At 29.4% G+C, this 125,261-nt stretch overlaps 2 protein-coding genes and 1 pseudogene across 7 annotated transcripts; 2 read left to right on the top strand and 1 right to left on the bottom strand.

Moving 5' to 3' along the window:
* The first annotated feature begins 11,569 nt into the window (after positions 1-11,569).
* Positions 11,570-24,322, top strand: LOC136969889 (thimet oligopeptidase-like; annotated as a pseudogene).
* Positions 24,323-34,786: 10,464 nt separating this feature from the next.
* Positions 34,787-111,079, top strand: LOC136969865 (phospholipid-transporting ATPase ABCA1-like). 4 transcript variants are annotated; one of them, XM_067264159.1, is made up of 48 exons: positions 34,787-35,127; positions 65,868-65,936; positions 66,021-66,114; positions 67,977-68,118; positions 68,336-68,481; positions 69,891-70,027; positions 70,337-70,531; positions 70,654-70,746; positions 70,861-71,131; positions 83,267-83,406; positions 83,478-83,600; positions 83,686-83,880; positions 83,949-84,157; positions 84,224-84,400; positions 84,480-84,702; positions 86,511-86,732; positions 86,810-87,014; positions 87,086-87,199; positions 87,349-87,523; positions 87,605-87,736; positions 87,822-87,961; positions 88,681-88,818; positions 88,901-89,136; positions 89,213-89,321; positions 89,411-89,625; positions 89,701-89,782; positions 90,376-90,519; positions 90,948-90,977; positions 93,106-93,260; positions 93,338-93,465; positions 94,457-94,555; positions 94,635-94,874; positions 99,316-99,499; positions 99,585-99,754; positions 99,827-100,004; positions 100,652-100,767; positions 100,852-100,996; positions 101,079-101,202; positions 102,898-103,027; positions 103,309-103,426; positions 103,496-103,665; positions 103,743-103,884; positions 103,956-104,090; positions 104,158-104,261; positions 104,333-104,425; positions 109,019-109,262; positions 109,337-109,445; positions 109,519-111,079. In XM_067264159.1, the coding sequence occupies exons 1-48, from the start codon at positions 35,095-35,097 to the stop codon at positions 109,611-109,613; spliced, it is 7,068 nt and encodes a 2,355-aa protein (XP_067120260.1). In that variant the 5' UTR covers positions 34,787-35,094; the 3' UTR covers positions 109,614-111,079. The 4 variants fall into 4 exon arrangements, with proteins under 4 accessions (XP_067120260.1, XP_067120261.1, XP_067120258.1 ...); XM_067264160.1 differs by lacking the exon at positions 34,787-35,127 and adding an exon at positions 42,562-42,721 and having other exon boundaries at positions 109,519-111,078; XM_067264157.1 differs by lacking the exon at positions 34,787-35,127 and adding an exon at positions 42,788-43,086.
* A 163-nt stretch (positions 111,080-111,242) lies between these two features.
* Positions 111,243-114,404, bottom strand: LOC136969875 (tropomyosin-like). 3 transcript variants are annotated; one of them, XM_067264181.1, is made up of 7 exons: positions 114,151-114,404; positions 113,954-114,084; positions 113,786-113,868; positions 113,416-113,670; positions 111,614-111,916; positions 111,400-111,546; positions 111,243-111,335 (listed from the first exon to the last, which is right to left on the bottom strand). In XM_067264181.1, exons 2-7 carry the CDS (start codon positions 114,063-114,065, stop codon positions 111,249-111,251), a joined length of 987 nt encoding a protein of 328 aa, XP_067120282.1. In that variant the 5' UTR covers positions 114,066-114,084; positions 114,151-114,404; the 3' UTR covers positions 111,243-111,248. The 3 variants fall into 3 exon arrangements, with proteins under 3 accessions (XP_067120282.1, XP_067120283.1, XP_067120284.1); XM_067264182.1 differs by having other exon boundaries at positions 114,169-114,404; XM_067264183.1 differs by lacking the exons at positions 113,954-114,084; positions 114,151-114,404 and having other exon boundaries at positions 113,776-113,821.
* Between the last annotated feature and the right edge of the window lie 10,857 nt (positions 114,405-125,261).

Genomic DNA, 125,261 nt, shown 5'->3' with positions numbered 1-125,261 from the left:
GCCAAAAAATGGCCTCAAAAATAGCGGCATACATTCATACACAAGCAACGCACTCGGCCATTCTAGCTGTCAAGATGGCGACGTGGTAACGCTCGTGATTAATTTTTTATCTGTTTAGTATCCGTTCAGAATAGTTTAAAAGAAATTAAATGTTTCTAATATTTTTTTTAAATTTTCGTTGTATTTAGGATTTTTCCGATATCGAATATTTTGTTGCAGATGTCGTAGTGGAAACATTTTCTTCGCAAAAGATATGTAATTATTCATAAAGGTTTTATTTAATTTAATAGTCATTAAATTATATACATTTTAATTTTCCACAGTATTATATGTTCATGTCAAGGGCCAATCCGCATAGTCCTAATTTTTAAGTATTTATTACAGATTTCAACTGATATTAACAACAAATTAACCGAAGTTAAGACAATGACGAAAATATACACATTTTAAAGTCTATGTTTAATCCATTTTCACCAACCACAGAAGTAACAGCTAAAAACACATGAAGAAAAACTTCACGAAAAGACAAACAGCAAGTAGAAAATTCACATGGTTAAAACGATATCAACGTCAGCCTTTCTATGGAGGATCTGACGTTTTTACATTAAAAACGGAAGTATAATCTTCTTACCATACCATCAAGTCCTTAACATATTTATAACTGGTCTGGCCCTCTAGTGGTGGTTCCGAGTATTCCAATTTCATTTACATATTGTTACATAACTCTGGAACAACAAATTAACCGTCATTTTTAATGCATTTCCGGAATTCAAATTACAAAATTACTTTGAGCCTTAAACTGAAGAAAGACGTTGTTTGATGAAAGAGTTTAATTAATTTGTGTTATAAATCACATGTTATGTAATTTGTATAAACGAATAAAATTCACTTTAGTGTATATTAGTATGAAGTCAAGGTTTCGATGCAACAACTATCAATACGTAAAATTGAACACCATAATTTTGGTGACTAACATCTCTGTTGCAAAACTTCTACCAAAAATTACGATAGTTGTTTATAAACATAACCAATAGACGTGGGGGAAACAAGTCAACGAATATAAAACAAAATACAGGTTTATCACTAAAACAGATTTTAACCACAATTACCAGAAAGGTAGAAAAACACTTCGCCAAAGGGAAAGCTTGTTAACCTAGGTGAGATAATCGTAAATTTGTCACTAACTTTGAATCTGATACTACCAAATGATTCTTTGGAATGTTCTTAATGAAATAATGTATGATAAAGCCAGAAATAAATGCCTTGAAAACACTGGGAAATAATAAGAAAAACTTTTGTAAAGTGGGTACTTTTAGAAGTTGGGTAGATAAGAATATCCAGTAAAGAATCTAAGAGTGCATAAGATCATTCTTTATGAATGGCTTGTAACTGTACTTCTTTATTGGACTGCAATTTTCACTGTCCTATAAATTCTCATTGTCTTTCCTTAATCTCGAGAACGGAGTTAGATAGATGAAAGATGAGACCAGAATCGCGTTTCAGATATGAAAACCTTAGTGGCATGAGGACCCGATTAACTTTATGCGAACATCCCATGCAAACCGAAAATCACGTCATTTCAATTCAAAAATTTCCCCCTGAAAAAAGTTAGACGACAAGCATGACTCTATTGCTGACAGGAAAACTATGATGTACTGGGGCAAGCCACTACTAATTTGAGGTGGAAAGCATATATTTTATGAGTTCTGTAATACGCTTCTTGTCTAGCCTTTGTTCAATTTTACGAGCTTTATGACTGCTTTTTTTCCGCTAGACTTATTACAACATCAATTAGAAACAGGACGAACTTTAGAAAATCGCATTTTTATTTCCTAGAGTGTGCATTTCGGACTTCGAGTCCCTTTTCAACTCTTTGTGATGTAAATGGTTATGAGAAGCACAGAAATTGCGAAGATTGATAAAATATGGATGATAATTATTGATTTACAGGAAATTGAGTAGTTATGATAATTTCTGTGCTTCTCATAACCATTTACATCACAAAGAGTTGAAAAGGGACTCGAAGTCCGAAATGCACACTCTAGGAAATAAAAATGCGATTTTCTAAAGTTTGTCCTGTTTCTAATTGATGGTGTAATAAGTCTAGCGGAAAAGAAAATCCGTCATAGAGCTCGTAAAATTGAGCATATATTTTAAGTTAAATAAATTAAAAACATGATTAAAAATTGCCAGCAGCCCGGCATTGTGACCATGTCACAATAAATAATTGCTGGTTGGTTTTTAAGTTGAGTTGCTGTTTTATGATAGTAAGGAAAATAATTTTTAGATTAGCCTAATTATTTTTTACTTCATTTACATTTAAAAAGCCACTTGTTTTGCAGCAATCTAATTTTCCATAATTTTCCAATTACTAAATCAGAAAATTTAGAAGAGTCAGGTAACAGGTCATCATTATCTTGGTAAAATAATTTGATTGTTTTATGAAACACGATTTTCTAGTTTAGATGCGAATTAAATTATAAGTATAAACAATTATTGAAATTACTGGTTTTATTGATTTCAATTAAGGAAATATTTTAGATCAAAGAAAATTCTTGAGATAAACTGGTATGGAAACAAATTGTAATCAAATAGCTTGAAATTCTAATTTGTAGAATTGTCTGATACAGTATTCTTTTTTGAGCTTTTTTGAAACTTTCTTTTTCTCCTAATACTCTTACTTTTATAGATGAAGTAGTAAAACAAACGTAGACTTAAAATTTTTTTGAATGTCTAAGAGTATGTATCATCAGGGCCTCTAAGAGTATGTATATATTTTTGAAAACCCAATTCGCGCGTACTCTTGAATGCATCTGTCTTAATTCAGAAAAAATATATATATATAATTGGTAGCACAATCCACGCAGGCTCCAGCAAAACCTAACTAACAAATTAACTTTCTACCGACAAATATCATCACTTCCACTTCAAAGATTAGAGAATTCATTATTTCAAAGTGTGAAATATTTTAGAAGGTTTGAAGATTTCACATAGCTATTAAAATCGCAGGGTTCAGTTTAAAGATTCACAATTTTCGAAAACTCAAACTTCCTCCACAAACTTCGTTATTGCATTATTGGTTTATGAAAAATCTACGTTAATTCGAAGCAGATTTAGGATCCTTTAAACCAGGATAGACAATCGCAATTATATATCGCAATGTCTATCCTGGTTTTACAGGATAGACATTGCGATATATAAACGATATATAAAAATTTCTAAATTGAAATTTTTAGAAATTTTTATCTTCCAGACAAAAGTTTTATTGTGTATTGCTTGTATGAAGGAATTTAGTTTATGTTCTTGAATATTTAATATGAGTTTTTACAAGTTTCGATTTGCTTCAATGATTTATAAACAATAGAAACTAAAACTAGAAATACGACTGCAAAAATGCAATATATAGTAAGAAATTACTTCTAATATATCAGAATATAAATCATTTATGTTCTAAGAAGTAATAAAAAGAGAATTTTATAGATTCCGTGGAAAGCTTAAATAGCGGTTTTCTTAGGAATTTACAAAAAAAAAAAAAATTTCCTACTTTTAAATATGGATTAAACCAGAGAGAGTCGGCTGAAAAAAACATCACTGCTGAGTGGGAATTTTTTAAAAGTCGACTCCTATTCCTGACTCCTGTAAAAAGATTCGATTCTTCGATTCCAGACTCCGATTCTCCATCTATGGATAAATACACCTTATACACCTGTACCCAGTGGTGATATTCAGCGGGTTTGCACAGGTTCGCCCGAACCCGTTGTTAAAATTTTCAGTTTTCCGAACCTTGTTAAACACACGGAACATTTCTCAGTGGTTTTGTTTTTTTTTTTTTTTTTTTTAATATATTAAAATATACGTATTATACTCTGTAATACTACTAAACTAGAGCCTTATACCCCGTTCGCACGGAGCATTTCAATCTAGATTGTAAGCAAGGTCGGGGACTATGTCTTGGTGCAATCTCTCTCGACCGTTTCAATCTCGACCGAAACGAGGTTTAATCGCGATCGATTCAAGAGATTTTTCTGGAAACTAGATCCAGTCATAAGAGAAATCCCACAATCCCACGCGCGCGAGATAATACAAGATGGCTGTGGAAGACGTGTCGGGCTATGGACAGCAAAATAAAAAGGATATTGTATTTCGAGAAATGATGACATCTGTCTATTATCAGCAGTGCCATTCGGGGTGAAAAATTTCACTACCTAAAAAAAAAAAATAAATAAATAAAAAGGTCGACAGCACTAATATACTATTGTTACCTGGTCTTTGTCCAGGGCTCGTTACGTTCCAAATACGCCACTGATTATTAGATATATCGCAAGAAAAGGTATTGTATTTATTTCTAGCCAAAACTTCCATTTCGTTTGTCGGTGATTGTCAGGGAAAAATTTTCTGCTAGCGAACCCTTTCTTAACTATTTCGAATATCACCAGTGCCTGTAGCTATATCTATAGCTGTACCGATACACCTCGTTTCCTCTCCGATATTGGTACACCCGCTTTTCATAACCTTAGAGATATTGAGGATCGAGAATTTGATTATCTCTTGTGTAAAATAGAAAACGAAATTGGCATTGGATGTTTCGTAAATAGTGCGCATTGTCCTTAAAAGCGAAAAAATTAAATAATTATTTCTAGGACGCCAATGGTCTTTTCAACCCACGTGATTTCAACTCCACGCGCATTGATATCTATATAAACTGTGTATAAAGGAATAATGATCGAAAAATGTCACACATAACCAATCAGAATCAGAGTTTCATCTACGACACGTGATCTATACTCCGCCAATCATACAGGTCTAACATCACTTTCTAGTACATTGTACTGTAAACCGAAAGCGCCAGAGATTTAAAGTACTTAAAGTACATTTTGAGTTAAAAGTTCGCTATAATTTCCACATATTTTGAGAGTGGTTGTATATTTATTAAATATTTTCCTAATTATTTTCGTGTTTATAGTTGTTTGAGATGAAAATGATTTTTTTTCGGGCGATAAAAATGGCGGCATATTTGTTCGAAGTAATTTTTTAGTTAAGGCGCCAAGATGTATCCTGAGGGAAGTTACAACCAGAGTGGTTCCCCGTCGCCTTCTCTGGTGTGCAATGTTACGCTAGGGGAAATGCCTTCCGAGAGGTCTTGAAATACAGATTATTATAAAGGTGATAGGAGGCATTACTCATAGGTATATCCTCTAAGGGGATGAAAAAAAATGAGAAGGAGTTAGTTTAAGAGAAAGTTGCTTTGGCAGAGGCCGAAAGGGGGTGAAGAGTTTGAAAAGAAGTGATAAGAGGAAGGGAAGGTCATGAGCCGCACCGAGTGTTTATTTAAAAAGCAATTATATACATATTTACAAAACATGGACATTTTCCATGTGTACAGAAACTGCGGCTAACATTTTCCGAGTTGAGAAAATTATGACAATATTAATGAATAATATAATAAAAAAGTATACTTAAAGACGCAGAATGTAAGTCTGCGAAAAAATTAAGTCGCGGGTCGAATAATACAAAAAAAAACAAAACAAATAAGATTAATACCAGTAACATAAAATAAAATACATGCAAAATTTACAGTAAATATAAGGACACGTGACATTAGAGAACTCGTAACAGTAGATGAGTACTAACAGAAATAAAGTGTAAACAGTAATAAACGCGAGAAGTGCTAGGAGTTTAAACGTAAGTCCAGAGCTTTTGTGGCTTCGATAAAAGCCATGAGTTCCTTATAAGTGTTCTTATTGTGCACTAGTTCACTGAGTTCACATGGCCAGTTATGGCCTTCCTGTATGACCGTCCTGAATAGGTTATACCTCAGATGGTCGAAGGTCTTGAAATACAGACTAAGTTATATCATTTACAGTACTGTATATATTAGCAGTGTGTTTGCGCCACACCTCTTCTAGTTACTTTTTTTTAACTCCTTCCCCAGCACTAAAGACTTTTTTAGCAAACCCATTATGTGCTCGGCCAGGCCCACAATGGAGGGCCGGCGATGACTGACCAGGCCCGACATATTCAAACCAACCACCTCTCGAGAAATTTCTGGGCTTTTTCTACCCATCCGGATTCGATTCCGGGTCGCCCAGAGCCTTAGCTGCCACCTTAACGTTCAACTATTTGTGAGAATTCGGACCCACCGGAATTTAGCCGGTAATGATACATCCCTTTCCGCGCGAGTAGAAGGAAAAGGGATATGAGTCAAAAGAAAGAAAAAATGAATCAGGAGGAACCAGAGTCGAAAAACGCGGGTTGGCGAATCTGGAACTCGTGACCGAGAGAATAAAAGGGCGACGACGGAGAAAAGGGGGGTCGGTTACGTTTGTCGTTTGGCCTGTGCGCGTGCGGACGAAATCGAGGGGACCCGCCGATAGCCAACGAAATATTGGCGACTACGAAGACCGACCCGGATCACGAGGTATGACCCGAATTTATGTAAACTCTCCCTCCGCGAATCCGAACTCCGGCGACTGACGCTCGCCGCATTTGTAATTGTCATGTTAGCTTTAATAAATCATTGTTATTGTTTTATCCGTTGTAATGTCCTTTATTCGAATGTCATCATCCGCCGCTCTACCGTCGAACCCATTCACTTCCTCCACTCGCATCCACTCGCGTAACGCGTAACTCCTCCGAACCGCCATCTTGACGTGGGCAGGTCTCACGGACCTGTTAGCCGACAAAAAGGAGGAACGAGAAATCGGCCGCCTCCCGGCACCCACATATTCGACCGCTTCTATAATCTATATTCATTTTTAATTTTATAAATTACATTTTATTTTAAACGTAATATCAAAACTTTTAATATTTGACTTTGTGAATTTAACAATATATAAATATAAATAGATTTTAACTTACATTTTTTTTTTGTTTTCTTTTTTTTTTTGATACGTCACTAATATTTTTTCGTACGAGTCGCTGCGATCGCACCGGTCAATGTGGTTATCAACCAACGTTTCGTGGCTACGTGAGTCGTGTGAATTATTAAACAAGGTTTTATCTAAATGATAACAGTTTTTCGTCGGTGCAAAAATAATTTTAATTTCTTCTCGAATATTTGCAAGAAATCCAAGATTTACATCTGTTAATAGTCATTCTAGAATAGAAAATGCGAGGGTACCGCGAGGGGTACTTTTATCAAAATGCAGAAATTTTTCGGTTAATGTTACCTATGGTTCCAAGATGGCGGTTCGTCTCTGATTCCAGCAAATAGAAGGGAGACAGTGGGGACGCACGTTCTAACCTAACCTAACCTAACCTAACCTATTCTAATAAATTACCATAATTATTACCAACAAAATTATTAGAATAGGTTAGGTTAGAACGTTTCCTTGCTGGAATCAAACGAGCCGCCATCTTGGAACCATAGGTAACATTACATTAACCAGCCTGGAAAGATAGAATAACAAATGAAGTTTTGAAAAGAATGGGAAAAGAAAAAGACGTTTTAAATACAGTTAAAAGAAGAAAGACAGGTTATTTTGGCCACATCATCCGAGGAAGTAAATATGAAATTTTGAGAAATATTTTAGAGGGAAAAATCTGTGGAAAGAAAAGCCCAGGAAGGAGAAGGAAAAGTTTGTTAGGTAATATATGTGAATGGAAAAATAAGAAAGCAGAAGAACTCGCACATGAAGCGCAATTGAGATTGTTATAATAATATTAATCCCACATTCAGAAATGAATATGGAACCAGAAGAAGAATAATAGTCATTGAGGTTAAATTCTGTTTATGTAGTCCCAATGGCGGCGCTTCAGTTAGATTAACTATATTTTTAGTAGACGTTTTCTTTTTTTTCTTTTCAAGAACTACCATGAATTAATAATAGTGGTGTTAAATATTCAGCAGCCTGCCGGCGGCTCCCCTCTGGGAGGAGTCCGTCAAGAGCACAAATAGTCGGAAGTGCAGCCATTGGGACTACCTAGGTAGACTTTAACCGTCATTGGAAATTTAATCCTGAATCGTCAGTTTATTTATTTTCATTTTGTTTTTGTCATTTAAGCAGGATTAATATGATGCCACAGGGAATTAAATTTTGTTTCAATTTAAGGGTGTACTATAGATTACCACCTATGGAATTTCAGGACTTTGATTATATGTTTGAACTCAGGGGACTGAGACGAGTTCAACGGTACCCTATTTTTGGACCGGAGACGAAAAATAAAAAAGTTATCATACTTTTTTAATGCTCTCACGAAGACGGCATTCATAGTTGCTAGTACTGCTATCTTGCGGTAAAGTCTGCAAACCATGACATCGGACTACAGTCATCTCCAGTAGGGCTAACACGCAATACGAGAGCGGAGAGAGCAGTGCGACTTCCAATCATCGCGTGATTGCCATTTCGGTTAATGTTACTTATGGCAGCGAACATGGCGGCCGTTCCGACTGTTCGTGCTCTTGACTGACCTCTCGGAGGGGAGCCGCCGGCAGGCCGCCATGTGCTAAACGTCACTAGTTATTGATTCACAATAGTTCTTGAACAAAGTAAAAAAAGGGGGGAAACGTCTACTAAAGGCAATTTTAACGGCAAGTGACGCGACTCTCGATTGTGATAGCGAGGTCAACTTAGCGGAGAGAGCGACGTGACTCCCTATCATCGCGCGATCACTGGAAAAAAGTATAACAACTTTATTATTTTTCGTCTCCGGTCTAAAAGTAGGGTATCGTTGAACTCGTCTCGGTCTCCTAAGTTCAGATATATACCCAAAGACCCGAAATTCCATAGGTGGTAATCTATAGTATACCTCCAATTTAAAATTAAGTGCTGAAGAACTCCTGAAGAGAACAGATGATTTAATCGACAGAGTACATAAAACATATGATAAAGTCAGTGCTTTAAGTAATGATCAAGTTTCTTGTGAAGTTGTTCTCAAGGTAAAGTACATACCAAATGAAATTCATAATTTAATCTTAATATATTGAAAAATATGGTAAAATTGCAGCTCTGAAAAGGGATGGGACTTTATCAAAGATGTAGACTGTACCAAAGGAATAAAAAAAGTCAAAAGGAAACTATTGTCTATGCGTGATTCTTTGCAAGACATATCCCACCCGAAATAAGCTTATTTGGAGTTTTGAAGACGCTCAGAAATGAGGTGAAGTGTAAAAGTGAAAAAAACTCAGAACTATTTCTGAAAATAATGCTAAGAATTAACTGTTTCCCACTTTACTAGAGAAGGTTGAAACTTGTAAAATATGAGAAAACTGTTGCACTAATACTAGGTTGCAACCAGAGTCATGCATGCCATCACACTGCTAAACATGTTACGTGTCTAGCAAGTAGCCGAGATTCATTGCTATACCTTGTGAAGCGTGTAGACTATCGGTTCCTTTTGACATTTTTTTATTCTTATGGGCATGGATCTACAGCTCTGATAATGTCCCAACAGTCTCATTCAGAGCTGCAATTTTACTGAAAAAATACAGTTTTAGTATGCAATTTTAAGCAAGATTCTGTACCTTCCTCTCTCTAGAGAGATCTGCATCATCCTATTTTTATTTAAAAAACATGGTTAATGTTACCTATGGTAGCAAACATGGCGGCTCGTCTCTGAAAGAGTGGGGACGCATGTTCTAACCTAACCTAACCTATTCTAATAAATTACCCCTATTGTAATAATTTGGTTGGCAATAATTATGGTAATTTGTTAGAATAGGTTAGGTTAGGTGCATCCCCACTGTTTCAGAGACGAGCCGCCATGTTTGCTACCATAGTTAACATTAACAAAAAACACTGAATGACTCAAGGATTTGAAACAGTTTTTCATAAGATAGGATTCCTGGATATCATTTCTTATGCTGCTGAATGATTTTTGAAGTTTAACAAAAATTTTAAACCAAAATGTTTTGGAATTTTATTAATATTATAATTTTTTTCTCTTTTTCAGGAAGAACTAAAAACTGTGTCACATAATCTTTTATGTCTTTTCTAATTATTCAAAAATAATTACAGCAAGTCCGCATATAATTTTCCATCAGATGTGGCCCTCTAAAACTTGCTTTCCAAAATGTTTAATGATTTGCAAAAGTTGACAATTTAAAATTAAAAAACTTGGAACCATATCCTAAAACAGTATTTATTAGTGTTTTCATCTTTACAAAGAGGAACTAAATATATTTATGATGGGAATTGTATCATCTATATGATTTTATTTATTGAAAGGCATTTATTGCACAGGATTGTCAATACACTATAAAACTTCTGTAAATTTGCATATACAGGGTGGGCCAGTGAAAACGAAACGGCAGAGTGTTCGTGTTCGTCCAAGCAAAGCACTCGGACAGGTCGATTTTACTCTCGAGGGGACATCTTTTGCAATAAAGTTTTTGCGGTTCTGAATATTAACTAAACAAACATTTTTTTCGAAATAAATATTTGTTTAGTTAATACAAAATAAATGAGTTTTTAAAATTTTTTGTTGTCTGTTGTATTCAGAATCGCAAAAACTTTATTGCAAAAGATGTCCCCTCGAGAGTAAAATCGACCTGTCCGAGCGCTTTGCTTGGACGAACACGAACACTCTGCCGTTTCGTTTTCGCTGGCCCACCCTGTATATTAAAAGCAAAATGTTCCATTCCCTCCAGAACTGAAACCAACACTTTACAAAGTAACAGCTTGTAAGTGGTCACACTAGGTCACCTGTGGAGTCTACAATTTGTCCCACGAAAGGACTACCCATTAACTTCCTCTGTAGACTCTGCATGAATTCGTGGAAATGGTTAACAAGGTGGAAGAAAGGTTTTTGCATGGGGATAGGGAGACAAGACTTCACTTTTGACTCAGACTTGGAGTTGAAGAGACTGCTATTTTTTTGCTCCCATAGCAACTATTCTTTGACTTTGATTGAATAATAACCTTTGGTTAAATACAAACATAGATTTTGGTTTTAGTTCATATATATATATTAAAAGCAAAATGTTCCATCACTGCTGCACACAAATAACATAAATTTAAAAATCAATTTGATTTACAATTTGAAAATTTTAAAACAACTTTTATACAGTTTTTTAAAACATTTTAATTTTCAATTCATTTGATTTTAATTAGTTTGATTTTATTATTAATTTTGGTTTCAGTGTAAATACCATTTTTAAATTTAATTATTATTTTAGTTTTAATTTATTTAGTATTAATTTAGTTGTAGTTTTTGTAATTATTTTTAATGATTTATTTTGCTGCATTTTTTTGAACCCTTACTACAATTTTTTGAATTAATTGCAACTCTTTTTTTCTTTTGCGACATAACTATAAAAACTGTTCTAGTGTTATTTCACACAAAAGATAATCAAATTTAAATTCATTGGATATTGTATAGATTACTCCCAGTGGAATTTCAGGACTGAGTATATATCTGAACTGAGGGGTCCAAGACGAGTTCAACGGTACTGTACTTTTGGACCAGAGACGAAAAATAACAAAGTTATTATATTTACGATTTCTTGCCTTTCACAATGCATTCTACACCATCCTCTTTTATTTCCAGAAATTTACACATTTCAAAAAATAATGCTAGTCAAATATTTTATTCTAGAAACAAAGAAAAGCACATAAAATAAAGTAAATAAATGAATTTTGTAAAATTAAGTAAGCCACATTTTTCTGTTTTTATAATATAATTCGTTGTTTTGTTAGGATTACATTTGTCTCCAATTGTTCGAGCAAAAATAAAATCATTAAAAACTGAAATAAGCAATTGTGTTGAATTTATCAAAAATCTGAATGAAGAGAATACTATTTTGGAAATTCCAGAGAAAGAGTTAGATGGACTACCTGCAGATTTTATTGAAAACGTAATGAAGGTATGAAAATTGAAAATTATATTAAATTTAGAAGAAGAAATTTTTGACAGTATCTTCATTTACTTAATTAATAAAACAATCTCTGCACAAGAACAGGACAGTCTAATTTGAATCTAAAAACTAAATTTCATTACATTATGTTCTTTTATAAATTGAATAATTTAGAGTCCACATATAAAAGTATTGTATATAACTACATAATTTTTATTCTAGAGTGAAACAGGTAAATGAAAAGTTATATTGAAGTATCCTCATTACTTTTTAATCATGCAGAAAGCAAAAAATCCTGAAACAAGAAAAAAATTGGAATATGCATTCAATTCAAGGTAAATATTACTTTTATCAATATGTTTTATAATAAAATTACCAGTTTAATTACTGTGTATAGGTTTATAATTAGCAATATTTAAAAATTGTTTAGGTGTATTGATGAAAATATTATCATTTTAGAAAAACTGGCCGAATTATGACATGAGGTGGTAATAATTTTATATCTCATTTTAATCATTTATTACTTGAATTTAATGAAGTTTACTTTTAGACAGCATTAATACTTGGATTTCCTAATCATGTAGCTTCTGTTATAAAAGCTGCATGATTAGGAAATCCAAGTATGGCTAAAACTGCAAAAACTGTTTATAATTTTCTAACTACTTTAGCATCAAAATTAGAACCTCTCTGGAAAGAAGAAAGAAAGTTTATAATGTAACTTAAAAAGAAAGAGATATGATTTTATTGGATGATATATTATTGTTGTATAATAAAATATAAAGTCATTGCTCTAAATATAATTTGAATGTATAAAATGATTTATGTATGTTTTTTTGTAATTTATATTTGTAGTGTGATAAACTAAGCATTCCTTTCGAAGATAAGCTACATCCTTCAGAACTTTGTTATTATAATAATTTGGTGGAAGAAATCAAATACTCTGTTGATCAGAATAAATTATGTGAATATTTTCCATTGCCTACTGTAACTAAAGGATTATTGAATATTTATCAAGTAAGAAATGTTTTTACAAATAAACATGTAAACTATAATATTTTCATTTAAATCAAACAAACAACAAACATACGAACAAACAGCACCTCACTGAGTTGTTGTTGTTGTTCTTATGTGGTTTTCTAAGATAGCCAAAGCAGATTACTAAAAACTAAGATTAATTTTAATTATATATAGTTGTAAAAATTTCTATTTTTGTTTTTCTCCATATGAAATGGAAAAATTATAGTCTTTCATCATGAATAAATATGATATTTTTTAAAACTTTCCACCTGGGCACTAAGAGGGCCTTTTATATAACAATACCACCATATCTAGAAATATAAAGATATAAAAATTTTATTTAAGACCATAAAAGAGTTAAATCTAGACACACTTCTGTAAGGTAGCCGACTTCCAGGGGAAAACAGTTACTCACACATCGGAAAAACCTAGGGTCGAAATCGTATGTGGGTGGTGGCGGTAGGAGACAAAGATTACAAGTGTCTTCCACATAACCGTTTAGTCTAACAACTAAGTTAACTTACATAATCTCGTACAACAAAGATCGTCGGCTGACAGCAAGACGTGAGACTTGCGGCGGCTCCGAAGCTTCCTGGGAGTGGATGTCCGAGGGATTTAAGTGGAACTCTGTAACTCGGGCGTAGGATCATCGTCCTAGCTCACTTTCTTTGGCTGTTAGAGGACCCGTTGTCTTCAGTTAAGGCTTGAACGAAGGTAAAGAGGTCTGTCCTGCACTATGGGTCGAGAAGAGAACTGCCGCACCTTTCCTAAGTAGGACCGGAGGAGGAGAGAACCCCTTAACCTTGCAACTCGGGAGTCTTATACGATTTTTTCAGAATCTCACCCTTTTGATTGGTCCTAATTTCCCTCTCCCTCCTCCCGATCGGTCATTCCCTTGTTTCCATACGAAAACTGAGACCGATCTGTTTCGGGAGAGGTCTGAGAGGTGTTGACAGAGCCTTTGAAGTTTGTGCTCGTATTTTCCGCTGTTATAGCCTTCTCTCTGACGTTTTGTCCCCAAGCAATCTGTCAGATGTCTCTGCAGCCATTTACTCCCCTTTGTTTCCCAATTCCGACACTTGTATGCAAGCACCTGGACAAAGCTCCATCTCTTTCGGTTGACATCCCCTCTGTTATTTATTATCGTGTCGCGTTTGTTTTGAACTAAGTAGAAAGTTTCCTTCACATCTGGTCTACATTACCAACACATGTTCTGGACCCAAGTTGACCTTCGAAATTTTCTGACTTGAGAACTTGATAATTATTCACAATTTCTATGCGTTTTTGTGACCCTTACACTTCTTTTCTGCTAAACAGGAAATGCCATCACAATTTTTTAATCTTTTGTTTTATAAGTTTTAAATGTGAGAAATAATAATACTAATGATATGGTAAAATAATATAATCTTGTTACACATTTAAAAAATAATAATAAAATTGCAAAAGTTTAAACCTGTATCATGTAGCTCCAATTCCTACTGTCATATCCACTCAGCTATTGTTTTTATTATTATAAATCAACTTCCAAAGACATAATTGAATGTAAATTGTGTGTTTAGCTTTATAAAGACTTATAAAGCTAAACACACAATTTTCAGAGGCCTGTTTTTTGGAAATTCTTGAGAAGTGAGTTTTATTATTTGGACAAGGAGTTGTTTGTGTTTAGGGCTACAAGTTTGTTTGAATTAGAGACCAAAAATGTCTGATTCTCACCTTGTTAGAATAAGCCCTATGGAATGTGCACATAAGTCTGTATAAACCAATTATATTAAATAATTGGGATATAACTCTGCTAATTAAATGATTAATACCAAGTAATTTTCTACTAGAGGTAGACATTAGGTACCATATCAACTAAATTAATCATTTGTTTATTATAGGTTGTAATGTGTTTCTAGGGTTTCTCAAATGGGATCCCAGTTGTTTTTTTAACCTGGGAAATTCTTTTCATCCCGGGAAATTGCAAATTTCTTAAAGGTTCACTTTTTTCTTATTTTGTGTTAAGGTTGTGGAAATTTTGCAAATAGAAAGTATAATTAACTCATAAACTGTCAGAATACATTTGTATTTATTAATTTTAAACCTACTTATTAGTTTTTTTTAATTTTTCTTCATTATGGCATGTCACAAATGGTCAATAATCAATATGTAGCTTATTTGTGGCAGGACTCCAAAAATTCTTTACTTGTCAGAACCTGTAATATCTGGAATAATTGTACAATTTTTAATCATGCCTAGTAGCTTCAATAACTGCATAATGCCAGGTTGGGCAAATTGGGCAAGGATACAAATGAGTATGAAGTTTTTCTTCATAAACCTGATTATTAAAGACAAATGACCTGCCAAATTATTGGGCTGTAAGCTTGATGTTTCTATTAAAGCAGCCAAAGTTGACAAATCAAGAATACCAGAGAGCAAAAGAAGTACTACAATCTCGAAAATGAACTAGAAACCTTCCAGGCTAAGGTGAAAAAACACATCATCTATCTTCTCTTAAAGGCATTAAACCCGATTCCACTCACATCAATTGAATCAGAAAGGGCAGTCTCGGTAGCAGGACTTTCCATTACTAAAATAAGAATCAGATTGAATGATTGGAGTATTTGACCATCTTTGCTTTTTAAAATCTTATTTATAAAAATTTACAATAATATTTTGTATTATATTTTATTTAAAAAACGAAAATTAGAAGCTTAATTTAATTAAGAATTTAAGTTAGAAGCTTGATCTAAGTTCATTTTTTTTCTTTAAATTTTCAACTCAATTCTATTTTTGACTAAATTAGAAATATAAATTATATTCTTTGATATAAGAAATTGTTTTTCAATATTCTGACAGATAGGTTTAACTTTTTTATATGAAATTATTTTTAAACAAGACATATATCTAGCTCTATACATTTACATACATACAAATTATATTGTTTCATTTCCTCACTGTTTTATTTATTATAATAATAATGATAATTTTTTATCAGAACTGGTGATGTTGAAAGCTTATTTATTTTCTAGATATTACATTTACTTTCTTCATAATGAATAACTTTTTGTGTATAAATAGTAATTTATCATGTTCACTTAACATTTATAGATTTATCTTCTGAAATTGAATTTTTTAAAAAAGTAGCATTTTTCAAAACAATTCTGCAAGTCTACAGTGTAGATTTGATACATGATTATACTTGAAACCTGTTTACAGTAAAATCTACAACAATATTAACATATAGAATGAATGACAAAAGCTAAAATTTTTATTATTGTTGGGTTTAATTAAAAATTAAAACTATAAAGTATCAGTTTTATTAAGTAGTCATTACATAAATTTATTCTGAATTGTGAATTAATCTGATACTGTTTTATGAAAATTAATATACATTAATGGATTAACAGTGTAAATTATATATAAAACTGAATTTAATCTAAGTTAATAATTCTTTTTTGATTTTAGTTCAGTGTGATTGATGCAGAAAGTAAAAAATTGTTAGGTTACTTTTTCTTAGATTTATTTCCAAGAGAAGGAAAAACTCCTCATGCATGTCAATACTCATTGCAGGTAATATTTATAACTTTAAATAAATTTTAATATTAAGATAATCTTAATAAATTAATTTAATTGTTTATTTTTATTAGCATGGATGTTTGCTGCCTGATGGAAACAGACAAGTTCCCATAACAGTAATTATTGCTAATCTTATCAAATCAACAGATGAGAAATCATCTTTATTAGATCATAATGAAGTGTGTATCATCTTCAACAGTAGAAAATAATGACTATTTTTGAGACATCATCCCACCATTAGCAATTTAAGCTTGCATTTTGTTCCATATTTTTAAGAAAAATATTAACCTTTGGAATATAAAGCAAATAAATGTTTAAATCATTGATGAGATGACACTTTCCAAATATGTTTCAGAAAATAAGATATATTGTGGTTTTCAAAACTTAATTACTAATCTTTCTCAATTTGCAATGATTTTTACATAATAATAATTTTTTTATTATATTCTTTCTTAATGTAAAAGTTTAAATTTTAAAAGTTACTCATTTAATTTTCAGGTCAAAATATTTTTTCATGAATTTGGTCATGTAATGCATGATATTTGTACAGCTGTAAATTTAGCATTCTTTAGGTAATTGTTTAATATTATATAATATGAGAGTCAGTCAAATATAAACCAAACTTTTTGTCTTCTTCTATTACATGATTATTTTTAAAATTACATGCAAGTCATTTTTTACACCTCTAACATTTGATATTTTTTCTACCTGATTGAGTTTTTTTATTCTTCCATTGTAGAAACTAGTGGGCTGCTGCCCAAAGACAGTTGCACACAAAGATTCCATCTGTTCATCATTTTTGAATCATTGTCATCTAATGACTCCTTGAGTGGTCAAACAAGTGGTAATCAGATGGAAATACATTTGGGCTGAATGGGGGATGTTTGACAGTAGTCCAGTGCATTTGCATTAATTTCTCTTGGTGTAGGATGGCAGTGTGATGTTTCACATTGCCATTCAGGAACAGATGAGATTGCCCAATTGGATTGCCATCAGATTGGAACAACATGCCTTTTGGACCAATATTCTGCCTTAGAATCCATCCAATAAACAAAGCATTGATAAATATATCACACCAACCTTATAATGCTTTGCAGTTATTTTGTAATGTATCACAAACATTTTTGGTCCACCAATTTAAAAAGGAAATTTGAAAGAAAATAGAATAAATAGAACATATCAGAAACTGAATAGAACGGGAATCGCACCTGAAAATGCTGCCTTGATCCTGTCTAAAGGAGATGTACACGCTTGGCCGCAAAAAGCAGCAAAATGATGTCACTTTTTTCACCGTATAAGTCAATTTTGTGCTGCTTTTCTCATGCCGCAAAATTTGGTTAATTTTATCTTTTGTGGCAGTTGCTGCCAAGACATGTTTCTATCAGTCAGTAACAGTTTATCTGGTAGTCACATGAGAAAATAGAATCATGTGGTGTTTTAATGGCAGAAAGTTTGAGTGGTCAACTGAGATAAGTGACTTTTGAATAAAGAGGAAAGGATAATAATTTTAACACAAATTCTACACAAATAATCATACATAATTTAATTCAAAAGAAATAAACAAATCTTACTCAAAATAGTATTCTTTATTGAGAGATCTTAATCAAGTAATAAGCATATTTTGTACACCAGTTCTTTCTTGATCCAAGAAAATATCTCTAATCCAAAATCTTCATTTGAATCTTTGACAAAATCTTGTTAAATGAAGCAAGCTGTATAAAACAAAAGTTGTAAACACATGGATAGCAATGTCGGTATCGTTTGCCATCTTGAATACTGCACGCAAGTGCCGAAATCTAAGCAGGTTGCCGCTTGTGTGGTTGTGGTGCCGCACCACAAAGATGCATTTGCAACACTGCTTTTTATTGCCACACCACATGTATGCATCCACCTTAACAGTTTTCAGTTGTAGGCAGCATTAACTATCTTTTGTTTGTGGAGGAAATCAACATATACAATGTCTCTATAATCTCAAAACAGTGATAAGAATCTTACTCAGACAACTGTTTTTCCCTTCATAAGACCTACTTCATTCTTTCTCCACCATTCCATACTGGCTTGTTTTATCTCTGTGGTATAATGATGCATTTATGTCTCATCATAATGACAATAAAATTCAAAAATGCATCCCATCTTGTACAAATTTAGCAGTCTCTGAGAAACTTTAACTTCAACAGCTTTCTGATCTGATTCAACAGGTATGGAACCCATCAAGTTTAAATTTTTTTGACTTTAACACATTCCAAATGATGGACTATATGCTGCTATGGCTTATCTTAATTCCCATATAAATTTCATCCACTATTAACATCTAGATACCTTCAATAAGGCTTCAAACTACATGAATGTTATCTGACATTATGCTTATCTTGGAGCAACGTGGATGCATGATGTTTTGCATGTTGTTATGTCCACTAGCAAATGCCATATGCCATGTAAATATTTACATCTTTGATGCAAATATTTCATTCCCAAACTGTACATTTATACTTAACAAAATCTTTGTTAGGTTCACATTTTCATATGTTAAAAACTTGATTATAATACATTGTGCAATGGCAGTAGGTACCACTTAGCACTTGTCGTGTTAACTGCTGTAGAAACAACTGTAAGCTAATGTGCATGGCAGGAAACCAGTCTACACATGACAACTGATATTTATACATTTGCCCCTTCTACTGTTGGGAAAAAGTTTGGTTTATATATTTGGTTGACCCACATATTAATTTACTTTTATTTATATTTAATTAATTATAATATTAATTTCTGAATACTTTAAAATGAAATATTAAACTTGTATTATTTTATTAGTAGAACAAATGTTGAATGGAATTTTGTAGAAGCACCATCTCAAATGCTTGAAAATTGATGTTGGGAACCAGAAACCCTAAGAAGAATGTATGGATATTACAAAGATGGAAGTCCTCTACCAGATAATATTCTACAATCTCTTGTACATTCTCGTTTAGCTAATGTTGGTTATTTTAATTTGTGTCAAATAGCCCTAAGCATGCTTGATTATTACATTCACACCAATTCAAAAGTAAGGAAAGAAGATTTATTAATAATTACTCAAATTTTTCATTTGAGATTAAAATATTTATTATTATTAGGCTGATACAAGACAAATTTATCATGATTTAAGTTGCTCACTTCTTGGTATTCCTCCAAAAGAAGATACTAATATTGCTGCTAATTTTCAGCATCTAGTTGATGGGTATGATGCAGGATATTATAACTATTTGGTAAGTTGTATTTGATTCTGTATACTGAATTGTTAATTTCAATATCATTTGAACATGGAATAAATGATTACATTATAAGATTTGTGCTTTTTGTTTTCAATAGTTTTTGTCTGTTATAAAGTTTAAGGTAAATTGAACTAAGAATAATTAACATTCTTTTGTCAAAAACAATTCTATGAATAACAGTAAACAAGTATTGATTCAGCCTTCTTTAGTAGCCTGCCTTACATTATTGAACAAAAAAGTGAAAAAACTAGAAGATAAAAAACTGAGCATTCCAAATTATAACATTCTATAGCCATGAATATTTTCTTAAACTTTATTTGAAACTATAGATCAAACAGTTTAATGAAAATACAGTGGAACCTCACTTAATGAGCATAATTTCTTCCAGAATCTTACTCGTAATGTGAAACACTCGTTAAGCAAAACAATTTTTCCATATAAATGAATGTAAAATACAATAATGTGTTTCACGCCAAAAAATTACTCAAATACAGTCAAACCTGTTTTTATGCAGTGGATAGGACCGCATAAAAAAAAACGCATTAAAAAAAATTGCACAAAACTTCACGAGTGGCTATAAAAAATAGTTTTCGTAACATAATTAAAAATATATTTTTTTATGCGGTCAATAGGGACCGCATAAAAAAAGCCTCACAGAAAATAACTCAAAACCGTACGAAATAGAATTTATTGACAACAGATGTCAGCACTTGACTGCATTGTCTCGTCTATCGTCTGTTTTACATATTTTTGTCCAGGTGGTGTTTTGTTGACTTAAAACATAAATTATTTCATTTTTCCATATTCATGCAATAATATTACTATAATAAGTTCATTTATGCTATAATAAGTTTATTTAGCTATAATAAGTCAACGTGAGACATGATAAATCGCACGAGACTAGTCACCAGCTATACCGCACAAAAAAAAATCGCACAAAAAAAAACCTGCATAAAAACAGGTTTGACTGTATTTTATGTATAACGTGTATTCATAGAACTATTTAATTATAGCCTTTATGTAGCCCAAGAATTTGGCATATTGTTTGGTGTGTGTAAAGGTCCGCTTTTAACGTAGCGGGTCGAAAAGCCACGCGACCGAGATAATTGGTTTCACCTGGCATTGGGGCTATAAACGGCCAGGAAGAACAAAGGAGTAGCGTCTCCGTTTAGGGGTCAATGTGTTTGCCACGTGTCATTCGGCTTGGAAAAAAATGTAAACAAGGGATGGACGTGACTGTAAGCTACGTCGTCGGGAGTAGGGCGGACGTCTTTGGAAGCTCCCAGGGGAAAGGAAGGACCCGATTGGTCGCAAGTTGTTGCCGTGGAACTCCTTAAATTGTAAGGGTGGCGAGAAGAACGGGGAGAAGGGCGAGAGACCGGATACGTGGTAGTCTCTGACACCTAGGAAGCCCGTGAGGTGTAGAGAGAGTGTTCTCCTCTTAGGAATTCCTCTGAGAAGGGTTAGGGTAGAGACCGGACGGCCACACGGTTGAGCCAACTCCGAAAACCGACCGGAGTTTCCCCAGGGTCTAATAGTCCCCAACAGACAAGCTGTACGTGAGATACCACACCTTTGTTGCATCGTGTGTGTAATGTTGTCAAACTTGTACATCCTGTAAATATTCACTGGACTAAGTGTGGAGGTGTACTTTTCTACGAACCAACGTAAGAGCATTCTCGGGTCGTAAGAACTAACCCGAGAAGGATCAGCGTAAAGATCATAGCGGATTACGTAAGGATCTTCACTGTGTGTTTATTATATAACGGGCTATGGTTGTTGATGTTTATATGTAATATGTCTGAACACAAGTTTGGAAAAATGTGTGATCACAAGTGACACTAAGAATTGAGTTATAAACTTTGTAACATAACCATATGGTCGTATCATATTCAGTTTAGATTGACCAAACTTACAGTAAGGATATGGCGAATTGACAAACTGTGCGTGTGCTAAGTCAGTTGCTATACAATTGGAAGTTGTGCCGGAAGCAACAAATTGGTTGAAATGTATCTTTTGACTGACAACGCTACTTCTGAACAATATAAAATTTTATGATTAGAATTACTTTTGTCGTAAAAAAAATAGAAAAATGATAAAATGTATAAATAATTATAGTGTTAGATCCGACAACATCAGCCCATGATTTTGCGCATTCTCACAATGGACTGCTTTGTAAGCCATAAAAAAAGTTTGTTCCTTAAAGGATAAGGAAACGGCCTTACAGTATTTTATAAGTATTGCTATAGATATCCAGTGTAGCAAACATTTACAGATACGGTTACCTTATGGAGTTTATAACTTGACCCTAAGATGCTAGCGGAAGGAGTGCTAGACACAGACTGATGGAGCATGAGCACAATGTGGGACTTCTCTCTCCTCGTCACTTGTTATGCAAAATACTTGTTATGTGAGGTTCCACTGTATTAATATTACATCATCTTTGACATACAAGGGTCATGACATAAATATTCATTACTAATGAATAAAAAATATGAAGTGGGTTGTACTTAACCAAAGTTCTCATTGGCCTTTCATGTGGTCTCTGGCCATGTGTAACACCTGATAGCAAATGTCCAGCAGATGCCATATTTTGTGGCAAAATTGTTTTAACAGTAGAGCACATGGACCATTCTAATGCAGCTAGAATGGCATCTGTTGGTGGAAATTAACCTTGAACAAGAAATTCCTTATTAGGTTGTTTGGAAAGTAATTTCATTTTTTTTTTCATGGGGAAAAAAAATAATTTTTTTATAATATATAAATATTTTATTGAATTATATATTGACCATTTTGGTCAAATATCTGTTGCCATCTTTCTGGTAGTAGCATGATTCCACAATCATAAAAGTTTTGATCTTTGCTTACAAAAAACTGATCCAAGTGATTTTTGACATCCTCATTCGAAGTAAATGCTTTACTGTTTAAAAAATTTTGTAAAGACCGGAACAGGTAATAATCCGAGGGTTCCGGATCTGGTGTATATGGTGGGTGTGGTAGTACTTCCCATCCAAACTGTAACAGCTGATTGTAGAGACAGAGTTTACATTAAACGACATTTAACAACAGAACAGCCTATAGACGTTGGTTGGCTGAACTGCGGTTTAAAATGCGTTGCAAAGACAGCAAACGTCTATCTCTGAATGCCCTCTACACGATCTTCAGCAAAACATTGGCTCTTACTTTCTTGGCCATTTTACTCCCCTGTTTTAGGAGTCATTCGGCCAATTGGGTTATTCGTTTGTGACGTCAGAAAAGGTCGCCAGCTACATTCCGAATGCTTCCGGAAATAAAATCTTAAGGCCATCAACAACCATTGTTCAGCAGTTAATGACGACCCTTTTCCATTTCGATATTTAATTTCGTCGCCAATATGGTTTAAAATACGAACAAATCCATATTTAGGAAATTTATATCGAATTCGAAATTCATCTTCCGAATAGATTTTTAAGGAATTATTTTGACATCATATTACTGTCTCCCTTCGTAACTTTCGAAATGAATTATTTTAAATATTTTATTATTACTATTACATTTTTAAAATTATTTCTATAAAAGTATTTCGGTAATTATCAAAATTGTCTCATTTGTTTAACAGAACGTTCTGACTAGGTGACTAACTACAATGACCCCGAGATGTATTAACGTTTTATAACCAACACGATACTCAAATTGTAAATAAATACGTCTAATTTAAATTAATTGTAATTTTAAGTCTTCACCCATTTGAATATCGAAATTGGAACGTTTAAAATAAATTTAAAGTAATTAATTTTGTTATTTTGCTCCAAGCAATTAATTAATTAATTTTGTCGATTCGTACCGCTTACAACATTTATTGAAGGAACAATATCCATTTTTATCTACTTTTCCACCAACAAAACTACCACTCGAATTATTTAATTCGAGTTGTAGCCCTCTAAACCTGCTGTGGAGTGAGTCTAGAAAGTAGGTCAAATAACTTGTTTCTAATCGCTGTCTACATTGTGGCAAGCGAGAAACGCCGTCTCTGCAATGACATTTTTCTGAACTGCAATCTACCCAAACTGTGAACCTTCGTCCCCCTCTAAACGTTGTCTCTGCAATTGGCCTTAACAGTTTCTGACGAGTTACCAAACTTGTGTGAAATTTGGTATTATCGTGGTAAAACACTACACCTTTTTTGTTGATCAATTTTGGCCTTTTCTGTTTGATGATATTACTCAATTTGTTTACTTGATGGCAGTACACTTTTGAATCAATTGTTAAATTGTCTGGTGAAAGCTCAAAAAACAAATTTCCTTAAAATCCCACCAAACAGAGCATCTCTCTTTAAGAACATGTGGAACCCATATATCAAGCTTTGAAACGAACCAATTCGTTTCAAGTAATCATAAATGGTTCAATTCAACAAATTTAATATCTTAGTGATTTCACGTGTTGTTATTCAGCAGTTTGCTTCAATCAGTACTTTTATTTTGTTTTCATTGTCTTCAACTGGCCATCCAGAACATTGTGCATCTTCAATATTGAAATTGCCAGAACGAAATTTTGTGAACCAGTTTTGGCAATGTCTTTCTCTCGACACATCATCTCCATACACGGCACATGGCATTTGACGTTGACCATAATCGTCTCTGATTTCATCATTAGCCACTCATAGAGAGCTATTTGACTAAGTGGATTGTTTAAAAATTTAAAAAGTAAAGACGATTTTATGTTATTTTTATGTGCGTTTCTTTACAAAGCTATATTTAATTATAATTTTCTTTAAAAGTATATTCATACAATTGAAGAATATTTTGTGCCAGGTATGTATATCCACCACATTTATTTCACCAAGTAAGTTTTTATAATTTTATTTTTAATTTTAGCCCCTTATATCATGGCTAGCGATTCAGAATGTACTTGTGATATTGAAAATTTATTTTAAAATAGTTTTGGCTCAAGATCGTATAATGAAAAAGAAAACATTATTAAAAGAGAAAAACCAATGCCTAAATTAAATATAAATACTTCAACAAAAAAATTTGTTCGACATTTTCATGATAAAATTTATGAAGACATAAAACGGCTTTGTGGATACATAAAAATGCAAAAATTTTGGCTTTGCCTGCTATTTTCAAATGAAATTAGTGTGTGGAATAAGAATGGCGTTGACGATTTAAATAACTTGGGTAAAGCTGGCAAAAGACATGAAAATTGTAAATGTCGCATCGATTCTTTCGTAAAATTGAAGCAATTTGGAAATCAGAATAGAATTTAACATTAATAAATAATATAAAATAAATATTGAAAATTATAACAAGATAGTTATGGCTAATAGATATATCTGAATACGGGTATACCTCGAGTTACATCGTTCCCGATTATACGCCGTTTGTCAAAAAAGTATACGGAAAAATAAAAATCAAGTTTAAGTCATTTTATTCAACTTTACATCCGTCCACCACAAATATTGAAGTCGTAATATGACTAGAAAAGCGTTAAAAGTACATAAAATCATTAAAATATGTATATTTACAGTAGATGTTAATATAATCATCATAAATCCTAGAGAACGAAACACGAAAACATTGCGTTTCTGTGTTGTCTTATTTAGCGGTCTTTAAGTGTTCATTATTGGCGTTTAGTTACGACGTAAGTCGTAGTTTCGACTTACGTCGTAACTACACACACAAATTCGACTTACGTCGCCTCTCCTGGAACCAATTACCGACGTAACACGAGGTATACCTGTAGATGTTATATGTTTTTTATCAAAGTAAGAATTGGCTTTTAGAGGGCGTAGGGAATCTATTGAATCTAATAACAGAGGTAATTATATTGAACTTTTTATTAAGTACGTCAGATAATCTATTAAAATTAATTTAGAAAAGTCTACGATTTTTACTGGCTTATAAAACAAACGAATACGAATGGACCCTAGACCGTCACTGAAGCGCAATTAACTGGTTGCCCCTGGAAGTCGGCTTCTTGCAGAAACAGCTTCCCTATCATCAAATGTCACGGCACGCTACGCCACCGATTTCTATAATATAAATAATTGCACATATTTGTATACAAAAGTTTGTTGAAATAATAAAATTTTACAAAAATGAAATTAGGAAAGAAATAAAGATTTTTAATATAAGTTTTTAAAATTTTGGATAGATACTTAAATTACTTATCATCTGAAGAATAGAAAATGCAGGCAACCCCTGACTTACCAATGTAAATACGATCCTAAAATTGTGTGTGAAAGAAAATGAGCATGTTATTGTTTCCAACCTGTTGCGAAAATCCCCTAAACAGATATACTTTTAAAACTAAGAGTTTCCCCTGAAATCTGAAACAAATTCTGCCAAAATAGTATTATTCCAGATGTAATGCATGTCAGAAAAAAAAATGTCTTGACAATCCACGGAAATAAATTTAGGGTGCGTGCGGCGTGGGCACGGTCAAGCAAAAGCATGTTGACGAAGTGCTCTGGATATTGCCGCGAGATTCTCACGAGAGACAGTTACCAGTGTGTAATTTTTGGAAGCTTCTAATTGTCACTACCACTCTAACCAACATGGGCAGACTAATGGTTCCATAAATTAGCATTACTGGTGTGTTGCCTGGTAAGGTGCCTTCAAACAGCTTTTTAATAAAATCTCGTACTAGATGGCGCTACGGACAATTTTGCGCTAAGAGTCGAGTTATAAACTCCGTAACCGTATCCGTATAGCGAGGGTATAAACTCCGTATCATATCCGTATGGCCGTACTGAATTCCGTAAGAACAGTGGATGGATCAAACTTTTACTGTAGGGATACTGAAAATTGACCAACTGCGCATGCGCTGGGTCGCCGTCAGTCGATATACAATCGGAAGTTGTGCTGGAAGCAACCGACGAAACTTTGACAAATTGGCTAAAACTTTTGCCCGAAAATGCCGCTTCTGAATAATATAAAATTTTAAGATAAGAATTACTTTGGTCATAAAAGAATAGAAAAATAATTATAGTGTTAGATCTGGCAATAACTACCGATGATTTTGCGCATGCTCACGATAGACTGCTTTGTAAACCGTAAAAAAGTTTGTTCCTTTACGGTAGTTTATAACTATTGCTATAGATATCCAGTGTAGCAAACATTTACGAATACGGACATGGTTACGTTACGGAGTTTATAACTCGACCCTAATATGTGTTTTTACCAGGAAAGTTACGCAACTCGTAGCTGTATGTTTTTTAATAACGCTCATTAGAAAATTAATCCACAATTGTCAAAAAAATAACGATTAAATTTTATTTTTAAATATTGAAAAGCGTGAATAATTTTGTTTCAATAATCTAAAGCTGAAAAAATGAGCATTTTCTTTGTTACGGTATGCCAAAAACGGCCACTAGGGCCGACCTAGCCATTATTTAAATTAACAATATAAATTAGTTTATATTTTTACAGTATAATACTCTGTATTATTATTTTTATTTGTAATTTAGTATGCCCCGATGCCTGCATCGGGCCTTTCGACTTGTATAAAAGTAAAATGTTTATATCCACACTAGCTGTGCCCGCGGTTTCGCCCGCGTGGAATTCAGTTTGTGACTATAACAGTATCAGTAAAAAATCAATATACAAATTTTTATCACTCCTAAAGTAAGTATTTCTATTCGTTGTCAACGATAACACAATTTCGGACACATGCGCTGCATATCTCGCCGACCACGCGACTATCTCGTATATGCATGCGTCTTTTCTCTCGCCACCCGCTGACACCAAAATTATAACGCTTACCTAGATGATATCTTTTAATTTATATGAATGTTTAACGGAATAATATACAGCCTATGTCCACCCTGAAGGTCCATTCTAAATATTGGTGAAGGAATTTTTTGAAATTGAATAGTAGTTTCGGAGATTACCTGCTACGTCCAAACTTACAAATTTTACCTTTACCTCTTTATAATAATAGCATAGATTTTCAATTTTACCTTCGGCAGTAGATACTCGTTAGTTCGAAACTGAAGGATGGACTAAACAGTTCGAATTAAAGGATTCCATTTCTAAATGCTACAGAACAAACCAAAAAAATTAAGAACATATTAATATCACGTAGTAAATAGAATAGTGAAACACAATGAGAAATACAAAACAAAGGTACAAGTACAGTAGTGCTTTCAATGGGATAAAGAAAATAATCATTCAAAATCCAAGAGAAAATTCGCATTATCCGAGTTCGAATTAATGAGAGTCTATTGTATTTTAAAATCACTAAAAAGATGTTCTTAGAAACCATTTGTATTCGGCAATATTGATCTTCCCAGAGACGATTTATATGAAAATTTTGTTTTTAACTCTGCCCTGTGGGCATTAAGAGGGCCTCTTACCAATCCCGTTATGGGTTCGTCCAGGCCCACAATAGGGCGGCAGGGTGGTGAGAGGCGGGGCTGACGTATTCGAACGGATCACTCCCGAAAATTTCTGGGGATTTTTCGATCCTGTCGTCCCCAGAGCGGTACGCTGCCACTTCGACCGCTCGGCCATCTGGCCTTATAAATAATTATCGAATTATTTGCTTTCGTTTTGCACTTTTCGAGCAGGTCAGACCAAGGCCATGCACGTAGACTTTTTTTTTAAATTTAATTTTTTTAGCTCTTCCAGTCATATGGGCGCTAACAGGACCTTTCTAGCAAGCCAATTATGGATTTAGCCAAGCTAACAATGGAATGATGAGGGATGAGCACGATAGACGTAAACTGATCACCTTCCGACATTTCTGGATTCGATGCTGGTCCTCCAGAGCAACAGACTGTCACCTTAATTGCTCGGGCATCTGGCCTAAACGGAGGGTTTAAGAGATTAAACCCTCCGTTTGGGAAAAACAACATACAGTGGTACCTCGTATAACGGACGCTGCGAACAACGGACTTTCCGGCATAATTGGTGACTGCTCCATGGGTGCGTTCTTTAATAGCGGTCGCTCTGCGTCTCCGCTACTACGGGAGTGAGCTGCTGTTTGTAGGCATTTAGGAACGACGGTGAAAGAAAGAAAGATGGCGGCGTCCGCACTATCGATAGTATCGTGATGGAGGAATCTATAATTCTAAACTATGGGCTTTAAAAGGCAAAAGAAGGGTCCCAATTTAACTATAAAATGGATTATTTGTTGAAAGAGCATTCAAAATAGTTTCGAAAAAAAATTCGTAAAAACACTTACATCACCACGTGCGCTAACTCGCGCTTTCACAATTTCTAAATTCTCATTCATAAAACCACATAATGGACCCGGAAACGAAACTATCTCAGCCATGGAGGACGCCATGTTGCTTTTCACCGTAAACTACTGCTACAAGCGGCCGTTTTTGCCGTTCGACGGCGTGCACTCCCACCGGAATTTAGGAACGCGTTCCGCAGGAATTTTTTAACGGGTGTCGCTCGCGCAGAGTTACGCGGAGGAATAAAAGAACGCACCCCATGTTCATTTTTTTATGATACAGTACGGTTATTTTATGCTGCGGAACGAATTAGATGTTTTAACATGTATTTCTATGGGAAAATGCGTTTCGTATAACGGACGTTTCACTTAACGGTCTTGCACCTGAAACGAGTTAAGTACGTTATACGAGGTACCACTGTATTTATTTTGTGCCCGTTCAGTTCCTGTTTAGTGTACTGTATTTTGTTACTCTATATATCTAACATGTAAAAAGTAAAGTACATTATGAAGAATGTGTTTATTTTAAGTCGCATAGACATGTGATTTGTAATGCGGTCATTCCGATTTCATATATCCATAGTTCCACTGGACCATGGATATATGAAATCGGAAAATTTTCTGAAATTTCAGTCCAAGTGTGAAATCGATTTTCTCAAAGAACAACCACCTTCCGAAATATTTTCGTTGGAAATTCTAGCGAGGTAAACAATAAACTAAAATCATTAGAAGACCACTTTCAAAGACTTTTAATTATTTAATTAAAAAAAATGTTCAAAATTTGTAAAATTTTAAAAATGTATATGATACGTAACAGGCTTTTAATTATAATGAGTATGATAAAAGAACCAGTTAATGTTCTCGAGTAACGAGCTAGAATTTACTAAATAGAGTGGCTGAAACGAAGCCATGTTTAAGGAAAATTGAATACACGTCCGCCATTTTCCTTTTAGTCAAGAGGGAATTTGTATTGTGTAAAGACAACCGTCTAGAACAGGGCTTCTTAAACTTTTTTTATTCACGACCTCATTTATGATTGTGATTTTTTTCGCGGACCCTCCCCCCCCCAAAAAAAATATATATATATATACAATAAAGATATATAAATATTTTGTGATGATTTATTGATAAGGTAACAATATATATACATATGAAAAAATATAGTTTTAGAATTTGTTTAAAAACATACAAAAATATAAAATTAAAAAATTGCACAAAAAGTTGTAAAATTGTATTTATTATAGTTACAAAAATTATATACCCTATTTTTCATCGAAACTGCATTTTTTGCAATAACATAAATAAAAGAGAATATTGGGCAAAATATATCGTCATTGGTATATATTCAAGCCCGGGCATTTTGGCCGTCTTAGTTTGTTTTAATATATTTGAGTGCAGCCACTAAATGGTTAAGTATACAAAAATTAAAGGAAAATTGTTTTTTAATTAATGAGATGAATGTGCTTGCTTTTTACTGCATAACAAACTAAATCTTGGTGCAATGTTTGACACAAAGTGCACCGTTTTCAAACTCTCACAAATTATTTTTAATATTTTGCATTAAAATTTCGCGACCCCAAGATTTTGCTAAGCGACCCCAAATGGGGTCCCGACCCATAGTTTAAGAAGCCCCGGTCTAGAATATTCTAACTCGTGCAAGAATGATAGTACTGTCGTTGCCACCAAGAGCACAGCTATTCTATTTAGTATATTCTATTAAATTATTTATAGTACGAAATTTTTATGTTGTTGTACGTCATTATTAATACAGTATCAGAATATTTAGTTATCAATCTGAAGCCATTATATTATTTAAATACAAATTAACTTTTTAAACTGAAGAGGGCGCTACATTTCAACTACATTCATTGACGAAAATTAAGGAATTTTTATTATTTTTATGAACTTATTTATCTCAGATTGCTGTAATATAATAACAAATAATAATAATAATAAAAAGATCATAAAACATTACGAAGGAGGTTGAAAAATTATTTTAAAAATGTCTTCTAGTGACTATTAGAAGCCTACTGATCAAATTAGGAACCTACGTGATTAGTTTTTGAAGCGTAATAAAATTTACAAAATCTGTCATGCAGTTCAATACTACAGTATTAAGCAGCGTGGTGGAATTGGTGAAGATATTGTCCAACTCCGATCTTTCTCTTTTACTTTCCCGGCTGTGATAACACGGAAAGTATTGTAATCGTCTCAAATTGTTACTTTCTCGTTACTTTCCTGGTTGTTTTAACGTAACATAGGTTACATTACCGGCAGTTATAATGTAATATTGTAATCGTGTCACAGTTTCTCTTCCGGGTATTTTCAATCGTCATGTTCTGACACCTCTGAACCAAAAAATTCAAAAAATTAATACCTGAAGTGTGTATATTTCGTTTAGTACTTCGGAACGGGATGAAAATTAAGAGACGAAATTTGGCACGACAAGTTGTATATAAGGGGCATTAATGCTATTAAATTAGCGGCAGGACGGCCAAGCGGTCAAGGTTAGCAACCTACCACCGTGGGGGATCCGGGATCGGATCCGGACGGGTCGAAAAATCCCCAGGAATTTTTTGAGGAGTGGTCTGTCCGGATATGTCGGTTCCCGTCCCTCGCCACCCGGCCGCTCCATTGTGGGCCTGGCTGAACCCATAATGGGCTTGTTATAAGAGGCCCTCTTAGTGTCCACAGGGCGGAAAGAGCTACCAAAAAAACAAAAATGCTATTAAATTTTGATGGTTAAACATAGAGGGGGCGAGGAGATAGAGATGGGCCATGAACCGATACGTCTGTACAATTGCACTCCAAGAACCAATGAATAATAATCTGGAACAATCTTATTAATTGCATTTTGCACTTTTCTTTTCCTCTTTTAATTTGTTGCAGTTAGATTCTGATCTTTGTTTTATTTATTTTTTCTTTGTTTTCCATTGACTGTTTTAAGATGAAATTACGTTACAGAAACAATAATAAACAATCACAAATAATTCACACTAATAGAAAGGTAGTGAAATTAGTAAAATAATTTCAAAACAAAAAAACACAATTGATATCCAAAAAAAAACATCCGAGATGTAAAAACTTGATGCGCCAAGTAAAAGTAGACCAGCGACTAGTTGCTCAACTTTCCCGGCAAAAATTTAAAATTTTCGTGGGGTCACCTGTTGTTATATTTTATTTGAAAAACTTGTTACATTTTTAACTACTATATAATGACAAAATGCTTAATTTTCAGGGTAGGGATGAGTTTTATTTAAAAAAAAAAAAAATTGTAAATTCTAATAATAAGTAAAATCGTTATTAAGTCCGACCCTACTGGAGATACACACGACCCCATTATTTCTCCACTCCTTTTAACCACCAAAATTTCAATCCCCCTAATAAGCAAACCTTCCTACAAAATTTCAGAAATTTTTCGATAAAAAGCACGGGAGTTATTAAGCTTGAAACAGGGTGAACAAATTTGTGTTTCCTCACACACACTAACATCCATAAATCCCGAATTTTTTGCATCTTTCGACGTTTCAACGTGTCCTAAGTCCAAAAATGTAAAAATCTGGGAGGAGTAATTTTTTGCCGGATCGCCATACTTTCACTCTGTATAACAGCCGAGAAAGAAATTATGGCACCCAAAATGAAAGTGAAATTTTTTCTTGTGAGTTTCTGTTTGGTAAAGGTAAGTTCGACGCTTCGAAGCGATACCATAAGCTTTTTAATATCGTCCCTACCATTCACGTCCTTGCTTTAGTAACATGGTGAAGCCTTCGAGAACCAATTTCAAAGGCATCCTTTGTTGTTCTCACATATTGACGGCTTAGCGGTAGCGTTCTAGACAACATCGGGATCGAATCCCGATCGAAATTCCAGCAAAAGTTTTCCACCTAGAATCCACCGATGTGTCATGTCCGTCAGTGGTGGAGTGGATATAACAACTATACGCTGGTAATTGGTCTTGGTCTCTTAATCTAACTCCGTTCTCGAGATTAAGGAACGACAGAATTTGAAAATATTTTAGACATAAATTTCCGCTGTCGTCGTCCGTCTTTCCTTAATATCAAGAACGGGGTTAGATAGACGAAATCCGAAACCAGATATGGAAACCTTAGGGACATGAATCCCCGTTAAACAATATGCAAACCGGAAGTCACGTTATTTCAATTTAAAACTCTCCTCAAAAGGTGTTAGATACCGGCACGACTCTGTTGTTAAAGGAAAAGTACGATGTACAGGGGCAAGCCACTACTGATTTGAAGTGGCGAGCTAAATTAAAAATACGATTAAAAATTGCAGTCCGGTATTGTGACAGTGTCACAATAAATAATTGCTCGTCACTACCTGAAATACCGGCTTTATTCGAAAAAGTACCCCAGAAGGGGAATGCAACTGCACACTGAGTACCCCCCTAAAAACGTCCCGGTAAAAAAAAAAAAAAAAACAAAAAGAAAAAAAAAGATCTTTTTTCTCAGTTTCTACTTCTCTTATGGATACACATGTGGTATGAGAATGTCAAAGGCTTAGTGACGCCATATTCGAAATATGTCCTTTTGTTTTTAGCGCTTTTACATTATAACTGTATAAAATGCCACATTTAAAAGTCACAATTTTATTATTTGTTGGTATTTTATAATTCAAAAAATTAGTTTTCAGGCATATAATTTCAACATATGACACTGAATCTACGGAATATAAGACCTCGATTTACGACGGTTTACAAGGATAAATTAGGCTGTGAGAGCGAAATCTATTGAATATTAATAAACGTAAATGATAAAAAAAAAAAATGTTATTTAAGATTATAATTAAAATATATTCCGTAAAATTTTATTTTAAATTTTAAGGAAAATTATAAGAATTTTTCAAGAGGAAAACTTTTAATAATTTATGGGATTATTTGACGAATTGATTAAATATTTATTACATTCTACATCATATTTTATAATTAAATTATTTTAACATTAAAATGGAAAAAAAGCGAAGAAATAATTTATTTTATTTTATTTTTTATACAAATTATATTCAATAAAATCTTTATTAAATGTTATTTAATTGAAGATATGCTTTCTAGTGTATATAAATGATAGAATTAAAGCTTAAATTCCGGCTTAAATTCTTATAAAAATTAAAATAATTCGAGGGAAAAATGTAGAAAATAAAATTTAAAATAAATTTCGGATGACCTAAATAATATTTAAACAAAGAAAACTGGTTTAATATATAAACCAGTCCAAGTTTAAAAGCAAAGGTTATTATTGAAACGATTAAATTGCCAGAGTTTAAATTTAGCATTAGTTCTTAATAAGAAAATTACTTTTTATGTAATAAATTTTTAAAAAAATACTTTATAAAATAATTCTTAAGGTCCTTATATTGGCACTGAAGTACATAAATCACGCATTAAAAAAGAAAAAAATGTGGAATTTTGGCTGAGGAAAACAGGTTGAAGGATAGATGAGTCGTTGATATATTTATAGTTTTCTTTTTTCAAAAAATTATAGTAAGATAAATAAATTATAAAAAAATCATTAAGTGTTTAATCTGTATGGAAACGGTTCGTAGGATTAAGGAAAAGTAAAGTATTTAGTGAAAGGAGTGTGAAAGTTGCTTAGACGAACGACACAAAGAGAGGTAAGCTCACTGACCTCATTCAATGCGGCTCGTTTCGTCTCATTGCATTCAACATATAACTTTGTCTAAAGTTTGACGGATGTTTTCTATTTAATTTAAGTGTCAGCAATACAAATCTAACCGCCAGAAGGGTGGTAACAATACAGTAAATACAGGTAATATCTTATATTCTTTTACGTCATAACTGTAAATATTTTAATTTTAATTTCGTAGATAACCACATGAATCTCAAATAAATTAAGTTGACGAGTGAATAAACAAAGGAATTGAACAATACGGTACGCTTGTACTTGGATGATCATGTGATCCGGTACAGTAGCACTTGGTCATGTGATCGAGTACACGTGTACCGAAAGGTAACTGTCGCTATGCCTGGAAACGTTTAAATCGGTTTTCGCATAATTGATATTTAAGAGGCATTAAGTTGATGAAGTGCAGCTTATCAAAGTCACTTTTTTATTATTTATTTCGGTCGCTTTTAAGGGCAATTCAACTTGAAACGTAACGCTAATTTTAGAAAGTACTTTATAAGGAAAATGTTTATTTTTATTTTTAATAGTTTAAAGTATTATTTTAATTGTAATTCACCTATTTTAGTTACATAAGTGAGAAGTGATTCATAAGTTACAGTTGATCAGAACAGAAAGAAAAATCGAAATAGATAATTTAATAAAGGATAAATTTATGGATTTGTATACAAATTTTACGGCTAAAAAAGTAACGTATACGCTTAATTACGTATTAATTATATTCTTAATTAGTTTAATTCACTTTAAACTTAAATCTTTCAGGCACAATTTAGATATTCTATCCTAAATAGGCCCTAAAGACATATTCAGAGCCTTGTAAAATATTCATTAAAGACCTATTGTTTAATAATTATGTTTTACGTAACGTTAATTTAAACAAACACTTAACCTTATTTTTTACATTATAGTGCATAACAGTTTATCGTAGATTACGTTATATTTTGAAGTAAATTTTCCTGTAAAATACGATAAAATGATACGAGTGTAGTCAGGAGAGAATTATAAGAGAGTAGCTTTAAGGCCTTAGAAGGACTCTATTCGAAGGACTTATTGTACCTTTACCGCCACAATAAGTCAAAATCCGACTTTAGTATAACTCCTAATTTTTGTTTATTTTTAAGGCATTTAATTAAATATGCTCAGTTGTTTATATAACTAAGCGCACTTAAACTAAAGCAGTTTGCATATTGTTTACTCGTTAAGTTTATATTAATTAATACATTTTTCTACATATAAAAATACTATTAAATAATTTAAAATATTTATGTAGGAAAAAATTCTTAAAATTAAACGATTTTACAATAAATAAAATAAAATAAATTTAGAATTTAATACATTAATTATATCTAATAATTTTTCTATTGATAATTTTATAAAGCTTTACAAAAAATGACGGTAATGTTTATGGAACTCGGCACAGATTCATCGATATCTGGCAAGAATCCATCTTTATAAATTGCATTTTGAAAGAATGTTTTATATTATTGATGTTATTACACCATAATTTTTCGAATTTACGGTCTTGTCTTTATGTATTTTTTGAACTTCAAATTGAAATATTTCATAAATTCGAAGTATTGTTTATCTCCTAAAGCCTGCACGCAATGAAAATTTTATACTTTCTTTTTTATTTTAAATAAATTATTAACGTTTCTCCTCTTTAATAAATTATTTACTGTTAATTACTATCTAATTTTTCCTTCCTTATTAAGAGGATGCGCATTATATTCGAATGCTTCTTAGATTAGGGATTTTCTTTATCACTCTTCAAAGGTTTGTTTGTAATAAAACTTTTATATTATTTTCTCTTAATTATGCTTTATTTAAATAAATAACTCTTTAAAGTTTATTTTTATCTTTTAATTTTTTTACTTGAAAAATCCATTTATGAAAGGGGGTGAGTGTTATACACGGGTTACTCAAAAAACCTTGTTTGCATTGAAAATTTTATATTTATATCAATTTTAAATATATTATTAAACGTATTTACTCTTTAATAAGTTATTTTACATTGTTTTTAATTCGAATCATCATAAAATTCTCCTCAAGAAAGCCCCTTCCTAAAAGAGGGTGCTCCATAAATTCGATGTAATACTTTACTTAATTCGTAGTATATACGGTATTAATAATATATTTATACAAAATAATTTTTCTTATATATTCTAGATATTCTAAAACTTCTTACGTCACGTTTATGACATAAAAAATCTTACAACATTGTAAATTACAGAAAAAAACCGTATAATTAATTTAAATATATTCTTTATTATGCTGTAGACGTTATGTAAAATATTTAGGACATATTTTTTAAATCTCTTTTTTTTTATTACTAAATATATATTTATTCTTTTTTAAAATTTTAGTTATGCAATTGAAATCTAAACATTGCTTTATGGCAAAAGAGCATTTTGTTTTGTAATCTCTTATGGCCGTAAACAAAGAATTATCATTTAACTGTTTAGAGAAGAGAGTTAAAGTATTAATGACCTTTTTTTTAGTATATTAAATTGTTTTCTAGTTATTTAGAAAAGTAATTTAACCAATGGCTCTACAGCTCTTACGTAAAGTATTAAACAAATGCTATAAGATCGATAGAGTCACGTCGCTGTAATCTGTAGTAAACTTGTAGTAAAATCGTTAAATTTTTAAATTTTACTTCAATAAAATTTAAGAATTTAATACTTTTTTTAAAAAGAAAGATTAAAATGTTCAATAGGTTCTACTTACGTTTAATTTCATTCAAGTTTATGAACATTCCTTACTTCAATAATGGTTTATGTATTATATAATGTAATTCTATTCAAATGTACGGAAAAATATTCAATTCAAACGAGTTAAACCTCCTAACAACAACCACCTCTAAATAGCGGTCACTTTTTCGGGAACTTTTAGTTTATTCAAATAAAGCAGCGGTTCCCAACCAGTGGTCCGCGGACCATCAGTGGTTCGCAAGAGCTAAAATATGGTCCGCGAAAGATTTAAAACTTTTATTCATTTTAAATTATTATTCCCACATTGATACAAACTGAATTTAATTTTTACTAAAAATGTTATGTTTTCTATTATAATAGTACTATTAAAGCATGTTACTCTTAAGTTTAACGATTACTTATGCTAAAAGTTTTGATTAAAGTTAATTTTTAGATTGACACAGTTTATTTTTCTTAAACCTTGTGGTCCCTGCTAACAACAATGAATTCAAAGCGGTCCTTGGTCGTTTTTCAAAGGTTTGACTGTATAAATACACAAATTTCATGTATTTTGAAGAATGCCTTTTTATGTATTTTAAAAGATTCTTTTTATTGTTTTTAGAATATATAAAAGCGTAGAATTGTGTATAAAACATAAAAAATATTTATTTTTATCTCTTGAATTTATTTTTTTATTAATTCTGTAAGAGAAAAGTATACGTTTTAAACTGAATAAGCCAAAAATAAATGACTTTTTAATATGTTAAATATCATTATTTAAAGGAAAAATCATGCCCTATATTTTATGATTTATAGATATATACAAAAATAGCATAAAATAAAGTTATAGTTTAAAAAATTGAGTATTATTCTCAACAAATTCCTGTTGAATATATACAACTTAACATAGAATAATACTTAAATGATTAATGACATTTTAAAGTAAAAATAACGTTATAACCGATGTATTTGATAGTAAATAATTCATTAATGTTATAATAATTTATTATAGTTATATATAACAAGATCTAGAACTTATTTAAAATGGATAAAAGTCTAAACGAGGAGCCTTGACATGAAAATTTATTGATTTATAAAGGTTAAGAATGAAATTTTAAAGTAAGAATACAACTTAAATTCCATATAAAAAAAATATTATTCATACTTAAAACAATTTCCTGTTTAATAATTTATTTAATTTAATTGAAGAAAAAATTTAGGTAAAGAACTTTTTCTTTTAAATAGCAATATTACAAAATGAGGTTGAATTATTCCCTTCAATTAGATATGCCAATATTTATAGAACAAGGTAATTTAAATTATTTTATTTTCAATTATATGATAATTAAAAGTCTTGTTTCGTGATGTGAAGGCTTCTTTGACATGTCGGCAGCAAATTTACCTAAATTAGAACCTCTCAGAGCCGAGTGAGGCATAATTTGAGGCCCTCTTTACGGTAGGGTTTACATATAAGCTAAGCAACCTATAGCTTAGGGCCTCTTACTATGAGGTATAACAGAGTCTCATGCTTTTAAACTAATAATTATTTCGGTGGGCTTCTGATATATCGTAACTTAGGGCCCCAACCAGTTTAAATCTAGCGGTGGCCCCATTATATGGAAAAAAAAGTTAAAAATTGTATTAAATTAATAAAATTTGATAGAAAGTAAAGACTTCTTAATACAGGCCTTAAAAGTATTTTTAGTAACTGCTTTTGAGGTCAGTAAAAGTGAAGACCGCACCTTAAACTCGAAGGCCTTACTGGCTTTCCTGTAATAAAATCTGATCGTTATTATTGCTTTTTTTCGGGAGTGAACAAAGTGCTGTTTTGTATAACAGGATATGAGTAGCTATCATGTGAAAATGAGTAAGTACAACAATGTATGACTCATGTCATAGTATAATGAATTTTTTTATAATTTCTAAAGGCATTGATTTTATTTTTGTGCCCTTCTTATTTTCAAAGTTCATTATTTAGGTGGCCGAAGAGATTAAGGCTTTAGACTACCGCTCCGAGGCACACGAGATCGAATTCAAACAGTGGAAACACCTCTGAAATTTTTCGGAGTTTTCCCGAAAAACCCCCCGAAAAATTCCGGATGTGTCGGGCCTCCTCCCTCATTAATTGGTCGCCTCTATTGTGCGCCTGGCCAAACCCACGAAAGACTTTAAAAACGGCCCTCTTAATGTCCCAAAAAATTTATATATTTTTTCTTTTTTTATTCTGAACTTTTTGATTACAAGATTACGATTTCTTAATAATTCACGATAACGTGACTTAGTCTAGAGAGATTTATCACGACATTTTAAATTCTGGTTTCTTAAGAAGAATTAAATTTATATCATTGTACAACTTCCGCTCTTCTGGATTTTTCTAAAAGTGATAGATATATTTCACGCCGATAAATTATAATTTTAATCAATTTAAACGTTTAAATATATATTGTTTAAATTTTAAAATATATTTTTAAAAAATAATTTTAAAATTAAAACAAAATAAAAACGTTAAAATTACATATTTTCAATCGGTTGTGCATGTTATTAATTATAAAATTAAAAAAAAAAAACATTGCTCAATATGATTGGTCGCCGGCAAGAGAAAACTTAATCCATTTCACGCAACAATTTCATGCAACAGCCAATCATAATTAAGTATTTTTATTTTTAAATCTTGTAAGGAATTGCATAGATTATCGACTCAAAAAATATTTTTATTGCATAATAAACCGAACGAATGTATAAAAAATATTACTTACTTCTCATTATTATATATTATAAATGCTATTGACTGCAAACGTATGGCTTTAACATAAATTTTATAATTAAGTAACAAAATCAAAGACTACAAAAAAAAGGAAAATTTATTGTATGAAATTATTTCACTTCATTAAAACTGTAAGGTTTTTTCACGGAACAGGACTGGTAAATGGTCAAGTCACGATAAGATCGTTTAACTTACGAGTTCAATGTACTTTCGGGTACAACTAAAATTCTTAATAGCTAATTTATGCATGATGTTATCCATTTTTTTATAAAAATAAACCTTACAGTTTTTACAATGGAAGGCTTATATCTGAATGGTGATATTGTATAATTGAAAGTTTATTTTCAATTTATGTCTTTACAGTTCTAATTTTCATAAATACAACATTAAGAAATTTTATTATAATCATATAAATTTTATTGTAAATAAAGAAAAAAATTTAATTATCATGTTTATATTTTATAAAATATGACAATTAAAAAATAAACAAATAAATATAAAGGAGTTAAATAGATTTTGAGGACAGACAATTGTATTGTTTATGTTATGATTACACAGTTTTATTTGTAAATCCAGATTATTTTTTGCATTGTCATAAATCAAAAAACATATTTTTTAAATATAATTACCTATTGGAACATGTACAACATGTTTAACTTCATTAAACATTCAATTTGATATTTCTTGTTTAAAAAATTGAATTAAATGACTTCAAATTGAATATTATGTGTATTAAAAGCAATCGAATTTTCCCATTGTAAATCATTGTGCTCTAAATTGAGAATGAATTGTCAAGACAGTTAGCCTCTAAAGCTACCTTGACTGCATTTAAAAGTTCCAGAAATAAAAATTCTATAGAATTCTATAGATAAGTCCTAGATTTATGGAGAAACAGATCAGGGACAATTGAAAGAAAATTTATTTAGTCATATAGATATTTAAACACATTTAATTATTAGCATTAAAATACAATATAAAAGCTAATTATATATTTCCATGCATTCTCTCAGTCTCTTTTTCTTAATATATCACTTTTTTGGACCCGGTTGCCCCATTGTGGGCCTGACCGAACCCATAATGGGCTTGCTAAAAGAGGCCCTCTTAGTGCCCACAGGGCGGAAAGAGTTAAAAAACATGTCATATCTATTGTGGACCGGATGGTTAGAGATGGGACCCGACAAATCCTGGGTCCGTAAAAGATTTCTGGGGTTTTTTGAATGCCCAATTCGATCCTGGTTTTCCCAGAGCGGTAAGCTAAACTTTAACCGCCATCTTTAAAATATAACAGTTGAAATTTTAAACTAGAAATATTCTAGATGTCTGGAAGTTTTTGAATATATTTTTAATTATCAGAATAGAAGAGTTATAAAAAATTTGATCATAATAATGATATAAATTTGAAGAAACGTCTGATTTAATGTTAGACACATTGTTACACTTCACGAAATATTTAATTTTTGTGACAAAGACATGGAATGGAGGTCGTTGCCTTGATTGTAATGATATATATTCAGTAATTTCGAATAGATTTAAAAATAAATGGGTGGACTTAATTTAAATCTCTATGAGTATTTTATCAATATTAAAATATATAGAATATGTAACAAGTTTTATTGTTTTAAAATTTGGTACATTTTCCCAATTTTTACATGTTTAAAAATGAATAAATAATATTTTTTATTGATTTTATATTGGATTCGTAATGGGAATGTTGGTTTTTTTTGTTTTGTTACTGGGAATTCATTGATAATATGGATAAGTTATTAATATTAATATTTAAAAATTCCTCAACTTTTAGGAATTTACAACTAAAAATTAAGAAAATCGTTAAATTTATCTGATGCACCATCAATATAAACAATATATTAATTATCAGAAATTGTTAGAAAGCAGTTTTTAAAGTTAAAAAAGTGATTTATTATTAGAAAATAGTTCCAATTACAGAAATTTTCGCCAAAACTTTGTTATAATTTACGCTTGATCGATTGACTTTAAACTTAACTTAAATTTTCCCTTCTTTCAAATGAAGCCAATTTTCTTTCCTTTTTTTCTATCGAGTTTTTCCTCGTCTTAAATACAAAAAACAAAAAAAAAACAAAAAAAGAAAATTATAAAAATTCGTTTATCCTGAATTTTATAATGGCTTCATTAAGTGACGTTTTAATTATATTCCATAAAATCATCTATAAATGTGGCGTGTAAACAAAAAACTACACGATTATATACTTATCGGATAGATTTGATACATTTTATAATGTTTTTAAACATTTTTTTAATAAAGTTGAATTGCATGGCCATGCAAAAAATGAAGAAAACTCGTTATAGAAAGTCTTCGGGGAAAATGTTACATCTAAGATTTTGCAACAATTTTTACATTTCGCAACTTATAATTCGTTGCGAATGTAAAAACATAGTAAAATATGGGACTAAAAATCAGTATTTGCAAACGGTAACCGATATAAGATTTTAAATAGAGATCGGGGGGAAGAAGAACCATATTAGGGTCGATATTATTATAATTTTTTTTTATTTTATAACATTTTAAAACGATAAAACGAAACGCCACAGTTAAAAAATATATCCTAATTTCTTATGGAGTAAAATAAAGCAAAAGTAAAAAATTAGGACGAGGAAAGTAATAAATCACGAGGAAGAAATTGCAGACGATAGTTAGTTGACAGGGCGCCTCCATTCTCGTTTAACGGTAACTAACATGGCGGCTACTACGTTATACACCTTTAAGAAAAAATCATAAAATAATGTTAAAATGTAACGGGTTGTATTTATTAATGATGGAATGTCGTATATGAGGATATAAGGTCTTACTGGTAAGTCATAAGAAGCGGTAAGGAGTGATATTTTTAAAGAATTTTTTATATATTTCCCTTCCCCCCAAGTAAACAGGGTTCATATGGATGCGGTCTTGGTCTTTAACGTAGTTTAAATTAATCTTTAATTATACATAAACCCTGCATATAAACCAGCTTCTTATACTTTATATAACTACCCGTTGCTGTCATTGTCCTTGAATTGGCGTTGATGGTTGGTTCGTCACTCGTCGGTATAATTATGTCTCGGTGCATGTGTACCCGTTAATTCACAGCTGACTCGTATCAGGATAAGTCGTATGGGTCAGCGCTGGTATAGGTTTGTTATGTTTGGTACTTTAATGCCGTCCACACGTAAAAATGAGGTAAGAAAATACATTACCGACCACTCAAAACTTGTTATAATTAAATATACTTAAAATAAGATCAAATTTATTTAAAGTGTGTATAATTGGGGTTCGGTTGTGTTGCCGTATCCGAACCGGGTAGATTGATTTCGCACGCAGCTCCGCCGATGGCATCTATTGATTTTCACGCCGCGTAATTTATAAATCGGCACGGATTACGAATAGAATTTTATTAATTCTTAGTTCGTTGACAGTTACCGTTCCCGCGGACGCGAAGGATTGTAAGTTGTCCGATGCTGTTTCCTCGATCGGCTGCGGTTGCTTTTGTTGTGTGGAAATAACCTGTTTTATTGTTATTAATCAATGTTAGAAAATTATTGATGTTTTCTATGATAATTATGTTTTTTGCTTATATAGATGAATGGGTGTAGTCATGGAAATATGTTGTAATTATTTATTTTGTTTTTTTTTTTATAGTTTTAAAAATATACTGTTTGAAGAAGTAAAGTCGAGATATGAATAGATGAATTATAACTTGGTTTTGGAAACTATCAATTATTAGATTTGAATTGCAATATTAGGCAGAATACATAATGCAAAATGAGGGGTCAAATTATTTTTTATTTTTAAAAAGTTTTCTGTAAAATAATTGGATTTAGAATTGTTTTTATATTTTTATATAGATTCTATATCAATTTTTTATTACCTTTTTATATTCAAGTAAAGAGTAAGACATGTTAAAAGTTAAGGAAACATTATATATATATTACTTTCTAAGTATAAACAGTCATAATGAACACTTTAAAATAAATATATGCAAAGAACAACATATGTATTTGATTCAAAGATATTTTTTTTCCTTTCTCTCTCATTTGACCTAATTTTTATTTTCATTTATGACATCCTCATAATGGTTTTACTCCCTACTGGTTTTTATAAATATAAATTGTCATAATTATGTTATGATATTAAGAAACCTAATTAGGCATTGCTAATCAGTTTTAAAAATGTGTATTAATTAATTTCTATTAATACCAAGTCAAGGCTTGCATTTTTCTTTCATTCATAGTTGCATATTATGTCCTAATGAGAAGATACATATAGTATAACAAAGAATGTTGATTTAAAATTTATCTACTTAGGATGAAACATAAATATCTATATATTTAATCAAGTAACTTTTGCATATTTTTTGTTTTTAAAGCTGGATATAGTGTTCGGTTGGTTTGTGCTTTGATGTTTCGTGAAATGTTATCCTTAGTTATTCTTTTATCTGAATAGAATAATTTTCACCAACTCCTGAATCACCTGGATATAGTTTAATTAAAGTTTTAAGTGGAAACATTCAGTTTAATGTTAACTAAATTTCTTCATAACAGGATCATTTATTTGTTTTTATTTTTATATGAAAAATTCCTAATGTGCTAGAAATTGTTAAAATATCTTCAGAACAATAGTATATAAGTATTTTATATTTATTAAATGATCATAATAATTGATGATACTGAGTAAATCAAAACCTTAATGTAAATTTAGTTTATCTTTCTGTTTTTTATTTTCAGTTGTGGTATTTTTAAGTTGACATAGTTGACAATATGATACAAAATTACTTAATATAAATGAGACAAAAGCATTAGTCATATTTAACATTAATTTATGATTTATTTTGATATCTTTAACTGTTGTTCTTATGTAGCACATACGATTTATCTGACAAGAAAATCTTTATATTTTGATAATCACATATCTACTTTTAACATTCTTCTTAAAGAAATAAGCATTTTAATATCAGATGCACGAAACAGTTGAAATAAATGAAACAAATGAAAATTGATAATGGGAAAATTAATACAATTAAAATTGTTTATCACATTTTTTTATATAATTATTAATGTATGGTAGATTTATAGATAATATATTTAATTTTCTGTCCTTAATTTTGTATTTGACATAAGTATTAATTAATGCATTCTAATTATATAAATTCGCTTATTAATCATGATATTTATAAATTAAAAATATTAGTATAATTTATAAATTAAAAATATAGTATAATTTATAAGTTTTACAAGTTTTAATTTTCATTAATTTATTCAATACATAATGCAAGAATTACATTAAAATCCGATTTATTGAAAAAAAGTTATTTTAATAACAAATAAAACTTTTAGTACTTTAGCTTTATATTTGCAAAGTTTATATTCATTTATATTATTATCATAAAAATTTGCAAAGTATTAAGCTTATTAAAGAAATAAAATATTACAAGATGTTGAAAAGTTCAAAATTTTCAGGAATGATGAAAGTCCAAAAACATTTAAATAAATATTGGAATAAATTAATAGTTGATAACATATTGATGTAATAGTTATATAGAATACTTGCACTTTCAAATTCTAAAAGCTATATGCAAAATGATGGGATGTAGTTATATAGTAATTGCTGAATTTTCTAAAGAAAATATAACATAAATTACACAATACAGCTATAATTTAGCATACAAACAGCAAATCTATAGAAAAAGTGTTTATCAAATAAATTAAAGATTTAAATATTTAAAACATTTTATATATAATAATTAAAAAATATTTAGATATTTTTAACTGTTGGAATAATTTATATATATTAATCAGTCATTTAATGTCATAATGGCATGTTCTACTCTATTTTAATTTTTATGTAGTACTTTTCAAATTCTAAATACTTTCAGCAAGAAATTGCTTGCATCCATTGAAGAAAGTTGTCATTGTTTGACAAAAATAGACTGCACACTTTAAAAATAGTACTTTTTTTTGTAAGATAAACAAATTACTCTTTCTTGATTTCCAGGTTAGTGATTCAGACTTTACCACTAATCTGAAAATTAAACATACATAATTTTCTTGCTGATTCAATTGTGTAATTTTACTAGGTAAACTGAATCTTCTGTTGTTCTTTTATTAGCTAACATTAGTTAATCAAAAACGTAGCATTCTATAAAATGAAGGTATTAACTTCAGAAATTTTAGAGACTGCTACTTGCTTTATTTGTCATTTTTATGTATAATTTATCTTTGTGATCTGTTATGAATTATATATTTTTTTAATTTGTGATCACAAGCAACACTAAGATGCTAGCGGAACGAGTGCTAAACACAGACTAATGGAACATGTTGCATGTGCACTATTCGGGACTTCCCCTCTCCTCATCACTCGTTATGCAAAACATTGCTCGTTAAATGAGGCAAATTTTTACAATTGTTTTGCTCGTTATGTGAAATACTAGTTTTGTGAGGTGCTTGTTAAGTTAGGTTCCATCATATATAATTTATTAGAGTACAGTATGCATTTTGAAACAAATCCCTCATCAGCCATTATGTAGGATAAAACTCAAAGGTGATTACATACTTTTTTTTTATAAAACTTTGTACATATAAATCCCACAATACATCATTACAACTTATTTTCTTTAATTTAATACAATTTTTATAACATCATAGTGTTATAAAATATGTGCGCATATACTATAGTACATGTTTTAACAGTATAAACAGATGGTAAATAAAATGGAATTTTTTAACATTTTCAATATTAATATTAGCTAAACATTTGACTTTTTATTAGTAATAATTTAAAATTATTTATTGCCTGTTGGAAGAGTTGTATGTTCTTTCTCATTATAGCTAGGAAGAGACAGAGCAGCCTATATTATATGCTCCTGTCTCTTCCTAGCAATACCTTTGATTAATGACATATTTACCATAATTTTTTTACCCATTAGTATTTTTTCTTCTCTCGTAATGTTTAACTATAATAATTTAGAGTCAAAATTGCAATTAAAATATTTATTATATGTGAAAATGCAATCCATTGAATAATAGTTGTAATTTTATCTAAATTATAATAACTTTTAAAATGTCAATATAAATTTCTGTTGCTTTTAAAATTTAGTTTTTAGATCATCAAACAAAAAGTATTATTAAACAAACATGCCAGAAACTATAAACAGCTAATTAAGGAAACCAGTGGTAAAAAAGTCTTTGAGAAACATTTTTGGTCTTTATTTTGACTAGCATCAGCTCTTTTGAAAAAAGAATACAGAATACAAATGGTGTTTTCAGTTATTAAAACATTTACATTTTAGAAATTATTTTTATATAATGAATTAATTAAAAAACAAATAAAGAATAAGTATAAAAAATAAAAAAAATTAAAATATTGATAATTAGAAAAATGTGTTAAAGAATTATGTTAAAGGAAACAAATTATAAAACTGGAAAGCTGCTAAGTATTCTATCAGTCTGTCCATTGTATATATTTATAAAAAATATATATATACACTTGCTTTAGAATTTCTAAGTTGCTGAGTGAAGTTATTTTCTCTTTATAACTTGTGAAACTGGATGCAAATATATCAAGTAAACATACAGAAAACCAGAATATTCAGCAGGAAAGATATTTTAAAATCGAATGACGTTCTTCCAATTTTTAAAATATCTCTCCTGCTGGATATTCTGGTTTTTTGTGTATTTGCTTGTTATGTTCTCTGATTATTAGATGGTGATTCCAAAAGATTTCTACATCCTAATTCTACTGCCCATTGTGTCAAAGCATATTAGCTGACTTGTTGCCTTTACTGACTTAACAGATAAATACAGTAGTGAACCAAAAATTGGAATCAATTGGGGACTGGGGTTGTTCAGATTAGGGATTTGTTCCGATTACGGTTTATGTACGAAAAAATACATTAACTTATCCGATGTTCAAATTTTTCTCTGTTGCGTGTCGCTTCGTGTTGAATTTTCGTCGATTTTAAGCCTAACAAAAATTTTTATAATAATAATCGAGGCTATCGTATCGTTAAAAATTATTTCTGCATTTTGTACAAACAAAATAAATATATTGAAGAATATAAAAACATGAAAATTATACTTTAGAAGTAAATTTAGTATCAAAAACGTTCGATTCAGCACGACACAGTCCGACTGAAAATCGTGCCGATTACCGGCGATTCCGATTGCCAGGGTGTTGATTTACAAGTCTCTACTGTAATATTATTTTTCTCTTGGAGAGCTTTTTTATGGTAGACTTTATGTTATAATAACTTTCTTCCTCTTTAAGAAGTTTTATGATATATACCTGTCCTGTTTTCTATTCTATGAATGTCTTTATCTTATCTTAAAATTTGAGTAACTGAAGACATGCATTTTACTTTTTTTTTTTTTTTTTAAATGGCAATGCAACATTGGGGCAGTCTGCCTAAGGGGGATGCCTTCCGGGAGATCTTTTTAAGAGTAACTGGCTCCTATTCAGATGTTACAGATGTGGAGAAAACCTGGAAAATTCCACATGACCAGCCTGTCCTGGCAAGGTGCAAACCCATGATTGAATTCCCAGTATTCAGGGAATGGAACCACTTGGCCACTGGTGGGCCCATTCATTTTACTACCAATTGGCGATGAACATTGTTGGTGTATCATCAGAACAATTTACGTAAGAAGCATGCAGTGACTGTTAAGTATTGTATTCGTTCTAATCAGAAGGAGATATGTGTGTTACTCATTTCCGACTAATGAAGAAATAAGCAAGGTGGTTGATTTTTGGAAAACCATGTGCAACTGCTACATTCCTTATATGTAATGTTTCTATTTCCTAGTCTTTACTTGGGTTAGAAGCAATATGGCTCTTTTAATGAGCATAAAGATGCTATTCTGTATGTTACCACATTGCAAGTTTTCTGATGAATGTAGGATTCAACTGATTTTTTTGGAACACCTTTGTAGTGTACTTCCTTACATTCTTGAATATAATAAGGTCTAGATAGTTTACTGAGACTTCTGAAATTTGTTTTATTTGCAATCTAATTCCATTGCTATTATTATTGATGCCAATGGAAAAGTCTCACATGTCTGAGTGCCAAATGATGAGTACATCATTAATGCATCTGCATATAATCTATGGGAACATATTGGATCTTTCTGATACATACAAAATCTCCATTCCTTCCAGTAATATACTGTACACACTATACTATATTGGAGCAACTTCATGTACACTGCAATAGATGATTACTGATTACAAAAGAGATGTTTAAGCAAAATATTGTTCTATTACATATTAAATGTTGAAGTTCTATTGAATTTGCAGAATTGATTATACATCATAGTTTTCATCATCAGGAATGAAGCTTTCTTGATATGCAGGACAAACTTGCATGTTATTTTTTCTTGAAACCTTGCTCATCCTCAAAACAAGGCTATAAACCAAACCACCTTCCATCTCCAGGATAACATTTTCACTTTGTACCAAGCTCACTCCTAATTACTATTTTCATATTCTTTTTAAATGTTTTAAATTTCTAACTTTACAATTTTTATTTATATATTTATTTACCGTTATTGCATTTTATTACATTTATTTACATTTATTAGTTTGGTTTTGTATTTAAATGTATTGTTTTGTTTTTGTTACATTTACATATTTGTTGTATGCTATTCTTTTTTAAATATTTGAAAAGAGCATTTTTCAATTTAAACATTGTATTTCAAAAAGAAAACTTTTGAGAATGTTATTTGATGTATGTTTTATTCTTTGTGTTTGAATATCTTATGGAATAACTGATTAAACCTTGAATAAAGTAGGCAAAAATACTCTTACATTACATTTCATTAGTTCATAACATTAAGATCCCATATATTTGCCTATAGACTTTTTATGCTCTCAGTATTTTCTAATAAGAAGCTGCTCATTTCATGAGACTACTATCTCATTAAGATTCCCTGAAGCATGTGAGCCCATAGAAATCCCAGATTTCTGGACATGTAATATTCCAGAAATGGCAACTTTTAAGTTAAAGAGAAAAAGGTCAAGATAATCAGATACTGTTTTATAAGCAGAAGTACCTTTAGGTTATGGCTCCTTCATATTAAACCCCTAGTGAAGGATAGATCTGCCTCATAGAAAATGAAGCAGTTCTATCCTTTACCAGAAAGGAAATATATGGAACAAAAGAGACTTGTGTAGTCACAAACTGTAAGAACATCTTTATTTGTTGAGATCAGTCTGTTAAATACTTGAATGACTTCATTTGTGTTCATAACTATATGAAATGATCTAATGTTTAATGAGCATATGAATGATGGATTCCATGTTTAAGGTCGGAGCAAAAGTTTTTTTCTGTTACTGGTCCTAGAGGCTACTTTTGTTTGTGCTTTAACCATTTGAAATAGACAAAAAGCATTCATCCTACTGAGGGAGTGGAAATGTAGGAACACCATTAAACTCTTATCTCTAAGTATGTGGCATACTTTCACTGTTAAAAGTAGGTGTAGAAACTTTGTCTAACTGGAACAATTTTATGTCCTTCAAGTATTGTTCATCTTAGATGTGTATAACTGGAATATTTTTAAAACACTGGTAAATTACTTTAATCTGCATGTAGGAATGGTGTGTCATGCCTATCTTCTAGTATTGTGGGAAGCATCCAAAATATTATAGTGAACAGAGTGGTGATTATCAAGATGTTCTTTAACGTGGGAAATGACCATTTATTGAATTGGAGTCCTGAATTTTTTGCTGTAGGCCTATATATCCTGATTCTGCAATACTTTTTATTTTTTGTTTGTTTAATATTAATTTTTGGTGCCAAGGTAAATGGAATTTCTGAAAAATATGTACAGGTATCCCTTGTACAATGCAGTATTTTTATAGCATGATTTTGCTCTACACAGTTTGAAAATTGGGGATATCCCCTGTACAACACAACTTTTGGTTTCACTCTAACTTGGTTTTGGAAATCCTCTGTACAAAATTTTTAGTTTTTCAATGCAAACTTTGTTATTCGATAATTTTTTAAATTCAAGCAAGCATGCATGTTGACTCAATTTGCTCATGGGTTTTAGGATATTGAAATTTTCAATTTATTTTGTGCTTTCATCAGATTTACTTTAATGAAAACTGATAGTAGAATTTTTTCTTTTCTGTTCTAGCCTTTATATCAACCAGGTGTTGTTGTTGCTTTCAGATTTCAGCCTTTAAGACTCTTTGTGTTTTGTTTTTATAGATTAATCTTTGCATTCAGATAATAATATCTTAAGCTCAATGAATTTATAATATATCACCAAACGATCGCCTAAATATCGGGCTACAATATGGCTAGTTAAATGATTAGCACAAAGTAATTTGTCACTAGAGGTAGACGTTAGGTGCCATCTCTTAAATAAATTAATAATTATAATTAAATAAATAAATTATTAAATAATTTAGAACCTTCTGGAATAAAAGAACTGATCTGGGCAGGGCTTGAACCCGCAACCTCCGCTTGCCGTGTGGTGCGCTGCGCTTGCCAGTTACGCCATTCGGATCCCGAGTGAGTCTTGGCTTCCAGAAGTATATTAATTTAATTATAGCCTTTGCATTCAGAAAAGTTGATTTAAACATTTTTAGGTAAGCGTTATTAACCTTTTCGTAAGTGTTGTTAAATAATCATTCATAAAAATAGCGAACGAAATACAGTGGTATTCTGATACTTGAACTATTCCTAACTGGAACAATTTGGTATTTGAGTACAAATTCTGGAAAAAAATTGCTCAGTACTTGACTGAACAAATGTGACCTTCTATAACAAATTATTGATTAATAACATAATTTTATTTTATCATTCATAGAAAATTATGATAAAAATAAAAAAATGAAGACTTTGCTGATATTTTTTTATTAAAATCAATAAAAAAAGCTCAGATGACAACAATACTTTAAAAAAATAAAACACTTTCATTTAACTAATTTTAATATTAACCATACTTTTAATTGTAATAAATTGTTAATTTATTTCTAATCAAGAATTAAGTATCGATTACTTTAATGAACATATTACTCTTAGAAATGAAAAAGAATAGTATAGGCTACTTTTGTTAACTTCTGGAATCTTACTCTGTTTTGCATTTGTCCTTTGTTTTGCATAGCACAGATTTGCATAACACAGCACTTTTTGTACTGTAACTATCATTTTATACAAGGGATATCTGTATAATTTTTTTATTAAAGAATTTTTGCATTTTCTTATATCTAATAATTGTTAGCAGTTTATTAATGAAATTCTCCAAATATAAACTAACTTATATTTTAATACATAAGAATATAGCTCAAATAACTTTTTAATTTAAATAAATTCACAGAAAAAACATGATGATAAATCTCAGATAAAGCAGCAATATAAGTATTTTTCCTTTTATTGCAATGAAAAAAATGTTTCAAAGCATTTAGAATGAAATATTTATTGCATTACAATATGTAAAATTTCATAAAGAATAACTTTCAATTTATTAAATTGAATAAGAAAAAAAAGTTTTATGTGAATAACGATTATAGTTGTATATTTACATTCATAAATATAACACTGGAAAAAGTATTGAAACATCACAGAAGCTCAGTTAAATTTAAAGCATAACATTAATAAGCAGAAAAATAAAAACAGAAGCAATTCTAAATTTAAAGATTTTATTGGGTTAAAAGTATATTACATTTCTTGTTAAAATAAAGAAAATAATTTAGCCTGCAACAAACATATAAATTTGTGTTCTTTTTAAAAATTTAAAGGAAAAGTGTTTGAAGTTGTCACATATAAAGGAAAAACATTGAAATTATTCATTCAAAAATCACTCTTAATATTTTGTTTGACTTCCTTATGCTTTTATTAGAGTTTTATTTTAATTTATATTGATTTCACAGGAATTTTTTCATAAATTATTTATAATGTAAATTTTATTTCTAGAATTTAAGATGGCTTCTTTAAATCATCTTTATTTATTGTATTTTGTTAATTGATTGTTTTATCTTCTATCATAAATTTTTGAAACATTTAGTGTCTAAGGAATGACCAAACAATACTCTGATTTAAGATGAAGAACTGGTCATATACTAGAACTGGTGCATCTTGTATCTTATACTTCATTCTTTGAATTTGAGAACAAAGTATACTTACAGGAAAGAGGGGTGCCCATGGGCAGTCCCACCTCCACAATTCTATGTGAGCTGGTGGTATGACAATTAGAAAATAGAATTCTATCCAAATTCCAACACCTTATTCCCTGATTTAAGTTTGATAAAGTCAGTTCTTACATTAAAAAAAATCTTATAAAAATTTCCTTTATATAAGGCCAAGTCATACTTCATGAAAATGGAAAAAAAGAAAAAAATAACATTAAATTCATTTAGTTTGCAATACTTTGAGTGTTATTCATGACATACTTCCATTCTCTTTAGTTTTCAGGGAAAACAGAAAAAAGTCCCATTTCTCTAGTTCATATCCCACAATTTGTACTGTTAATAAAAAAAAAGCAATAAAAGAAGAACATTTATTGATGCTTTTAATCATTAATCATGTATTTTGAATAATGAATTATCCAAATACAAAAATTCAAATTAAATAAACATTAACTTATATAAAATATCAAAAATATATTTTGTGAATTGCTTCTCACGTTTATCTATTTATTTTTGAATGCAGTTAATGAATAAGATACATACTTGGAGTATTTTGAAGTACGGCTGAACCACGATATTTTAAAATAAGTGTACATTAAGTGCTTGTTTTTTCATTGTTTTAAAGTATGAAAGCTATGAGAAGAGAATAACATAAAAAGTATACATTTTTCTTGTTTTTTTTCTCACATAGTATGAATGAGTCTTAAATTATTATCTTCAAACTGTTATTCAATTCTTGGGATGAAAAATGTTTCCAAAATATCAAATTGTCTCTGATTCAATAGATATTTATAGTATATACTATATCATTTTTCAGATCCAAGAGATGATATATGTGCTCAGATGATAATCAATTCTAGAATTTTGGCATTAAATTAAAAATTATCTTTATTAAATTATCATCATCTCAGTGTTGGATAAAAGCTGTTATCATACAGATCTTAATTGTTAGATTTTGTCATTGGATATGTTTTCTAGTTTTTATATATTTAGTTAATTTCCTTTCTTATTTATTTTATACAAATTTGTATCATTTTCTTGGTGACTGATACAAGTTTGGTGAAACAGGATAAATATTTTTTAAAACTAAAACTAAAATTTTCTAAAATTAAAACTAAGATAAGTTTTACAAAATTCAAATTCTATTATATTAATATTATTATCAACAACTATGTATAAATATAATTGCTTAGAATATATGTTTTGTCCATTAGTTATTTTAAATATAAGGTCATCAATTTTTAAAAAATTTATGCAGGATATCAACTAGACACATTTTTTTTTTTTTTTTTTTTAATTTTATGGATAATTATGTTAATTTTGAACATTAACTTTTATGCAACTTTTACATTCCTTTAATAAATGTAATTAGCTTTCTCTTTATATCATGTGATAGCTGTTTGATTTTTGCTATAATTTCTTTTTACATATTTTTAACATTTCTTTTATCCTCTCGTAGGTATAATTGTGTGTGTGTGTGTGTGTGTGTGTTGTTTAAATGATACTATCTTTTAAAATTAAGACAATCAAGATAATTTTCAACATTTCATTGGAAGTAGTAACTATTTTTGACTAATTTTTATGAATATTTTTGCTAAATTTTTTGTTAATATAGTAGAAATATGAAGATTTTACATTTGTTTACACCCTGATTAAAGAAATAATCTCATTGATATTTAAAATATGTACCAGTTTTTAATGTAAATAATTCATCAAATTCAAAATTTTTTAGCAGTTTTCCTTTTTAATTATTTAAAAGATTGGTATTTTTTAAATTTCAGTTTTTTGTATATATACATTATTTGATTCTATTCTATTTCTGTGAATTCCCAGCATGCAGAATTAAAACTTGATATAGCATATCAAGTTTTATAATAGCATTAACTGAAAACCTGATATTAATTGACAATCAGCTGAATTATCAGGCTATTTTTTTTAGGCCATTTTAATAATTAGTTACCAATTAATTTGACAAGAAGTCAAATTTATTGACTTCTAACTCAATAGTTGGGTACATTATTTGGTTTTAATATCAAGTTTTAATTCAGTTGGGAAAAGATTATCAATTAAAATGTTAATTAATTTTTCTAAAAAAGATTGTGAAGTTTTAAGGATACATTTTTAATTATCAGGATAATTTTTAGGCATTTTAAACAAGTTTCTTTTCTTCAAATTTTTTCTTGTTTGGCCACATTTTGGTGTCTTTAATTGAGTTAATACAATTTGTTTGATCTTTATTTATTTAATTCCAATAGATAAACTTGCCTATTTATTCCAGAACAAGTGACTTTAATTAATGAATGTTTTTGACTCATTTAATGGTCTACAGAAATAATGTTTAAACTTTGCACCATATTAAAAAGACGAGAAAAAATACTTAATTCTGGAAACCAAAAATGCTGAATTTAGTTTCCACAATTAAGCATTTTTTTCTCATCTATTTAATGTCATTTTCAGGCATATTCTCTGAATTGTAGAATAGAATAAAATTCAGAATGTTGAACATACAACTATTTTTTGGGATGTTTTTTTGTCAGAACCAATTGAACATTTTTGGTTATATAATTATTTAGTTCCTTTGGTAATTTTATAATTTTGATGAAAGACTAAGAAATCTTAATATTATTTTGTGTATTTGTTTGACAGTTGATATAATTACTAGTCATTTATTATCAAATAGTCATATTTCATTTCGAATGATAAGAACTTGTTAATATTGTTACATAAATTTTAATTAAATTTACATGTGCATCATTACTGTTTGAGTGTTTTTAATGGATTATTACCATAAAATTTAGGTGATGAATCTAGTCTTTTTGTTTCAGGGAATTGCACTAAAATGAAATATGCATTAATACATTAATCATATGTGTATTTATTTTTATTACAAAAGGTATGATTATTGATGCACATTTATTTGAATATTTAATTTCTTCACTTATGCTCCAATTGAAGAAATATGTAAACATTTTCTTCAATTTAAAATTAAGAATTTCTGATAAACTTTTATGTAGATTAATAATACAACAGAGTTTTGTAAAATGTGGGGGATGTTCCATGTTATAGGAAACCATGTTATCAAGACATGCATTTATTTATATTTTATACATAATTTTAAATAATTGAATCAAATTTTTATATATACAAAGCATAATTAGCAATAAAAGCAGTTTAAATACATTATATGTACTTGCAATTCTAATATTTGAAATTATTATGATTCACATAAATTAAAGATCAAAATAATTTTACTAATTGTAAAAGTACTTTTAAGTAAAAGATTTAAAAGAATTATCAAAAAATATTAAAAATTGCTCATTGAAGTTGAGGATGAATCAAAACAGTTTCACATTTAATCAATGTGAAAGCATTTCAATTGGAATTTATATTGTGATGAACTACTGATTTATCATTACAAATAAAGATTTTCAAATATTTCTTACTAACCTTATGAAGCTTTGCAAAATTATAACTAATCACAAAAAATAGTCTGCAGTGGGATGCATCTCCCCATCCTATTACTATAACATAAGAGCACCATATGCATTCCATGTATCAAGAGATTGAGACATATACTAATTCAAAAATAGCTTATAAGTGTAAACCGCCATAAATGTAATTCGCCATGCTTAAGAACGGGAAAGATCGAGCAAACATCGAAAGAGTGCCGGGAGTGTATAAAATTTGCTCAGGAATGATAGATTTGATAGAGATCTGGTATATATCAATTCCACAAGAAGATTGCCCAAACAACGCCTCCGTGAGCATAAAACCGGTATTGAGAAGGAGGAGAACAATACTGCCTTGGCTATATATGCTGGTGAAAACAGCATTACATTTGAATTACAAAGGTGACCATGATCCGGCAAACTCAGCGGATACATCATCATAGGAATTTGGAGGCATTAGAGATCTTTAAAGAAGAACGCCAAGGCTTCAATCAATTTAAGGATGAAAAACAGCTTTCGAAGGCATGGCAGGCTATATATGACCTGGCATTATAGTTGCCAACACATGTGCACATCATTATATGTTTAAATTTAAAAGAAAATTCAAAAAATTGGAACACATCTGAAACAGAAATTAGAACGAAAAGATTTTTTCTACTAGAATTCTAAGGGAACCGAAAATGTTCGTGGTTAGTTATAATTTTGCAAAGCTTCATAAGGTTAGTGAGATATATTTGTCAATGCTTTGTTTTTAAGATTTTCAAATAATTAAACTTATAATTTGAAATATTATAATTAAAAGTATATTTTAATTGGAATTAGATTTGGTTTTTATAATGCAAAATGATTGAGAAGTAAAGATGTGAGAAGTAAAAATTCTAAAATATTTTTAAAATAAGTTTTTTCAGTTCTGGAGGTTAGTCTTAATTGGAAACAAATATTTTTTTTCTAATTTGCCCTTCATTAACATAATTGTGTAGAGCAAAGTCAAATCAAAATAAATGTTTCTATTTTAATGTTTTGTTAAAAATTTATTCTGCTACAAAATGCAATACGTTAAAGATGTACTGTTGAAAAATGAAATTAAAAATGATTCATTTCTTTTTTTGTATGTAGTAATTGTATTTTCAGTTAATGTCACTGAACTTTTTCATTTTTGTAATTTGCGTGATTTCAAAGTTAAATGATAAACATTTTTTTGAAACTTGCTAACCTGAACCAAGAATAAAGTGACTTTATAATATGCATAAGAAAAATAAGATTATTGTTGAGTAATTGTTTAACTTGTATGTAAGAATTATAAATTAAATAATTTAATTAAACTTTGTAATGAGAATTATAATTCTGTACTTCCTTATTCAAGATTGAAAGTTAATTAGCCTAATTATGAAAATACTTAATAATTTAATGTTAATTTATGTTCTGTAACCTTCAGTTAACTTTTGATCAGTTTTACTTTGGTTTTCTATAAAAATAAATGTAAGGAAGTTTATAATGCATTGGAATTTAAGAAATTATAAACATTGGAAGTTTAAATTTATGTCAGGATTTATGCAAAAGTAAGTTAAATGTAATTTTAAAAGTATTTTACTTTTATTAGATTCACCTGCTGTATGATTGTAAAACACATCATTATTAACTATATTAATATCAATAAATTATTTAAAAGTAAATAAATAAATATTGAAATTCTAAGCATTATGCAAATTACATATGACTACATAGAAAATGACTCAAAAGGATTTGTAGAAAGGAATTTTAATTTTTCAACATTAAAAAAGAGATTAAGAAATTAAATTTGTGAATATTCATATAAATACTGTAAACTTACAAAATTTAATCATTGTAATACATGATGATAATTTTTTTTTATTTAGCTTTGTAATGAATGAATAAATTTAATTTTATTTTATTTGTGATAATTTGCAATTATTTTATGTTCAGTTTTCTTGTCTACATCTAAGATCAAACATAATATTTATTTTTGTTAAACAATAAATGCCATTGAATTAGCTAAGCCCCTAGGGCAGAAACTGTTTTAGTCCAGTCATGCATAGATTCTAACTAATACATTGAACAGTTTTTTAAAATAAGATTTGATTGATTGATATACAGTAAGTATTACAATAGAAGGAAGTTATTATTTTCTTTAATAAATTCATTGTTTGTTTATGAATACATTTTATAGTGTTTCTATTTTTTTTATTAAAAATATTTTTATAGTTTAGTTTGAAAGTTAGGGTAGCGTAACTGGTAACGTGTCTGCACGGATAGCAGGAGTTGTGGGTTTGAGTCCCGCTTCGGGCCGATTCTTTTCTTCCAGTTAGGCCTAAATTTATTTAAATTATTTAATTAAAATTCTAATTATTAAATTTAGCAAGAGATGGCGCCTAACGCCTAACTCTAGTACCAAATTATCTTGAAAGTTAGTGTTTATACAGCAATTATTTAAATTTTATTAAGGAATACTCAGTCTATATTTTTTACATATCTTAACTTACATTTATATATACAGTCTTCAAAATGAATGCTACCATTTTAAATTATGTTAATCATTATCTGAGAAGTATGTGATGCACAACAATCGATATAGTAATCATCTGAGTTTCATCTCACATCTGCATTCAGACATCTTGTTGTCTACTACCTCTAGGAAGCACTGTCAACAAAAATGGTAATTCTGCAACAGAGAAGGAGTTTTATTCTGTAACTGACAAAGTCAAAATTACTCATCATTGCATAACACAAGTAATCTACAGGAGTTGTAGAACTGTGTTTTGTTTGTTTAGTTATGGCAATGCAACACTTGGATGATTTGCCTAGGGGGTGCCTTCCGGGAGGTATTTTTAAGAGAAACTGGCCCCTATTTAGGTGTTACAGACGTGGAGGAAACCTGGAAAATCCCACGTGGCCAGCTCGTCAAGCAAGGCGCGAACCCACGACTGAACTCCCAGTGTGTTCAGGGAACAAAGACCACTTGGCCACTGGTGGACCCTGTAGAACTGTGACTACTGTTGGAGGAGTGACAATGGATATATGCGGTGTGACACAAGGTGCACACATTGAGAAATTGTAATGGACAAATGTGAAACTTGAACAGTTTCCAATGTTTTAATGTAAATTACAATGTTCTCAGATAATAACAACAATAATTTAAAATGGTAGCATTCTTTTTGAAGACCATGTATATTAAATGTTTTTTTACTCATCATGTTATTAAGCAATGAAATTTTAAAGTTTTTAACATGAGATGATCAAAAATTTGATTTATAGAATGCTTTCTACACTAAAAGTAGTGATTCTGAAATGATTTAAATCAGAGCTTCTTAAACTATGGGTCACGACCCCATTTGGGGTTGCTTAGCGAAATCTTGGGGTCACGAGATTTTAATGAAAAATATTGAAAATAATTTGTGAGAGTTTGAAAATGGCATGCTTTGTGTCATAGGTTTCGTGAGTTGCACTTTGTGTCACTTCTGGTGCAGCGAGACAACGATTCAGCAACACTGATTGTAGTGTGAACTAGTGTAGTGTTGTTGCTTTTCAGTGTATTCAGTTGTCTCTGTTCCATTGTAACACAAGAGTGAACTGTGGTAGTACACCATTATTGTTTTTGCAAATTTGTATATATCTTCAATATATATGTATATTTTCATTGTATTTCATATGTATATTGCAAAATATTTATATATCTTTATATATTTTTTCGTGGGGGGCGAAAAAATCACAATCCTAAATGGGGTCGTGAATAAAAAAAAGTTTAAGAAGCCCTGATTTAAATGATTCCATTTTATGAAATTAGATCTAAAGTGTCTAAGATATTCACATTATTGGCTTTACTATTAAACTTCTTTAAGATACATATTCCATTTTAACTGTCATTAGCTTGAAATTTCAGTTTATCTGAGCCAACTTTCTATGAAAATTCAGATTTAAAAATTGAATTTGAATGGTTTTCTGAATTATGCTAAGCTAGTAGTAACCTATTTAAACATTTTAAAACGATATTAATAGTCATTAGATTGATAATGATATTCTATTAGATATGAGCATTATTTATTGGATTTTCGAGGAAACTCGAGCAATAAAATGCAAACATTATATGACATTTTATGTTTGACAGTTTAATGAAAGTGAATAATAAATTTATTTATTATCATCATCAATAAATCTATTGTAAAATTCTTATTATTTTTCCTGTCTTTAAAATAAGATGAAACAGACATAGGCTACTTTAAACTCATAATTAACACTTATGTAAACAAATATTATAATTTAAATTGTAAAACTTAGTAGTTTAAAATTTCATACTTTACAGCTAAATTAAGATAAAAACACTAAACAAAAATCCTTGAAATTAACTTGCCAGTAAAATCCTGTTAGACTTGTCAATTAACTTAATATTTTTGAAATCATTATCATCAAGTGGCAACTTGATGATGATGATAATAATAATAATGATAAAGATTAAGTAATTTTGAAGATGATATTTTTTCCCCTCATAAAATGGTTTTAAAAATGTGAGAATCAAGTGACTTTTCTTGTCTTTGAAATTACTTGATCTTAATCCTTTTGAAGATGATAACTCCTTGAAAAAAATGTTAAAAAATTATATTATTCAAATCCTACAAGGAAGTCTAACAAGATTTTATTGATAGAATTTAGGTTTGAAATTCTTTTTGAGAGATGAAACATGTTTGGAATATTTATCTCAAATGCCGGATTAAATATACCCATTTTAAATATTAATATTTATGTTTATTAAAAGATGATAATATAAGTTTTGTTTTAAATTGAGATTAAAATAATTATAAAACTAATAATGGAAGTTATAAATTAATTAAACATTTAAAAATTTCTTTATAAATTATATAATTTCTGGTCTAGCTGCTTTTCATATTCAAAAATATTAGTTAATTCGCATAGTAATTTTAGAGATAATAAATTTCATACTACAAAAAGTTTCAACAGTTTATTTATTTTTATAATTTAAAATGCTTTGAATAGTAATTTAATACATCACAATTTTGTACAAGATAAAAATTTTACTTACATAATGTACTGCTATATTAAATATAAGTTAATGTGGATCTGTAGTTGTAAGTATAATTACTTAAAAAAATTAATTAGGTTTTTTAATTTACTTAGCTAATGACGTAATGATAGTTAATTTGATTTTTTTTTATTGTTTAATTACCCAGTTTTAAAATTAAATATAACAAAATTTGCTTTCCCATATTTTTTTTAATTAGAGTTTATATGTAAATTTCAAGATAAAATTAGTTATTAATATTTTAATTCTGATTGAATGTGTTTGCATAAAAAAAAATATTGGCAGAACTTAATAAATTTAACCTTGAATGGATGACATTGAAATCTTATAATACTCTGTATAAGATATATTATACAGGAAAGAAGTTTCAGAAATAAAGTATTTGTCATAATTTATTAATGAATGAGCTTTATTTATTATTTAAACTAGTGATGGAATATAATTTTTTACATTTTAAAATATATTCTAAGAGTGTTTAGTTGTGCGAGTTCATTATTTTGTGTGGGAATATTTTGAAAATAAAATGTACTAATGATATCATAAAATTTGTTTTATTACAAATAACTCCATTTTAAATATAATATAATACCAGATAACAAATGCTTGATGGATTTTATAGGCATTAGAAGAATTGTATGTGGATAAAACAATTTTTGAGATCTTTTTTCTCACCTTGAGATCTTTCAACTCCAAAGCTGAGATAAAAGGTCTTGAAAACATTTCATCTGTATATATTCTGACCAGCACCGGATCCAATAGGTGCGAGGCCCGATTGAATTTTTTTTTTGCGGGCCCCCTCAAACTTTAAATAACAAAATTAATTAACTGTTAATTTACATATTGAAATATGTTGTTTTATTTTTAATAATAATATACCTAGATATTTATTTTTGTAACATGTACTATTTTTAAATATATAAATTTTGACGTGATGCAGTGCCCCTTCAAGTGCGGGGCCCAATTGGCACCAATTGCTCCAATCGTCTAAAATCCGGCCCTGATTCTGACTTGTATAATCCTTTAAACATTTTTATTTTTGTTTTATATTTTGTATTAAAGATATAATATAAATATCTTAAAAATATAAAAATTAATAAAATGCAAACATTTAAATAAATATTTTTTACATAACAATATATGAACTTCTGGTCAGTCCGTCAATGAAAGTAATATGAAGTTCAAATGTTTTCAGTCAATTCTGTAGACCTTTGTCAGGAATAGCTGAGATCGAAGATGTAATGTTTGATTTCTATAATAGAATGTTCAAAGAACAGCTGCAAAAATTATAAACTTTGAATTATAAACTGTAATTTTTGAATAGAAAATTCAAAACAAAATGTTTAATGAATCACTGAAAATTGCATGTGCATTCATCCAACCAGGATTTAAAATTGAAAATGTCACCAGAAATTATTGATAATGATTGGATGACTGCATGTTTAAAGAAAAGGTTCGTAGCAGGCTTGTGAAACTTGTGAGATTGAGCTTTCTTTCTTGCACCTTTCTGGAAGAATCAATGCAAGGAAGAAAGCTCAATTTCACAAGCTTGGCAAGTCTGTTATGATCCTTCTCTTTAAACATGCAGTCATCCAATCATCATCAATAATTTCTGGTGACACTTTAGATTTTAAATCCCAGCTTGACAAATGCTTGTTTTATTCAATTTTTTAACATTTTGGAATGTTCTGATGTTTGCAATATTGCCAAAAATTAAAAGTTAACTTTTTAATTTTTGGCAATATATAACTTTAACATTTTTTGCTTTAAAAGAATAAAAGAACCATATACCTTAGCACACAGCAGACTTGATTCTCCTATACGACATTATTGTTCTTGAGAAGTGAGGAAGGATTTATGAAGATATTGTAAAACTTTTTTATTGTTTTATGTTTATTTTCAGTACAAAAATGTTCATTATATCATCATTTTTAATTTTATTAATATCCTATATTTATATGTTCTAATTTTAATATTTTTCTTTTTTTTATGTAATTTTAAAGGGTTATATTGTTTGTCTCTAGAGGTAGTTCTTGTCCATGGCATTATCTGTATAACCAGTAAATAAATTTAAATAAGCTTAGACTTTTTCAATTAGTCAAAAATATTTTTTTAATAAAATATTTCAGAATATTTTATAATTGTTTTAGTTAAATTATTATTGAAGTTACATAAATATTCAATTTAATATTGTTGATTAAGCTATTTATATGATGATGTTTACACTAATATAGGCGATAAAAAAGAATGAGATATACAATATTATTAATAACTATGCTTTTTCTTGTAAATTATTAATGTAGAGTCTCAGAAACTCAACTCTCAATAACTTGATCTTCTGTAAAACTTGTCATTATCCAAAAAAAGAAAGATATAAATTTTATCTTTATAATTTAACACTAGAATCAAATAAGTTATTGTTCTTCATTGATGACACTTCTTAATAGCATCAACTTCACATGTCGACAAAGAATACAACTCTTTTACCAAGGTGTCACTGCAAAATGCCATGTCTTGAATTTCACTAACTCAAAAGTAACCACTGAATAGTCAATATTTTTTTACATTAAAATTTAACAACAAATAGAAAAAGTCATTATTGGTACCAGTTAATATACTTATATGTAGAATTCAGCTGTAAAACACTTTATTTTCAATAACTCGTCACCTGCTCATGTTCACATTAAATCAAGTTTCTGGAACTCTATTATATATGAAAAATCAGTTATTCAGCTTATGAAAACCTTTTGTTTTTATTACTATTATATTGAATACAAGATATTAACTTTAAACAAATTTTTAAACTGAATTTAATTAAATAATTTTGTTAAGTGATTGATAATATCCGTTATAGAACATTGCAAGAGCGTAGCTATGGATTTACAGCTCCCTGACAGTGGGGTGCTAGAGGTTTAAGGGATTTTGGGATGCAATATAAGACAGTTTGTAAGGGTATTTTTTTAATTTTTTCTTTAAACATTTGCCTAATAAACAGACATATTAGAAAAAAATTTCAACATTAATTAAATATTTAATCTTTTATATTAAAACAAAAACAATTATGAACAAAAAATAAATAAACTTTTTTAACTAAAAGAAAAATTATACTCTAATTTATTATTATTTTTCAAATAAAACATTCTTTTAAATATCAAAGCAGTGTAACTTGGCTTTTAATTAAAATTTCTTACATTAAATTTTATAATTTAATAACAATTTCACACTTTCTTTACTGAATGGTTAGAAAAAAATGAGTCTTACATTCTTCAATTAATCCTTAACAATGTTCTTTTGCTTTAATTTAATAATTTACATTTTGAGTATAATTAATTTATAAAATGACTTGCACTTTAAAGAAGTACATTCATCTTTATTCTTAACGTTAAAATGATATATTACTATGCTGTAGTATCAAAAAATAAACAGTAATAATATTCATACAACTGATTGAGTTTAATTAATACAAAAGTTTAATTCTCATATAATATAAATATAAAGAAAATCTGTAGATTTAATTGGAAACAATCTGAATCAAAAACTCATAATAAAGTTATAACTTTCAGTTTATTTCTAATAAATTAAGAATATATCTTGTAAATGATTTTAATGGATTCTTCTGACATGATATATTAATTCATTTTGACCTTGAATTGTAAGTTAGGGATGATATTGTGTAAATTACAGAATAACTATTCAGTGTTAGTTTCCTTGAAAGTAATGTAAACAATTAATTGTTTTTTCTGAATTTAAGAAACTAGCAGAATAAATGTATTCCATTTTTAAGTATTGTACCTCATTACAGAGAGTGGTTTCTTCACAGAGAACAATTTTCATTAAATATTTGTTATTCAAATTTGGTAAATGCTCTAAAATTTATTTAAAGATAAAGTATTAAATTGATATAATAAAAAAAATAATAATAAATTGAAGAATTCTTGTATCTAACATTTGAAAAAAACTATACTGATATATAATAAATTATTCTTAGTTTAATCTGTAATTTGAAGAAATTTGCTTTTACATTTTTCCTGGTTTTGTTATGATTAATTATTCTTGACACTTTCTGCGAACTATTATTGTTGAAACTGTACTTTAGGACAAATTAATTTAAAAAGAAGCATCATTATTATTGTAAATTAAAAATACATGTTTAATATTTCAACACAGTCGTGTAGTATCACATGACTTTATTGAAATAACGTTATTTGAAAATTAAAAACTAAAATATATTTTATAAACTATTGTTATTTATAAATTTAAAATCAACAATTTATAATTTTCCCTTATTTATGATTCATTTGGAAACAGATTTTAATGAATTTTAATTATTTTTAAAGGCTATGGGATTCTGGAATCAACTATGGCTTCTTCTATGGAAGAACTTCACTCTACACAAAAGACAAAAGGTAATAAATAAATATTTAATATAAAAATATAAATTTGAACTGAATACAAATACATTAAAAAATATTTTTATATATGTAATTTAGGTTCGCATAATAGTAGAATTAATTTGGCCTCTTCTGTTATTTCTCATTTTAATGTGGGTAAGGACGAGAGGACTAAAATTATACGTCCATCAATGTAAGTTTTTCTTAATATTTAATTAAAAAAACAACAAAACATATACAGTAGAGTGTCGTTTATTCAAATCAATTGGGGACTGGGGTTGTTCGGATAACCAATTATGTACGAAAAAATATATTAACATATCCCATGTTGAAATTTTTCTCTGTTGCGTGTCGCTACACACAGAATTTTCGTCGATATTATGTCTAATGTAAATTTTTTAAAATAATAATCATGGCTATTGTATCATTAAAAATTAATTTTTTATTTTGTACAAACAAAATAAATATATTGAAAAATATAAAAACAAAAAAATTATATTTTGGAAGTTAATCTAGTATCAAAAACGTTCGATTCAGCTCGACACATTCTAACTGGAACGCTTTTGGTTAACTGACGTTTCAGTTGATTGGATAATACTTTCGGATAGACGATGCGCTACTGTACTATTAAATTTGTTTGTATTAATGAATTTAAATAAGTATTAAGTATTTTCCTTTTCCTTTAAGCAAGACTTTTATTATAAATTGATTTTTATTTACTTAATAGATGTAATTAATTACATTAATTACATTAACAAATTGGAATATACTGTTCCCAAAAATATATTCTTTATATTCTAATTTTAAATGAAGAAAAAATGTCTTAAAATTTGAATAATTTAATGTAGATAGGTAAAAATTATTTATTCTAATTAAAAAAACATTTTTAATTTGAATAAAGTTAAATATTAGTGATGCAACAAATATTTGGTTACTATTCGGTATTTGGCCCCGAATACCGAATAGTAGCCGAATACTGAATAGTAATTGAATACCTAAAAACAGGTGTAAGAAATAACAAAAACACACTAAATTAATCATTTTGGTATTTAGATTTAATGTTATTGGGTTAGTGTTGTTTGTTTATATTTATTTCTAGCTTATAACCTGCACAAAATTAAAAAAACAAAATAATATTAGTCACATGTATTCACAATTTATAATTACAAAGATCAGCACACGTACACACCTATTCGTTCGAGAATCGTCGCACATCTAAGAGTCTGACCCTGCCTATCCTTTTTTTTAGTGCTCGTCTTTGCTTTTCCCTTTCTCTTTCCTCTATTGCTCTAGTCCACGTATACCTATGCATACATCATAATGTGCGCGCATGATACTTTTGATTTGTCACTTTTCTGTTGTAGATTTCCCATTTTACAATTACATGACTCATAGCCTGGTGATAACGGAGAAAAGGGACAGATAGAACGTCAGTATAAGTCACAGTTATGATTTCACAGATTCGAGACAGCTTGATAGCCTGAACGGCCTCAGGCTTTCGCCCATGCACGCTAAGTGACTTTTATTACAAGCATTTAGCTTTCCGAAGTCTATGAGGACAATTATTTGGCATTGACAGCCACAAATTTTGCACCAATAAGCTGCCTCGACTTGTTTGATTATGTTATCAACTCAATTTCATATTTATTTTCACATTTTCACTTTGTAGTCCTTCTCTGATCTTTTTCCGTTATTTGCACATGTAGGTCATTTCATTGTTATCCACATTTGATATCATCACTTATCACATACTGCCATAATGCTCTTGTCTGTCCACTACAACTGTCAAGAATTAATGCGATTGGCGAAGGGTTGTGACACTGGGCCAATAGAGAGCAGGGTCCTTGCCATAATGCTGTTTGTGTGCCAATTTTCATACATGCGTTAATCAAGCTGAATAGTTTGGCCGAATATTCGGCTATTCGGCCATGCTCCTGGCCAAATATTCGGTCTGAGGCCAAATATACTATTCGTTGCAACACTATTAAATATATAAGTATAAACTTTTGAAAAAGAGGTTGAATTTAATTTAAAACATTTTAAAAAATTATTTAGGTTACTTTGATGAAAAGGCAATGCCATCTGCCGGATTCCTGCCATTTCTTCAAAATACTCTTTGTACTTTTAATAATACTTGTCATCCTTATTTTTCCAATGAAGATGTACGAAATGAAGTCATTCGTATAAATAGTAGTATGTAAGTAATATTTTTTTAATTTAGTCTCAAAGTTGATTTAAAATAGATTCACTTGAAAAAATCAAGCTTAATAGTGATAAAAATATTTTTCAAAGTTTATATCATGTATTAAAAATTTATTATATGAATTTAAAGGTAAAATAGATACAATATTTGTTTTTGTTTTTTATTTTTAAATTTAATTTTTTATCTATATATATATTATTTTCCTTTCCAGAATTGAAACATTTATATATGATTTGGAGTATATATTAAATAATGAAGCCAAATTTATTAAGAAGAATTTTAATAAATTAAATACTGATCTAGAAACATTAAGTTTATTTACAAAAAAATTGACTGATCATTCTGTACCATTAATTGGTAAGTAATGACAATAAATTAATAATTGATATTTATGTAATGCTGAACTAAATAATTTGGATCACATATTAAATATTCAAGACTTTCAAACATATATACAGTCTTTTACTTTGATATTTTTCCCAAAAATTATTTTTATAGACTAATCTTATTTTTGTGTAAAGAAAATTTATTTAAAAAGCTCTAGAGTAGATGAAAGTTTTTCATTTATAAGAATCCATAAATTCAAGAGTCTGTACTTGCAAATAATTAATTTTATGGATTCAATGTAATATAACTTATCAAATATTGGAAACATTAATATAATTTGAACATTATATGTCAATTAGTAAAATTTAAGATTAAAAAAAATTTTATTTAGTTTTTCCTGATTGATTTGAAAATGTCTATAAATTTATGATCTTTTTGATGTACAAATAATCTGAAATAACTACTCTTATAATAATATTATTATTTATATCTATATTATACTAAAAAAATTAAACTATATGAATTGTAAGGATGTATATTAAGCATTAAAATATATATTTTCTTATATAATTAAGGTAAAACACATTCAGTTTTGTATTCATAATTAAAATTAAAATATATGTTTTATTTATACAGTTTTTGCATTTGAAAAAATAAAGATATACTTTTTACAGAATTAAGTTTAATAAATTGAATTCTGTAATTTTGTAATGTTTAATATAAGTATCTTTTTCATTCAATATATTTTGTATCCATTAAATCCAATACATTTAATTTAATCTTAAAATTAATATCCAGTTTGATTCAGTTTTACTAGAAAGTCAATTTCATAAAGTAATCTATAAAATACAACAGTTCAAAGTGATCCCAAATGTTTTAAAGTTTGTTTAATGATTTTCAAGATATATATGTATACTTCTTTAAATTGTAAAATTATTTTAAAATGTGAAGAAATTCTATAAAGATTGATAAAGTTAAATTTAAGGATATTATATTCCAGATCATTTTACTTTGTAGACATGGTTAATTTTATGAATTGTTTTATAATTAGAAACTAGAATTCTTTAACATCTTTTTAGCAATTTCCATATCAATCTGTGTATTCATTTGCAAAGCAAACTGTTATAATATTTAAAAAGAAAATGTCAAAAATTGGTATTATTGATATTTATTTACACACAAATTTTCAAATTAATATTTTATAATAATTCAATTAAAATTAAATTAATTAAAGTATTTGTTTAAAGTCGGTAGTAATTATTTAGTGATGATAAAAATTATAGAAATAATTCAATTTATTATAACTTAATTTTAATATAATCCAATTTTTAGTTGTGATTATTAATGAAATCTTATTTTCATTAAAAATAAAGAATTTCAAAAATCTGTTTTCTTAAAAGTAAAAATTGCTCTGAATTACTGTTACTTTTATATTTCAGGTTCATTTGCTTTAAAAACATTTTTGAAAAATCCAAAAAATGTACAAGAAACTATTCAGTCACAGAATCTCTCTCTTAACTCTGATGTTGTAGACTTATTACTTAATAAGAAAATTCTTCTTCAGGGAATACAGAAGGTATTCTTGTTATAATACATAAATGTATTGGTTTAGTTAATTTGTAAGATATTAATTTTTAATAAACTAAATTAAGGAGATCTTACAATAATTGTTACATTTGACACCCGTCTTGCATGCTGGATTTTCTATAATCTCTTTAATGACTACATTTTAATTGAATTTTTTTAGTTTATGCAATTATTACAAAGTTGATATTTAAATAATAGTATAATTAAGTAAAATAAAAATATTACAAATTATTAATATACTTTGTATACAATATAATTGATATATAAAAAATTAAAATATCTATGAATTGCAATTTAGGTTATTGACAAAGGTTACAAAGAATCTCACTCTTACTTATGTGAAGGAGATGGTTTTCGACACCTCTTTCGGTTAAGTAATAGCACAAAAGCAAAAGTAATTCAACAACAAGTCTGCAATTTGGATTCAGATGAATTATCTATCCTGTTTTCTGCAATTATAAAAGAAATCAATGGAACAGCCATTTTTGTGGAGGTAGTTTAATAATTTCTTTTCTTGTTAATTAAATTTTCTTAATTTAATTTAAATGCATTTTTAAAAATGTTTCATTTGTTTTATTAATGTTATTTTTAATTTAATCTTTTGAATGTATTTAGCTTTCCAATATCACTGCCAAACATGTTGGAAGAAAACTAGTTTTTGAGAACTGGAAACAAGTAGTTAAAGATGGAGAAGTAATTTTATTGAAAGTATGATTGGACTAAAATTACTCTTTTAAAATTTAATTAAATAATAATTTTTGTATAATTATAATATTCTATCAAAATTTTAAAGCTTTTAATCCAAACTTTTGTTAATTTTAGGCAACACAATTAAACAGTCTTAACATACTTGTTAATCAAACTGAATCAAGTTTAGAAAATCTGAAAGAAATTATTGATTTTGATAATGAAAATAATACTGTTAAACTCATTCAATTTGCTGTTTGTGGAAGGAATACGTCTACTTTCTTTGATCCTGAAACACAAGGTCCTGTTAGACATATTGAGGAATTGAAAGAGCAAATGAAAAAAGATCGGGAAGGTTTTGGTCAAAATAGAGCTGAATATGTATATAGTTATGATAATACAACAAGTAAGTTAAATTTTTTTATTATAACTTGCTTATTAGAAAAAAGAAATGAATACACATCAAATGTAATGGCTGTGTTTGTAAGTTAAGAAAAATAATTTTAAATTATCTACTGAAATGAATTAGACTTTTTCTCTTCTATATATATAATCGAGACAAGTTGATAATAATAATCGGCACAGAGCCCAAATGGTTAGGAGTTGAATGTTGAAATTTGGTACACAGTTAGGGTGTACCAAATTTCAAGAATGCACACTAAGAAGGGATTTTTCGAAATTCCTCTCCACGGGGGAGAGTGACAGGATTAAGGTTTAACACTTCCATCAACAGTAGAAGTGTTAAGTAACAATGGAATTATTAAGAGAAAGTGATGTGCAAGACGCAGATGCAGTTTTTTTTTATTTTTGAGGAAAATCAAACATATTTTTAGACCCATTTAAAAATTCTCTAATTAGTCTGGAAACAGGGGGGGGACCCAATTCTTGCATTCTATTGAAAACAGTTAAAGGTTGACTGTAAAGGTCCGCTTTTAGCGTAGGAGGTCGAAAAGCCACGCGACCAGGATAATTGGTCCCACCTGGTGTTGGGGCTATAAACGGCCGGGAAGAACAAAGGAGTAGCGTCTCCGTTTAGGGGTACACGTCAATGTGTTTGCCACGTGTTGGTCGACTTGAAAAACGTAAACAAGGGACAGATGCAACTGTAAGCTACGTCGTCTGGAGGAGGGCGGACGTCTTTGGAAGCTCCCAGGGGAAAAGAAGGACCCGATTGGTCGCAAGTTGTCGCGGTGGAACTCCTTAAATTGTAAGGGTGGCGAGAGGAACGGGGAGAAGGGCGAGAGACCGGATACATGGTAGTCTCTGACACTTAGGAAGCCCGTGAGATGTAGAGAGAGTGTTCTCCTCTTAGGAACTCCTCGGAGAAGGGTTAGTGTAGAGACCGGACGACCACGCAGTTGAGCCAACTCCGAAAACCGACCGAAGTTTTCCCCAGAGTCTAATAGTCCCCAACAGACAAGCTGTATGTGAGATACCACACCTTTGTTGCATTGTGTGTGTAATGTTGTCAAACTTGTACATCCTGTAAATATTTGTTTTGTAAATAAACTGTAAATATTCACTGGACTGAGTGTGGAGGTGTACTTTTCTACGAACCAATGTAAGAGCATTCTCGGGTCGTAAGAACTAACCCGAGAAGGATCATCGTAAAGATTGTAGCGGATTACATAAGGATCTTCACTGTTGACTATAACATAATAATCTTAATCTTCACTATCATTACTTTTGCCCGAGCCATGCCGAGTCTACCTGCTAGTTCTCATATAAAAGCAATGTACAATGTAGGAGAAATTAAGTTATTCAAAAACTTTTGACTTTTTCAGAAATGTCATAAACTGTATTATGTTAATGTTGGATTATCTCTGGTTTGATTTTATATTATATATTTCATTTTCTGTTTGAATGAGGAATTGGAAATATTAAGATTTTTTAAAAAAGTTTTTTGTTAATAACTATAATTACTAAGCTACTTTTTTATATAACTATTATGTAATTTACTTTAAAATAATTTTAGATTTTTGTATATTAAATTCACATTCTAAAAAAATATTTTTCAAACAAAAAGTTGTTTTCCAAGACTTAAAATTCACTTACAGTCAAATCATACAAAATTAGAAATTATATAATAGGTAAAAATATATAAATAAGTTTTTATTTATAAAATCACAAATATAATTAACAGATTTTTCTGAGATTCTTTTAAATGTTTTTGTGAAAAATTGCAATATTTATATTTCATGTTACAATCACTTATTTCATATAGTTCTACCAAGATATTTACATACATACAAAAGATTTTTAATAGCTTGTTTTTTTTTAACTATTTATGAATTTATTCATTTATTCGCAAAAAAAGTTTTATGAAAATGCAATATAATTATCATCATCATCATTTATTGTCTATTGGAAATTTCTTCCCTATTACAAGGGGGTTACATTTACATTGTTTACTTGTTTTTTACTTTACAATACTTTTGATTTTAATTTACACCTATTTTTCCGCGAATACATTCCAAACATTTTTAATTTGAATCTTACAATTTTATTGTTCTATTTCATTAATAATAACATGTTTTAATACTTCATTAGTGTTAGTTTGTTTTGTTTTTATAAATGTCGATTATTTTACAAAAATAGTTATAAATTTTATATAAGTCTTTTTTACCCATTTTGTTGAAGTTTTTTAACAATTCTATTAGCGAGTTGCATTTATAAGTTCGAGTTATGTCATAGTGTTCACGAATATCATTTAATTTTGGACATTTTAATATTAAATGATAAGGTGTTGAATCATCGGAGTTACATAAGAAACATTTTGTTGATAAGCTTATGTAAGTGTTGTTAACATACAGCGAATATTTATTTAAACGAAGTTGTGCTATAAAGCGTTTTACATTCAAGTTTACCGAATACAACATATATGATTGAACTGATGGTATTTTAAATATATCTAAGTACCACGGATGATATTTACTGCTATGTAATGAGAACTGATCTTTGTTTATGGATTGTGCCATAGCTGAGTTTAAAAGTAGTGAGTAGCCTGTTTTCCAATCTTGAATGTTATCTTGAAATAGTAGTTCTGATACTCCAAAAGAGTTGAAGATAGTTTTTAATTTGTTATGCCATAGCTGTTTATTTTTTTGAAGTTTACTTTGCTTGATGTTTTCATGATATAGAGCAATCAAATTGTTGTCACTATTGAATTTGAGTCTGTAATAAAATTTAATGATTCGTTTTAATATGAACGGGAAGGACCATATACGATTGGTTTCATGACGTAGTGCATATCCGGGTATTGTCCGTTCTAACTGAAATAATCTGCGTAGATAGTAAATATGGAATCGTTCTAATTTGTAGAGATAATCCAAGCTCCAAATGGGACTGGCGTAAAATATCATTGGATTAATAATCGAATTGTAAAGTTTCATGTGTATTCTTAAGTCAGAAGTTTTCAATCTGCTGCATAAAAACAAAAGATCATCGATTGCTTGATTGACTTTATTGTTAAGTTTAGAAATGTGCGATTTAAATGTTAAGTTCCAGTCAAAACTAATTCCTAGGTAATTTATCTCATTGACAGTTTGTAGCAGGATATTTTCATGATAAATTTTTGTTTCGTTAACAGATATTTTACTGTTGTTCCGAAAAATAATTATTTTAGTTTTACTTGGATTAACTGCTAAATATTTAGACTTAAAATGCGAATTTAATTGATTGATTTTCCTTTGGAGAGAAATTTTTGTCGGTGCTACCACAACCAAGTCATCAGCAAAGAGAATATAATGAAATGCTTTATTGCCTATGACTATACCATCGTTTACTTCAGAAAAAAGATGATCTATATCTTTCAAATAAAAGTTAAATAAATGTGGAGATAATGGATCTCCTTGAAGAATACCACGTGAATGCGTTAATGGTGGAAGAATGTTTTTACCGTGCTTAATCTTTATTTTATAATTTTGAAATAATATTGATATTGTTCCTGTAAATTGAGAACTAGCACCAATCTCCTTAAGTTTTTGTTGTAATAAAGGTACATATACTGAATCGAATGCCTTTTTAATATCTATAAAAGCAGCATACACTTTTCTATGTTTTTTTACGAGATATATTTGAATAATCATTAGCAAAGTAAATATCGCAAATTCAGTGCCTTTATTTTTTGTATAAGCAAACTGAAATTCTGCTTCTAACTCGTTGATTTTGATCCAATATTGAAATTTTTTTGCAAGTATCGAGGTAAAACATTTTCTAAGTGTAGATAACAAAGCTATAGGTCTATAGTTTTCTGGAGCCATCTGGTCTCCCTTTTTATAGATCATCGTCATGATTATGGAATTCCAAGATTCAGGATAGGACAATGTGCTGTACATAGCATTGAATATTTTCAATAATTTTATTTTAGATTCCGTTGGTAGCATTTTTAAGAATTTGGTTGGTATGTTATCATCCCCTGGGGTAGTATTGTTTTTTGTTTTTTGAATTACTTCGTCGAGTTCATTCATAGTCAAGTCAGCGTTTAAATAATCATCATAATAATTAATATTTCTTTCCATTGGAACTTTTAAATTTTTTATAATGAAGCTTTGATAAAATTTCTTCCAAGTTTCGAATCTTATACAAATGTTAATATCTCCTAGATTAGCTTTTGGTCGAAATTTTCGGATAGTATTCCAAAATATTTTGCTATTATTACTATTATTTATTAAATTTGATTCAATTCTACAAAAGTAGTTTTTCTTTTTCGTCTTAATTAAGTTATTGTAGATTCGTTTGGAGTTTTTGTAATTAATCAAATTTTCTTTATTAGGATTTTGCCTATAAATTTTTAAATCTTGTTGCTTTCGCCGTTTTTCTTTGTAACAATCGGAATCATACCAGATTTTTTTATTTTTATTTTGCGCGTATTTGTTATCCTTGTTTGATATTATATAATCATTCATGATATTCATCATTATTTTGTATACCTCTTCACAGTTATTGTTAGTTACTTCTAGCATATTTTTAAACCGATTTCCAATTTCGGACTCATAATTAGCCAATTTGTACTTTATCTTGAAGTTGTTGTTATATATATAATCCGAATTCTCAAAAGGAAATAAACGGAATTTTGCTATTGTAGGAAAATGATCTGAAATATCGAAATTCGTAGTCTGAAATTCTACACAACAATCTAAGAATAATTCAGAGCAAATTGTGAAATCTATGGTCGAAGCACCCGTATTAGTCAAGCAAGTATGTTCAGCTGGAATATCCTGTTGAATTCTGCCGTTAAGAAGAAACAATCTGTGTTCTGTTAGCAACTCGATAAAGTTTTTACCCAATCTGTTGGTTTGTTTATCTTTCGAAAGACGTTTATTAGATATATTGAAATTGGCACCTTTATATTTTGAATCTATTAACTCACCAATCCTTGCATTAAAATCTCCCACTACCAAAATGAGCGGAGAAATATGACTCCAACTTTCTAATGTTTTAAACATATTTTTTAAAGTACTTAGATCATCAGGCGGAATATAAGCAATTAATAATGTTATTAAATTATTCGTTTTATTTACCAAAGTAGGCTTCTGTAATGAGATAAGAAGTAGCATATAATTGTTGAATTTTTTTATGTCAATTATTTTACCAAGGTTCTTTTTTATAAGGATACATATACCTCCGCTTGGACGGCCTGGACCTGTAGGTTTTTGTGCTTGGATCGATTCCACTATAAAGTTATTAAAAAATTTTGTTTTATAATACAAATTCGAAGTAATCCAAGTTTCAGTAATTGCTAAAATATCCGGATCGTATTTAACACAAAAGTTATTTATTAGTGACGTTTTATTTTTTATTCCTTGGCCATTCCAGTTAGCAATGGAAACCATTTGATTATTCTTTATGACTTTGTTATGTTGCGTATATTTTTGCTTAACATGATATCAACTGTCTGTATTTATTTGATTACTATAAGGACGAAAATTATTTACATAAACCAATTTGCTCAATTTTAGGCTATATGTTATTTTTTCTTGGTTTATCGTTAATATATCATTACGGAGTTTAACTTGGTCTTTTTGTTTTCGTAATTCATGAAGTATTGGGAGTAAATTTTTCTTTCTTATCCTTGAGTTTTTAGTCAAATCTGGGGATATTTGCATATCTTCCCATTCTTCTAATGCGTTTTTTTGTTGTTTCTTTTGAATAAAGGTATAGAAAAATTTATCACGAAGTTGCTTATTGCTGAATGTTATTCTTACTGTTGTATTAGGTTTCTTAGTTATTAAGTTTGTTTCTGTTATCTCAGTTTGGGCTATATCGTGAATGTTTAGTACATTAGTCATAAAGTTATATACCTCTAACGTAGATATGGATTTCGAGCTTGGATATTTGTATACAATTATTTTTTTATAATTATAATCATTAATTAAAGAGTCTATTTTAAATTGCGTTAGTTCATTTTCACTTTTTTGATTTTCTAGTTGTTGTTTTAAATTTTTAATTTCTTCCTCCATATATATCTGTCTTTCCTTAGTCTCACGTATATCTTGACGTATTCGTTCTACGTCTTCTTTTATATAGACCATTTGTTCTAACAGTTTATCATTTGAAGCATTTATTAAATCTGATATTTTAGTCCATAGAAGTGCAGTTGTGGTGTCAAGTTGACTTGCCGGATTAGTAAGAAGGCTTGAATTAATATTAGGTGACTCACCTGTTGAGCCTAATGAATTCTGCTGACCAGGTTCCATATTTTGATTCGAGAATTCTTTTGTTCCTTCTTGTGAATCACTTTTCGGTTGTGTTCCGTAATCCGTAATGAGTTTGGAGCTTGAAGTGCTTGGTTGAGCTTGTTTGTTCTCTGTCCTCGTTCTGGTCAGTGGAGGTCTTCCACGCCTGACTGGAGATCTTTGCATATTATTATTTTTTGTATTATTGCTTTTTCCTTTACCTTCACTTAGTTAGTGTTAGTTTAAACTTGTTTAATAATAAGTTAATCAAATAAACAGTAATTCACCACTTCGCTGCACAAATGAAAGGTTCACAGAAAAAGTCACTCGCAGCGCCGACGTTCAAACACGCCCCCACTGAAGACTGCAATATAATTATTAAAAATGTTTTTAAATTCTTAATGTTAAAATTTTTTCTTTAGCCAATAAATTATCATAATAATTAAAGCTAGGACATCTGGTACTAAAAATGTAATTTTTTGTAACTACAATTTATATGATTTTTAAAACTACTTATTTATAGCTTTTAATGCTTAGACATCCATGCATGAAGTATTATTATTTCTTAGTTGTTCCGTTATCTGTTATTATTTTTTATAAAATCAGAATTTTAGTAAGTTAGGTAATATACATATGTAATAAACAATAAATATATTTGGAAAGGATTTGTGAATCCTGTCACATGCAGGTTTGACAGGATTCAAAGTTTCATTGAGAAAGGATCTCAGAATATCAATTTACAAAACAGTTTTAAAATTAAATAGAACTCATTATCTGCTCCAGATATAACTGAAAAATTTGTCAAGATTTTTCAATTATATGTACTGTACATTATAATGCCAATGATTGCTAGATTGTATTGGGCTATGTTATGGCTACATTTAATAATTAGATATAGAGTAATTTTGCCAAGAGGTAGGCAAGTTGCCATCTCATATTAAATTTATTATGAGATGGTAACTTAATCTCTTCTTAACTTTACATCTTTAGAACTCTTAAAACAACACTGTTTAGAAACTGACTCCTTTCTAAAGTGTCAAGTTCTATATTATAAAAAGAAATAATTAACCTTGGCAGAAAAGGACCTTTATCATTTGCATTTGAAAGTATTTTCTTGTGTTCTGTGGTATTCCATATTGTTTGGCATTATCATATTTTTCTTTTTCACTTGTTTAATCACTTCAGCCTTTAAGCTAAAGATAAAATTCTGTTTATTCTACACTTACAGCTCAACAACTATGTTTAGATAAATATAAATGTTACTAAAATTGTGAATTGTGACAATTTTTCAATGTCTTAGAAATTCAGAGAAATGTGATTTCTAGAAATCTTTAGAATGTTCACATACTGTAAATTAGTTTAGTATGCTCTACTTTCTTCTTACCAAGTGTCATGTTCAATTATACTCATTTGAATTTGCCATATTTTTTAACACTATAGTGGAACCTTGATATACGACCTTAATCCGTTCCTGATGTTTGGACTTATACCAAATAGGACGTATACCAAACCAACCTTTCCCATAAGAAGTAATGTAAAAATGATTAATCCATTCTCATGTAAAAAAAAACCCCTCTTGATATGATATATTAATGGGGTTGTAAAATAATTTAAACACTGTTTGAGCACATTAATAAAAAAATAAATTTTATTATAGATTTTTAAAGTTATTACAGTATATTGTATTATATTATTTAAATCATTAAATCAAAATCAAATCAAATCAAACTCTCCTTAATACTAATAATCTGTTTAGAAATTGATTAAACCCCTTTCGCAACGTTAGCAGATTTAATAATGTCTTTATTTTTCACGATTGTCGATATCGTCGTTCTCGGAATACGGTATGCAACAGTTAAATCTCGAACACCCATGCCACCTTCATATTTCTCAACAATCTCTTTTTTCAGTTCCATTGTGATTCTAGTCATTTTTTTAGTTTTCTGTTGCTTTTCATTTGCCTTTTTGCAATTCATGATTAATAAAAATAATAAAATTTTACTTACAAATTAAAATCAGAAGAAATTTAACAAAGTTATAAACCATGGGACCTCGAACGTCTAGTCTGGTCTAGTACACCGATAGTGCTACTTGTTCATAGATGAGGTGTATAATTGAATTAAGTTGTATACCAAACAAAAGTCCTATACCGAGCAAAATTTGTTTCGTCCAAACAGGATGTATTTTGAATTGGATTGAATTATTCTAAAGCAGACGTATACCAAGGTTCCACTGTATTTGAAATATGAATTCAAGAGAATAGCATCAAGTTTGAATTAATCAGAGTTGATTGTATTCAAAAATTTCTTGTATAAAATTTCTGATCCTGATTATCACTTTGGATTTTGCAGTCATAAAGGTAATACATTGTGTTATAAATATTCTCTTGTTGATTTTATGAGAAGTTGAGCTTTCAAAAATAAGTTTTACACAAGAGTATAATAGTACAGTAACAGGCCTCGGAGTCGCTCACTTTTCTCACTTGTACTCACTTTTCTGAAGTATCCTCACTTTTCTCACTTTTCAGGTCATTTTCTCACTTTTCTCACTTTTTTGGTCATTTTCACGTGCTTAATTAAGATGTGGGGCAAACCAAAAATAATTTTAAAGCCAAACGAATTGCCGAATTATCGGACTATCAGAATAGAATTTTTTAGAAGAAAATACGCGGCCCTGAGCAGACTCAAAATTGCAACTGCCCGCTCAGTGTCGTTAGGTTATAGAAAACAAAAATTTATTTAACGTATTTAAAAAAATCTTTTATGCACTTAAAAAACCCCTCTCATTACAAATTCAGAAGCCAGTGTTGAGTAAAGTTATGTACTCATGCCATATTTTCATTATTCGCCAAAATCTACCTTATCCGAATTGCATTTCCTTCTACAGAGTTTAAAAATAAGTATTCTAAGCATCCCTGCAGTTTTGGCTGTTTTCTAAGAAAATCACTAAAGTCCTTTTGCAGGGGAAAGCACATTACGCAGAGGGATTAATCTCTCAAGCTGACAACACTGCTGCCGCTTTTAAATTCAAAATATATAATTATTAAAATTAACACGAGATAGTAGCGTAACCTCCTACCACTAAAAAAGATTTCGTTTCTGACCATTTAGTTATCCTGGTTATAGCCCAATAATTTGGCAGATTATTTGGTTTTAATTAACAATCGGGTTATGGAGTTGTCGTTTACAAAAATATTTTTTTACTTGATTTATCTTTAAATAATTTCATAAACTTGAGTTTAATAAAATTACTTTAATGATTTCATAGCATATTGTTAACGTTAAATCACATCTACATCTTCCCATAAATGTATGTTTAAATTGACTACAAGTATAATTATTCCATATAGTAAGTGTTATTTTCATAAAATGTGTGATTACTTTGCTTGTGAAATATCCATTTTTTAATCTTCTCTTATGCCGATTATAATTGTGCATTAATTGAGAGACTAAAAAAGTAAACGAAAATGTAAATTCATATTTACATATAAAATTTACCAAATAAATTAAAATATTCGAAGTGTTGTAAAAAGTACAACACGTAATTGCTTGTGAGAAAGATTTTCACACGCTTCCCAAAGGTTAACAACTTTGCAACGATGTTGGTTTTTATTCATCTGCAGGAAAAAGTTTTTTGTTATTTATGAAATCATTAATAAAATATTATTTTACTTATATTATTTGGAGTATATTTATTTCAGATTTATTATTTTATTTGGAAATCAATATTTACACATCTCGAAGCATTAAAAAATAAACAGTTTCTGATAATGATAAATATCCGAGAATAGCCAAATTAGTGAAATCAGCATCGAAAATCCCGTTCCCATGAATGAGAGGATCAATTTTATGCCGGGCACTTTCTCCTGATAGAGCATCAGTGTTGGAAAGAATGCTTAATTCACTTTTGATTGTTAAGGAGGGACTAAACATGTATGACCAAAGCCCACACCTTGTACCTATTGCAAAGGACGACTGAAATTAGCTTCCTCGGTGCATGGAAATTATCAAGAACGATTGGAAAATGAAAAGAAGTTAAAAGAATAAGAGAAACGGAAAAAAGAGCACAGAAATGTTTTGAAGAACAACAAAAGAAAGCTGTTCGTAACATGAAGATTATGGAACGGCAACTGAGTTTAAACCAGAAAAATGTAGAAGAAAATGAAATACATGCGACAGTCTAAGTTTTGTTAGAAGCAGCAAACAAAAAAACTGGAGAAGGCTATTAACAGCAAGAACATGAATGAAGTACAAGCAGCACGTGTGATGCTTATTAGTGTTAAGTGTTCAAAAGCAAGAGGAAGCGAAATAGAAGGAAGTTGATAACATGCAGAATAATCTTAATAAAAGAACATCATCTTTCATGACTGATTATTTACAGAAGCCAAAGACTTTTCAAGTATTCATGGTTTACTGAAAATACAAAAGCCACTGATTATCGGGAAACAGAAAAAAAAAACGCGATATAACCGAGTAATAAAAATTCTGGGCTTTTACTAAACAGATTATACATGCTATGGAATCTCTGTTCTTTCATCAGCAAGTGTTTCTGATATAAAATAAGCTTAGTTTTTCAATCCTGAATTTTATTCGTAGGTTATATCGAATTACCGGTAATTGACGTTTACGTAAACATCGAAACCATGAACGCCCATTTAGCATTGTTTCTTTAACAATGACATTGAAAGACAAATACTGTCGATATAAAAACATCAATTGCGATTTTATTATACAGTACTATATAAATCGCTTATTAGAAATTCGTGTAGTTTATATTTTTCAATAAAAATTATAAATGCTGTAATTGAAAATTTAAAAAAAATGAATATTGAATATATAATAGAACACCAAAACTTATAAAATTACAGAGTAAAAATTCTCTAAAAAGCAAAATGAAGTTACTACTGTATAAAAATTTTAGAAGTTTTCGTTCAGAATCAGAGAGATCTTTTCCTTACACGTTATGCGGTGAATTCGAAATTTCACACCTTTATGTGAATTGACGCAATACCGTTAATTCACATAAATGTATGAAATTTCGAATTCACAGAAACTTGTAAATGAGGAGACTGTACTTAAAACTAATAAATAAACAACTTTTATATCAAAAGGAAACAAATGACAATCGATCTATCCACCTGTTCTGCATATTTAGCTCTTTCTCGTATTTCGTTGCAAATAGAAATTCAGTGGTAATTGGTAATTTAAAATTAATTGACTCAAATGCTTTTAAAATTTAGGGGACCAAAAAAACGCGATATAACGAGTGGCTACTATATTACAGTATATACAGAAATTTTTAAAATGTGTTTAACCATAACAGAATAAAAAGAAATAACAATTTTTACTGCTGTTTTGCTGAGTTTTCCTTCTGTGTTTTCACTTTGTTTTGTCACTATTGCACTCACTTTTTATTCACTTTTTCTGTATTTCAACTCACTTTTCTCACTTTTTCAAAGGGGAAATAGCACTCCGAGGCCTGAGTAACGTATTACTGTACTATATAGAGTATAATAGTAACGTATTACTATTATGATTATGTTAAATAACAAGATCTCATTTTACCTGTTATATCTCATCATCAATTCCATTAATATGTTCATCTCATTTTTATGTTGCTTTCTCAACTATAACAGTTTCTGTTCAATCACTTTACATTTTTCTTATCAATAATCATATATTACATGAGCACAGAGTCTTGTTTATGGAAATTTTTTATACATTGTCTTAACAGTTAAATAAAGTCAACTGTTCAATAATTGTCTTAATTGAACTTAATTTTATCATCACATAAAAGTTAGTTTTGATAAATGCACTTTTTAAAGGAATATATTTTTTTAATATGTAAATTTTTCCCTTTTTTAGCACCAAAATGTAATGCGTTATTTTCTTCTCTGGAACAAAATGAGATAACACGAATGATCTGGAAACAAGTTAAACCATTTGTAAGAGGAAAAATTTTATTTGCTCCTAATAATCCAGCTACCGAAAGGATTATGAAACGAGTATGTTACATACTTTAGACTAGTTAAATAAATTTTCAGTTTTGATTAATATATATTTTATATTGTTCTAGGTTAACCATTCTTTTATCCCTATTGAATCTTTTCGTAATCTAAGCATTTTATGGCTAGAAAATTATCAATTTGTATTGGCAAAATTTATGAAAGATAACACTCCAATTTTTAAAATTTTGAAGGTAGATTGTTTTATTTTTGTTCAGAATTTAACCAAATAAAATATGTAAGGATTTTTTATTAAAAAAAACAAATTTTATTCTTAAGAGTGCTACATTCCAAGAAAATTTTTTATTAAAAATATTGCAAAAATTATCATCATCATCAGAAAGTTGGACAAGCATTCGTATGCTTTCTTCAGTAGAAAATTTGTATTGGTTTCTTGATACTATTTTAGAGAGGTGGGAAGAATGGCTGGAACAGTTTAATAAAGTTGTTGAAGAAGTTAGGGATTATTTAGAGGTATTTGGAATATTTTACAAGATATTTTTTATTTTAATAAGACAATTGAATTTTTCATTTTTTCTTAGTGCTTTGATTTAGATCGATTTGAAGGATACGATACAGAAGATGACATTGTTACTAAAGGTCTTGAATTGATAAGTGAAAATAAATTGTGGGCAGGAATTTTTTTTATGAACATGGAAAGAAAAAAGGATGATACTTTGCCACCTTATATTCGATACAAAATTAGAATGGATGCAAATAAAGTTGATAGTACAAAAAAAGTTGAAGATAGGTAAGTGATTATTAAAGTTTAATTATAAACTGTTTTTCTCAGAATTTATTAACGGCAAACTTACAGACTTCCTCGTCCAGGGCCTAGACGTAGACCAGCTATTGATTTAAAATATCTAACTTATGGATTTGCATTTTTGCAAGATATCATAGAACATTCAATTATTCAAGAGCATACAGGTAGTAATAGAAGTACAGGTGTTTATTTGCAACAGTTTCCTTATCCATGTCACATATATGATCAGTGAGTATCTAATATAATTTATGTATAAAATATGATATTTATAATTAAACAATAAATATAATAAAAAATTTTTAAATAGGTTTATTATGGCATTATCTCGATCATTTCCAATGTTTATGGTGCTTTCATGGGTATATACTTGTTCAATGATCATTAAAAGTATTGTTTATGAAAAGGAACAACGATTAAAGGAGGTGATGAAAGCAATGGGTTTGAGTAATGGTGTTTTATGGTTAGCATGGTTTATTAAATCATTTATTTTGATGGCAATGAGCTGTGCCCTTTTGACTATCATATTAGTAGTAAGTATGTGTATTAATTTATTATTACTTAAAATTTTTTACTCTATCAAATAATTTTGCTATCTGTTTCAATTAAGTAGTAAGATAATTTGTAAACTAATTTTAGATAAGTAAATTTATTTTAAGAGGTTTTTTTTTGTTTAAAAATGTATTTTTTAGTAATAAAATTATTTTGATTTCAGAGTGTAACAAAAGAAATAACTTATTTTTATATTTTTTAAAGAACTAATTCAAAATTTCAAAATATTTTTTATATACAGTAGAAATTTATCTGAAATAGTTAAAGAAAAAAAGTTAGCATGTGTAGCATTGTACAGTGTATGTATAATTAAAGTATACCCCTTTATACCACTCTGGAGAGAGACAATGTTAGAGATAGATTAGTAAAATTTTGCAGTCATGGTTACACAGGAAAGCTGTGGGCAGAATTTCAAAAAATAGTTTTTGCTGCTATAGGAGCCTATAATGTCACAGCAACATTAAAGAAACTGTTTAATTTTTTTTTCTGAAGATATAATGTAAACTTTTGTTATCCCCAAACTACAACAGAGAGAATGTTTGAGTAGATACTATTTATGAAGATTGTGCAAGAGCCCACAATACAGTCATTGTGAGAGACATATTGCCTAACATGTTTGTCAATGAAAGGGTGATCAGTCATTCTTTTTCATTGCAGTGGTCTGCTCATTCTCCCAATCTCATACCTTGTGATTTCCAGGCTATTTGAAAAGTAGGTTTATACAGGTGGAGTTTCAGATTTAGCAGAACTAAAAGGGTGAGTTGAAAGAGAAGTCAGTCTCATTAGTTCTGATCTGTTGCATTCAACTGTTGCTAATATGGTAACTCATGTAATATGTAACTTGTGATATATGACCTGGGAGCAGCAGAAAGCATGCATATTGAACAGTTTTTTACATGCTGCTGTGACAGTGCTGCCATTGTAGATCTCTAGTGGTGCATCTTGGATCTTTGAAAGTGTGCTTTTTATTGTAACCAAGAGGTTCCATATTTAAAATATGGAACCTCTTGGAACTGTAGTTAACAAAAACACATGCATTTCTCTTTTTATTTTGAAGGGTGTGAATGTGTAAGGTAAGAAAATAATAGAGAGTGTTTTTTCTCTTGTTTCTTCCTCACAAAGTAGGAACCAACCTTAAATTTCACTTATTGCTAGTCAATTTTCTATTGTATAAACAAATGCCGTCAGCTAACCCAATATACATTAAAGCAATACAGCTATAATAATAATAATATTATTATTATTATTATAGCTGTTTCTACCCGATAATTCGGCTTTGGTTGATGTATTGTTTCTATTGTATATTTTTATGTATAAGAATTTTTTTCATTATAATTTTAATTCAAGATATCACATTAATTTCGATTATATGATTTTTTAGATGTACTTTTTATTTTTATATAAGAAGATTATTGCATTAGTATCAATCAGAATTCCTTATGATTTACTATAAAATACATTTAAATTAAATTTTTCATTAGTTTTATTATTATTATTTTTTTATGGGTAATAAAGCTATCTATTCAAAACAGATGATAGTTAACTAATGCATTAAGTTTACAGTTACTTAATATAAATTACTTGCATAATAATGATATAGTTGTAATAAACGGAATGTATTAAAGTTGATAAAGAATATCTTTATAATCACTGATTTATAATAGTTATAATTTTATAAATAAAATTTACTAAATTAAGTTTCATTTTAAAATCATATATTTAAATATATTTTTAATTTATGATTAAAAATAGAAAGTCAATTTATAATAATAATAATAATTTTTTATAGTACGGAAACGTATTGGAAAATTCAGATCCTGCCGTCGTCTATCTATTTCTTCTTTGTTATACTGTTGCTACTATTATGAAAGGATTTTTAATTAGTACATTCTTTTCAAGAGCCAATATTGCTGCTGCTGCTGGAGGCCTTATATTTTTCATTCTTTATCTACCTTATCCATTTTTAGTATTATGGGAAGAAAGACTTAGTGTTCATCAGAAAGCAGGAAGTGTAAGCCTGATTGCTATATATTATTTGTGAAAATTAATCAGCAGAATTTATATTTTATATATATTTTTTATCTTTAGAGTTTATTATCAAATGTAGCATTTGGTTTTGGATGCAGTTACTTTGCTCATTATGAAGAAGATGGTATTGGAATCAATTGGTCTAATTTTGCAACTAGTACAATGTCTGGTGATAAATTTAGTTTAGCTCATTGTATGGGAATGTTAATATTAGATAGTATAATATATGGTATTCTCACATGGTATATAGAAGCAGTCTTCCCAGGTAACATTTTCTTCATTTGTTTTAATAAAATATGAAATTGTATGTACTTTATCATATTTTCTTCATTATAGGCCAATATGGTGTGCCAAAACCATGGTACTTTTTTATTACTAAATCTTATTGGTGTGGAACAATAAGAGCATGTGATAACCCAGATTGTGATGAAGAGAGACCATATATATCTTGTATATATGATTATTATTTTTTTTAATTTATTGTGAAATTAAAGTTTCCTAATGTATTTATATTGAAAAATGCTAAATATTCTGAACATTACTGATGATTTTATAATTTTTTTTATATAATTATTTTAACATAATGTCAAATTTATCAGGTGGATCAAATTATGAAGCTGAACCAACTGATTTACCTCTGGGAGTATCCATTCGCAACCTCACTAAAATATATGACAATCAAAAACTTGCAGTGGATGATCTCAGTCTCAATTTTTATGAAAATCAAATTACTTCATTTTTGGGTCACAATGGAGCTGGAAAAACTACTACGATGTAAATTTTATGATAATTATTTTCTACTTTATTGTAAGTAAGTATTTTATTAGTAGAATTTGACTTAATTATATTTTATAGATCAATTTTGACTGGAATGTTCCCACCTACTAAAGGAACTGCAAAAATTTATGGGGCTGATATTAGAACAGATATTGATATTGTAAGAAGAAGTTTAGGGACATGTCCTCAACATAATGTATTATTTGATCAGTAGGTTTATAACAAGGCTTTTTGTGATTACTATTTATAAACAAGACATTTTCTTATTAGTATTGGTATAAATTTTATATTGCAGATTAACAACTCAGGAACATTTGTGGTTTTATGCTCGTTTAAAAGGTGCATCAGAAAAAGATGTCATGGAAGAAACTGAACAAATGATCAAAGATACTAGATTAATGAGCAAGAAAAATGAACTTTCAAAAAATCTTTCGGGTATTTAATGTCATTAGTTTATTAAAGTGATATACTAAACCTAAACTATATTTATTATATTATAAATTGGTACTCACACCAAATATTGTATAGTAGGACAGAGAGTTCACTGAGTTTGGCGTTATAAGTGCTTTTTTATCACAAGTACTTTTGATGAATTTATAATTGTCATCGTTAGGCGAATAAATATTTTAAAGAATGAACAGAAGTATTCTTAGATGAACAGAACACATATTTTCAAATTAAAATATTCAGTAAAGCTGTTAAGAACAAGCGACTGATTTTTGAACATGTTCAAAGTTGTTCATGTGATGGTTAAACAATGCAATCCTCATCTGCTGTCACATTACTAACATGAGCCCACATTCTCGCATTGCCTCTTTGCAACTTTTGTATCACTTCACATGAACAACTTTGAACATGTTTGAAGATCAGTCACTTGTTCTTCATGGCTTTGCTGAATACTTTAATTTGAAAATATGTGTTCTATTCTTTTCTGAATATTTCTGTTTGTTCTTTAAAATATTTATTTCCCTGACAATAATGATTATAAATTTATCGAAAGTACTTGCAATAAAAAGTACTTATAACACCAAACTCAGTGAACTCTCTGTCCTACTATAGTTTAAGTTTGAATACATGTATTAAAATTTAAAATATATATTGTTGTCATTATTACTTAGTTTATTTTATATTATATTTTTTAATTTACTTATTAGGTGGGATGCAGAGAAAATTATCAATTGCAATTGCCTTTGTTGGTGGATCAAAAACAGTTATTTTAGATGAACCTACTGCTGGTGTAGATCCTTATGCACGAAGATCAATTTGGGAGTTACTTTTAAAATACAAGAAAGGTTAGTTTAATAATAATTTTCTTTTTAGATGATAGAAAACATTAATTTTTTATAAAGTAATACATTATAAATCTCAATTTAGGCCGTACTGTAATTCTCACTACTCACCATATGGATGAAGCTGATTTACTTGGTGATCGTATAGCTGTGATTGCAAATGGGAAGTTGCTTTGCTGTGGTTCATCACTCTTTCTCAAAACATGTTTTGGAAATGGATATTATTTAACTTTAGTAAAGGCTAATGATTACATTGTGGGTGATGGTGATTTTAGAAACAACAGATCAATATCTACAGATAATGGAAGTAAAATGTCTAATGTGAGTGCTTTCACAAGATATTTGCAATTGAAAATTTATAATTATAAAGATGGAAATATCTATTCAATTTTTTCAGGAAAATGCTGATGAAGGAGTTGCTGACATGTCAACTATTGATTCAAGATCTGATTATTCTGATAGTACTGCTGTTGCTGATGCTGCATCCTCAACTTTTATACCATGGGGTTAGCATTAAGAAGAGTTTAGAATTAAATATCTTTAATTAATAGTTGTGTTATTAAAATATATTTTTATGTTTTTTATTAATATTTAGGTGGCTTATGCATTGTTTCCAAAGTAACAGCATTCATTCAGGCTTTTGTGCCAGATGCTCACTTGGTAGAAGATGTTGGCACAGAATTATCATATCTTCTTCCTTTGTCTGCTCAGAGAGAAGGTGTTTTAGAAAGACTCTTTGAGGCTCTAGATTCAAAATTGAAAGATTTACATATTGCAAGTTATGGAATCTCAGAAACAACATTAGAAGAAGTAACATTTTTATTTGTAAAAAGATTTTAGTTCAGAATTTTACAAAATAATAAATATTAAATAATTTAATTATAGATATTTTTAAAAGTAACAAGTGATGCAAATGACAAAACAAAAGAAGAAGAATGTTCAGAAAGTATTACTGGAAATCATATAGGTGATTTTTATTTATAATTACAAATTTAAAATCTTTAGTTTAATTGTTAAAATATTAAAAACTAAATTATAAAGTACTTCAAAAATATACTCTGAAAAAATTCTCATCTTAGTTTTAATAGAGTTAAAACATAATAAAACTGAAGGAGAAACTTAATGATAGCAGCAAAACACCGTCAATTACTCCAGCATAGTATTTTAATTCACCAGAAAGGTTTTCAGTTCAATTTATGGATCTTCCACAGTTGCTGAATTGAACATACAAAGATTCAAAATGAATAAGAATTAGAACAAATTTAAAAATAAGAATACAAGTAAAAAATTCAATTAACATAAACAAAAATAAAATAAATAATTAACAATATCAAATGAAATAAATCATGAACTTTAAATATTTTAATAATTTTTTTTATATTTATGTTTCAGTTAGAAACAAAACCAATTTTATCTTGAATATTTAAGTCTATCATTTAAAGAATATATTTTAATTCTATAAATAATATGATTAATAATAATTATAATATTTAATAATATATATTGAAGTTATAGTTCAATAGAAAGATCTGAAAAAACTAAAAACTTTTTCTTATTTAGATTCTAATAATCAATATAACAATATAAAAGGGATCAATCTAACCATTGAAGAGTTCAACTGTTGCCAATCACTTAGGAACTTCAGCATATTTAAATCTCATCAAGAGAATAAAACTAAAAGTATTAGTAATGCAGATGACTCAGGTATAGATATATTGTTGATGATCTTGAATAGATGCTTTAATTTATTAATTCTTTGGAAGAATAATTTAAAAGATTTTTATTCTTCCTAATAGTACAAATTTCATGCACTGCTTTCATGCTTTCAACTTAAATAAAATCTTTAGAAGCACGAGCAGTGTTTTATTATTTTTGTTTTGTTACTGCTAATTTTAGGATGAAGCTTTTGTCTTGAATTAAACTGCAACACACAAATGATTAATAGTTGGAATTTAATTAAATAATGTATTTAGATAAATTACTAATTAGTTATTCACAGTAATATAGAATATAGCATTTTTGATTAAGAAATACTTTTAAAATTGTTATTTATTGAGTCTTGTAGAGATTTTAATTGTTGCTGATAAAAATGCCATTTAGCATTATCATCCGAATGTTTTCTTTCACCACAGCTGTACGCCAGAGGCTCACAGATGGAGTCAGTGAGTTGACTTTGTGATTTGCATGCTTGGGAACATGGTGGATGTTTTTATATTTATTTTTATTTATTCACTTAGAACTGCATGATAATTTGCATGGCTTAGACACTTAAGAGGGCTTAATTGGGTGGGTGACATCTTTGAAAAATAATAAATTTCTTATATCATTATACAAATATTTTAAATATATCATTATTAACTCCTTAACTATGTAATGATCCAAATTTTTTTAATGTTACAAAATTTATCATTTAAAACATTATGGAAATAACATAATTATAACAGTAGTGATATTGTTTCTTGAACAGTAGTTGATATAACAGTAGTGATATTGTTTCTTGAAACAATATCACTACTGTTATTTTTATATCTGGTCTGGTATTTTTATAATGTTATAGTTAATCTAATATATGTAATCTATTAATATCTGATTCATTATATTATTTATAATAAATACTTCATTATTATTAAAATTTACAAACTTTTTCATATTTAAAACATTATAAAGTTAGTTCCCTAAGAAAGTTTATAATGAAATATAACAATTTAAAGAGTGAATTTAGTTTATCCTGTACAGTTATTTTTGCATTAAACAAAAACTATTTGTTCTATTTTCATTATTAATCTGAAATTTTAGATTAAAAATTGATAGATAAACATGTTTAATTACAATAAAATTTTATCTATTAACTAACTCCATCTGTATTAAGATGAATTAATTTTAAGAATAATTTATCTTATATATTTGGGATATATGTAACTTGAAATATATTATTTACAACAAATTGTGTACAGTTTATTAATTGCAACAAATATACATAAAGTAATAATTTAAAGAATGCTGTTTATGATTATTTTCAGTAAGTATTCTTTATAACAAAGAAAAATATTAGAAATTCTTTGAACATAATTACGATTCATTTGAATAATTTCTTAAATATATTTGTATTCATTTAACATAAATACAGTAATACCTTTGTTTTCGTTGACTTTAATTACCATCAGTTTCGGTTTTCGTTGATTTTTTTTGCGAATAATTTGTCTGTTTTCGTCAATTACCTCGGATTTTGTCGATGTGCCCAAGTGACCTCACTGCTAATTTTACAAAAACAAAGGGCGAGCCACGTGTTTTCTGGCTCAGTGTGGCATTATTCCTCGTTCTGTGAGCATTACCCTGTGATGACCTACCATTGGCCAATGTTTCCATTTCCTGAACACTTGGGAGTTTGGTCGTGGGTTCACGTTTCGCCAGGATGGGCTAGTCACATGGAGTTTTCTGGGTTTTCTTCACATCTGTAATGCCTTAATAGGGGCCAGTTACCCTTAAACAGACCTCCCAGAAGGCATTATTTCCCTCGATATGACCATCATAAACGCATACAACCACTATTACATGACAATTATGTCACACTTTACCACGGGGCGATATAGGCTAAAGCTCATGTCCAACTAACTTCTACAAGACAAGACATTACTCTGTGCATCTAGCCAAACAATTCCATTGCTTTCCTTTAGATCAGTTTTTTTTATATTAATTTCTTATTGCTTTTAGTATTTAACTCTATATTAATTCTCTATAAAATGTGTTTTTGGTATGTATTTTGGAGTATCTAGAACAAATTAATTGGATTCCTATGGAAATAATTGCCTTGGTTTTTGTCAGTTTTGGATTTTTTCAGACAAATTATCTACAAAAACCAAGGTATCACTGTATAAAATTTACAAGATGTATGTGACATTTTATTTCCTGATACTTCTGTATTGTAAATAATCTAAAAGTAAAAACTTTAAAATTATAACATGCATATTTAGTTAAAGATTCAAGTTTCATATTATATTTTGCTTATATAAATCAAATGATGTATAACAGCACTAAAAATTAATTTGTAAAATAATCTAGGTTTAAAAAATATAATTGTAATAGGAAAAAATACATTAATTTTTATTTAAATTAAAGTTATTTTTAGACACAGTTAATATACTAGTTATTGTTTTGTTTGAGTATAATTTAATGGTTAAGGAGTTAATATTATGAAAGAAATTTTTAAAGTATTTTGCATGATTTTAATTGTAGATTAATTTTTAATCATTAGTTTTTATTTAAAATAATATAAATAATTGTATCATCTAGATAATGATCAAAATCAAGATCCTGTTCTTCCTCCACCTACAATTGCTGCAAGCAAAAAATTTACGGGTACTTCATTGATTCGAAGGCAGCTTGCTGCACTACATATCAGACGTTTTCATCACTCTAGGAGAAACTACAAAGGTTTATGTTGTGAAGTATGTAGAAAAAAGTTTAATATTTTGGAAGATAATGCAAAATGTAACTTACATTTTGTTTTTAAAAATATTTTTAGATTGTTTTGCCTGCTTTGTTTGTTTGTTTGGCTCTCCTTTTGACATTAGCAATTCCTCCAATGATGGATGAACCACCATTAGAACTCAATCCTTGGCTGTATGATCCACCAAATTATGTATTTTTCAGGTTTGTTTGTTTGTTTTTTTTTTTTTTTGGGTCAACCGAAAAATTAAAAATAGGTTCTCTCACTCTGCTTTATGATATGAAAATGTTATATTTTAATATTCCTATTTAATACTCCTGTTGTATTTAATAAGCCATAATTTTTTGTGTCCAAAATTATATCGTTTTAAGAATATTATTATTCAAATAAATAGAGTTTTATATAAAATACAGCATCTTCTGAAAAGAATACTACCATTTTAAATTATTGTAATTATGTTAATTATTATTTGAGAACATTGTAATGTACCAAACATTAGAAAACTGTACAAATTTCATATTTGCTCGCTACATTTTCTCAGTGTGCATATCTTGTGTCACACTACACGTATCCAACCAATACTCAAATTCTTCCTATACTCATTACACAATATCTATTGTCATTCGTCTGACAGCAGCCACAATTCTACAGCTCCTGCAGATTACTCACGCTGCACCCTTATGAGTGATTCTGACTTTGTGAACTGCAGAACACAAAACTCCTCTATTGTAGCATCACCATTTTCATTTATGCATGGCACTTTCTACAGGTAGTAGACAATTAAGTGTTTGAATACAGATGGGAGATGAAACTTGGATGGTTATAAAAATTAACATAATTATAGTCATTTAAAATGATAGCATTCATTTGAGAGATAGTGTTTGTATGTGTGTGTGTGTGTATATATATAAAATATAGAATTAAATTTTCCTAAAAATTAACATATTTTTATATTTTATTTCTATAGATTAATTTGAAAACAGTAAATTTTAGTTTATAATTATAAATCAATTGTACATTTTCATTTTTCAGAACTTATTTTTCTTACATATTAAATTAAAGATGCATAAATGTACTTTTGCAGCAGAAATAAAATTACTTTTTATCAATTTTATTTTTGATTAAAATTGTCAATAATAAATTTAGTTAAATTATGGTTCTGTACAATTAAAATTAAAAATATTTTCTTAATAGCAATGAAGATTCAAGGAATCCTATCACACGAAAATATGTAGACACTCTTCTTTCACCACCTGGCTTAGGAGATCGTTGTGTAGAAGCAAAATCACATAAGTACTATTGCAGAAATAATAAATATTGTACCTAAGATTTTGCAGGTATTTTAATAACTGATTTTATTTCATTTTTTCAGACGACTGCCATGTGAGCCTCTTCCATTTAATAGATCAGAATTATTACCAACATATAATTTTAGTTTAGCTAATAGAGTAATTCAGTGTAAATGTGAAATTGGAACTATGCAATGTCCTGCTGGACTTCCTCCTGATCCTCCACAGGTTCAGACAACTGCTACAGATATTTTACTAAATGCAACAGGTCGTAACATTTCTGATTGGATAATGAAAACATGGAGAAAATATCATAAGAAAAGGTATAATTTGAAATAAATAATTATTTTTGAATGAATTATGATAAATGTAAGGATTTATTAAAAAAAATTGTAAGCTGTACAATTCATCATACACAAAAATATAAAAGGTATGTTATGTGATTTTTAATGAATCTGAGGATGATTTGAATTATTAAAAATGTTAATGTATATCCCTAATTTTACTTTTCATAAAACTATTCAAAAAATTATCAGAAATCACTGAATGACGTGAAAACCTATAAAGTGATATGATAGTTGATACACAGCATTTCTAACTTTACACTGAACCTTTGACTTTTGATTTAATTTCATTTTAATTAAAGACAATACAGTGGAACCTCACTTAATGAGCATAATTCATTCCAGAGTCTTACTTGTAATGTGAAACACTCGTTAAGTGAAACAATTTTTCCCATAGAAATTAATGTAAAATATGATAATGCATTTCACACTGAAAAAATGCTCAAATGTTTTATGTATAACGTTTATTCAAAAAATATTGTACAATATACACTTAAGGAGCATGAATCACCATCAAGATTCTTTTCTTGTAGTGCAGAATGAACCATCCTGGAATGAGAATTCAATTTGCAGAAACAAAAAAAAAATCACAGCTTACACGTTTGATAAACATTCCAAATGATATACCAAATTCTTGGTTGTGTAAAGGCTATAATTAAGTATTAGAAATTAATTAATTTGACTAGAGGTAGTCAGTTATGTTTCCATCTCGTATTAAATTTAATAATTATAAATAGTTAATTTTTAATTTTTAATTCAGACATTTCTAAAATTTAATTTGGAATTGGTCATTAAGTTTAATGACCCAAGAATTTGGCATATTGTTTGGCATGTTTATTATATACGGGCTATGGTTGTTGATGTTTATAAGTAATATGTGTGAACACAAGTTTGGAAAAATATGTGATCACAAGTGACACTAAGGCCGCGACTCCATTAGTGTAAAAACGGCCGTAAAACGCCTCGCCATAAAAGCTTTTAATCATGTGACCATGATATTTTACGCCTGAGCAGGTTGTAAAAGCGAGTTGAGCAGTGTTCAACTTTAAAAGCAAATACGGCTGTAAAACAGTACCATCCACCAATGAGAAGCCAGTGAAATCTAGGTCATTGTGCGAAAATGGTGAAAAATGAGTTTTTGTGTACGTTCTCTCATGGCTACTTGAAAAAGAACTAGAATAGATCCAGAAAGATTTATCGAAAACATCCGAAAGTATTCATATATATATATAACAAGAGGTATTCCGATTATAATAATGAATGCCTAAAACACGAGATATGGATGGCCAAAGGAAAATCCTTCATTTAGAGGAGTATATAATAAAAAAGCTAAGCTCATAAGTGCTGTATATTATCTTAATAATACAATAATAAAAGTTAATATATGAAAGTAAAGATATTATTTTTACTACATTTGTAATTATAGTACAGAAAAAACTGTAGAATATAATCATTGTCTTTATATCGATATATCAAGTATACAAACGTAATAGTACCGTCACCATAAAAAGCTTCGCTAGCTGGACCTCCACCACAATCCGAGCGCAAATGCAAATAAGTCATGTAATTAAAAGCTTTTGTGGCGAGGGGTTTTACGGCCATTTTTACGCTAGTGGAGTCGTGGCCTAAGATGCTAGCTGAATGAGTGATAAACACAGTTGATGGAGCATGCTGCATGTGCACAATTTGGGACTTTCCCTCTTTTCGTCACTCATTATGTGAGGTTCCACTGTATAAGTTATATAACACATTTAGTTTCATTTTATCAACTATTTTCTATTTAATAGAAATATTGAACTGAAAAGAGCATTATGTCAGGAAAAAATAATTATAACACTACTGTCAATGTGTCTCATATATTATTTTCAGAGAGACTTTGAATGATTTTTTTATCTTTAAGTCATTTGAATAATGCAATAATTTGATTCCAAAATATGATTTGTTTCATTATACCAATGTTTCACTACACTACTTTATTATACAGTGGAACCTCGGTATACATCTGCTTTAGAATATGTCCAATTCAGAATACGTTTTGTTGGGACAAAACAATTTTTGCTCGATATACGACTTAATTCAATTATATGCGCCATCTATGAACAAGTAGCACTATCGGTGTACTAGACCAGACTAGATGTTCATGGTGCCATGGTTTATAACTTTGTTAAATTTCTTCTGATTTTAACTTGTAAGTAAAATTTTATTGTTTTTATTAATCATGAATTGCAAAAATGCAAATGAAAAGCAACAGAAAACTAAAAAAAAAATGACTAGAATCACAATGAAACTGAATTGTTGAGAAATATGAAGGTGGCATGCGTGTCGAGATTTAGCTGTTGCATGCCACTTTCTATGAACGATGATATAGATAATCGTGAAAAATAAAGACATTATTAAATCTGCTAACATTGCAAAAGGGGTTAAATCAGTTTCTAAACAGATTATTAGTACTAAGGAGAGTTTGATTTGATTTGATTTTGATTTAATGATTTAAATAACATAATACAATATACTGTAATAACTTTAAAAATCTATAATAAATTTATTTTTTTATTAATGTGCTCAAACAGTGTTTAAATTATTTTACAACCACATTAATATATCATATTAAGAGGGGGTTTTTTTTACATGAGAACAGATTAATCATTTTTACATTACTTCTTATGGGAAAGGTTGTTTTGGTATACGTCCTATTTGGTATAAGTCCAAACATCAGGAATGGATTAAGGTCGTATACTGAGGTTCCACTGTATATATATATATATGTAATTAATTTTTTATTATTAATTTTTTAAAATAATTTTTATTCTGTAATCTGTCAATAACACAAGAAAAGTTTGCCACATCTTTTATCTTAGAAAATGTATTATATTATTTTCTTAAATATCTGTATTAAAAAGGAGCATAATAAATTTTAGAACAAATTTAATGAATAGCATGACCATGTATGGTCACTTGAAATATATATTAAACTATATCAGGGTCTTTCAAAAAGAAAGTTACAGCAGTTTAAAATGGTAGCAATGTTAATTAAGTTAGTATCTAAGTACATTAAAACATTGGAAAACTGTCCATTACAATGTACACGTTTCACATTTGCCCATTACAGTTTTTCACTGTGTGCATCTTGTATCACATACCATACATCCAACTGATAGAAAGAATTTGAGTAAGTTGTTACAGCATATCCTTTGTCATTTCTCCCTCGGCAATCACAATTCTACAGTTCCTGCAACTCACTCATGCTGCACAATGATGAGTGATTCCAACTTTGTAAAATACAGAACACAAAGCATTTTCTCTGTTGTGTAAAGTCAGAATGTTGATTTATGGCACTTTCTAGAGATAGAAGATAAGTTATTTGAATGCAGATGAGATGAAACTTGAACAGTTACTCTATTGATTGGTATGGTACAACATTGCATACTTCTTGGATAATAATTAACCTAATTACAGTAATTAAAATGGTAGCATTCATTTTGGAAGATTGTGTATATGTTACCGGCAAAACCCGATTTTATGCCAAACTAGTTTGGCATAAGCTTGTAAGGCCAAACTAGTTTAGAATTATTATTCAAGTATATTAATGGTTAAATATATTAATAGTTAAAATAAAATTAAAAGGCAATCAATTAGATGAACGATATTTATTCAAACATAATATACTTAATTATAAAAAACGGGTATGATGTTACCCTAGATATCGAAGGTGGCGGCTTGTCTCCAATTTCAGCAATCAGAAGACAGGGAACAGTAGGGATGCTGTTCTAACCTAACCTATTCTAATAAATTACCATAATTATTAGCAACCAAATTATTAGAATAGGTTAGGTTAGGTTAGAACTTGCATCGTCACTGTTCCCTGTTTTCTGATCGCTGGAATCTGAGACGAGCCACCATCTTTGATACCTAGGGTAACATTAACCAAAAACGGTATTGATTAGAAGTGACACAACACTTGTACAAAACTATAAAATAAAAATAAGCTAATCAGTACTTATCAATTTGTATTTTTTTATTAAGCCATGCACTTTTAAAGGTAATTAACTTTCGAAAATATTTTCAAAAATTCAAACAAAATAATAAAAATAACTTTTAAAATCAAACTAAAATTAAAAATGAACTTATTTGTGTTTTATGATGAACTTAAATTAACCATTAATATACTTGAATAATAATTTTAAACTAGTTTGGCATAAAATCAGGTTTTGCCGGTAACATATGTATTTAATGCAATGACTTTTTCAACAAAAAAAAAAGAAATTTGAATTATATAGTCATAAATTTGTGTTGTTTGGAAATTAATTTTGATTTAATTACTTATAAATTTATAACTATAATTTAAGAAAATACATAAATAGTATTTCACTCTGCTTGAAATAAATGCTTTCTTAATTAACAATTTGTGCATTTATTTTAGATACGGAGGATTTACTTTTGGATTTAAAGATCCCATATCGAAAGTTGATTTCACACTAGCCCATAATGCAGTGGATCGACTTACATCTGGTTGGATCCAAGATACTCAGAAAGATACTATTCATAATATTTTGAACATGATTGAAGGAAAAATACATAGCATTGGAATGTCAGATAATGTTAAAGTAAATAAAACAAAATAAATATTTAATGGTTAAAATATTCATAAAATTTTGTATATTATATAAGCAATTTAAAATTTATTTCTAGGTTTGGTTTAACAATAGAGGATGGGCAGCTTCAGTAGGATATATGAATGCACTCAACAATATTTTGTTAAGAGCCAATCTTCCTCCAGGTCAAAATCATAAATATTATGGAATATCGGTCATCAATCACCCAATGAATTTTACTCAAGGTCAATTACAAGTAGAAGTGCTGTATGTGATTTAGACACTCATTTTTATATTAAACTATTTCTTAATTTTTATGATGATAAATTCGTTTTTCAGGGAAAGAAGTGGTTTGAGTCTACTTCATGCAGTTTGTGTGATATTTGCAATGTCTTTTGTCACTGCTAGTTTTGTAATGTTTCTAATTGAAGACAGGATAACTGGATCGAAACATTTGCAGTTTGTCAGTGGGGTAAAACCATTTATTTATTGGATTGGAGCATATACGTGGGATTTGGTATGCAAACAATTTTATAATTATTCTTGAAATTTGTTGAATGCTGTCATTTTAATCAAGTGATTAACTTTGATTTTTTGTTCTTCACTTTAAAATCAAAATTGAAAAAACATTTTTTTATTAGTTAGTGTCTTAGTAATTCAAAACTTTGAGAAAGATTCATTAGTCTTTTCTGTCTTAATTAGAATTGTTTATAAATCATTGTTTAAATTTGGAATTCACAGTTCTTTTATAATATGACATTAATGGATTCTGCTTGGAGATAAGGTACCAAGCGTGACTTATTTTCATACATTGGCATCACATAAATGCTTGAAATTTGTGAATAATTTTCAGATCAGATCAGCATATTCAATTGAGTTACTTTGTTCTTCTGATGAAAGATTCTAAACATTCAACTTCAACTTCAACTTTGGGAAACCACTCATCAAAGCCTTATTACATTTTACATAAATGGAAAAGACAGTCTTAATTCATCATGTACTATCATTCAACAACTGTCTTTTTTTAATTTATGCTAATTCTGATATAAAAAAATTGATCAAAAATTAAACTTAATTACTTGTTCAAAGTAAATTTATTTAAACAATTAGAAAAATGGCTATTTTATGGAGCTGCTTGTACTTAATAACATAATTATTTTTTAGTGTAATTATCTGGTTCCAGCTGCCTTGATTATCATCATTTTTGTTATCTTTCGTGAAGAAGCTTATGTTTCAAGAAATAATATCTCTGGATTAGTACTCCTATTGTTTTTATATGGGTAATTTTATTATTTCAAAATCTAGTGTGAAAAATTTGCATTCTAATAATATTAGTAGTAATAATAATAATTTTTTAAATACAGCTGGGCAAGCATACCTTTAATCTATCCAGCTTCATATGTATTCAGTGTTCCAAGTTCTGCTTTTGTTGCATTAGCTTGTCTGAATTTATTTATTGGCATTGTTTCAACTTTATCAACTTATGTTTTGGAATTGTTTAATGATGATGTAAGTGTCAAATTTATTAAATTAGTGTTTTAGTAAAAGTTTGATTTTGTTATATATATTATTAATCTTATCTATTTGTTAGGAACTACTTACAATAGCCGGAATCCTCCGGAAAGTATTTTTAATATTTCCTCATTATTGCCTTGGACGAGGATTAATGGACATGTTTACTAATCAGTTGACAGTGGAAATGCTAGCCCGATTTGGTAGGTGAAAATTAATAATTAGAATAAGTGTTAATGTTTAAATGTAGTTAGAATACAAATTATATAAATTATGATTATTTTGAACATTAAAGGAAAACTATACTGTATATGTATATACAGTAGAACCCTGATAATCCAAGGTGAAACAGTAAAACAAATATACTATTCTTATACTGTAATTTATGAAAGAAATTTTAAAATAACAACATGTATTACAAAATGATTTGAATAAAAGCACATACTAAAACCAATCCTGTGAAAAGGAATCAATTTATTATAAGAACAAATGTTTTCAACTATTTTTAACAGCCATTTTCAGATCATAGAATCTTACCTAGAACAAAATTTAAATAAAATGGAACTCTCTAAATTTGTGCTGGTTATCATATGTAGAAGAATGGTAAAGAAAAATTGAAAATTATAAAACAGGGTTAAATAAAATACATATAAAAAAGATACAAATATAAAAGTAACTAAAAATATAAATAAGGTTATAAATGTTCATAAATAGCCTTTCATGTATGGAAAGCTATTCCCAACGCCACTATTTCTAGTTTTCTTGTCATAAAAAAAAAACTATTAATAATAAAATTGTCATGACAGTTTCTTTTATTAATAGTTTATATATATAGTAGACAGATACTTTGTTTCATTTTTATTTATTTTATCTATTATATTTATCTTTTACAATTACAATTATACTAAATATCATATTAGATGATGATTAAAATTGACATTTAGTTAAATTGTACATGCATACAAATGATATAACTACCACTGAAATGCTGATATGCTGTCTACTCAGGCTTATTTGTAAAGAATGGCAGTTTCCAGTTATGTATTTTTTCATTTGTGTTTTTTTTTCAGATTGTTCCATCAAAAACATATAACAAAGATTTTGCTGTACTCCTTTTTAGTTATTAAAAAAAACTTATGCAGTTCTCTTCACTTTATGTTGAATTATGGGTATTTATGCAACTTTCAAAAACTTATGCTTTTTCTTGATTTCTGAATAATCTCAGCATAAATCTTCAATTAATGTAGGACCCTAAAAGTCTCCAAAGTCGTGTTTCGAGCAAAATGGCATCCCTAATAATGATACATCTATCAGAAATGTTGTAAAGAAGTTAACTAAATTTTTCTTTAATAAAATATTGTGCTTATTATGTTCAGTCATTCTTCTTGACAGGCAAATGTATTAGTAATATTAAATTTACATAAATTTAATATAAACAGTAACTGAATGACTGCAACATAAAGTTTTAGTTTAAATTTATATGTCTGGATAATAAAAGTTATAATAAACTGCTTAATCTCTATGCAAAGTTATTGAATAATTGAAAGATGCCGTTATTGCATAGTAACAAAGTTCCTTCAAAATCTTAGAATCAAGTATTTTAAAAGAAACAATATATTACGTCTTGTTTATATATGAATTAACAAATAATTGATCAATGTGTAATTCACTCAAAACATCTTTATTATGAAAGATGCTAAAATGATAAAGATATGAATTCCAGAAAAGCAGTGTTTTGAGTGTATAAGTTGATAAGGAATCATATATGTTCAACATATGGTTTGTTGCTTTTTATATCTTATTATGTAAGGATTAATAAAAAAATTTTAACTGAAAAAGAAAGATTTATTATTATCGTAATAAATATTTCATAATTATAAAATTGTTATTTATTTTAGGGATCCAAACATTCCGTTATCCACTCGATTGGGACTTCCTGGGAAAAAATATCATGTGTTTAACAATTCAGGGTGCTGTCTTTTTTATTTTCACATTACTGGTTGAATATAAATTTTTTTTCAGGAAAAGGTAAACAAAATATTTTATTATTTATCTTAATTCTTTAATAAAGCATTTAGTAATTGAAACTTTTGTGTGTTGTGTTTTTGACATGATTATTAAATTTGAATGAAGAAAATTCTTTTCATTCATATTCTTCTCTTAGAAAATTCCACAAATTCTTTTCTTTCATATTAAATTTTGATTGTAGGGAATTAAAATTGAATCTGTTGACTCAAATGTGTATGAATAAATAAAATATTGACAGTATTAGAAATAAATTAATAAATTTTTTGCTATTTTTGAAATAGTTTAAACATGCCAAATTTCATTCCTGATGCGGAAGAAGATGATGTTGCCATGGAAAGGTCAAGAGTGCTTTCTGGTCACACAAATAATGCTGTTTTAAGAATGGAGAATCTTACTAAAGTAAATAGCATTTATTCTTTTTTTTCCTTATTCATGACATTTATTAAATCATAATTTTTCCTATTTTAGATTTACAAAAGTGGACAACATCCAGCAGTTAATCATCTTTGTATGGCAGTTCAGGCTGGGGAATGTTTTGGTTTACTTGGAGTTAATGGTGCGGGTAAGACGACAACATTCAAGATGTTGACTGGAAACACAAGCATTACTGGTGGTAATGCCTACATTAGTGGTCACAGGTAATTTGTACTTTTTTATATATATTAAAATAAAGAATATTAGTTAAAATTCTAAATGAGGAAATGAATATTTACAGCATAAAAACAGATATAGATAAAGCAAGGCAGAATATTGGTTACTGTCCACAGTTCGATGCACTGGATTCTTTACTTACTGGTTGGGAACATTTAGAATTTTATGCTCGTCTGCGAGGTATACCTGAAAAATATGTGCAGAAAGTAAGTTATTCTTTGTACCAAAACAAATACATGAAAATCTTTAATATTCATTGTAAAATATATTTAATAAGGTTGCAAGTTGGGGCATTCAGAAACTTGGTTTGACATCTTATGCCACTCGTTGTGCTGGAACATATTCGGGAGGCAACAAACGAAAACTGTCAACTGCATTAGCATTAATTGGCAATCCTTCTGTTATATTTTTGGTAAAATTCTTATTTCAAATTCCGTATTTCTGAGAGATTAGCAAAATGACATAACAAAATATTATAGGATGAACCAACAACTGGAATGGATCCAAAAGCACGAAGGTTTTTATGGAATTGTATTATTGATTTAGTAAAGGAGGGCCACTCTGTAATTCTAACATCTCATAGGTAAAACTTTTTAAATTTATTTATTTATAGTTAATTATTCAATGTTAAAAATGTCATTCAACTATTTGTAGCATGGAAGAATGTGAAGCATTGTGCACACGTTTGGCTATTATGGTTAATGGACAGTTCAGATGTTTAGGAAGCATTCAACATCTCAAAAATAAGTAAGTATATTCATATAGTGATTTATTCAAAATTAATAACTTATTATAGTGACTCAAATTCTCATTAGCCTACCTGAGAGATTTTTAGAGCATTACAGCCATTGTAGGACTGTGTGATCAATAACAATCGTGAATTTGGTTCCATTCAAGTATTCTCTAAATTTTTTAACAGCCCATACTATGGCGAGGCATTCCAATTCGGTTGCCGTATAGTTCCTTTTAGCTTTTTGGAGTATTCTACTTGCGTATGCAATGGGTCTTTCTTGACAAAGGATGGCCCCTAGTCCAACTGTGTTAGCATCAGTGTAAAGAGTGAATGAAATATCAAGGCAACTATAAGCTTGTCTTTTCAATCCTTAAAAGACTTCTCACATTCAGGAGTTCCAATTCCGTTTGGTTCTTTTGCAACTTAATTGATACAGAGGTTCAGCGTACCAACTACCCATTCCTAAGAATGTACTTAACTGTTTTGTATTGTGTGGTCTTGGAAATCCACTGATTGTACTTTACCTTTTTCTGTGGACAACCCCTTGTTATTTACCTGAAATCTTAAGTAATTCATGTCTGGTTGACAAAAATGACTTCTAGCTAATTTAATTGTCAATCCTGTCTTTGACAATCTTTACAAGACTTCCTCAATATGTTAGAGCTGTTCTGAAAAAGTAGAAGAATACAGTCAAACCTGTTTTTATGCGCTCCTTTTATGTGCGATTTTTATTTGTGCGATTTTTTTAATGCGAATTTTTAATTTGTGCGGTATAGTTGGCGACTAGTCTCGTGCGATTCGTCATGTCTCACGTTGACTTATTATAGCTAAATAAACTTATTATAGCATAAATGCACTTATTATAGTAATATTATTGCATGAATATGCGAAAAATGAAATAATTTACTTTTTAAGTCAACAAAACACCACCTGGACAAAAATATGTAAAACAGACGATAGACCAGACGATGCAGTCAAGTGCTGACATCTGTTGTCAATAAATTCTATTTCGTACGGTTTTGAGTTATTTTCTATGTGAGACTTTTTTTATGCGGTCCCTGTTGACCGCATAAAAAAATTATTTTTTTAATTGTGTTGCGAAAACTATTATTTACAGCCATTCGTGAAGTTTCGTGAGATTTTTTTTAATGCGTTTTTTTTAATGCGGTCCCTATCCCCCGCATAAAAACAGGTTTGACTGTATATGATTATGTCATCTAAGTATACCTCACAATATTATGATTTTATTTCTTGCAGGACTTGATTCATTGGACATTTTTCAAGGCAAATGGCATTACCAGAAATTTGTAAAGTCCTTCATTAGTGATAAAACTTGTCTTAGGCCTATCCCTTTCTTTCACAGGCACTTGCCAATAACCTGATAACAGATGCAGTGTAGTAGTGAACTTAGCATTCTTCAGCGAGTTCAATAATTCTGAAATGATAGACAAATTTTCCTTGCCTGTTATTGTTACACTATTCAACTTACAATAATCCACACAGAGTCTGCTTCAATTTGTTATGGGCTTCACTGTAGCCCATAGCAAATTAGAAGGTCCGATTATCCCTTCTTTTAACATTTCAATAATTTGTCTGTTTTTCTTCTTGTTTAACTGGAGAATACCTATACAATCTGCTCGAGACTGGTGGGATGTCTCCAGTCTCAATTGCTTGTTCTACGAAATTTGCTAGTCCTAGCCTTAGTCACTGAAAATATGCAAAAAGTTATTCAAGATATTTTTTAGTTTTATTAAATTTTCTTTTTTTAATGGAGTCTGTAGGTCCTTCACCTCATCGTTAGTAATTAACCCAGTATCTGGGATGTAAATTTCCATTTCTAAATTACGAAAATTTAAGGATGCCTTATATTTTTGCAGAAAGTCTTTTCCAAGTAGGCATGGAAGGGAACTCGTTGTAATATGGTGCCTTTTGTCTTGTAGTATCTGCCCTCTATGGCCAATTTAACATCAGGGCCTAGGCAGAGTGTCATCCCCAGGGATTTTCTTAGAATTTGGCACCATATAAATTTATTAGTGAATAGTCAGCATTGGTGTCAATTCTGGTGTTGGTCATTAGGTTGTTAATAAATATGGTTAGTTCTGGTAAGTTTGATTTAATTTTCATTATAAGTCCCAAATGGGAGGGACTTATAATGAAAATTAAGGGACCAAGCCTCCCTCTTGGCCTTGGTTTTAGTTTAAATTCTGGTTTCTCCTCTTACCTTTGCTCCAGGTAGGATTAGAAGTTTTCAGAATGGTTTTGCTTCCAGTTTGCTCATTTACAGGGCAGTCTCTCGAATAATGCCCAGTAGTTCCACAAGTATAGCATTGCGTGGGAAATCTTTGAGTCATATTAGGAGCTTCACCACACTAGGAGGTCTTGTAGTCTGTTTGCATTTTGTCTTGAAGCATTGATTTTTCTCAAAAAGTTGTTGGCTGGGCCGTTCTCTTCAAAATTCGTATTCTTTTGTGGTCTGTACTAATTCATTAAGAGAATAGCAATGTCTAATTTCTATATACTCATGTAAGTTTAGAAGCATTTGAGCCATTATGCAGTTGATGATTTCATCCCTGGTGACGGGTTTCCACATATGGTAAAGCTGAACAGTATCTGTACTGTTCAATGCTGTGGATGCACCTCCTTTGCTAGAGCATCTTTGTCTGTAAGAGGAAAATACAATTCTTTAAACAGATGGGTAAATAAATATAGTAAATAGTTGCCAGCTATTACCTACTTTTTTCCTTACATCGTTCTGCCACCATTTGGCAGGTGAACCTTCTAATAAGAAGGCAGCTGTATTGACCCAATGGTTATTCAAGACTTGAATAATGAAGAAATATTGTTCAAGATCCTGGATAAAGTTGGTGACTGGATACTCAGAAGTACCATTGAATTTTTTGGATGATGCAGGTTGTGCATTGACTATCATCAGGGATGTAGTTGTCACTGGTTGGTGCAGAGTAGATACACAAATTGACAGCTTATTAGAAATGCTATCTCCTGGATCAGTTCAGTTCACAGATTACAGTTCCACCTATTTGGAAGATAGGACAGAGGTGATACTCTCCATACTTTGAGTTACTGCAGGCACTTGTTAATGTCAATAATTGTTGTGCTAGAGCTAGGAACTCTTCATGAGTAATGATATTTTTGCCAGACATTGTTTTGCTTGGGAGATGATGACAATACATAAAACAAAAACTTTGAAGATTAGATTGGTGTAAGTTTTTTACCTCTGTATAGGCACCAACTATGTAATATACCATGTGACACAATGTAGGATCCAAAATAACACAATAATATTTATATATAAACAACAATGATTATAACAAGAATTAGTAATAAGTATATATTTCAAATATTCCAAAAAAAGGAGAGATCAATTATATACAAAATAAACAATCAATCAATTATACGAAAAAGAATTTCTTTCAATCAAATCGTCACCAAAATAATTAAACAAAGATTATGCTTCTTACGAGCTGATCGCCCATCAAAGAATGCCAGACAATTCACTTCGATGAAGGTTGCTGTTGGGAGCTACACCACACAACACATCAATCAACAGTTTTTTATCTGTATATCAGTGTAACTCCACATTGTCTTATTTGCATATCCGTGGAACACAGGATCAATCACTGATGTAAATTAGTATATTTAGATTTCTATTTTTGAATTTAGCACATTTTGGAGATTTCTTAGGTATTTCCAACCAAAAAAAGACCCCAAAAAGAAAATATAGACCCAAAACAAAATAAAGATCAGACTTCAACTCCTTACAGTTAAAGACAGCCACATCTTACTTAAGTTAAGAGAAAGTACTTTTAATAAAGAAAGATTCACAAATTAAATATGTAAGGGACAAATCCACAAATAGTGAATCAATCAGCAACCCAATTGGAATTATTCTATGTCATTTAAATGAAATGCATCTTCATCACAAAAATACAATTCTTGATAACCTTAGTTTTTTTCAAGCTCTGATCCTTATGAATATGAAAACTTAGCTGGTAAGTCAGAACAACCTGAAATATCTTAACCTAATTTATACATTTTTCATCATAATTACCATGTGTATGATTAGGATATGACTAGGTCTTCAGTAGTTATCATCAATGACTTTCAGAATATAAAATGGCCATTGATAGATAAACTATCTTGTCTCAGATGAGATTGAATTGATAATTTGGAAGCATATGAATCTAACTGCAAACATGGATTCTGTTCTTATAGTGGAATATCATTGCAAAGGGATTATTCTTCAAGTCATTAAACTGTAGCATAAAGAAAACTTTGGTTTAGAAATACATTTCATTTGGCAATAATAGCACCTGCCACAGTTGAGTGAGTGAAATATATTAATGAAAAATTTTGACAATCTAGCAATTATATATAGCTCAATTTTTTAAAATATTAATTTACAGAGCTGTATATAAGTGCTAGATTGTCAAAATTTTTCATTAATATATTTCACTCACTCAACTGTGGCAGGTGCTATTATTTCCACATGTAATCTGAAATGTATTTCTAAATCAGACAAAGTTAAATTACTAGAACTTATATTAATTTACAATAAGTTCTAGTAATTTAACTTTAACTTTTTTCAGATATGGTGCAGGATATACACTAACATTAAGAGTAGGAGGTGAACTTTCTAATATGAGAGAAGTTGCATCTTATATTGAAAAAACATTTGGATCAATGGCAGTTCTTCAAGAGCAACATCTGAATCAAATGGAATATCAGCTAGCACCAACTCTCTCTCTCTCTCATGTATTTAAAGAATTAAAAAATGCCACTAGGCTACTTAAAATAGAGGATTATTCAATTTCACAAACAACTCTAGATCAGGTTAGTTAAATATTTAATACATTTTACTTAAATAACTCAATATTAAAATTAATAACTTAACTTTTTGTTAAAAGGTTTTCATCAGTTTTGCTAAAATGCAAGCAGATGTCAGTGAAGAACTACCACAGACAACTTTTCAATGCATCTTCAAGAATGGAGTTACATTAAATAAGAAGAAGAAAAGTAAAAATATACTTTATCTTAATTTTTCTGATAAATTAAATTATATATAAACAAATATATATATAAAATTTAGGTGGCCAAGGAAACAATAAAATTACACAGCAAGCAGGAGATATCGAGCTGTTCATTCGAAGACCAAATCCCAACATACCACCCGAGCTAGTGTGAATAAGTGACTTGCCAAGTTGTTTTGTTTCATATTCATACATTCACTCAGGACCTACAATATCTTGGACATGTGAATATCCAAATGCCATTAACCCAATTCAACATGATCTTTTTTATTTTATAATTCAGTTGAGGCATTTAGTGAAATTTATATTTATTAAATAATACATCTCACAGTTGAAACATCATCTCCCAAATCAAAGTTTCACTTCCTATATTTTACAGAATTGTTCCTAGCACATTTATCAGGCTACTACCTATTTTTACAATGTTAGATTACAGAAAAGTATTTATTATTAATATACAGAAAACTATTTTTTAAATCATGCCCCCCCAAAAAAATATCAAATTTGATCTTTGGCTATCTCTAATTGATAATTTAAGAGTTGCCAGCTAAAATTAAATGAAGCTTGCCAATGTAATAATTTATACATACACACAACAGTATATAAATTCCAGTTTTTGGTACATGAAACTGGATGTAAAAGTTTCCTGTGATACTTTCGTTTTCACACTCCCGGTAGGCTTATCCTACTGTGTATATGTACATAATTTTGTTTATTTATCTGATTTCTTTTAGATAATTGTATACGTGCATGTTGTTTTTTTCTCTTCCACATCATGCCATGTTCCCAAATTGTGGCAGGCATCGAGTCGGAAGAGTTGGAATGTAGATAACCTTGCGCGTTTCGGTTTAGTTCGCGTCACCATCATCCTGTTCATTGTAATATAATTAAACACATTGTTATATGACAGATCTTATTCAAAGTTGTAAAATTTTTAAAAAAGTATTTCCATTATATTCCTGGAGAAAAGAAAAAGAACTATTTTATTACCATGTTTGTTTAGTGATAGTTTAGTTCTGATTGTTGATTGTACATTTATCGAAACGGGAATCTTTCCTCCATAGAGGACGTAGTCAGTTTTATTTTGTGCTAGATACATTCCACATGCATTGGCACATCTCTAGCTTTGGAGAATAAACCCTGTTCTTTCTTTTAATATTTACATCCCTTTGGAAGGGCATTTGTGTTGTTTTATTTTATGTAGTAGTAAAATTAATTGCATCATGCCTGCGTCTGTGATTTTTAAGTGATACTGTCATAGTATATTTAGTATTTTCCCCAAATTGCTGCATTTTGTTTCACTACGGGTTTCAGACATTCTGTCGGCAGTTCAGAAGAAGAGATTGGTCTCCGATGTGTTTAGAATTTTGATGCATGTCACACAAACGTTTGAAAAAAATCTCAAAGTTTTCAGAATCCTCACTTTTTATTTTTAAATATCGGTAGCACTTGCGTGCAATTATCATTAAATTGTTTTTAAGTGATATATTGTGATCTTATTTATCATAAAAGTGATATTTAAATATATATATATTTTATTTGAAAACTTATATAATTTTGTGAATGTTTCTTCAATTTCACCTAAGCACAGCTCCTATTAAAAAAAAGTGTAAAAAAAAATAATTTACATTTTAATAAAATATATTTCTTGTGCTAAACAATTGTATTTTAATTATGACTAAATCCAAAACTAAACAAGATATTCGTCCAGATCTACATACTGCATTTAAAATAATCCTTTTTTCTGATCCACAAATGGAATTTTTTTTAATTAAAAACTTTAATATATTCACTTCATGTAATTTGTTCTTCTTCGCAAATTTAAAGGCTTTATGCTGGGAAGAGAAATTTTACAAGAACTGATAGGAAAGTATTCCTGAAAAGTGAAACTTTTAGTAACTTATCATATATTTTTAATAATTATTATGTTAAATATGTACTTTTTGATCCGTGTTATTTTTTATAGCCATCATTTGTCTTTCTTTATCTTTCAGTTTCTCTTGGCTTTCCACCAATTGTTGTGACTTTTTCATCAATTTTTGTTTCAAGGTTTGTATTTGTTTCATTAGATTCATTCTATCTGCATCCTAGAGCAATGATTTTTATGTCAAGATTCATAAATATAGAATATTTCATTACAATTTTAAATAATACCTGATAGCCTATTAATGCAGCATTACCAATTTCTTTTGCTTTATTGTTATAATATAAATTATCACTTTGAATTTTCTTACTCATTTCCATTGTTTCTCTATAAATTCTATTTATATTTATTGACTCATTCTCTAAGTCAGCTATTTGTTCTTTCAGTTTTTCTGTTTCCCTCAATTTCTCTTGAAACTTTTCTTCTATTTTGTTAATTTTCTGTGCTCGCCCCTTCAATAAAATCAAAAGCATCTCTTTTTCTGTCGATAACGCTTTCAATTTTCTAACTAATACTCTTTTGTCATCTTCCATCTAGGATCCAAAATATGAAAGTATTACTATCAATTAATAAGCTATTAAAACTGTATACATGATTTATTTAATAAAAGAATGCAATGCCAATTTTCTTCAAGAAAACTCTAGTGTTACAAATGTAAATCTGTTCTGAACTATATTACCCCACTATATTTTTCCAAAAATAAAATAGAACTGCAATAATGCAAAGCCTCACTAACCATGGATGAGGGATTAAAAATGAAACTTCAAGCTTGCTATATCTTGAGAATTTGGTCTCTTACAAGTGAGAACATCGAATAAAAAATATAACAGTCCAATTCTTGATGGACAGGAATCTTGTAGTTTCAAATAAATACAAATTTATTAAAACTTGGAAGAAAAATTGGCTGTATATGTTCTTTACACAGACATTTGTAAGGCTGTTTTACAGGCACATTACTGATGAATAAACCATGCCTTTTCTGAAAGCACTGTAGATTAAGCTTAACCAAATCTGAATCACACAAATTTCAAAGTTACAGAAGGGTGGTTGTTGCATCGGAAAACCAGACATGAAATAATATTTCAGAGGGCACGCAGTAAAAAAACACAGTTTATTTCTGACCTTCGGCACTCCTAGTGTCAGCACTAAGTTGCACGAATTGCTGCAGAAATTTAGTCCCAATCAAATGTACAGTATAGATGAAAAAGCAGCACAATGGGCTAATGCAATCTATTGCTTTTTCTTCCAACCTGACAGTTCTTCACGTTTACAACTCAGGGTGGCACGGTAAAACAGCCACTCCAGATTGTTCCCAGAGTTGTAAACGTGAAGAAAAAAGCATTGGATCGCATTAATCACTGCAGCACAATGGGCTAGTCATTGGAAGATTAGGTGCCTTAAAGGTCTTAGAATTGACTATTTACCAGTGTAGTATTATGCCAATAAGAATGTGTGGGTGATTTCCAATATTTTCTTGAAATGGCTTATGAATTGGGATGCAAACTACAGAAAAAGTCGAGAACAGTTATTCTATTGCTCATTGTGATGTATAATGTTTGAGAAACACTTATCTGAAGTTTCTTTCCGGCTAATACCAGGCCCTCGATACAACCATTGGATATAGGAATCATTACTGTATTGCGGGAAGCTGGTACAATACATACTTGTAACAACTGAAGAAAATACTCCTGTGATCAAAAAGTATGGGCAGTGGTTTAATAAAACGCAAGATTTAATTTATTCATCAATATTTATTTCGTCCCCTTCAAAGAAAACCCCTCCCGCTCCAATGAACTTATGCCAGCGTTTTCTTCCAATCCTCGAAACTGGTTTTCGTGAAACCCCTTCGGGACTCGCAGCGAATTTCGTTTTATGGCACCAAGCGGAAATGTTAGTCCAGGAAACAAGAAAAAGTCATACGGTGAATAGAAGTATCAGTAAAAAATAAAATCATCAGTTTTTTTAGTACAAAATAAATGTTATCAGATCGAGTACAATTTAAAAAATAAATAATTAGAAATCTCATTATTACCTGTTTCGAAGAATACTTGCTGGTCTGAAGTGCACCTTCTTCTAATTCTTCTCGCAGTTGCAACACATCAGATGTCTGTTTATCCAAAACTGTTTTCATCGTTTCTACTTGTTCTTTTAAGTACTCGTTTTCGTCTTCCATCTTCATTAATTTTTTCTCTAATTTATCACTTTCCAATCGTTTGTCTACTCGATCGTTCATTTCTTTATTCAGTCTATCTTCTGCCATTAATTCTTCCTCTTTTATAACTAATTGCTACAGTAAGACGTGTATATAAAAATAATTCTGTGGTCACGTACGTTACGTTTCTAGTTAATCATCTCTGAATTATTTTAGAAATTTTAATTTTCTACAATTAACACAATGTTACTTGTCGAAGGACAATGGTTTCCTTTTCCGATTCTTCTTTCGATTTCTTCACTTCTTCAAGCTGTAAACGGAGACGATCTCTTTCTAAATCAAAAATTATAACTTATAACTTATAACATTGTCAAATCACTTGTATATTTTAATAAACGTAAATGTTTATCACTTCCACCATTTTTTAAACTTTCAAACTCGAATTTTAACTCGTGGCAAATGGACAGCATCTCTTCGCGAGATGCCACCATTTTGTTTATCGTACTCGTCGCAGCCTTCGAGTTGAACATTTCCAGTGTACAATTTTCCCTGTATATATTGAAAATATTATGTCTATTAGTTATTTTTTAATAAGAATTATAACTTATAAATTACTTCTCCGAATTTTGCCACCGAATTTGGTTTGAAAATTTCCGAATCTTCGAAGAATACTCTTCTGTATCTTTCCACAAGTTTTTCAATTTCTGAAATTGATGACGATAGAAATTGGATATAAAGTTTTATTTTATGGATTTTGTTTTTGAAATTCGAGTTTTGCCTTTATCAGTTTGTCTAAATGGTCGTCATTTCCGGATGGATCCGGGGAAGATCCATTGAAAAGTCCTTCCTCTTCCACAGCATCTACTCTTTCCTGTGACTAAAACGATAAAAGCAAAAATAAATGTTAAAGATTTTAAACAAATTACAAATTTTATTACCATTTTTTATTGATCAAAAGTCAATTGAACAGCCAATTTTCTTTGATTCACGCAGTTCCTAAAAAATAAAATTTAACAATGATGGAATAGTTTTTTCAATTTAAAATTTTATTTATTCTATTAAGGGGAAAGCGCTTTTTAAAAGCAAATATTTAAATGCTAAACAGTAATACAAAGCTGCAAAATAAATTACTTTTTTAATAATAATAATTACTATCAATCCAGTAACGGTTATTTCGAATACCAAACAGTTGGGTTATTATCGGGCTATAAAGCTAAATAATCACTAAGCAATTTGGCGTGAGGCAGGTCGCCATTTCTCGTTAAATATAATAATTAAACTATTTATTAATAAAATTGAACAATTATGGAAGTATGTTAGGAAAGTAATATTAAAAAAGCTTTGCCCCCATGGAAATTTTCTTCAAACGTCCACGTTTGGTATGACATGCTCATAGGCCCGGATTTACGAAATTTACATGGTATCTGCAATTCAGAGCTCGTAATCCTATTTACTATTTACAAAAAAAATATCTGATCTGATTTCGAGAGTATATTGTTTCGTCCAATAGGAATATAGTCTGGAAGCTTTCAAAATGGCGCATGTTTTCTTCTACGTGAGTTTCGGCGATAAAATGGGGAAGAGAAAAAGGAGGAATCATTACTAATTCCGAAATACGGACATTGATAGATGGAGTCGAATAAAAAATAAAGGAGGGAAGGACAAATCAAACTATTACTTCTCGCAAAAAAAGATAATTGTTGGAGATAATCTCGTCGGTCATCTTGGATTGTCTTGACTACAATTCAAGATGGTCGACGAGATTACGTCGTAATATAGCGACAACCATTTACATTTTCGGTTGCGATATGACCCATACTTTTTATGGTATTGATAATTTTGAAGTATTCAAAGGGGAGTTCTATGCCCTTCCTCACCCGAAAATCCGTGATAAATAATTCAGGTGATTTTCTAATATTCTTTATATGATGTTTCATTAGATACACTAGTGAATTATATACCATATTATATTTCGGAAATTTGTTAATAGTGAACATAGGAAATTCGCTATACAGTTAAAACATGGCGTAGTAGTTTACAACATTATCCTGTAGCCGTTTGATGTGAATATATACAAATAATAATAATGAATATATCGAGGTATTATAAAATAAATAATCTTTCACAGATTATTACAGTACACCATAATAATAAAACCATATACGTCCTATATAATATATTATTATACGGTAATATAACGTGTGTTAGTTACACTTGTTACGGTATTCTAGAGTATTTTCTAGAGAAATGTTTTTGAAAAGTTTTGTTCTTTTAAGTCTTTGAAAGTTTCTCTTCTGTTAATAATGATAAACAAACTTCAGCAAACTACGGTAAAACCTGCGTTAAACGGACCGCTACGAAATGGAAACTCAGAACTGAACAATTAAGTAAAATACGGTACTGTTATAAAGCCAGAAATCTGTTTAACGTGGAAAAGGAAAACTTTTTCAATACAAATTGCAAGTCATAACCTGAATAAAGCGAAATTTTTCGTGCAATTGCAGCTAATTATCCGGTTTTTAGCACCACAAAAACATTTCGGTGTTTTCAACATTAATCTATATACATAAGTCAATTCTTGTTGGTTTGTCCTTTATACAAATATTTATTTTTAAACCGATCTGGATTAATGTTTGTATGAGTATTACTTAGATACTGGAATCGACACTAAGCTATATATTGTATACAGATATATTGTATACAGATTCCCAAAAATATTGTATACAGATTCCGCTTCTTTTACATATACCGCCATCTGTTGGCAAAAATAAGTAAATGCTGATTGTTTTGGTTTCTTGATAATATATTGTCGATAATACATTGTTGGTTTGCCTGCCTGAAGGCATCGTCACTGTGGAGTCACGTTAAGAAAAGTTGTCCCTCTTAATGAATATGAGGGTACATCTATTGGGAGAATTGAATTGAAAAGATTGACTTGAAGCTTCAATTTGCTCTAAAGGTAGACGTTAAGCCGGCATCATGGATGGCAGTTAACATGGCGTAGTGCTAGCTGGAAAAAGAAAAATAGCAGTCAAAAATAATAAAAAATAATAAAAGTTGAAAAAAAGCGCTGCTGTTAATTTTAATGACAAAAAAAGAGCCAAAGCACCCAAGGTCCTAGAATATAAGGTTAGCTCATACAGCCAATTTAGCCACTTCCTGCCAGATTCCGGATATACGTCATTCCTAGTCGATCCGTGGTCGAGCGACTGCTTCACCACAGTAAGCGAGGGAAGAAAATTTTGAAATTTCACTATTTTTGTTACTTTGTGCAGCGTTTTTACACTCATAATCTTCGAAGGTAAATATATCTATCGTTATTACTATTATTAAACATAATTATGTCGATAAAAATTGTACGGAAGTAACAAAAGTGTTCCTAGAACCGTTTGATAATCTGTTGTTGTCTTTACTCTTCGTTCTGTAGAAATTACAGAATATGGTTACGGATAAAATATATTTATTACTAAAATACTTAAAAATACTAAGAATAGTTTTCTGCATGTATAAAAATAGTATCTGCACGATGAAACGACGACTACAAATAATAAGCTGGCCCCGTAACAGGGTGGTGACACTTTTAAGATAACTCGAGGTGTAAAAAAGAAATATTGTTTATTATTAATTAATATAACTTTTTAAAATATGCATATTTACGTAAAATGCTTAGAAATGCAAAATATTAAAATGTTTTATATATTTAGTATAAATTTATTGTAGTGTTGTTTATTCGTATAATAATTTTTATGTAAGAAATGTTAATACTACTTTTTACCACTTCAGAATATTATATCTTAATTAAACTTAGACTTATTTGGAAAAATAAAAAAATACCTAAATTTTATTATTATTTTTTTTAGATGCCAAGAGCAACATGTGCTGTTGCAACTTGTAATAAAAGCTATTGTAAAACAAAGTTATTAAACAAGAAAGTTAATTATTTTACATTTCCTAAAGATCCAATAATAAGGAGAAAATGGATCCATAATTGTAAAAGAAAAGATAATTTAATCCTGATTCTTGTCATGTTTGCTCTGATCATTTCACAGAAAATGATTTTGAGAGAAATTTAAAAGCCGAATTATTAGGTTTATTGGCAAGACCTAAACTAAAGAAAACTTCTTTACCGACAGTAAATTTAGGAAATATAGAAAATGAAAATATCAAGCAGTCAAATGAAAGAAAGAATCGTTTATTAAAAAAAAAATAGAAAAAACCTGATAGAAAAACTTTTAGATGTAAATAAGAGATTCTTCTGGTTTATCCTGTTTAACAAATGTAACAATTGTAAAACTTTAGAAGATCTTAATTTTAAATTTAAACATGAAAATTCTATTTTAAAAATGAAGATTAAACATATTGAGATAAGAATGCAAGCAATCCAAAGAAATCTGAAATTGTGGAAAAGTAAAACTGTCATCATTCAAAAAGAACATGAAAAATTGAAAAAAATAAAAAAGATTTTGTTATATCAATATTGAAAGGCAGTGGCGTGCCGTGACATTTGATGATAGGGAAGCTGTGTTTCTGTAAGAAGCCGACTTCCAGGGGCAATCAGTTAATTGCGCGTCAGTGATGGCCTAGGGTCCATTCATACGTGCGTGGTGGCGGAAGAGACGTACCTGACAAAAACCGACAAAAAAAAAAAAAAAAAAACATATACTATGTACAAAATAGTTTGCTTTAGGACAATCAGCCGTTCGGACATCCTGGGGTCGATGTAGTTCTTCGATGGTCGATCGAAGGTGGCCCCGGGACAGTGGCATTGACAAGTCTGTAGGGCACGGGGAGACTTCCTCTGTTGGCGTCGGGAACACGGTCTAAGTCCGAAGTGGCACGGGTTACAGGTTGGCACAATAGACAAGAAATTGTATTTTTTTTTTTTTTTTTTTTTTTTGCGCGTTTACATACGGCGTTTTAGTTATTCGGAACGTTAACCGAGTGCCAGGTGTCTTCGATTGTCGGGGATTATATCAATCTCCGTTCTTTGTTTCGTCCATTTGATTGGTTATTCTCTCTCAATCACGTTTCCCGAGTGGTTGGTCCCTCGTTACTAAGCGTAACGAGACTCTTACCTGGAGCGCAAGAAAAGTCAAAATCGAAGACGAATTCGATCTACCGATCATAGGACGACGTCCTACCGTGATTTATGGTTTCTGCCTGGCAGTTTGATATAAACAATGGGTGTCCGGCTACAAACGACTTTTACCTATGTTTTTTTTAAAACTAATACATTTTTCTCTAAATTAACCGTTTTTTCGCGTCTTTCGTGACGGTTCGGGCCTGTCCGGAACCTCACATTTCCATAAAAGTTTTAAACAAATACTGGAAATGACAAAAATAAACAATTTATGTATTTTAGTTCTAAAATACAAATAATACAAATTGATATGATACAAACAATGATAGAAAAACTTGTTCTTTTAATTTTTTATAAACTAACTCTATTCGGCGATTTTTTCCGCAAAGTCGTTAATTACTTTATCATGAAAGTCGCTGGTCGTCGACTCCATCAGCGTATTGAAAAGCTTTTTCTATCGAAAGCAACGCTAGCGACGACAATTTTTCCTCCCACCGAGTGTTCCTGACCAATGTATGAATTTGCTTCGTGGTCGAAAAAATGCGCTCAACAGACGCACTGGTACACGGTACCATAAAAATTAATTATATTAAATCATATAATTCTTTTAGTACGTTTTTGTCGGATCGACATTAATTATAATATGTTTTATGTCTAAGAGTTACTTGTCAATATAGTCCGGACACGAATATAAATATTGCGATTCACTACGTAATTTAGATAAATCAAAAAATTTCCCATAAAATTTACTTAATTTATAGAATTAAAACACGCTTCGAAAAATTGTTTTTCATAGCATTAAAATTATTAACATCTAAAAGTGATAAAAATTCTAAAGATTTTATGTCTGAAAATCTGTCAATGTAATTACAGTATAATTAAAAGAAAATTATTATTAAATATAACTTGGAAAAAAAGTACATAAAAATAACATTGAATACTCTTTACTTTTTAAACCTTAAACAATTCACTTAGTCAGATAGCTCCCTACCCAGTGGCTAAGGGATAGAATTGTTGGAAGTGTTACACGTGTGTAGCTTCCACCAACTAAACCGGCTGAGGTTGGTGCTCTGTAAAACGCATGCGCCAATGCTCCTGGCTGCTTTACCCCATTCAGTTATTCTCGCTGTGGAAGCTGTCTCGTAAGCGCTTCCATTCCGCCATACAATAGCAATCTTATCGTTTTTTTCACATGTAGTATAGAAATTTGTAATAAGATACATAATGCAGTTATAATAAAATATTAATTATAATTAATTCAAAGTACGTTAAAATATGAAAATTTATATTTTAGAAACTACAAGGGAAGGTCATTGGAAGGTGGAAGCGGCGCTTTCACCGCTTCTAATGACGGCACGCCACTGTTGAAAGGTACCTTTACAGAAACACAAATATATAATCTGCTGGAGAGAAAAAAGAAAATTAAATGGAAGAAAGAAGATATGAATTTGGCATTTACTTTGAGATATTTAAGCATAAGATCATATTTATACTTAAGAAATCAAATGAATATCCCGTTACCTGCAGTTTCGACACTTCGACAATGGGCTTCAAAAATAAATCTTTGTCAAGGCATATTAAATGATGTTATAAACATCATGAAAATTAAAGGCTTTGAACTTTCAGAAAAGGAAAAACTTACAGTTCTTCAGTTTGATGAGATGAAGGTAAATACTGTATATACTGTACTCATATTGATAAAACCACATAATTCAATAATTATTTTAATTTTCTGTTTTAACATTTTACTGATATTTCAGGTAAAGAGTATATATATGAATATGATAAAGTGAGGGATAAATTTATTGGACCCAATAATCAAGTTTTAGTAATGATGGCAAGAGGACTATTTGCATCATGGAAACAACCAGTTTACTTGGATTTTGATGTTAAAATGAAAAAAAAAAAACTGTTATTTACTGTTATTTCAAAACTTTTTGATGCAGGATTTACTGTTGTTGCTGTTGTTAGTGACTGTGGTGGACAAAATATAGGATTATGGAAGGAATTAGGGATAAATATATTCAATACTAAATTTATACATCCATCTAATGGAAATAATATATACTATTTTCTAACTCTACAGCTATTGCTATTAAAAGATATATTAAAACTGAAAATGCCTTAGCAGCTTATGAATTTATATCATCAGTTAATGCATGGTTTGATGTTATGAATAGTTCAACACCCAATTTTCATTACAAAATTGATTATCCCTCCAAATGTGCTTATGGCATTAACATAACTGAACAAAATAATATACTTGATAATACTTACAGAATAATTGAAAGTATGAGATGTGTATCTAAACAATCACTTCAAACATTTCAAAAAGGAATGCTTATATCTATTAAATCTATCAAAGATTTATTTTTCGACCTTAGTTCAAAATTTCCTAAATACCATTATATCTTAACATGTAAAGTAAATCAGGATTCTTTAGAAAACCTATTTTCACAGATTCAAACTAGAGGTGGTTTATATCATCATCCTAGTCCACTGGAAGTAATATATAGTAAGAATGATAATTTTAGGCAAATCACCAGGAATATTGCAAAATAAATTAAACACAGAAGATCAGATAACTGAAAATTATTTAATAAATGAAATGTTTGAAGAGGCAGATTTACTGCAAGAAGTTTCAAATGTGTCTAGTTCCAAAGAACAAGGAATATCTGAAAATTTATGCAATGTAAATGATGATGATTTATGTGAGATATCTCAGGAAAATGTAGAATTAAAAAATGATGGATTACAATATTTAGCAGGATGGATTGTGAGAAAATACAAAAAAAAAAAAATATTTAAAATATTAAAAAAATTTTGTACCTGATTTAATTGTTTTTACATAACACTTAATTTGTATATATTGATATCAATAATATGTTTATAACATAAAAAATTGTTCTTTTTATAAAGTTATTTTTGTATATGTATGAGTAAATAATATCGTTTTTGGTACATGAATATTAAAAATTAAAAAATAGACCAATATAATTTTTAGTTTTAAAAAAGAAGTCGTTTGATGATATAAATTAAATTAATTCATTTATATATAAATCACCTACGTAGGATTTACCAAAATTAATCTTTTAAGAAACTATTATTGTTATAATATCATAAAATAGATAAAATTGATTTCATTTACAAATTAGAAAAACGCATTTTAATTTCAACTTTACACGTAAAAATTACGAAGATTTGCTCAATATTCCGGATTTTTCTTATTTATAATCCATTTTTATTTACATTTAATAAAATATAAATCGTAATTAATGAAATATTAGCGTGTAATTAAAGCTACGAGCCTCTGATCGGTAATGTTTTTACCATAAGGACATAATAAGATATTTCGTTTTCGACTAGGAATGACGTCAAATAAGCAACCAATGAGAAGCGTTTCTTCTCTATGAGCTAACCTTATATTCTAGGACCTTGCAAAGCACCAACTCATTTTTCAGCCAATGAAAAAGAAAAGTAGCCAAAGGTGGCATCACTGAAAGGAATCTTTAAATTTAAAAAACAACTAAATATATACTATATATCAGGGGTGTCAAACTCAAACTACTTAAGTGCCAATTTTTTGTCTGGAGTATGACAGCGGTCCAGATGTTTTTAGCTTTTGTAGCCAAAATTTTTCTAAAAAGTAGCCGACTCAAAAAAGTTTTTAGTAACCCGAGATTTGACAATAAATTTAAAAAAAAAACAAACACTATTTGTACTTCTCCAGCAATAACTTTAATCACAGAACAAACATTTTCGGCCAATTTGCAGGCCTGAAACAGGTCTGTAAACTGATTCGAAAATAAGGATTCCAAAACTCAAAGTACAAGGACAAACTGTAATTTACTAATATTTCGAAAACACTCATTTTATATGCAAAATAGTGTGAATTATGTAATAAATGATCTTGCGAAGAATGACTTTAATTTGAAATTCAAAAGATGAAATAGAGAAAACAATGTAAACAAAAAATTAAACATAAAAATAAATCAAATAAAATAGATAACTAAGTAATATGAATAAATAAATAATATTAATAATTATTATTATTATTGAGTTCAACAATTTTGTTTATTAAGTATTACTTGTTTAAGTACAAAATATCACGTTTTCTTTGGTATCAAGATAATAAAATATAAACAAATAGCACTATTGAATTCATGTCGCGGGCCGCAAGTAATTGTCTCGCGGGCCATATCTTTGCCGTATATGCCTGCTGTATATAATATTACTAATTGAGAGTTGCAATGAACATGTATTAAACGTAATATAATAAATATATATTAATGTTAAGAACAAATAATACCGCCAGATTTTAATTGGGCGATAATAAGGCTAATTAATCATTAATATACTACATAATTTGCTCTAAAGGTAAGCAGTTACGCCGCCATCTTGTGTTAAGTTTAATAATTAGAAAATTAATTAAATTACTACATTGCTTGGCTTGGTTTACGTATAATTACAGTATATTAATGTTGATATGGGACGAAAATATAAATTCCTGTACTTCATCAACAAGCAAACTATTAAAGAAAAAATATATATGTATTCTAAGAAAGTCAATTCAAAAAGAAAATAGAAATAAAACAGAAAATCCAAGTGAATATAAAGTATTTTTCTAGATGAAATATGAAAAAATAGTTCATATGATGGGAAACATCCAAATCGTGCTTTCCTCTTTGTTTAACGACATTTAAATTACTTATAAATGTCCTTTTAATGGCATCTGAACTCTGGATGTAACAGAATAATCGTAAAACAGATATCAAGTTCGATAAACAATAAATTGTTTGATACGGTTTAAAGAATTCGGTGATTTCAGGAGCACTTGAAAGCACTTCATCCAATAATAGATCATATTTAATTTCTCAATTTTATTAATTGAAAAAAATTCAATTGTGATAACACACTACTGGACAAGATTCGGGTCAATTACCTATTGCTCCTAGATTATGTTTTATAACGATGAAAATCATAGGATATAATGTTTAAATATCAATAATTTTTAACAAAATGAACAGTTCTGTTCATTCCTAATATAAGTTAATTAATTTGTATAGAGCAAAGGTGTTTATATCTATACATAGAGATTACATTATCCAATGATTCTTGTGATAATAAGAGTTAAGTACAGTTTTATTATCGGTTAACAAATAGATGGGATAATATAAATATAGGATGGCAAACAACTGTTTATAGAAGGATAAACTACACAAACACAAACTGTTAACAATAAGTAGCATAATAAACCATAAAAATAACAAGAAAATATTCAGAAGCAGACTTTTTCTCCATTAAAATTGAAATTTTAATTTTTTCCTTCAAAAGTAAGCACTTTATTAGTTACCGGATGTCCCGGTATTCTTGACTTAAAACTTACAGAAAGAATCGATACAATTTTTCGACGCACACCTTCATAGGCAGAAGTTAAAGCAATAGCGTCTTCCCATAGTAAAAATTGATATGTATCATATTTTTCTCTACAATTATTATTAAGATTAATACAAATTTTCTTATTAAATAATACTATAGAACTTTGATTAATAAACAAAACTGAAATTCTAGAACATCCAATTTCTAATCGTATCATATAACCTGGAATTATTCTGGGAAGTTTATAAATCAGGCAAACAAATATACAAAAGAATTGCTTCTAATTGGCTGCAATTTTAAAAAATTGTAGACCTATAAATTCCACTGTCGTTCTCGAGATTAAGGCGAGAACGGAGTTAGGTAGATATAATCCGAGACCAAATATGGAAACCTTAGGAGCATAAGGCCCCGATTAACTATATACGAACTTTCACTGCAAACCAAAAGTCATATTATTTCAATTCAAATATTTTCTTCTGAAAGCAATTAATAGATGACCGGCACGATTCCATTGCTAACGGAAAAGTATGATGTACAGGGGCAAGCCACTACTAATTCGAAATGGAGAGCATATATTTTAAATGAAATAAATTAAAAATATGATTAACAATTGCAGCCCGGCATTGTGACCATGTCACAATAAATAGTTGCTCGTTCTTGGAAAGTGATTCATCGCATAGGTGAGAGATCCATAAGACAACACAATATATTAACGAATAAAATAAATTCGTATAAGTACCAACTTCAGAGACTTTTAGTTTTGTTAATAAAGGCCACATAGTCTTCACATAAATCATAATCTTCAAAAAATTCTGCTAAGATATTTATTTTTTTCTGTAGCTAATTTGGGGTACCTGCTATCATAACATCATCAGAAAGACACGAACCCAAAAGACCAGACAGTTTGACAAGATCCACAAGTTCATTCACATATAAAGAAACAACATGGGATTTAAAATTTCGCCTTGCAGAACACCAGTCTTTACATCAAACGACACTGTATGCATTGATACTTTTAACCTTGTAAATATCCATTTTCAAATTCAAATGTTTGCTAATCATTATTTTTCCAAGTACAGCTCACAAATTAAAATGATTTATGCTGTTAAATGAAGCTTTAAAGTGGACAAAAACTGCATATAATTTTCTCCTTTCGCCATTTAAACAGATAAATTCATTATCAATACAAAAATTATAACAATTTTCCACCATAATTAGATATTTTATCTTTAGAGTTTCTTGTAAGAAGCTCATAATTATTAAATTT

Source organism: Centruroides vittatus, unplaced genomic scaffold, assembly GCF_030686945.1.
Source record: "Centruroides vittatus isolate TY-2023 unplaced genomic scaffold, ASM3068694v2 contig_1824, whole genome shotgun sequence".
Lineage (NCBI taxonomy): Eukaryota > Metazoa > Arthropoda > Arachnida > Scorpiones > Buthidae > Centruroides > Centruroides vittatus.
Note: the sequence above shows the minus strand (reverse complement) of the source record. Positions and strands in the feature narration are given on the sequence as shown.

What these genes read in the sequence shown, in the direction of transcription:
- LOC136969875 (XM_067264181.1), bottom strand. Translation starts at nt 114,065, where the DNA reads ATGTTCAACTCGAAGGCTGCGACGAGTACGATAAACAAAATGGTGGCA. An exon ending in GTTTGAAAGTTTAAAAAATG is followed by an intron (nt 113,869 to 113,953) that starts GTGGAAGTGATA and finishes TTTTTGATTTAG; the next exon opens with AAAGAGATCGTCTCCGTTTA. An exon ending in AAACCATTGTCCTTCGACAA is followed by an intron (nt 113,671 to 113,785) that starts GTAACATTGTGT and finishes GTCTTACTGTAG; the next exon opens with CAATTAGTTATAAAAGAGGA.
- LOC136969865 (XM_067264157.1), top strand. Translation starts at nt 43,021, where the DNA reads ATGGGTCAGCGCTGGTATAGGTTTGTTATGTTTGGTACTTTAATGCCG. An exon ending in GCTGGAAAAACTACTACGAT is followed by an intron (nt 87,524 to 87,604) that starts GTAAATTTTATG and finishes TATATTTTATAG; the next exon opens with ATCAATTTTGACTGGAATGT. An exon ending in ATGGAAGTAAAATGTCTAAT is followed by an intron (nt 89,137 to 89,212) that starts GTGAGTGCTTTC and finishes CAATTTTTTCAG; the next exon opens with GAAAATGCTGATGAAGGAGT.